Raw genomic sequence first — 101,835 nt, 5'->3', positions numbered from 1 at the left:
ATATATACATACTTATATATTATCTGTTTTATAAATAACATAAATAAATGAGACTAAAAAACAACTTGCACTTATTATCTTAAGTATTTGTTAATATGATAACTTTGTCAAACAAGTTTACAATTGCGGAACACGTTATGGCGTATTCAAGTCAAAAAGCTAGCTGCTATGACACCTTTCTTTAACATGCGCACCACGTACGACCTCTGCTAATGTTAAACTGGCACTGTTATTCATATGTTATGTGAGCGCTCATGGTACGCTGCTATGGCTCTTTTATTATTCCATTAAAAAACTAAATTTTATGCAGATAAAGTAAGTTGTTGATACTTCTTTAATTTCGTTTTAATTATAATTATTTGAAGTTTTAAAATTCGAGGGGTGCATTTAACAGTGTATATCGGTAGTGAAAATACCACCACAATATCGCGCATCGTGACCAGCATGGCCGATATTTTAGCATAGCGATATAAATGGTATCGATATGCGAATGCGATTGCGACGGCCATACTGTAAATACATATACACATACATACATTTTTTTCTTTTTGTGTCATTGTGCGTTCCAAAACCAAAATCACATTTTTGCGATGCATTTGCATTGCAAATTATAGAACAAAAATGAGGTGTTTTTGTGTGGCGAAAAGGCAATAACAACAATGATAACAATGAATTGATGTACAAGTTGCATAACGAACGTCGTCGGGCTCGTCTATGTATGTCCGTCGCTGAGCAGTCGCAATTTCCAGAAAACCACACACACACACATACACGCTTACACACTAGCGCACACTCAACGCCATCAAAACAGCAGAAAAAGCAGATTTTGAATGGCGTAAAAAGTGTGAAAACTACACAAATAACTAAACAAATCGAAATCGAGTGTGCATTTTGCTACTTTCCATAGCAAATGTGTTGTGGCAGCCGCAGCAGACGCGCAGCATTAGCAGCAGCAGCAGCCCAGCCAGCGTCAGCCACCTTTCCCTCCTACACCACGCCACAAGCCAGTACAATACCAATACAAACGCATTTGCTGCTACGGCCGACAAAGAAAAACGAGACTCTGCTTGTGCTTCTTCTTCTCAATCGTACAGTTCCTACGACGACAACAACAATATTTGACTCAGCTGCCAAGCCAAAACATCTATTGAAATTAATTCAAATTGCTGTAAAACTGTGCGTGTTGTGTTGCCTCTTCAATTCGCAACGAGTAAACGGCTTGCATGTGTATTTAACAAATCGCAAACCATCCCAAGAAGAAGTAGCCGAAGAAGAAGAAGACGAAGTCAACGCGTGTGTGTCTGTTTGTGCGTGTGAGCCATGAGTCTGTTGGCAACGCCCGCGGGCGTCCCGAACGCTGCCGCTCTCTCAACTGCAACGGGCAGCGTCGCCGCCAGCGGCAGCAGCAGCAGCAGCAACAACAACAACAATAACAGTAATAACAACAATTTACCGTTTGAGAAGGATAAAATCTGGTACTTCAGCAACGAGCAGCTGGGCAACTCGCCCAGTCGCCGCTGCGGCATCAAGTGCGACGATGAGCTGCACTACAGACAAATGACGGCGTATTTGATACAGGAGATGGGCCAGCGGCTGCAGGTGTCGCAGCTGTGCATCAATACGGCAATTGTTTACATGCATCGATTCTATGCGTTCCACTCGTTCACACATTTCCATCGCAATTCCATGGCCTCGGCCAGCCTGTTCCTGGCCGCCAAGGTGGAGGAGCAGCCGCGCAAGCTGGAGCACGTGATTAGAGCGGCCAACAAGTGCCTGCCACAGACAACCGAACAGACCTATGCTGATCTCGCCCAGGAGCTCGTCTTCAATGAGAACGTGCTGCTGCAGACGCTCGGCTTCGACGTGGCCATCGATCATCCGCACACGCATGTGGTGCGCACGTGCCAGCTGGTCAAAGGTAGGCACCATGCTCTAAAACAAAATATATCCCAAAAAATACAAATGCCATTTAAATGCAATGGCTGCGTGCCAATTAGAGCAATTGTGAATTGATAACACTGTGATATATTTTAGCATGCAAGGATCTGGCGCAAACCTCCTACTTCTTGGCCTCAAACAGGTATGGCTAATACAGCTAACGGTATCCCAGATACTGATACTGGCATACTCCACCAAGCGTATGGTATAAACGGGCTTGTGTTTGTTCGTGTGCGTGTGCGTATGTGTGTGTGTGGGCCCGCTTAATGCAACCTCTGGGTACAGCTACTACACAAAAGAGTCAAAAATCATTTAGGTCATTTGTGCGCGCGTCCCTTTTGACAGCTTTACCTGTGCTAAGGTCATTAAATGCTGTTCCCTGAGCAAATTATCCAGCTAACAGTTGACCTTCTTATGACACCTTTCCTTACTTACTTACGATTTTGTATACCCTTGCAGATGGTTTTACACGAGATGCGTAGCACATTGTGGAGGACATCTCTTACCCTATAAAGTATATAGATATATATGATTGGTATGATGAGCTTGGTTTGCCTTGTCCGTCTGCACATCTGTTTCCTTTCCAATTCTATTATTTCGGTTTTTAATCTATATTAATGTATCCGCATATTTGCTATAGACAGCACATATATATGTCGAATTTGGCCCGATCGGAGCTCAGTATCATATTAATTGCTCGAGTTTTTGTTTGTTTTATACAAACTTAACAATTATGAGCGGTACTATGCTCCAAGCAAGTCGTATTTAAATCGATCTACTATAGCTTATAGCTCTCATGGGGAACATTAGATATTGATATGCATATTCCACACATCCGCTATGTATTTGCAAGGGTATTTCGACTTCGGCACGCCGAAGTTAACTTTTCTTGTACCTGTATTTGTTACATGTCTTAAAAAGTTCATAAATTGTGATCATATTTGAATGATAATCCACAACTTGTGTATGATTATTATGAAAGCGATTTAATGTTTCTTTTAATCGCCAAGCAACCTTTGACATACTTATTGCGAGCAAATATTGAGTATCCTTTAATAAAAGAAATACTTATCATATCATCAAAACCCACAATTCTGGTTTTTTGTGCTTGGGAATATGCGATTTTAAAGTTTCCAAATTATACTTTAGTAAGGGCATTTAAAATACTTGGTTTTTAAGAATTTTTAGATAGAAAATATAATATATAAGAATATCATATAGTTAAAGAATATGGCCTCTGCTAAAACGAATACTATATCATGACTAGTCAGGAGCTTGAACCCGGTTCCCCGTTCCGTTGCTTGAGCGGACTGCAATATTCGCATCTCATTTCTGAAATTGGAAGCGGATGTTTTTTACAAATTTGTACTACCAACAAATCGTTTGGACTGCTCCCAAATATGCCAGCATATACATATACACACGCACACACATGCATATGATCGCCAAAAATATGATAGCATTCGAAATACTCTTCTGCAAACAATTATTTAAATGCACGCTTTGTCCTTGTTCGAAACTGTTAGCCTGCATCTGACCTCGATGTGCCTGCAATATCGACCCACTGTGGTTGCCTGCTTCTGCATTTATTTGGCCTGCAAATGGTCGCGCTGGGAGATACCACAATCGACTGAGGGCAAGCACTGGTTCTACTATGTGGACAAGAGCGTTTCGCTGGAGCTGCTCAAGCAGCTGACGGATGAGTTCATTGCCATCTACGAGAAGAGTCCGGCCCGGCTCAAGTCGAAGCTCAACTCGATCAAGGCAATTGCACAGGGCGCCAGCAATCGCACGGCCACCAACAGCAAGGACAACAAGCCTAAAGAAGACTGGAAGATGAGCGAGATGATGAAGGGCTATCACTCCAACATCACGGCGCCGCCGGAGCTAATGAATGGCAGCGACAGCCGCGACTCATCGCAGTCGGCCCTGCTGCCGCCGCCGAGCATGGTGCCGTCGCAGCAGAGGCGTAGCGATGGTAGCCATCAGCGTTCGTCATCGGTGGGCGGTGCTCCAGGTAACTCGTCCTCTTCTACCTCCTCCTCATCGAATCACAAGTTGCCAAATTATCCAGGCGCCCTGCCGCCCGAGGCACACGGAGGTATGTTATGCAATACGAGGCAACAGCTTGTGGCATTCCCTAATGATGTGTACCCCTGTTTTAGATCACAAATCGAAGCAACCCGGCTACAGTAGTCGTGCGCCCTCCGGCCATCAGTCGAGCTCCTCATCATCGGCGCAGCGTGGCAGCACCGGCGGCTCGTCGACGGGCAGCGGTCAACGCAGCTCGTCGAGCCAACCGTCTGGACGACTACCCATGCCCATGGACTATCACAAATCCTCTCGTGGCATGCCGCCCGTAGGCATGCAACCCCATGGCGGCCACAAGATGTCGACCAGTTCCAAGCCGCAGCAGCAACCGCCGCCGCTCTTGGACAGTCGCAGCAGCTCATCCGCCTCAAGTGCATCGTCTGCAGCGGGCGTTTCCTCCAAAGATGTCAGCAAGTCGGGCAGCAGTAAAATGTATCCTAATGCGCCGCCGTCCTACAGCAACAGCGGACCCAGCAATCCGCTCATGTCCCGGGGCGGTTACCAGAGCAGCAGCAGCGCAGCAGGTGTTGGCAACAATGGTGCGCTGCCGCCGCCGCCCGCTGGCTATGGCAGCCATGGCTCGCATCGCAATAAATCCGTCTCGTCATCAAGCTCATCGTCATCCGTCCACAGCATGCCGCCGTATGAGCAGCAGCTGCCCTATGGCCAGAGCCAGGCAGTGCCCAACTACAATCATATGCAGCAGCAGCTGCCGCCGCTGGATGCGGGCGCCACGTCAATGTCGCAGCAGCCGCAGCAGCAGCAGCAGCTTGGCAAGAACAATTCGCTGTTCAGTCCGGAGTGGAGCGACATCAAGAAGGAGACGCAATTCAATGGACTGCTGCCACCGCCGCCGCCAGGACCTGCCCACGACAGTCTAGGCTTCAAGCTGAACAGTCATGCGCGAGACCGCGACAGCCCCAAGAAGGATCGCCTGACGCCCACCAAAAAGGACAAGCATCGCAACACGCTGCCACACGGCAGCGGCTCGAGCAGCACTGCGAAGCCCATGCTGCCGCCGCACAAGAAGCCCCATGGGGAGCTGCTGCCCAGCGAGCTGGCGGGCCCAAGTCGCGATGTGGGCAATCTGAAGCGCGCCAACGAGATGTCTGGCAGCCAATACGGACTCAACAAGCTGGACGAGCACGACGGCAGCTTGCCGCGCGACAAGCTGCGCAAGCTGGACAGCAGTGTCGGGCTGCCGGGCTATCCCAGCTATGAGGACAAGCATGCGCCGCTGTCGATGTCGAACGGTGGCATTGAGACAACGCCCGATCTGGTGCGCACGCTGCTCAAGGAGAGCCTGTGCACAACAAATGGCTCGCTGCTGAAGCCGGATTCGCTGACTATGCCCGGACTGAAGCCGCCGGCCGAACTCTTGGAGCCGATGCCGCCGACCACTCAGCTGCACATGAAGAAGGATTCGCTGGCTGCGCCCACAAATCTGATGACCAACAATTTGTCTGCGGCACCTGCCATGGAGCTCGATGCTCTGACCAAGCTGGGCGATGCCAAGGAACTGGAGGCGGCCGGCAAGTCCGAGAAGAAAAAGAAGAAGGACAAGCACAAACACAAGGAGAAGGACAAGTCAAAGGACAAGCCGGACAAGGAGGAGCGCAAGAAACACAAAAAGGACAAGCAAAAGGAGCGCAGCAGCAAGGACACATCCATGGACTCGCTCAAATTGGTCATCAAGACGAACACGGCCACCGCCAATCCCAACGGCAGTCTCCAAGTGGGCACCGCTGCGCCGCTCAAACTCAAGATCAGCAAGAACAAGGTGGAGCCGAATAACTATTCCTCCGCCGCCGGGCTATTGCCGATACCAACAGCGCCTGGCTTTGGCATGGCACCGCCTGCGCCGGGCACAGCTCCTCCAGCAGGCGTACCTGCCGGTGGCCAGCAGCAGCAGCAGCCGCCGCCGCCCGTTTTGCCCGGCTATGGGGGCTACAACAGCTCGTCGAACAGCACGAGCAGCAGCAGCAGCAGCAGTAGCAAAAAGAAGCACAGCGATCGGGATCGCGACAAGGAGAGCAAGAAGAGCAAAACTCAAGACTATGCCAAGTACAATGGAGTCTCTGGCGGCGGCGTTTATGCGCCTCTAGGCGGTGCTGGCGCCGCGTCCAGCACGCAGGCGTCAGTCGCCAGCCTGCTGGGTCTGCCGCCGAGCATGACGACCGCGTCGTCAACGGCCAACTCCTCCTCCTCCTCCTCCTCGATGGTGATGGCGCCCACAAGTGTTGCCGCCGGCCTTGTACCCTCTGCGCTGCCCATCTACAACAAGAAGTAGTCGTAGTCAACGTAGTCGCCAGCCCGCAGCGCCCGAGTCCCAGGAGTCCTTGTTCGCTGCAGTTAACCACGTCGTTTTTTTTTCAACAACCCACAAGTTTACAACCTTTGATATAGTTTGTATGTAATTGTAACCTATTAAGCATACGGTAGTCGTAATTGTTGGTGAGATGCATTAGTTGGCTAAGTTATTATCGGAACCATTTTAGTTAAGCGCAAACCCCGCTACCAACTACCAACATCGCCGATCCCGATCCGGGTCCGGGTCCGGGTAGTTGTGTCCCAGCATCTAATGATAATCAAGTAACTCGAAGACAAGCAAAACTTCAAAAACTTTTGTACAGCATTAATTAATTTGTAATTATAACACACACACACACACGTACACACCTATAGACCTACACATACAGAGCATAATTGTAAAAGGATTATATTGTGAAAGCAACTCCTTTCGATTGCAGGAACAGCTCATATATAGCTGAGCAGCACGGCCGTTTAGTATATAAGTTAGTAAATCAAATACCCATACAAGTGCACACACACACACACATACCGACACACCTACACACCTACACACACACACACACACTCATTCAACTGTTGTATATAGCCACCAGAGAAACAATTTCCGCTTAGCTAAAAATACGGCCCCTAACTAATGCAAAACAAAAAGAAACGAATCGTAATTTTTGAGAAAAACATTCAATTTAAATCGAGGAGCAAATCAAGTGCCGTGCGCTTTAATTATAAATTAAAGATGCGCGCGTGCGCTGTTAAATAAATAAAAAAAACAAACAAACAAAAAACAATTTAGAAACCACACGTAAACTTATATAAACTAAATACATACAAACACACACACACAAACACATAAATTATTTGAATTAAATAATAGTATGAAAATGAACGCCGTTAAATTGTGTGAAATTAATTTTTAGTTAGCAAAGTTTTTCGTTTTCAGTTATTTTTTATTATTATGATTATTTTCATTTTATTTACAATGAATTCGCATTACTTTTAGTTTTAATGGTTGCAACAAACAACAACAACAGCAGCAGCTAAATAAATGTTTCAATGAAGCAAATATGTTAAAAAAAGAAAAGAAAAGGAAAAGTTGTCTTAACGTAGCTTTCAGTTGTTTTTAATTATTAATTAAATAGCATTAAAGTGAATATGAATAATAAATTGTTGTGCAACACGAAAGCTAAAAAAAAAGAAAAACACAAAACGTGTGCAAAATTAAACGTCGTAACGTTTCGAGCATAAGTAATACATAAAGAAACAAAAACTAAAAGCTATGAAATATATGAAATTAAGCGAAAACAAACAAAACAAACAAAAAATTTACCTATATCAAAGGGCATAACTTATGTAATTTTCGACTAGAGCAAAACACAAAGAAAAACAAATTTAATCAAACGTTGCGCGTTTTCCAACACTATTCGATTTCTAATTATTGCATTAAGCTACCCACAAACAAACAAAACAAAAACAATTAAAAACAAAAACAAAAAACTTTAAGCTATGTACTAACCACACACATACGATATACATACATATTCATATTTGGAAAATCGAAAATGTTATTTAAGTTGCGTGAAATTTCCAAAACCAAAAAACAACAAAAAAAAAAAAGAAAACTTTGCTATTGCTAATCCACAAAAAAAAAAAGCAACAACAGCAGCAAAAGTAATTAGGTATAAAAAAAAAACACGTAATTGTACGCGTAATTTCTATCTCTTAATTTTTTCCCCCCTCTATTTTTTAAGTTTTGTACATAGATGAAAAACAAAAATGGCATTCGGAAAGTGCGCTAATCGCGGGTTTCATTGGAAACGTTTAGCTGTTTCGAATATGAAAACTCGAAAGCGCTGTTCGAAGGTCCGAATAAAAATTTCAAAACCCAAAACAAAAGAACAATAAAAAAAAAACTTGAAAAACATAAAATAAAAAATTAACTGTTGTTTGAGTTTATTGTATAACTTGTCAAGTGTTCATTTTTATTGAAATTAAATTTGATTTGAACCAACGTTTTAGTGGGTAATGGTTCAAACCAATGCCTCGCTCTCAAGGCTATTCAATTTATTATAAATTAAATATAAATATTTTTATTAATTTAAATTTGCAATAATATTTTCAAATAGTACAAAAATATTCCTTTGAGCCAAAACGTTTTCTGAAAATTATCATTCGGTTCAGTTTGAGGCTCTGCTATTTTTGTCCCATAAATCCAGTTGAAAGTTAAGTCTAGCTATTGGCCCCAATGTGCTGCCAAATCCAGTCCAAGTAGCTGGTAACCCGCGTGAAAATGGATGGAAAACCAATCTCGCAGCCCATTGAGAGCCCGAACGAGGTGATGCCAATCAAATAGTTGTTGCTGTCCTCCTTGTAGATGAGCGGGCCGCCGGAGTCGCCTTGGCAAGTGGATCTGCCGCTGCTGGTGCTCATGCAGATCATCTGTTCGGACAGGGAGCCGCCCCAGAACAACTTGCAGCGGCTGTGCGGCATCACGGGCATTGCCACATACCGCAAGGTTGGCGACGTGGAGTTGGAGCTGTCGCTGTCCCGGCCCCAGCCGGATGCATAGGCCGTGGCCTGTTCATAGCTGGAGTAGGAGCCATTCAGACCTCGGGGCAAGTCGGCAGCTCTCACCCGATCGCTGAACTCCACGAAAGTTGGCAGCCTCACGAGAGCTATGTCATTGGCCACGGTGCTGGCTGTCCAATTGGCATGCACTATGATGTGGGATCTCGTCACGTAATAACGCTTCTGGCCCGGCTCGCAACTGTTTGTAACATTAATTGCGCCCAAATAGACCGTGGCACGCTTCGCTCCATCCATGCAGTGGGCAGCCGTGAGAATCCATCGATGCGATACCAGAGTGCCGCCACACCAGGTGCTGGCATTGCCAAATGATACGTTCAAGCCCACCTGGTAGGGAAACTGACCCGCCTCAGCTAGATCCCCGTTCGTAATGCGATGACCGAGATTCCCGATGTCCGCTTGAGCTATATGGAGGGTCAATAATATCGTTACTGCCAATAACAACTGCATCTTTCAAAAACAATCAACAAATTAGTAACTGCATTAAACATTCCCTTTGGTTATATACCGAAAGAAACTGCGTCGCAATTGAATCGAGTGCCTTATCAACAACAACTATTAAGAGCTCAACCCTCAAAAACTAAGAGCCTGCACATGATAAATGAACTGTGCTGTAATCCATTCAGATTGCAACATATAAAAGCAAAAATTGCAGATACTGTAATACTTTTTCATTATGTCAAACGCAGAACAGGTGTCAATTGGAGAAAGTCTTTTAAATATCGCCCTCCTAAGCGATTCTCATGAATTCAAGGCTTGAATTTTCATTCGTTGATAGTAAGTATTAAGTCTCAATCTCTGCGTTTATGCTTAGTCCTTGAATTCTTCCTTTCTCTTCCCCCCCCCTCCCTCCCCCCCTCCCTCTCTCTCTCTCTCTCTCACTTTTTATATCTCTCTCTTATTTATTTATTTCTCCTGCTATTTCATTATATAACTCTCTATTTCTCTGATTTTTTTCAGGAATATGTGTGTTTATATATAGAAGACCAATCCATTTTACCAATTAATTAATAATCATTTAATCTTCCATCTGGATGCGAGTTATGGGGTAAGTGCATGCATTGTTACTACAATAAGGATATTCTTTAAGACAAAGAATGCCCTGGGCATGGGTTATCTACTAGTTCATACCTCAGAAATTCAAGACGATATTAAGGAACTATGGGTTCTAAATCTTGGCAGGAAATTGTATTAAAAAGCATAAATATAAACAACCTTCTCAAAGATATTCTAAAAAGCATTCCAACAGTTAAATAACGATCGAATTTAAAATTTTTTAACGATCAGGCAAACATTAAATATCCTAAAGCTAAAATTGCTCTCAAATATAAAATATTCCTAAAGCTCGTATTCAAATTTCCCCTATATTTCAACTTTTTAAAAACAGCTCTGCTATCGGTAATAAAAAGTCCTTACAACTCCCCTTAAATTTCCCAGCTTAAGAAGGCAAATTTAAATTATGTATAAAGTGAACAATATCCCTTAAGTTCGCCTTTAAATTTCCCCTCAAAAATAGGTTAAGGCCAACTCTGCTATCGATTATAAAATATCCCTACAACACCCCTACAATTTCCCAGAATATCAGGCAAATTTAAACTATATGTATATAAACTGAACTCTGCCATCGAATATCAAATATCCCTTAAGTTCGCCTTTTAATTTCCCACTATCCTAAGAAAGACCCAAACTTCAACTTATTAAAAACAACTCTGCTGTCGTTTATAAAATATCCCTAAAACTTCCCCCTATCTCAAAAAGAAAACCCCAAGCGAGTGTACATTTGTAACGTAAACGACTGTTATGATTTTATTGTTTAATATCAGCAGTTGGAATTGTTGTTTATTTGTTGACCACGCCGCTGTGATCCTCGATCCAGTCCAGGTAGGCGGTGATTCTGGTGAAGACAGCTGGGTAGTTCCTCTCGCAGCCCAGGGACAGGCCGAAGGAGGTGGCGCCAATCAAATAGTTGATGTCGCCGTCCTTGTGGACCAGCGGGCCACCGGAGTCGCCGCTGCAGGTGGACTTGCCGCCCTTGGTGCTCATGCAGATGACCTTGTCGGTGATGAGACCGGCCCAGTACTTGTTGCAGGTGCTCGACTTCATGATGGGCATCTCCACGTAGCGCAGCACGGGAGAGACGGCGTCAGACTTGTCGCTATCGAGACCCCAGCCGGAGGCGTACGCCTGCTGATCCTCGTAGGTCGAGTAGCGGCCATCCTTCTTGGGCAGCGTGGCGGCACGGACGCGCTCATCGAAGTCCAGCTCGGCGGGCAGCTTGATCAGCGAAATGTCGTTGACGATCTTGGTGGCATCCCAATCCTCGTGCACAATAATGCCGTTCTTCTCCACATGGATGCGCTGCTGTCCGGGCTCCTCCTCCTTGATTTTGGTGGCACCAACGAACACGGTCACCGAATCGGCAGAGTCCGTGCAATGGGCAGCCGTTACGATCCAACGGTTGGAGATCAAGGTGCCGCCGCACCAGGCGCCCGAGTTGCCGATAGCAATGCTCAATCCCACCTGGTAGGGGAACTGGCCCTCGTGGGCCACCTCGCCGTGCGTGATGCGGCCATCCATGGGCGCTGCCACCGCGGTGGCCAGCAGAGCAGCGAATGCAACAAACAACTTCATGATCCGTATCAGGGGAACTTTCTGACTCGTTCCACGGCGAATCTATCATTTTTATAGCCAGCCCCTCCAATCACTCGCCCACGTCAACGCAGCCGGAGCAATATCTTATCGGAGTATCTCCCGAGACGGACCCTCGAGAAGGGGACAGATAAGGGGCGCGTGCGCATTTTACGTGTCCTGAAATATGAACTCTTCAGAGATCTCTTATTAAACTGATTAGATTCGATATTTTCGCTAGAAAATCAATCAAATTAATTGAACAAATAATTGGCAGCCGAGTATTCTTGTTATTATCAACAACAGTGCCGAGATTTCAGTAAACTAATCGCGAGCAGGCGAATCAATGGACAACTTTTAAGACCATCCACATTGGGACTGGGTTATACCATAATTTTACTCCGTCTGAAGTGCTCTGGAACCCATTCACAAAGCTCTTCAGACAGCGACTGCTTCACTTCCTCTTCACTACGTGCGACAGTTGGCTCTGCTTGTCTGCTAACTTGTCTGCTAACATAGGGGTTAGCGATAATGCTTATCGAATGCGTTTGAAACTGGTTTGTGGATTGGCTAAGGATTTCCAAAACTAAAACTTGACCGTTAAAATTCCAGACTTTGACAAAGCTGAGCTGATCTTTATGCGAAATGAAAAAAGTTATTAATCATGAGTGTCTTTACATCATTTGTAAGAAAATTCACTTTATTTAATTTTTTTGTTTTGTTTGTATGTATGTATGTACTTATGATTGTATGCATTGACGCATTTGTTTGTATATCTACTTTTATGTATGTGTGTATCTTTAGATGCATATCTGCATTTGTATGTATCTGAACTCAACCCTGGTCAATCTCACTTCCCGCTGCGCTGAAAATTAAAAAAAAAAAAAGAAAGGATTTTTCAATTGTGCTCTACTATGCGATTCTCATGAATTCAAGTAAGGCTTGCAGGATTTAACGCTTTCCTGCTAAGTGTGTGTGATAAGAGTGAGGGCAATTTAATAAAAATGTTGTGTATTTCAAAATACTTTTGAAATTGTGTCCTACTATGAGATTCTCATTTCTTGAATAGAATATTCGAAAAGTGTGAAACCTCTCTCAAATAAATTTGAACAAAGATCTTTTAGGCCGATCGGAGGATAATCAAAAGTTTCTTAAGTTTTTTTTTTTGGAATTTTGTAAAAACCTTCCTAGCTCTTACGGCTTGGGCTGTGCGTTGATCCAATCCAATCCACCAATCACTTTTTAAGATAGAGATGTTATATTTCTATATGCGAAGGCAATTCAGACCTGCTGGATTATCTCCTATTATCCAATATTTATGTCTTTTGCCTTAATTTAATTTGATTGATAAAAGATATTCAAGTAGAAGTTATTTTTCATGGAATATTTTAGATACTCTAGCACGCGACACGGTTGAAACCAAAACATTTTTTAATATTTAAATGCGTAATAAGAATGGTGCTCGAAAAGATAGCGCAGTCTGAGCGATGACGCTGGAGAATGGCAATGAATGTTGAGAAAGTAATGGTATATATTTTATATAGACTATATGGTTATATATATATTTAATCATATTACAATACGCGCAACTTGTCAAAGCTCCAGTAAATAGATAAATAGAGAACTATTATTTAGCAAACAATCCTATCTCTCTCGCGAGAGTGTAAAGTTTGCGGACTTGTGGCATATCTTAACTATTTAGCAGACCACAAAATTGAACAGAACCAAAGATTAATTTTTAATTTAACCGATAAGAGTGGGAGAGTTACAAGAGGGCAGCTCTTGACAAGGTGCACTATCAAAAAAATAGAAAACGCGACGTCACCTGCGAAGCTGTTCCTATAAAAGGTGAGGATTGGCTTGATCAAGCTCATAGTCTTCATCGAAATCAACATGAAGGTGCTTATTGTATTTGCTCTGGCTTTGGCCTACGCCTCGGGATCGGCCCTGCGCGGCGATTTCGAAATTCAGCCACGTAATGTGTACGCGCCCGTCCTGGAAGGACCCGGCGGACGCATCACCAACGGCGAGGATGCCAGTGCTGACCAATTCCCCTATCAGGCTGGTCTATCCCTGAAGATTGGCTCCTCCTCCGCCTGGTGCGGTGGCTCCCTGATTGGCCACGAATGGATCCTGACCGCCGCTCACTGCACCGATGGGTAAATTTTGGCTGGGATTCCAGAGAATTTCCGCTAATCGCTCTTCCGTAATTTAGTGTCGATTCCGTCGATGTCCATTTGGGCAGCACTGACCGCAACAGCCCCAAGGTTAAGCACTCCGTCAGCAAGGATGACATCATCATCCACGAGGGCTGGAACTCCAGGACTCTGTTGAACGACATCTCGCTCATCCGTATTCCTCATGTGGATTACAGCGATGCCATTCGCGCCGTCGATCTGCCCCGCGAGGAGTCTCACTACTCCACCTACGTTGATGATGAGGTCATCGCCTCCGGCTGGGGCCGCACCTCGGACTCCTCCAGCGGCGTTGCTGCCCATTTGCAGTACGCTCACATGAAGATCATCTCGAACACATCTTGCATGAAGACCTACGGCACCACCATCCGTTCCTCCAACATCTGTGTGTCGACCTCAGCTTCCGTTTCCACCTGCAACGGCGACTCTGGCGGCCCCCTGGTGCTCGCTTCCAGCAAGGTCCAAATCGGTCTGACCTCTTTCGGCTCCTCTGCCGGCTGCGAGAAGGAGCTGCCAGCTGCCTTCACCCGTGTGACCAGCTACCTCGATTGGATCAAGCACCACACTGACATCTAAACTAATCGGGACACTAAACGTGCTTTCAGTTGAAGTGCTCGAAATTTGATTAAACTAAAGAACACAAAGATTTTTAAAATTTCTTAGTTTTTATTGAGTAGTGCATTTCCGGGAGGGTGGACTTGTTTTGGGTCATGGGAAAAACTGATGCGGGAAATGCAATCTGATAAAATACGATCCCTCATAAATAAGAAACACAAATTGAATTTTATATTTTTTTTTTATTTGAATTTGTTTTTTATAGTTTTTTTTCTTTCTGTTTTTTGTTCGCGTTTGTCTCAGTTTGAAACATATATTTTTTTGCGGTTTTTATCATAATTTGACTTTAAAGTTTATTTAGGATTTATTCGGCTTTTATATATATCAATTATTTTGTTTCAATAATAAACATTTGGAATGCATTATATAATTTAAATTTAACAATATACATAAATTTGATTTGCGATTTAGTGGCATTGTTTTTCGTTTTTGTTTTGCAGTTATTTATTTTTTAACTTTATCATTTAAAATTGGAGAGACTTATGCACAGTCAACAACATTTTTAAATACACATACATTTTTAAATAGTTATACAGAATAAAAAAGTTACATATAAATGGTCTTTATCAGATGTGAGTTAGGCAAAACTTTTCTGTCACACATTTGTTATAGACGAATATTGCATAAAAATAACAATTATAAAAAAACTTTATATAAGATATATATTTTCATTTTGTTGTATACTTAGTTGATTCTCTCGACCTGTGTCTGTCTGTGTGTCCAGTTCTCAAAATGAACGCAGGCAATGCATATTTAATTTATTGTGGTTTTATATAGGTTCTCTACTTTATACAATTTTTTTCTTCGGCAAAATGCGAAACACAATACAATTATTTTAGACCCTTCAATTTGTTGTTATGGGCTTGTATAGTCTGCTCCAATAATTTGGACCTTGGGTCTGCCCCTGGAGCGAATGTGTGTGTGTGTGTGTGTGTGTGTGTGTGTGTGTGTATGTGTGTATGTGCTGTGTGTGCTTTCGCCTAGCTAAAAATACATACGAAACAGCACTAAACTAGCAAAAATGATTATAATACAAAAGCAAACGAACAAATAAGTACACGAGTGAGTGGCGGTGGTGTTCCTAGTAATTGCAATGCGGTTGCCCTGTTGCGGTTGCTGCAGTTGTTGTTGCTGTTGCTGTTGCCGTTGTCCTTGCTGTGATGTAGTTTGTCGCCGTTGTTGCTCCTCCTCATATAACTGCTGGACTGTTTGCCACAGCTCGGCACTATCAACCACATTGCCAACGCCGTCGCAGACAGGACCGGTGTTATTAATCAACACCGGCAAATCCTTGGCTGCCCTCAATGGCTTTGATAAGCTTATCCTTCAGCTGCAGATAACCCTCATAGGGTGGCAGGTCCAATCTATTAAAGCTATAAGCACATAAGACATACTTTTAAAAAGCGCACGCATTCAATCGAAACCAAAGTCTTACCAGGTATGTGCACGGGGAAAATTGTTGGGTGTGCCCCACTTTTCAATAGTAAACATTTGTGGACCATTCGATCCGTAGAGCTCCTTGAAACCATTCATGGGCACACGTGATGTTCCCGTCACGAATTGCAACAGGCGAGAGCGCATCTCGTTGGAAAATGACAAAACGGCGCGCCAGAACCATTGGATAATAATGTGATTCATGTGGTAGTCGCCCTTATATAGCGTATTCTCACGCCAATCCTTAACATCAATATTCTGTATGCCGCACATCAGCAGCTCCAGTTCGTGCTCGTCAAAGATTTTGATTAGATTAAGCGGTATAATGGAGCCAAAGCCATCCAAGAACGCAGTCATTTGATCCTTAACGCGCGCCACAAAGCGCCACTCGATGACAAGTCTATAAGATATAAGAATTTTTATATATATGCACATGGAATCGGCTTTAATTTGTGCACTCACTTAATGTATTCATCTTTGTTTTCGTTGGTCACGTCAATATTGGCACCGCCAGGCTTGAGTTCATGCTGACTCTTTTGACCAAACACATCCTCATCCAGACAGAATGTCAGCTCCAGAATGCGCGGGTCGTTCTCTTTAATCCACATCAATGAATTATAGTATTCAGTGTCCACTGATTCCATGTCCTTCAAATCAATTGGCTTTTGCAGCATCATCTTGTAGAAGGGACGTATGAAAAAGGCATCCAACAATTTGCCATGATATACAGCCATGCCAGCTATGCGGCCAATAAACCTAGAAGCAAGTCGAGAACACAATTGATTATAAAGATAAATGTGTCAATTAGAATTGCAACTCACTTGAAATAACTTAAATGCTCCTCGTTGCACAAACCGCTGCCGTTATTGATTTGCAATGTGTAGTTATCCATGGCGGAGTACTCGAAGAGTCCGTAATATGGATTAAACATTTCTTTGGATAGTAAATAGAACCATTCTCTGGCAAGGCCACCATAATCTGTATAGAGAAAGCAGACTCTTAATTATTGATATCTATATTAGTTGTTGAAGTAGCTCACCTAAGCCTGTCTCCCCTTCGAACTCTACCCATAATTTAGTCTTTAGTAAATCGGTTTTCGTCACCGAACTAATAATTCTATACGAGTCCTCCAATATCGACGTACGGCGAATGCGTATTTCAAATTTATTTGGTACATTTGTCTGCAACAAGAATATGAATTAGTTGGTTTTCAATTTGGGACTTGGGTCATGCTTACAGGCTTTCTAATATGACTCTTGAAATACTCGTATTTCTGTTTGTAATCTCGCGAATAGGGCACCGCTTGGCCGGCGATATTTGGATTTGACAAGCGTGGATCCTCCCACTGTGTGGTGCGCGTATCTAGATGAAGATGTGGGTTACAAATTTAGTAAAGTATATAAAATTTATGTCCACTCAATGCTTACTGTGATCTATGTAGAAGACGCGACCGTCCGTATGCACGCGCTCCTCCCAGCCCTCGGGCAAGGGGCCCAGATCGTCCTCGACGCGTCGCGTTTGATTTGGCATCGGACTGGCCCGTCCATTGCGCGGATCAATCCAGGTGGTGCGGCGTGATTCATGGTCTATGAAGAAGGTACGTCCATTGGGTGCCACCTGCATGGACCAACGCGGTGGCAGCGCCTCCTCCTCACTGGCTGCGGTCTGCAAAAGAAAGCATGCGTCAATTAACTTTGCATATATATTTATAAGGGGATTGTTTCCGAAATCAAGTGGTTTATATATATTGTTGGGATTTAAGAGCACATGCATTATCATACGATATAGGTACAAGTTAAATATTTGGAATATGGAATGAAACTTTACTTGATCCGTGGGCACAGCCGCGTTGTCTTCCTCGGAATTGCGTCGTGTGGACGGAGCTGAGATCTCTGAGGGATTGTGGCTGTCTGTGTGATCGGTGTCTTCACTCTAATTTGATATGGATGCAATATGTTTTGTTTATTTTTTTTTTATTGCAATTGGAAGAAACAAAAGAAACGATTCCAAAAATTATAATTAATTTTGGCAAGCTCAACAAAAACAAAAATCAAATAAAGAACGAAGCAGTACACGAACATATATAGTGCAGAGCCAATTAAAGAGACCATTTAAAAGACATAAATAACAGATATATTTCTTCAAGAGACTACAACCAGAAACACAAATTAAAAAGTCAGATGGGCAATGTGCTGAGTGTGTGTGAGAATATTTATAAGATGCATTCGATGAAATTATGTACAAAGTGTGTCATACAGAACCTGGGAGCATTTACAACCTAAATACAAACATGCAAAGGGATATACATAGATAGGAGTATAATAAGCAGCGCTTAAGCTTACCTAGATGTAGTACTAACTATATGCACAACACCTGATCTATATACCTGTACGTTTTCTACAGTTGCTCTTGAGTTTGTTGTCGAAATTTTGAATGTCAAATGTTATATTTTTGCTTTTAGTTTTGTATTTTCCCATTGCTTACCCGAGCCGCGACACGCGACCATTTTAAGCCCATCCAAAAATTTGTCTTCAGTTGAAAGATTTCTGGCAGAATTTTAACTTGTTTTTTGGTTTAAACATGGAAAATTTTGAACTAAAGCGAATGCAATATTTTGGAATTGTACTTTTCTACCATTTTGGTGCTATCTTTGGGTTGGGGCAATTTAATATAAGGACGAAAATAGATGTATATGCAATTTGTCATCAAATATCCTTGACAGCGAAGGCAACAACAACGACGCGAGAAGAGTACCAAATTTTCTGTTTCTGAGACACAAATTTTAGAGGACGAAACACAAACTAAATATGATAGTTAATACTTATGACTGTGTGTGTGTGTAGTGTAGTGTGTGTGATTGTATGCGTGTGAGTGTGTGTACTATGTAGCGCAGTGTATGCTAACCAATTGTCTATTCTGCAACTGGAGTTGGCGTCGTCTCTGCTGCCGGTTGTCCAATTGCTGTCGGCCCAAGCTGCTGTCGTTGGCGCGGCGCGTCAATAGATTCGTTATGGCCCCGTTGACAAGATTGCCAGTTGCGTGGCGCACGGGTCGCAAATCGTTTTGCAGACTGGTCGACGAGATTTCTGGCTCCCTACCAGTGTCGCGATGTTGCAGTGAATTGTAAACAAAACTGAATTTGTAAAGAGTTCAAATGATACGAGTTAAACAGACAGCCACAACGTGGGTGGGGGAAACAAAAGGGTCGGGGAAGGGGCGGGGGCGGGTAGGGTACGATAACCGTAGGCACACGCCATGGAACAGGATGTGGACAAACAGAGGGCGGCACTCTAGGGTTTACGTCTCTTTTTGCTAACACAGAGTTGGGCATATTAACCTGGCATGGTCCACCATTGGGTCGGGTTCTATTTCGGCCTGCTCAACTATTGTATCACAATTGTTGCTGTTGTTGTTGTTGTTGCTGTTAGCTGATGCTTGCGACTGTCTGCGTGAGATTTGTGTTGGTGTCGTGGCTGTGGGCGTTGTATTGTTATTGTCCTCTATACTCAAGAGACTGCGGGTATCCTAAGTGTAGATATACATATATACAGGCATGATAAACATATGCGGAGGATATAGATAGAGAGTGTCTATAAAATGTAAAATGTATGTGCAGAATGATGATAGTTGTGCCGAATTATGGGCTATTCTCAATATATGTTAGTTTAAAGTTGATTCTAAATAATTCAATTATGATCTACTGCTGCTATAGATTATAACCCTAGATAATGTCGGGCCATGAATGCTTAATTGAAATATCATTGCTATTTACAGAGCCTTGCCTAGCCTTGCTTTAGATATCTTGAAAACATATCTTGACTACAAAAACTTCGTTTCCAACTATTTGCTTCTATGGCAGCTACATAATATAGATCTGATCTGATCTGACAGACTTCGATATGTGTATTGCCTATAGCAAAGATACAGATCTACATCTAGTTTGAGAAATATAGCTTATAAAATTAAAGCACTAGACAGACAGAGTTGGGCATATCCAATCGACTGCTTAATGCTGGTCTAGAATATATACGCCCGTGTTTTCTTTACACTTCTCATTACACAACAGAGTTTATGTAGCTTTAAATATAAATATCAACTAGCAGACTACATAAATAGTACGTTAAGTAAATAAATAATGATTGAGAAATTAGCTAGGAAATTAGTCGGAGGTTGCGATTCTAGCGATTGTGACACAGTTCCTAAATATACGTAAATAGACGCCAAGAAACTGTTGGGCATTACAAACAATCGCCTCAGGTACAGATTGTGGTCGAGTATATCACAAGTTTGCGCATTGTCGGACAGTGTTAACTGGCGATCTGTCTCGCTAGCGGCGGCTGATTCAACATCTTCCTCCTGCTCAGCCTCTTCCGGCTGATCATCGTGCACCTCGCCGCAGTGCAGACAATTACTCTGGCTATTTGCCGTGTCAGCAGCTCTCAAATACTCCTCCTCCTCCTCCTCCTCCTCCTGATCGCTGTCAGCGCTACTCTCAGCCTTTGCATTGGCTCGCTGTTTGTTGTTGTTGTTTTGAGTGTATGACAAAGGCTCACAACGTTTATTTTACAGGTGATGTGTAAGGTGAATTGTGTGTGTGTGTGTGTGTTGTGGGTGTGTGTGTGTTGTGGGCGTGTTTGTTTGATAGTTAGAAGTATATAAAGATCATGCATAACAATCGAGTCAATTGTTAGCCGACACATGCAGCACAATATAGTTGTAAATTGGTAGTAATAAAGTAGTAGTTGTTGTTATCTTAGTTGTTATTTTGCATTCGTTAATTAAATCAAATAAAAAATGTCTTTTGTTGGTTGCATTTGAGTAGGACTTGCTTGCACTTACCGGCCCACGTCCCGACTCCGTTTCATCCACACTTATGTGAAAACGTCTTTGGAAATCGGAGGCCAGCTGATCAACGTTTTGGCTATTGTTGCTATTCAAGCTGCAAAGATTATTAAGAATTAGATGTCGATTTCATAGAACTCTTAACTAATTGTGAAAGTCCAGTCCGAAAGGAAATACTGTGAATAATCAAATATAATTATTATCGACAGAGCATCTAAAACGTATAAAACATATCTCAAATTTCACAAAGATCTTGAAAAATGAGTTAAATATAATCGAATGGTGAGCAGAAAAGTTCAATACAATAGTTTTTTCACACTTTTGGGTGGAGCTTTTCCAGAACCTCCTCCAAACGTGCACCCTTAACACATAAGTTCACTGCAGTCTACATTTCAGCTTCCTAAATGCGTCCAGTTCGTGCTGTGCATTGATCAATCAATCAGTCAGTCAGCTCAGTTGTCTGGGTGTCGCTAGATAGATAGGTTACACTCACATGGTTGGCCTCTCCCATTGCGTCGTGCGCGCCGTATGATTCACATAGTATGTGCGTCCATTTGCGTCCTGTCGCTCCTCCCAGCCGGCGGGCAAGGCATCCGTGCCGCCGCTAGGAAATGGATGCTAATAGGGTAAAAGCAAAAAGCCAAGTTAGTTAATGGTAGCTAGAGCTGGATGAAGGTTGTTTATTTACCGGCTGTGCTGATTGCTCGCCGGCATTTGTAGCCTCGACATGCTCCCATTCGCCGTCGCTGTTGTTGCTCGAGGGTTCGCTCTGTTCGCGTGTCTCGCGTATGAAGGCATGATATATCTCCAGGGTGCCCTTGATGCGTGATTTGGCGCTATATTTGCATAGATATATAGAGACATAAATATATACATATAGTTAAATAGAGCACTGAATGAATGTTAATGCACATAAAGCTGCTGAAGGCCAGCAAATCGACAATACAGATACAGATACAGATACAGATACACTCTACACACACACTCACATATTTACAAATAATAATAATATTCCAAAACCATAAACAAATATACACAAAGCGCTGTCTAAACATTTAACTAAAAAGCAAATGAGAATAATTTAGAGACGAGTTTCTAGTGCGGTATTCGAGATATCTGAAGAAGCAATACGAAATGCAACATCAAATTATATATGAATCTATAGATAGCTTAGTTTAGGTTATTTTTGATATAAATTCTTTGGTTTTTGTCTTTTGCTATTTTACAATTTAGTTTGGTTTTTCTTTTACTTTGATAGGTTACTAGTTATATATTGATTATGCTGTAGTCTAAATGAACTGAAATTAAATAAAGGAAATCAAACTGCAACTCAAATAAACATACCCTACTGACCTGCGCGGACGCAGCGTATAACTCTGTGAACCAATCGTTCGGCCCTCCTGCTCCGTGGGCAGATTCACCAGCGTCAGCTCGACCATGCCCAGGAAATCATCGCGTGTCAAGCGATTCTCGTCGAATACTTGAAACACCAGCTTGTGCTCAGACGGTTTAACCTACACGAATTACAATTTTCAAATTCAATTTTACTGCATTTAAACATGGATTCTGGATGCTGCTTACCCTGAATATGAACTCCTCATTCCAGGATGGATTCAGTGTCTGTTGGGATTTTCATCGAAATGTTAATTAACAAGTGAACGTTCTCTAGTCGGAAATGTCCGACTAGCAAATTCCTAGAACCCAGCAACGAGCTGCCGTTGCAACCAATTCCAACTGTTGTCCAAAAGGCTTTTGCGCTTTATATTTTGGGCAGATTATAGGGGCAGGTATTCAATGAAATACTCGTTATCTGCATATACTGTTTACGAGAGTCTAAATAACATATTTTGTGTATCTAGCTCGAATAATCTTCGAGTTTTGCTTAGAAAGGGAGGTCTCAAAATCGATATTTATCGATATTGTGCTTAGAACACCTTATTTTAAAATCGATATTTATCGTTTTAACGGAAATGGAGCTCGGTTATTTATACGAAAAAGTATATATTAAACTTAAGTGAGTAGTTGCCGAGATCAAGAGGAAATAAGAGTTTTATCAATCGATGTTTATCGATTAATAGAAATGGAACCAGGTAAGTTATACGAGAATGTATATTTTACAACTTGTATAATTGCTGGGATAAAGAGGGAACAAGACTTTATCAATCTAACTGATTCGAAATGCAATTTGAATTTGATTAGAACTAGTAGCACTTATCGATTCAAATCCAGTTCGTAGTTTGTACACATATAAAATAACTGTATATTCTATACGAGAGCCTATATACCAACTTCTGTGTGACTAGCTCTTGTAATCTTCCAGTTATGCTTAGGAAACCTTGTTCGATCGATATTTATCGATTTTAACGAAATGGGTCTAGCTATTTATACGAGAATGCACAATTTGGACTTCAAGCGTTCAGCTTTTGTTATTGTCGAGATCTAGAGGAAAAAAGGGTTTTTATCAATCTAACCGGCTCGAACCGGAATTTCAATTTGATTAGAACCAGCATTTGCCAGTTCAGTTCAGTTTTCTCAGCAAAACCCCCGTTAGAGAGTGACATGTACATTTCTCAAGACATTATTACTCATTCCCAGCATTTTCACAAATATTTACGCCGGACTTTGGCAAGAAAATTACGAGCAATAATGGAGGTGCATGACTGACGCCGATAAGATAAAGCAACTAATCGCAGCCCCCACAGCTAGTCTCGCGGCATTTGTAATTACCTTCTTTTTGGTTTTAGTTAAAACCGAGTCAATATTAATATCACCGTTGATTGTATTCAAATCGATTCTGACATACGGATCACTGGAAAATATCAGAGATAGAGACGTGTTAAATTAATTGTAGCAAATGGGGGGGAGGGGGGAGTCTAGACCAGACTTACCTGGCGCCAAAAATGTCCTTCTTGGCCAAGGACTTGCCGCTGAGCACAACTATGCGCAGGTGACACGAGTCCCCAGTGTCGTTCTGTAATGAAAAGAAAGCAGAATGGCAAATGTGAAAAAGTTAAGAGAATGCTTAAACAATTTGAGACAGCGCCAGCCAAGACAGCCGCGTGTGCAACAAATGAGCCACTTCTGCTTGCCACATGCAACCGATATCAAAGCGACAAAAAACTCACAAAATGCCAGACACCTACTGTATTTATATATACATTTATTCATGTATGATATTTGCATATGGGTACTATATATATAAAACACGAGCATATGCTTGTGTTTAAGCTCGACTATAAGCTGCGTATACTTAATGCCAGTGATTGCGCATACGCCACGTTGCTGCCTCGCCTAATTTATGCACTTCAATGCTGAAATAGAAGATGTTGTGTGCGTGCGTGCGTGCGTGTGTATTCCTCTTGTCCTTGACCCAAGCACAAGGCCACCAAGGGAGTCTCTCTCACTCGCATGCTAATTATGTGCAGTACTTGGCCATACAATTAGAGTTAAATACCCATTTTATAGTTGTCACATAAGTTTTTAATAACACGACTTTAAAGTCAAGTTTTAGTGTTAATTAATTTCCCTTTAATGAGTTTTCAAACATTACCCAAGGCTTAAAGCGAAGGAATACTCTTAGATCGCATAAAGACATATTATAGACATATTCTTTTTCGAGTCGGAAGTGCCCGACTAGGGGATACCTTGAACCTTTTTCGCTGGGCGGGGGTTAGCTTTAGAAGAATGAAGAATACTTAATCTGTATATACTATTCTGTATGTCAAATTTTGGGACTCTAGCCATTAAAACTAAAGAGATTAGCTCAAAATCGAGATCGATATCGATTTAATCGATTGCTTGGAAACGGGGACAGTTGTTGATAATCGGAAAGTAAATATCAAGTCTTTAGCTCTTATAGCTTCTGAGATACGGCTATTTATTCTGGCCAAGAATATATGTACTTATAGGGTCGGAAGATGCTTCTTTCCGCCTGTTACATACATTTGCACAAAGTCATTATACTCTCTTTACCCATTTTCAATGTATCCAGGGAATGAAAATTAAATAATCAAACTTATTTTCAATTTCTTTGATAAGTATACACACATTTTAATGTCAATTTGAATCCCTGTGAACTTTCTGCAGTTCGAAGAGAATACAAACAAGTTGTTTGAAGAATAAAGTTCTCGTTGACGCAATCTAAAGCAGCTTGTGGTGAAATTACAAGTAAATACAAGTATATACAAGTTTATACATATATAACTAACTACAAATATGTGTTACAACAGCTCGAGACTGGAGAGGGACTGGCTGAGGGTATCTCCCAATCCGGTTTTTCCGTTTGGAGCTCTCTGATTATTGTTTCAAAACATTTGAATTATTTCTATAATATTTTATTTATATCTATAATATGTACAATAGTGTCAACGTTGGGGCTCGCGCACATTTTCCGCTTTCATAGGCGAATGCATTTTGCAGAAAACTATGACACGTTTTCCATGAACTTGTTATATTGATTTTCAGCGGGGTTTCCATCTTGGAATGCCTGCGGTTTCTGTCCGCTGTCTGCCGAACTGGCAACTGCCAACTGCCGAACTGCTGACTGTTGCAGTTTGTACAGCATTGGTATTTCGAATAGCTGCAGCAAAAGGCATATTACTTTTGAGTACAGGTTATTCTGGGCCTGCTCTGTAAGCGTGTCAATGACGAGTACGCAACAGAATTGTGGCCGGCCAGCTTGGCAACTGAAATATACATCGGCTACTCGTTGAGCCCACCCCAAAGACCCGATTATACCAGTCAATCAGTCAATCAATCAATCAATCAACAACAGCTACAGCCCGCCCCGCTTGCTTCAGAGCAAAACCCATGCCCAAACCCTTCTTTGGCGCCGTGACACTAAGCCCCAAGTTTAATTGATTTTTAGCCATTAAATCTCTGGTGGTGATGCATTGTCCCACTATGCAGCAGACAGCTGTCCGGGGAAACGAGCTAATCACAATTAACTGCCTTATAGCATTATATATATATTCAAATCTTGAGCAACAAACGATAAAACATGCTTATCTATATATCTAGAGAGTTCTTTTTTGCTGTGCCGAAACACAAGGAACATGTACATTATTTTTGTTTCAGGGTTGGATTTTTGAATAAGCTCAATTAAAAATTATCAATTCGGTTCGGTTTACGCTGTGAACCAACTCCCTGTCTGCAGGTCCAGCTTGTAAAGTCAGTTTATCACAACTATGATCCCAGATAGAGCTACAAATCTTGTTTTATCGTATATTTTCAACATATATATTTTCATATATATTTGTTTTCTACATTTTATTGAAACACTTTCTTTACCAAATTATAATTGCGCGCCGGTCTACTGAAAATATGGCAAGCCTTAAATATTTTCATATACCAAAGACGCGCTAAATTTAATATAAATCCAAAATTGGCAACAGCCAAATAATGCTTGGATATAGATTGGGGACTCAGTTTAAAAGTTGTTTAAACAGTGGTTGAATAAATATAGTGCAATTCAGATATCCGTTTGACTGATATTATAGCAAATGGCTTGGTTTAAGCTTCGGGTTTGGTGTCGAATGCAAATCGACTCGGCTTAAAGCCCGTTGCAACCAGTTGCTTTTGGGTATAAAAATTCGAAGAGGATTCTTATATATTAGCATTAAATAATAAATATTTATTACTCAATGAATATTAGCAAGCATCTCATAAAAAAAACAATACAGAAATCGTAATTGTTCGCCTCTTTATACACATTATTTAAAATAGAAATATCTTTTTTATATGTCATCATATGTTCATCAAATTTAATGAAGGTTCGCATGAGAATAACTTTTAAAATATGTGAAGTTTATCATAGAAGAGAAGATGGATATTCAGATAGATAGGTAGCTAGATGGATATATAGATGGATAGATACAAAGATAGATAGGTAGATAGATAGATAGATAGATATATATCTAGATAGATATACATTTACCATAAGAATCTTAACTCTTTATGGATTCAAATAGGTAAACATAGTATTCGCCTACCCCAAAGCGATTATCAGAGTGAAGTTTTGGTTATCAAATCAGATTCCTCAGCATGTGAGCCAGCGTAGCGCCTACAGCTTTTTATTTTTGCTGAATAATTACAGACCAAAATATATGTATGAATAATCAATTTCTTGTGATAAGGTTGTTAAATTTAAAGTCGAACAGCCGGACGGAAATGTGATTTTTATCTACATCCATTATATAATGCCAGAAGACTTTGTAACTGCCGTTGACTACGTAAATACGTAAATACGCAAAAACAAGACCAGCTTTTAACTCCAGAGCGCATGGAAAAATATGATTATAGCCCATAAGCTTAGTCAAACACCATTAACTAAATTGATTAAATTGATTTTTCTACTCCATTTCTTTTTTGCACTCATCTAAATGTCACTGAAAATTCATTACACAAATTGAGCTGACGTCGCATATGAGTTCAGCAGAGTTTTCCCCCTTTGATGGATTGCCCAGTGCAGATGGATTCAGATGAATTCATTTGTGGCATAAGCATGTATTTTGATTAGGAACAAAACACATTTCTAGTTAACGAGTAATTAACAATTATAAATGGACAGAAAACTAGCATCTGTAATTTCGAATTGACGAATGGTTTTTCGTTCCATAATGCACAAGCGAATACGTTTTATAGAGTTTATTTGAAATTTTTGTTGTCGCTATATTGACAAGTATTGCTACTTTATCGCATGATCAAGTTAGAGAGCGGAAGAAATATATAATAAGAGTTTCTCCTTCATCACTAAAACAAAAACATACAAAAATCTGTTGAGCTGGGCGTGACGTTACCGCTAACTAACACATAAAATATAACAGCGCTCGTCTATGCGATTCTCAACGATTCAAATAATGATGACAGATTTAAATGTGTTATAAGGAAATTAGTTAGTGAGTGAGTCTTAATGAATTAGCAAGCAATAGTGTGGGTGAAGAGGAAAAAGGGAGAGAGCGGAAGATAGGCTCTCAGTGAGAGTGGGAGAGAGAGAGAGTAAGCGTGAGAGTTAGGGAGAGAGCGTGAGAGAATTAAAGAGGTTAAGAGAGTCGGAGACAGCCGAAGGCATATATTTTGTCAGGGAGAGAGAAAACTATTCAAGAAAAGCCCAAGTCTATGAGTAAGAAGCCCTTCTCTATTGTCTAATAAGATAGTTTACTGCAAATAATATCTCTATGATGAAATTATTACTTGAATTCACGATCTTCGTTTACATACATTTCCACAACTTTAGCGGATACAGAGAGTACTTTGAGGCAGCACTGATTGCAGTTTGAGAGAAAGGGGGAGAGAGAGAGAGAGAGCCTGCGATCACACTTACTTCACTGTTATTAAAGCCATGTATTTGGCCATCTTCACCATTGCTTGTGGTTGTTGTTGACTCGGCCATTTTTGTTATATTTTGTTTACGTTGTCTTTATAATCCACGGAGAGTGTTAATTATTGCACGCCTATTAACTAAAAAAGCAATAAACATTGAGGGTTATCAGCGATTGGATTTAACTGCATTGAACGAGATTCGCCAAAACAATTCAATTTTGGCGCAAAAACTTTTATTTCTATGCCTTTTCGGAGTCTTTTGCAATGCGCCTTTATTTATTTGCAGAACGGAACAGGTTTTCACCACAGATTGAGTATTTTTGTTATTTATATGTATATTATATAGTTCGGGTGCTCTCGGTTTTATTTATAATTGTTGCGGGTTTCTTCTTGTATACAAAATTAGGTCTGCATCAAACTGAAACATACTAAAATGTAAAAGTTTTTGGCATATGTATGTGTCTGTGCATGTGTATGACTAATCAGAGCCCAAAAGAGCAAACGCATACAATTCGCGGCGGGGAGAGCGGCAGCGGGAGCCACAATAATGCGCGATGGCGAATCTTGTTTTCACATTGCGACGTTGATTCTTAGCTCACGACAACGGCAGCCAGCAAAAGGCTGGACTGACTGTTGCTTTTATGTACACATATATACATATGTATGTACGTTTTATATAATTAACACATTTTCACAGAATTGTGTACAATACTATTTCGAAACGCACGCGGCGTTTATATTTTTATATTTTTTTTGTTATATGTGTGTACATAATTCAATTATTCATTTATTTATCTCTCATTAACAGCCGAAGCGCAAAGGCAACGATAGTATTAATAATAATAAACAACAAAAACAAGCAGAACAACACAACACACCAACACTATTGCAGAAACATGTTCTTTTCCACTTTCTTGTGATTGTATTTGTATGGCGACAGCACCAAAAAGAAGCAGCAACAACAACAACAACACGACAGTTGCCGCTGCCTGTAACGGGAGCTCTCGCGTTCTAAGCTAAACTAAAAATAGTGCTCCAAAACAGTGTGGCCAAACGGTTAAAGCTAATAAATGCTAAGCGAGCAATGAGATGCGCTCCAAAAAGCTTTTGTGCGGCCGCTCTTAATGGTGTGACCAAAATGCGGCTAAATAAATTGGATATATTTTCAGAAAATGAGCAGCACACATGTAATTGTAAGTACATAAACAAACAAAAACAATTAAATAATAAACGCAATAATAAACAAACGCATATGCAAACAGTGTGTCCACATTGTGCAAAGTGTCGTCTGCAGTATTTTCCCCACTCCAAGGGCAAAGCTTTGTGTGCGCGCGAGCTTTTCAAAACAGGCAGCGCAGCTCACGAGTCGCTGGCAGCTGCTGCGCGAATAAGCGACAAAGCAAACAAAACAAAAACAGATGATTTGAAGTAAATAGCTGCGGGTTGATGGTTTTGGTGTGAGTGCGAGTGTGTGTGTGAGAGGGAGATGTGAATGAAGTACCGTATTTAAAACTTCGCCCACGCAAAAAACAACTAAAAGCCAAATATGCGTCAACAAATTAGAATTAACATTTGTTTGCAACCGGCTTACGTCAAGCATTAGTTTTCTATATTTAAATAAGTAGATGCACGATAAGCACCGCATTAATGGACTTGTACGTACCCACCGGCAACTATGTATGTATGTGTCTGTGACGTTGACGGGCGTGTCTATGACTGTGACGCAATTATCTAGACTGCGAGTACAAAACTCTCACTATTACAATTGCAAGCGCTTGGATGAAAAATAAAAATCAAAAAGCTCGTCCCGCACGCTCACGCTCAGCAGAAAAACGCGCTAACTGCAGCTTGTTAAGTTTTGGAGGGCGACGGTCTCGCCCGCCGCTTGCGGTTAACACAAACTCACTAATGAAGATAAAAGCAGCTGCCCGACTAACTGGCAGCGTGTTAAATGAGTTAAACAAATACAGTGAACGCTCCCGCGAGTGAACATCTACCATTCACATCTATTTTGTGGTCCACTTAACATATATTTTATGAATAGAACAAAAGACCGTTTGCTCACTTATTCTTTTCTATATTTTAACATATTCCTATGTATGTTTATGCTCTTCACAGGTAACTGTCTGTTAGCAGAGTCTTCACTGTAACTTAAAGTCGCTCAATTCATTTCATTGAGAGCTCAAATTACGCACATTCAAGTGCCATTCAAGACAGACAATTGCTGTTTATAAATTCAATTAGCAAATTAATTTGCAAACCTAACAAAAATAAGCACTAAGACTTTGCTTTTAAGTGGGTTTTTTATTGTTTGTTTTCAACGCGTCAATGTTTATTATTGTTATGAGGCAGCATTTTCTAGTTGTTTGTTTATAGAGGAAAAGCGCAAAAGTGCGAATTTCCAGGCACATTTTCAATGGAGACGTGCGTGCTAGCATTACAGCAACCCCCAGAACCTAGAAACGTGCCTTTTAAAGATCTCTGGAATTTGATAATTACACTCAACGCTTATCATGCACAAGACCTTATCTCAGGCCACGAAAGAACACATACAAATGCTTAACTGCCTGCAAGTTGCTAAAGGTTGAGAATGTTGTTATTTTGTGGAATATAAAGCATTTTGATTTGCAATAAAAAACCAAAAATCTAATTTCGAAATTGTCATCTACATGTGTATATTCATATATGCGAGCATGTGTTATGTTTACATAAGCCAAGAGTTTATTCCACTTTTATGATATCTAACCCCGCTGCGGTGCAAATTTAGCAAAATGAAACCTATTTTTAAATATCACCCTACTACGCGATTCTCATGAAATCAAGTAAGCCTTATAGGTTTTCATAATATGTTTATAAGTTTGTTGGTAATCTTATCAACCTCACTATTGTGTGTGAATGGGTATGATGTATGTGTGTATGAATGGAGGTGTGTATGTATGTATGTGGTTTTGTGTGTATTGCTGCATTTGTGCATCATTCATGATTCTCATGAATCCAAGTAAGTCTTGCTGGGTGTTTCAATCTTTGCTCATAAATGTTATATTAATATGCGGTTTTGGTGTTGTATGCGTGTACGTATGTATGTATGTACTAGCAAATAATTGTAAATAAAGTATAGATTCTATACAAATCTTATAATACTGAGCTTAAATGGAACAAGGTATATAATAATACAGTTATTTGGTACGAAGGCTTATAAGTATTATGTATGTGTGTGTTGCATGTATGTGTGCGTATATATGTGTTTGTGTGTGGGAGTGTGTGTGTTAGGGTATGCATACAGTTATAAATATATGTATGCATGCACGTTTGTTTTTTAATGCCAAACGCAGACCAAGCTTATTTGTCGCTGTGCTGCAGATTTAAATAAAACGAATTTCTACCAAGTGCTCTCCTCCTCGATTCTCATAAATTCAAGTAGGCCTTGCTGAAATTCAACAAGGCAGGAAACGTGGGCTCCAACAGCCTATGGAGGAGCAACTTGTGGCGGTGGAGCAGGAGGAGGTAGAGCGGGTATGTAGATATGTATGTAGATGTAGATATATATATATATATATTTGTATGTATATATGTATGTATGTGTGTGTATGTATGTATGTGTGTGTATGTACGTGTATGTATGTGTGTGTATGTATGTATGTACATATGTATGTATGTATGTACATATGTATGCATGTATGTACACATGTATGTATGTATGTACACATGTATGTATTTATGTACATATGTATGTATGTGTGCATGTATGTAGGTATCCGAACATGTATTCATGCATGTACGCATGCATGCATGTTTACATATATGCAAAACAAAGCATGCATATATGCACATGTGTATGCACGTATGTGTATGTTCTCTTATAGCAAACGCTGTTCAAGTTTACAGCTGAGTGTTGCATTAACAAATTGTGTGACCAATCTAATAGTAATTATCTCTATTTATTCCCTACTCTAATTTACTCTACCTCTTTCCCATTTTTTTTTCTTCGCCTCATTTAAAACATTTGGGAAAACCGCACTTTCTTACTTTTAAATGTATTTAAAAACATCAACAAGTAATTTCGCATTAATGCGAGTCACAGATGTTTTTAGGGTTGATTTTCATAGTCTGGAGAGATTAGATTGACTGTGAAAACACCGTAAAAATAAATATGCATATATGTATATGTGTGTGTGTGTGTCAGCACTAAATAAAGCACAAAAATAAAAAAAACGCTGATAAGCAGCGAAGTTCCCACTTGCAGCCCAAAATTGACCTCCCCCTGCAGCCGCTACTCACCACAGCTGCCAACGATCTGCGTGGCGTGTGTCCGTTGTTGTAATCCAGGCGCTGCTGCTGCGATTGCTGTTGTCCCGCGACAGAGGCGGCGCGTCGCCGTGGCGGCGGGCGTGGCACATCGGCCGTTGACGAGGACGCGGTCACAACGCTGCTGCGTGCCGACATTGTGTAAGGCCTACGATCTGCAGCTGCAATAACAAAACGACAAAAAAACAATGAAAGAGACAGCAATAAAACGATCGAGAGAGAGAGACAAAGAGACAACGGAAGTGCATCTTTAATGAAAAGCACACAAAAGTGCTTAAACAATAACAATAGCAAGAGGTGCGAATAAATGCAAGCTGCTGCATAGCAAGGCCAAAGAAACAGTAGACAACAAAGGCGTACAACGAACGGTACTTGTAAGGTACACAAACACATACACACACACACACAGGGGCAGGTGTCTATGTATGTGCGCATAGAATTCATATGACCAGCAAAGCATAAAGCCAAGTAATTATCCAAGCGCAAAGGGTTCAACGCCGTGTCGACCTGGCCGGCTTCCGTCATGGCACCAAAGTCCTAAACTTATTCTATTTTACTTAATCTTAAAAGTTAAACACACAGATACGGACGCACACACACACACACAGTCATACACACTGATTGCCGCGCTTACTTGCACAGTAATTTCGCTTGATTTATGCTATATTTTTAACTAAATTGTTCTACTATAAATGTGAGCATGTATTTGTGCAATTTATGAATGCATGCACATATAGGTAGGTGCATATGTGTGCGTGTGCGCTGATACTTGAGGAAAACTCATCTCACGTACATCTTTTTGCACTGCCAACTACACGATACGCTTCGGTTTCGTTTTATTCGCGTGTCAACACTAAATCGCGCTTACATCTTCCGTTTTACATATAGATAAATTGATTGTTTATTTTTTTCACACAAATATTACAACAATTTTTGAACTTTCACAGCTTAACACGCCCGACAAAATCCGACAACTAACTAATTCCGATATGTCTGTTGATATCTTTCCGGCGCAACTCTGCGGCCAGAGTAGAGCAATACAATTTACTAGAAGCAGTGTTGTTAAATGCTTTTTAAAATTTAAAAGTATAGTTTTATAAATCAACAAGTAGCCAAAACCATTGTTTTGTTTGCAAAGTCTGCCAACAATAGAAATCTTAATTAATTTTAAATAAAGATGACCAGTCTTTCCCGCTTCTGCAAATAAATACTAGAGGTAACAGTGACAGCGTGACTCAGAAACAGTTACCACGATATTCGCTTATGTCTCTGATTTTCTGCATGCAAATATCGCCCGTCACTAACGAAAACGTAAATGCGAAAGGCAGTGAAAAATTTAAACGAAACAACACAAATTCTTGTAAATTCAATGGAGTATTAAATTTTAAAGGTCATTTCATGTAAACTAAACAAATCCAAATAACCCTAGCACATTTTGCATTAATAAAATCAAGTCGTTTACGTTCCCAATTTACGTGCGTGCATTAGTGCGTGGTAATTGCGTATTAAACAACAACAGCAACAGCAGCTCGAAAACAAACTGCTAACGCTGGCAAAAAACTGAAGCCCAAAAGTGAAACTAAAAACGAAAAAAATAAACATTTTTGTGTGGTCGACGATTAGTTCTTACATGGGTTTAACAGATCAAGATTGGATTGGTAGTGCGGTCAGCCTGACCTGCGACGACGAGCTGGGCGTGTTTCAGGGCCTGATTAAGAAGATTTCAGCCGACGAGATAACAATTGTGCGCGCCTTTCGCAACGGTGTCCCCTTGCGCAAACAGAACGCGGAGGTTGTGCTGCGCTGTGCCGATATCAAGAGCATCAATCTAATCGAGCCTGTGAAGGACGCCGAGACGACGACGCCGACGGTGATCAACAAGCCGACGCCTGTGAAGTTGCCGCATTTCTCCAACATTCTTGGCAAGCAGCAGCAGCTGCAGCATCAACAACAACAGCAGCTGTATCTGGAGCGCGAACAGGAGCTGCCTGCGACGCCCAGAGCCAAGGCGAATGGACATGGCAACTTGGGCAGAAACGGAGCAACTGCAGCTGGCAGCAAATCGGCGCTAAGCGATAAAATGCAGCAACTGATGCTCATCACGAATACGAATGGCGCTAATGGAGTGCGCAGGTAAGTAAGGATACAGATGGGAGCACAAGATTGCCATGTGGGTGGGTATTTCACATCCGGTTATAGGGTGTCTTCTATTCCGGCTTACTTTCCAAACAAACGAGCTAATTTATTGTTTGTGCTTGCCTATGCAGAACACCGCAGAGCTCACGTGCATCCAGTGCACAGCAGCCGATGGCGACGACGCCTAACAGCGTGGCCGCCTTTTTTGGCAACATGATTCCGGCCAAGGTGGAGGTAAAGCTGGGCAGCACGGTCTACAATGCAGCAGCAGGCAGCGGCGGCAACAACTTGGAGAGCTACTGCAGCAGCAGCGCCGATGGCAGCTGCGGCAGCGCCGAAGTACCTGGCGGCAGCAGACCCATTGACATCGTAAGCAAAAGCAATGGCAACACCAATGGTGGTTTCTATGCCCAGGCGGCAGCCAGCCTCGGCAATGGCAATGGCAAGCGCAATGGCAACGGCGGCAGCTTCAACTCGAACTCTTTTAATGCGAATAGCAATGGCAACGGACATGCAAATGGCAATGGGAATGGAAATGGCAACGGCAAGAACAAGGGGCGTAATCGGGTGCGCCGCGAGAGCAGCATGCGGCAGCAGCAGCAGCAAACGTTTGGCAGCGAGGCCGATGATCCGCTGCTGAACGAGGAGTTTGACTTTGAGGGCAACCTGGCGCTGTTTGACAAACAGGCCATCTGGGATGATATCGAGTCGACGCACCAAAAGCCGGACGTTGTGCGCCATGCGGTCCATGTGCAGAAGCAGCAGCAGCAGGAGAAAAAGTATCGTCACGATGAGAACATTTTGGCCAGCAAGCCGTTGCAGTTGCGCCAGATCGAGAGCATTTTTGATGGCAGCCAGGATTTTGTAACGGACGATGGCCTTATTATACCCACCATTCCGGCATATGTGCGCAACCGGATCGAGATGAGCGCCGAAAAGGCGGGCTTGTCGCTGCAGCGACAAATTGATATGTTGGCGCGGGGTGCCAGCGATTTGGCCATAACACTGCTGGGCGGCGCAAGACGCTTGACGCCAGCGAATAATCATCAGTGGCCAAAAATAGTCATCATATGCGATGGCGTTAACACCATGAGGTGGGTTGTCTGCTGCCTACGCTTGCTTAATATGCACCTGTTCTACATTTGATTTCATTTGCCCACAGAACAATAAACATTGGCGCCACTACAGGTCGCCTTTTGGCCTCGCATGGCCTGACCGTGCTGCTCTACGTGGAGCAGGTGCAGCTCATTGAAAAGAACAGCAGCTTGGATGTGGCCCTCTTCAAGGCTACCGATAATACCATAGTACATTCGGTGGACGGTACGTAAAGCCTAGTCAACCAATTTATTCAACTCTCTATAAACTTGGTTAAATATTTATCTTGCAGCTATGCCCACGCCTGATCTTGTGATAGTATCGACAAATACCGTTAATCTATCGGATGCAATTAAGCAATGGTTGAGCGTCAATCGGTAGGTAGCTTCTCTTAGCTTTATAAACGAGTGTATTAACCAATTCAATTTACTTGTAGCGCATCGGTGCTGGCCGTGGACCCGCCACCGTGTGGCATTAAGGAGGTTGCTATCAAGTACTCAATATTACCCATTCTACCATTGATCCAAGATCCAAGCACTTCGGCTGCTGCTGCTGCAGCAACAGCCAAAACATCAACGAATAATTGTGGCAAACTGTATTTATGTAATTTAGGTATACCAGATAAATTTTATCGTGATTGTGGCATTAAGTACAAAAGTCCCTATGGACATAAATATGTGATACCGATTCACTCAAAGGACTGAAACAACGACAACAACAGCACACACACACAAACAAAACAAACAAAACAAACAACAACAACAATAAAAACAATCTTCAGCATCAGACAGCAATAAACCAATCATAATCAGCAACAAAAAACACTCAAACACACACACACACACATGTGATGATCATCAAAGTCCTGTTTCCTGTGAATCTAGCTAGCTCTTAGAAGTCTCTCATATATAACTCACATTATACATTTAATATTAAGTTTAAGCACATAGTTTATTCCTAAATTCGATTATTGATCCTCCATTAAGAGCTGCCCTAGCCTAGTGCCGAACTACATTCATAATTCTATATTTATATTTTTTTGATGTTGTACAAACCCTTAAAGCTAGTCCAGCATAATTCATTTTGTCTTGGCGTTCGCTTAAGGTTGTCAAATTGTTTTTAGAGCCACATTCTTGCATATTTGATGCTCTCCCACCCGCAACTACCCTATAAACGAGACTATAGCTTTACAAATATTTTATATGCACTGGACAAAAAGAACCCTACCCAAAAAAAAAACAAAACAAAAAAACAAATAAAAGAAAAAGAACCTTAACTGGTCTTCGGAGCAACTTTCAAATATGCATTCAACAAATGATTGTAAATAATTGTATATTTGCATAATTGTTTGTATATGTATATGGAGAAAACTCAATTGAATTAATTTTGTGAGATTGAGCGAAGTATACGCAATACATGCCAAATTAAATGTCTACTTTTTAAGCATAAAATCAACAACTATTATATGGTAATTTCATAAACAATACAAATACAACAATTACAAATCAGAGATCAATAAGTTAGTTTCGTAAGCTTAAGGTGTTTAACAACAAGAAATCAACAACAACAACAACTTTAACCTGTATTTAGAGATAATTTTTAAGCAAATTGTAAGCTGTAAAATCGAAAAACCCTATTTTGTACTCCCATCGAATACTGAAAAAAATCCCAGAATACTTCTAAATGTATCGCGATGAGTTTTATAAAACCAAATCTGAATAAGTACTATATCAAAATCCAATCAAATAGCGAAAATGTTAGCCGTTGCAAACTCAATATCGCAACAAAAAACCTTAACTAATTGTTGTAAAAATATTATAATGTAGATTCTAAATTTCAATTGTTGATGATCAGCCTGCGAATTTGTTTCGTACTTTAAACAAAACAAATCGGAAGAGATAAGAAAAACTTGTAACAAACGGTTTAATGCGCTTTTCTCAAGCGGAAAAGCCTCTTTGACTGTTTTGGAGTTAGGAGTAGGAAAGTTGACCGGACGCTGAAGTGATGTTAGATGGATCAGAGGTTGAGAAGGTTATTTTCAACAACAATAATAAACAATATCACACACACACACACACATGCATGCACACACGAACACACACACACACACATGCATGCACACACGAACACACACACACACACATAACAAGAACCACAGACTTTGATAAATGCTTTAAAAATTGTAAATTTAAAAAACTATTTTCGGTCCAATTGTATAAAACATAATTTTAATACGCCAAAAAAAAAAGAAACGAAAATTTGCCGACAAATCAAAAAAACATATAAACACAAGTTAACTAAAAGAACAAAAGAAAAACAACAAAAATCCTTTACAACAACAATATTAAAGAAACAAAAACACCGAAAAAGCCTTCTCATGGAAAACAGAAATCCAATTGTGTTCTTATTTAAAAAAGGAGCTGTTCACCCCAGGATAAAAACCACAACAAATATACTCTGGCATGCACGCTGTACTCTTTTCCTGGCTTGACGCTTGCAATTCTCAACTAGTTAAAGCTTTGTAAGAGGGACAAGCTGTAAGCAATCTGCTGATTACATAACCGGGAGGTAATTTTATACCGTGAGTACTTACTTTTTTCTAGTTTCTTTTATTTATATAAATTAAAAATTTAACATTGATCACGAGCTAAACAGACGCCATAAGATAATGGCATCCACCACACTATTTCCACTTCTAAGCAAAATGCCCGATTCCTATACCCTTTAAAAAGTTTAAGGAACAACATTTTAAATGAACTGTTTATTGTACTCTTCGAAGGCACATATATATATATACCTATATATAATTATACATTTCTTTTAGAATCGTGTATAAGCAAAAACATAGAGTCCTTACTTTCAACCGAAACAATAATACTTCATTCATTCAGTTTGCGATTTTAACTAGCAAATTAAAAATTCAATTTTAGACTATTCGAAAGTCTAAGGAGTGTAGTAATAAATGCTAGGTTTGTTCATGCCCTTGGTCCATCTTCAAGCGCTTTGGCTGGAGATCTCCTTTGTCGTTATCGCGACTACGCTTGCCCAATGCCGTTTGTTGTTGTCTGCCGGGCGATTGTAGCTGCACGGTTATAACATTATAGGCCTCCACTTCAACGGAAACAACTTTCATTTGGGGTGTTAGGAGACTCTCCTCAAAGCCAGAATCCGGACTGGGCCAGTTGCTCTCCTGTAGCTGTTGTCCCTTCACAGCGGGCATCGCGTGATAGTAGTGATAAAGTGTAATTACGTCCACACATGGCTCCACCATGTGTTCAGTGTACGACGTAAGCTGCGTTAGGTAGGGCGTCCAGCGCTTGGGCACGCCGCACACCTGTCGCGTTGCCGCAATACAGCTTGCGGCCAGCAGAGAGGGCGGCTCGTTGCAAAATCTGTTGACTGCAATTGACATTTTATTTGGTTAATTTAAATAATACAAAAAACAACTATAGTCGGCAGTGGCCGACTAGGAGATTCCCTGAACCCAGCGCCAATAACTTTCTTCTATACGAACTTTCCTTCTGAGCATTTTATGCAGACTGCGCTTCTTCCCTTTGCCCCACACTATGTATGCGAAATGCATCCTTTTTTAGCTTTGGTGTTTGTTGTTCTAATGAAGTTTCCATGACTGACATGGCATACAAAAGTCGATATATATCAAAGCCCTAGGCTCTAACTTTAAAAATAATGTGGACGGAATGCATGAGCTGTATGTGCTATCAGAGATCCTACATATGAAGTTTTGTGTATCTCGCACTTACAATTTTTGAGTTAAGAAAGTGGGCTCATATAAAATTAAAGAGGGTATGGTATAGAATATAAATTTTAAGTCTAGTTTTTTCTAATTCGCGTTCACGCAGACGGACAAGGCTAGATTCATTGATCCCTCTCGACTTCCTGACCAAGAATTTATAAAATGAATGGGGTCATTGACGTTTCCTTTACCCTGCCTCAACCGTTCACTCAAAAACAATATACCCTGTAAGCAATTCCCATGGGTTCGGGGTATAATAAATTGAAATCGTCAGCTTACTGCTCAGAGTGTAGTCGGATATGCGGAGCAGTAGCTGTGCCAGCGAGGCCAGCATTTGCTCGAAGCAACTGTAACGCGGATAGCTGGCTGCCAGAGCGGGCAGCTCATCCAGTTGTTGGCAGTAGGATGCATAATCGTCGCGTGTCAGGAAACTGCAGGCGAACATCTCCACAAAGCTGGCTGTCGTGGGTCGCATCAGGTTGAACTCAAAGAAGGTGAGAACCTTGCGTTCGACGGCCTTGTACTCGAATGCTGTGTAGCAGTCCTTGATCAGGCGGTTCATTTCGCTGTAGCGCGGCACAAATGCATCCTGGTTCTCGATCTGGGCCGCAATGTGCAAACAGGTCAAGGCAATCAGTTGCAGCTTGTCCGTGCGAATGGTATAGAAATCAAGGAAACGGTCCAGATAATAAATGGCTGCAAATGTATTCAGTTATTTAGATTTATACTTGTATGCTGGAGGAATTTTGGACCTACACAAATGCAAGGCGCAGCGGCTGAGCTTGTAGGTGCGCGTGATTAGCTGGCAAAGCTGCAGGAGCTTCGGTCGGTGATCGATTTGGGTCGACATGAAAAACACTTGACGACGACGCATCTCGGACTCCTTCATTGTCTTGAAAATGTCGATTGCGTAGTCGCTCAACCATTGGGATTTCGACAGGCGCTGCAAAAGGCACAGAGTATAAACCAAAATAAACTTACAGACATACGTATGTATATATAACCTTAGCGCGTGCGTACCTCGAGCTTGGTTCTTTCATGCTCATTTTTCTCGCTGAGCGTGAAGATGTTGCCCTCAAGCGCAGGCTTAGCCATTTTCCTGCGTGTCGTCTATATGTTTCTATTTACATACAAGTTTATTTCGTTTGCTGTGAAACTCATTGCGAACGCGCACACATAACAAGCAGCTCAAAAGAATGGCCGACAATAACGGTTAAAGCACAGTGTGCACACACTGTACCAATAACCGTAAAAGTTGTTAAAAGAAGCGAGAGATGGGCGATTTTTTCCAGCACGAAGTGAACCTGATAATTTTAATATAACATAGTTTATCTCATTTAAATTCTGCAATTACAATATTAAAAATTAATTATTTATGAGTTGCTGCTATTAACAAAAGATACCTTTTCCACCTCGTGAGCCTCGTCTTAGATCAGTCACGATACACAAAATGGTTCACCACTAAACAAAATATTCAAAACAGTTTTCGAGTTATTTGGTTTTTTTTTGATTTTTTTTAAATAACACACTTGTTTTAGTTGTAAATTTGATTCAAAGCTCATTTATTGTATTAAAGGATAATAGCTTACATATGCTAAGTCTATAATGGAATGAGTACATACATAAATGAAAATAAATTCGTCAGGAGAGACAGTTCAGTAATTCAATTTGTTTTTTGCTGTCTTAATGAAGACTTTGGATAAATCTAGCGGAGTCAGGAACTTCGGTTAAGTAAATATGCGGCCAGCGGCCTTAAGGCACCAAGTCGGACACGTCAGATTCGTTGCCGTCGGAATCATCGCCCTGTGCCGTGATCGATGCGGGCATCTCGCAACCAAAGTACGCATTGTTGTTGGCACAGAAGAGGATCAGATGACGCCAGCAATCATCGACGGCGAGCAGCTTGGGATTGCCAAAGATGACCATCAGGCAGCGGGCACGGGAAATAGCCACATTCATGCGCTTGTTGCAGCGCACAAAACCCAAACTTAGGCGAGCATCGGCGCGCAGATTGGACTCCGAGGAGCGAACCGTTGAGATGAGCATGATGTCACGTTCCTAAGACCAAGAAAGGAAGATTCAATTAAAGATAAGTTGGAGCACTTAAATAGAAGCAAGTCCTTACCTGACCCTGAAACTCCTCGACAGAGCCAATCTTGGGCATGGTCAAATCCGCAGCGATAAACATGGTCCGCAGCGTCTTCACCTGTTTCGCATAGGGCGTCAGTATGCCGATTTGTTCGTGGTGCACGTTGCGGCGATACAAGAGTATGGTCAATAGAAAGACCTCGCGAGCCTCGGCGGGATTGTACCAGGATGGCGAATCGAAATCCTGCAAGTTTTCACCCATGATGCCGTGAAAGAAGGTGCCGTGAGTGCGCGGCCTGTCCTGGTGAGCTTCAAAAATCTCCTGCAGCTCGGCTAGAAAGCGCACCTCCCGCGAGTCCTTATCCGAGACCATGGAGATGAGCTCATTGTCATAAAAGAGTTTGCTGTAGACATTCATGATCGAGGGCAGCGCCCGATAGTTGTACAACAGTTTAGTCAGCACACTGGGATTATAGCCAGAGCTCTTGGGAAAGCGTTGCATGTCCCGGCGATACGGCGAAGTCTCCAGCAAGCGCTCCAGATAGGACATGCCCAGGCCCAGCTCGTTCGCATAGCGACTGGTAACAATCGCCTGCAGCTGGTGAGGATCACCGGCGAGCACCACTTGGCTGCGTTTCCGCGCCAAAAGCACAATCGGCACCATCGTCTCTGGTTCCGTGCATTGGCCGGCCTCGTCGATGAGCACGTGGGTAAAGTGTTCAGGTAGAAAGTCCATTTGGATAAAGTTGCCCAGCGTGGTGCAGGTGCTGATAGTGATGCGATGCTTGCCCAGATACTTGGCCTGGCAGCGCAGCTTAAGACCCGATTCGGTGATAATCATCTAAACCAAAATATGTTAATTTCCTTTGCAATTGGAATTGGGATAATTAAAGCAAACTCACGCTGTCATGGTCGGAATCGACGGTGCCAATGTCGACGGTGGCACAGTAGCTCGCCAGCTCCGGTGGCACAAGATCCTTCTCCACCTGGTTTTGCGAAACGAGACGTATAAATTCGCCATGGTTGAGCGCTTTGCTAGCAATGATCCGCTTGGTAATCAGATCTGCAGAACTATTCGATGGCGTGCCCACCAGGAGGCGAGAGCCTGGCACATGGCGCACCAACTGCAGAATGGTCTCCACCAGAGTCACAGTTTTGCCGGTGCCCGGCGGCCCAAAGATCACGTACGGCATATTCTCCGTTTCGCCGCGCAGCACGTTGTAAACGGCACGCTTTTGGATGCAGTTCAGGCCCTCGTTGAACCAGCTCAGCTTGTCGTCATACAGATACATGTTGTCCTCCTTGAACTCGACCTCCAACTGAACATGATCGCGCTTGGCCACCTTGCTGGGAAATAGAAAATTCTCGCCCATATGGCCGCCAATGCGCGACGTGGCATGGTGCTGTTTGCGGAAGGCAAATCTCGAGAAGTGGAACTCCAGGCGATAATCCTCGCCATTGTATTTCTGCTGAAAGTTGGCATTGAACTTGAGATGGACACGATTGAAGAACACCTTGTGGACGACGCCCTGAAACAGTTTGTTCTCCTTGCTGTCCGGCTCCACCCACGGATTGATGGCGTTCACAGTATCGCCGAGCACCAACGAGGGACGACGCTCGGCGAGATTCTCAATTTGCAGCGAGAGGTATTCGCCCTCGCGATTAAAGTGTGCACGCTCCCGATCGTAATTGCGAAAGTTGACATTGTAATCAATCTCCTCCAGATGCAGCATGGTCGCGAAGCGCTGCACATAGTTGCTGATGGCGAAGCTCTCGTTGAGGAATGGATACTGAACGCCCAACAGCTCGCGTACATCGGACATGCTCTCAGTTTTCAGCACAATATTGCATAGCTTTTCGGGCACATCGTAGTTGGACAGGTGCACGGGCACAAAGCGACGTTTGGTGGCAATCGATTCACCCGGCACCAATGGGCTCTTATTCGAGTAGACCTGATAGGCATAGTGGCGAGAGCGCTGGCGCGCAGTGCGTCCACTGACCATCAGCTGCTCGGATGCAATCAGACGGCGTTTCGCCTCCAAGGCATCCTCCTCCGTTGTGCATACAACGACGGTCAGAAAGCGCGCCACCTTGAACGTGTCAAAGTGGAGCGTGAAGTACTCCTTCGATTCGCCAATAAACCGGGTGTGCACCTCAAAGATCAACGATATATGGCCACCCATCTCGATGCTTCTCGAGCTGACCGGCTCCACGACACTGATCTGTGCATCCGAGGCATTCGGTATATCAATGTGGACAAGCTCAAATGTCCGCTTGCCCACATTTCTCACCTTTAAGGTGACGTGGTGCTTCTTCCACTGCTCGGTGAACACAAAGCGATCCTCGCCCTCGATGGAAACGGCACGCTTAGTGCCTGTCGACGCATTCAGCGGATTGTTTTTTATTTGGCCAAAGTTCTTTTCCAGCACAGACAACTTGATGGCGCGACGCGAGAATTTCGACTGTGGGTATGCAAAAATATATAAATATCAGCTAGATGAATCGTTAGAATAGTCTGTTTATATATTTATATATATTTCCGAGGGATTTGGATATGTCTTCTTCTATTCGCTACATAGACATCCCTCCTCCACGAGGGCATATATAAGTATAATATATAATGCTTAGTTTCCTTACGTGTTTGCACTCGATGAGATCGACCTTCACAATATCGCCCAGATGCAATTGAATGCCTTTGGGCACATCTTCCTTGAGCACATAGGCATTGGTGAGCTCAGCAAACTCCTCGAAGACACGCTCGACGGTGCACTTCTGGTCTGGTTCGATGCGTGTCGGAAAGATCTTCTTCACGCCCAGTATTTCGCCCTGTTTGTCCACATAGCCGTCATCCAGCTGAACATTGCATATGAGCGTGATCTCGTCACCCGTTTTGGGTATAAAGTTCGACTCAATGTTGTCCAGGTCCACATTCAGCTCGCCATAGTCCGTGTCCACCACGATCGCCGTGGGCAGACGCTGCGTGATGTTGCCCAGAATGTTGCGTAGCTGCGTTTTAAAATAGACGGGCTGGACGAGCTTCAGGGATTCCAGCACCTCCGCCACCTAGAAATGAATTATCATTGGCATTGGCTGAGATATTGGCTGAGTTAAGGATTACCTTGTTGTCTGTTGTTTCCTCCCACGACTGATCAATGATTTTTTGTATCTTGATCACCTTGCTGACGCCATCCTCCTGCTGATACGTCAAATACTCGATCACAGAGCCAACGGTTAGCTCATGGAACAGCTGCCCTGCGGCCTGTCTCTTAAAGGCTATGGACTTATCAATAATGCCATTCTGTTCAGTTAAAAATGTGATAACACCCTTGCGCGCGGAGCAGGAAGTGCCGATTAGTTTGTTATTTTCGGTGCCCGCAGCGGAGTCCAGCATTTGCAGACTGTTTGGGGAACTGTTGCCATTGTTGTAATCTTTGCTATCATTGCTTGGCTCTTGGTCCAGGAAACTGTTCTCGATTTGCAGCAGATCGCGTTTGTGGTCGCGCTCCTTCTCGTTGCCCTGGAAGATTTTGCTCCAGAACGACAACATCTTGCCGCGTGGGTGTACTTATTGCTGCGGCTTCTTCTCGAGGCTCTCGTACATCCAGTCCGTCTCGCTGATGTAGTTCAGCTCGCTGCGCAGATGCTGCAGCCGGCTCAAGTGGCTGTCGTTAGTTTCCTCTTTGAAGCCGCTTTCGCTGGTTATCAGCGATATTACTTTGCTTGTCGACTGGCTATCGAGTTTCTTGATCTGAAGTGAAAGGGAAGAGGGGGGGGGGGCAGTCATGAAATACTTATACGTATATATACACAACTAAGGGCGCGGGCATCGAGTTTCAACAGACCTCAGCACTATTTCCGCTGCTCTCTGAAATACTGGGTGTATTGTTGCTGTCGTTGATGCCTGTTGCTTCGCCGGACATAATCGACATGGTCCTACGAGACCGCCAAAAAAAACGCTGACGCTGCGTAAAACGAAGGCGCGTAATTGGAATTTGCCTAGTGCCATATATAATTGACTTAATATTGTTGAAAAATGCAAGCAAACGCAATATCTAATGAAGTTACCTAAATTCAAGCTAAAATATGCGTAAATTTGACGCTTTTCTTTTGCGTCTGTCAAATGAAAATCCAATTCGGCGTCCGCACAACTTTGAAGTTTGATTTGAGACTGAATGAATGCCGCATACATAACCTTAAACCTAACTCGGCTTGTGAAACATCTGTTTTAGACGTTGTAACTTAACACTTTGCTGTAAAGTTATTAACAGCAAGCAAATACTTTTTGGCCGTTAAGTATGTTTTGAACATAAAATAGTGAATTGTATAATTCAAAAGAATGGCAAATTATATAAATAAATGAAAAAATGAGCTAAATGTACAAGCAAAACGCTAAATATCGTATAAGCCTTAAGCTAACAGGTGCTAACTTTACCAAACAATCGGTTGACAGTGCCATTTGAGCACCTCAGCTTTAACACATTCCACAACACACTTTAGTCACAATAGCAATAGTGTGGCCCATCGATAATTGCAAAACATTGTTACAAACTATCGATTAGTCAAATATGTATACAAGGTATTCCCTGCATTAATTTTTTAAGTTAGTTAGTGATGGTTAAATTATTTGTTTAATCAAATGAGCACATGAGATAAGGACAATTGCCTAAATTGAAACTTTTTGTAAAAGAGATTATCGAAATCAAAAGAATATACGAACTATCGATAGTGCAATCGTTGTTTGGCACATCACTAGCACAGGTGCATCGTATTCGCTAACCGAATCGGCGTGCAAAGAAAATTTACAATTTTTTTGGCAACTTGAAACGCCAAATAGCTTCAAAAAAGTAAGTTGTGAATTTGACGCTTAACATAGGAGCCATCGTGCCGCCAGTAAGAGTAGATCAGACAGCAGCAGCAGCAGCAACGAGCCCAGCAGCTACAGCTGTAAAACCAGGAACCGAGACCCGTCGTTGCCTGTCCGTCGCGTGTACATTTTCAGCAGTGAATTCATTTCGGCGTTTCGTGGGTGTTCCGAGAAGAAGCGTGTTGAGACTGCGCCAGGAAAGATGGTTAAAGCTAAAAAGGGCAAGAAAGAGATACTGACCACCGCTGAGGGTGGTTCATCGGCGGACGAAATGTGAGTACTCTTTTTGTTGTTTGTTGTTTGTGGTGCCACGATGGCATGTTGGCAACTTTCTGCTAAACTACGTTTACTTTCCGAAACAGGGAAACCAATACTGTCATAGACTCGGACAACGACCAGGTCAGCACCAACAACAAGAAGAATCAGCAGAAGGGCAAAAAGAAGAACAAGAAAAATGCCAATGCTTCAGATGATGGCAGCGACGACAATGCGCCAATTGAGACCATAACAAAGGCCGTCAAGAAGTTGAATGTGAAGGGCAAGGGCAAGGGCAAGGCTAAGAATGTGGACGATGACTCCGATGAGGAGCCAAGCCAAAAGCCTTCCAAGAAGTCCGCTTTCAATTTGCTGGTGGACGACGATGACGATGACGATGAGGAGAATGATGCGCCGGAAGCACAAATCTCATCCGAGGAGGAGGAAGCGGTGGTTGTAAAGCAACAAAAAAAGAACGAGAAGAAGGGCAAAAAGGCCAAGCGCAAGGGTAAGGAAGATGACGACGAAGATTTGGACAAAATGCTGGCAGAATTGCAGGCGGAATATGCTGGCGAGGCGCCAGCTGCCACCATTGAAGCCGAGCAGGTGGCCGATGAGCTTGCCAAGAAGCCAAAGAAGGGCAAAAAGGCACCTTCAGCGACTGCCGAAGAAGTCGGTGCCGACGACCTTGATGAGAATGACAATGAAGATGATGATGTTGGCGGACTGAAAACGGCAGCTCAGAAGAAAAAGGAGAAGAAGGAGCGACAGAAACGAGAGGCTGCGATGGCCAAGCAGCGCGCAGCTCTCGAGCCCAAGCAGAAGCCTGCGCCAGCTCCAGCTCCAGCCCCAGCGCCGGAACCAGAGCCAGAACCTGAAGCAGCGCCCGCGAATGAGACAAAGCCAGATGCCGATGCAGAAGATGCCGATGATGGCGGCAAGGCGGGCAAGAATAAGAAAAAGGGCAAGAAGGATAAAAAAGCTGAGGCCGACGAGGAGAAGGAGAAAAAGGATAACAAAAAGAAGGGCATGTCCGCAGCAATGGTGGCCGCCATGCAGGAGCAGCTCAAGAAGCGCAAGGAGGAGGAGGAACGTCAGCAAAAGCTGGAAGAGGAACGCATGCGCCTAGAGGATGAACGCGAAGAGGCGCGTCTGGAGGCGGTGCGCATAGAAGCCGAGCGCAAAGAGAAGAAGAAACAAAAGGAGGCCGAACGCAAGGCGCGCCTCAAGGCCGAGGGCAAACTGCTAACCAAGAAGCAAAAGGAGGATCGTGCTCGTGCCCAGGCGCTTTTGGATTCACTGAAGGCGCAGGGCCTGGAAATACCCGATCCCAACGACAGGCGTGGGACCAGGCCAGGTGAGTTGGTATGCGTAGCTTTATGTAGCTGGTATTAATTTATATTAAATGCTTGACAGGCACACGCATACGTCCCAACAAGAAGAAGGGTCCCAAGGGTGACGCCACCGAGGAGGAGGCCAAGGATGACGCACAAAAAGCGGCCGAAGCAGCCGCAGCTGCTGCTGCAGCCGAACAAAAGGCCAAGGAAGAGGCTGTTAAGGAGAGTTGGGATGCGACTGACAGCGAAGCTGAAGCCGAGGAGGAATCCTCTCAAGCAACCACCACAACCACCAACAATGGCAAAACTGGTGCCCAGGATGAAGCTGAATCCGATGACGACGATGGCGATACCGACGATGACAGCGATGAGTCCGAGGAGGAGAGCGAAGCGTCCGAAAAGGAGGACACAACACAGGCCAATGATCCCGAATCGCGTCGCCTGCGTGCAGAGGCGCGCATCATCAAACGGCAATCGGAGGCGGAGAAGAAACGCACCACGGATGAGCTGCGCGCCGGCGTCGTTTGTGTGCTCGGCCATGTGGACACGGGCAAAACGAAAATCTTGGACAAGCTGCGACGCACAAATGTCCAGGACTCGGAGGCGGGCGGCATTACGCAACAGATTGGCGCCACCAACGTTCCCATCGATGCCATCAAGGAACAAACGAAATATGTGAAAAATGTCGCCAGCTTTGAGCATCGTCTGCCCGGATTGCTCATCATTGATACGCCCGGCCACGAATCGTTCAGTAATCTGCGCAATCGCGGCTCGTCTCTCTGTGATATTGCCATTCTGGTTGTGGACATTATGCACGGCCTGGAGCCGCAGACCCTTGAGTCCATACAGCTGCTCAAGAAGAAGAAATGCCCCTTCATTGTGGCCCTCAACAAGATCGATCGCCTCTATGACTGGCAGGTGCTCGCCCGCCGCGACGTACGCGACGTGATCAAGGAGCAGCAGACGAACACACAGCTGGAGTTCCAGCAGCGCACCAAGGAAGTGATTCTACAGTTTGCCGAACAGGGTCTGAACGCAGCGCTCTTCTACGAGAACACAGATCCCAAGACCTATATCTCGCTGGTGCCCACCAGCGCCATCACGGGCGAGGGCATGGGCAACCTCTTGTTCATGATAACCGACTTTTGCCAAAATATGCTGACCAAGCGGCTCATGTACTCCGAGGAGCTGCAGGCCACCGTTCTGGAAGTGAAGGCCATACCCGGCCTGGGCACCACCATCGATGCCATACTCATCAATGGCAGGCTGCGCGAGGGCCAGACCATGATCTTGGCCGGCACAGACGGGCCCATAACCACGCAGATTCGTTCGCTCCTGATGCCACAGCCGATGAAGGAGCTGCGCGTTAAGAACGCCTATGTCGAGTACAAGGAGGTGAAGGCAGCTCAGGGCGTTAAGATCGCCGCCAAGGATCTGGAGAAGGCCATTGCCGGCATCAATCTGCTCATTGCGCACAAACCCGACGAGGTCGAGATATGCAAGTTAGTCTGAACTGCACAAATTTCCCTTCTATATCCTAATCCCATTTATTGTCAATTCCAGAGAGGAAGTTGCTCGCGAACTGAAGAGCGCGCTTAGCCACATCAAATTGGCTCCAAGCGGCGTCTACGTCCAGGCCTCAACATTGGGCTCCTTGGAAGCTCTGCTCGAATTTCTACGCACTTCAAAGATTCCGGTAAGTGAGAAATTAAGCTGAGAATTAATTTAAACAAATATAAAACCGACTCGAGAGCATGAGAAACAGATGCAGTTCCTCATATAATCGATTTGGGGCTTGACACAGAAAATTTTATAGCTAGCAAAACATTTAGATAAGTTATTTCTTTGTCGATAAGAGGGTGAGAGAAGTCGAAGAAGAATTATGAACCTATTTTAAATAGCACAACACAGTGAAATCCTTGATATACATAACACAATGAAGTCCTTGAACACTAAGTCCTATATAGACATTGGTCAAAATTTCCCACCCCCATAACTCGGTCAAATCTCATCAGATTTTCACGAGGCTTGGATTTTTGTAACTTTTTGGGCCTCTAGATCAATTTGGCATCAAAATCTGAGAACATTATTTTCGGTCGAAACGGTACCCTCAAATATCCTATATAGACATAGGTTAAAATTTCCCACCCCCATAACTCGGTGAAATCTCATCAGATTTTCACGAGGTTTGGATTTTTGTCCCTGTTTTGGCCTCTAGATCAATTTGGCATCTAAATCTGGGAACATTATTTACGGTCGAAATTCATGTAAAAATGGTACTCTCAAATATCCTATATAGACATAGGTCAAAATTTCCCACCCCCATAACTCGGTCAAATCTCATCAGATTTCTACGAGGTTTGGATTTTTGTCCATGGTTTGGCCTCTAGATCAATATTGCATCTAAATCTGAGAACATTATTTTCGGTCGAAATTCATGTAAAAATGGCACCCTCAAATTTCCTATATAGACATAGGTTAAAATTTCCCACCCCCATAACTCGGTGAAATCTCATCAGATTTCTACGAGGTTTGGATTTTTGTCCCTGTTTTGGCCACTAGATCAATTTGGCATCAAAATCTGAGAACATTATTTTCGGTCGAAGTTCATGTAAAAACGGTACCCTCAAATATCCTATATAGACATAGGTCAAAATTTCCCAGCCCCATAACTCGGTCAAATCTCATAAGATTTTCACGAGGCTTGGCTTTTTATCCATGGTTTGACATCTAGATCAATCTGGCATCTAAATCTGGATACATGATTCTTGATCAATATTCATGTGTAAATGGTACCATCAAATATCCTATACAGACATAGGTCACAATTTCCCTCCCCCATAACTCGGTCAAAAATCAACCGATTTTCATAAGCTTTTGCTTTTTGTTCATGGTTTAACCTCTATATCAATTTGGCATCTAAATCTGGAAACATGATGCTTGGTCAAAATCCAAATTAAAGAAAAAGAATCCAATTAAAAGAAATGATGCATAATTGGGATACCTTCCCATCCTTTAAATCAAGGAAGTTGAGGCAATTAAATAGATTATACTGAATATACATTCTATATCTATATCCTATATACCTAAATCTTCCAACCCATAAAAAATCGCTCTAAATTGAATATAATATAAATGGGTAGAATCTGAAAAAGACTGCCAAATAAAGCTCTCGCTCTCTAGTTTATCTACATCTTCATCTTAAATATATTTTCTCTATAATTTCCAAAAAAAAAGTCCTACCTTATAAAAATGCGTACAAACCCAGTTTATATAGAACTTGGTCGAGCAACAAATTGGTAACATTAAAAACAAAAATAGAGAAAAACTGTTTTACGCATCGCTTTTTCGATTTATTTTCAAAACTGAATTTAGTGAAATATGGCAAAAAAAGTTGTAAATTGTCGGACAAAAAGTATTTTTGGAAAATTATGAGTGCCTGAGGCGGCGACGGCGGCGGCGGCGGCGTCTGCCTAAGCCTCGGAGCTCAGTTGCCAGTTGCCAGTCGCCACCTGCGTTTCCGTCTCCCTCTGGCGTCCGTCTTCCTCTGGCGTCCGTCTTCCTCTGGCGTCCGTCTCCCTCTGGCGTCCGTCTCCCTCTGGCGTCCGTCTCCTTCTGGCGTCCTCGCAGCCAGCGCGGCAGACAGCGACGAGCACGTCGCGCAACGGCGTAAACATAAAATGTATTTTTATAAATGCGGTGCAAATAGTTGCAACAACAACAACAACAACAACAAATAACAACAACTACAATCCCGGCCACGTCGAATGATTCATGCCACAAGCAGCCAGGCGACGGGCGCGTAGCCAACAACACGCACTGCCCCAACCCAACCCAACCCAAGCGGACAACCGATCTCTGGCAGGTCTGCCCCCCAATCGCGAAAAGATTGAACACCAACTAAAAATACGCTGCGCTCTATATAGATATACGCCAGCCAAATACACTATGAAACGCACATATATATAATATATATAATTATATATGTATGCATATCTGCCGAGTATATGTACCTGAACGGATATGCCAACTCGTATTGCAATTCGCAAATCATTTCGCTTCATTACAAATATATATTTATATGTTTTGCGCTTTTATTTCAATTTATTTGTTTTAAACGCATTTCATGAATGAATTTTCAGCATTTGCCATTTGATGCCATCTAAAAAATATAATCCTATATATATGTATATATTTATATATAAACAATGTCGTTTCATAGTTCTTTCGGATTCGAATTTAATGCCAAGCAGCGGAAATGCAAAGCGGAAGTTGACAACAATAAACAACATTTTAAGTACACATATGTATTTATTGTATTTGTTATTGTTATATGAAAAAGCACAGATATTAGTACGCTTTCGAAACTCTAGAATTATTTCTCTCACAAAATATTACACCATAATATACCCTAGTATTCCATTTCTCACTCCAAACTTCGCAGATATTATAATTCTTTGGCAGTGCTAGAAAGGTTCCCATTTACTTAAATGCTCTATAATATAGTCCTATATTATACTGAACTATACTCTATAATATTATACTATGTTTACTGAACTATACTCTATAATATTATACTATGTTATAATATAATACTCTATAATATTATACTATATTATACAGTACTATACCCTACTATTCCAATTCTTACTCCAAACTTCGGAGATATTATAATTCTTTCGCAATACTAGAATTATTTGTGGCTCGAAAGGGTTCCCATTTACTTAAATGCTCTTTAATATAGTACTATACTATATTCTATAATAATGTATAAGATTATACTATATCATTCTATATTATACTGGACTATACTCTATAATACTCTATAATATGATACTATACTCTTTATACTCTATATTATACTGTACTATACTCTATAATACTCCATAATATTATTATATTATATTATACTCTTCTCTACCATTCCCTTTCTCACTCCAAATACCAGAGTTAGTAGAAAAAGAAAACAATTACTTTGCGAAATTCAAGCGAATCGCATTTCTATAGAATTTCAAATGTTACACATAAATATTTGATTTGGATTTAACTGAAACTCGTTTTGCCCCCGGGCCAGCTCAATTAGCTAACCTCATTAAGAGCAGCCCACATTTGGTAGGCTTTCCCACAGTCATCTCATCATTTTCATCATTTATGCAGGCGGCCTGGCCTGCCTGCAAACACTTTTCCCAAGCCAAAAGGCAACAATCAAATCGAGACGCCAACGCAACACACACACACACAGAGACAACTATGCAAATTGGCCAAGACTGACTTACATAATGCTCGTCAGAGGCGTGCAACAGTTGACAACTGTTGTGGCAAATAACTGGAACGTGGTGGCATCTGATTTATTGTGAACTCATCCAAAACAATCTATTCAATGTAAATCACTCGCTTCTAAAATTGAGCAGCCTATGATAGAATAAAATAGAATAGAATATAACAGAGTGGAACGAGCAAGAGTGCTCTAGTTGGCAGTGCGCGACTAGGTGATACCCTCTACCTAACACTCAAACTTCCGTCTATACATAGACATAAAAAAGCACACATATACATACACACACACTCGCACATATACACACACAAGCACGCCGTAAGCTAAGCTGCGGTTATGCTTATCTTCTCTTGGGAAATGCATTCTTGATCAACTCGGGTATTTGTTGTCCGATCATTATTAAATTTTGAGAGCTTACAAATTGCATACGTAAGTGCTCGCATTCTAAGGCCCAACGCAGTATCTCTAAAAATGAGCTTATTTTTTCAGTTTTATCAAAACGGCGGGTAGTAATGCAAAATGTTGTATGTTTAAGGTATGTGAATACTCTACGAGAATCTAACTGTAATATTTGGTGTCTCTAGTAATATAAGCTCCAAAATATGATCGGAAATCTAATCTGAAAATCGATATTTATCGATTTCTTGGTAACAGAGCTGAGCAAAAGATGATTAATGCGGGCAATAGGATAACGTAGGCTCAAAATTTCAAGTTTCTCTCATAGCTCTCATAGTCTCACACAGACGGACGGAAGGACAGACAGACGAATAGGGCTAGATCGCCTCGGCTTAAGAATATATGTACATACTTCTTGGGGTTAGAGAAGCCACCTTCTGCCTGTTACAGAACTTTTGCACAAAGCCATTATATCATCTCTTTTTGAGATTCGAATAGAAAGGAATCAGAGCAAGCAGCATTAACTGTTAGTTTTCGCTAGTTATTCGTTATAGGGTAACTGCTAGTCTGGCATACTTACATAGAGTCTTCCATATGGCTTTGTTCGGTTTTCACATTTGAAACGCAAAATTTGTCGCCGTCAACTTTTTTGCGGTTGTTTCAAAAATCAATTATGGCAAACTCTCGGCCTGACTGAAGGACTGACAGACCGACGGAGTGACAGACTGACGGAGTGACAAACTGACAGACGCCGCTTGATTGCCATCCATTCATTCATGACTTGCGAGCGGGTTATGTGGGCAGCGGCCGGCCGGCTATGTAACAAGTTCCGCCTTCGTTTAAGCCAAATTTAGTAACTAACTAGCGCCAACGCACATACCAAACCGACCATGCGGTTGCTTGTCAACTATTTAATTGCGTTTGCAGTGGGCATATTAGTTTTGTTGCCGATTATGTAACATGCTGAAAGTTACACAATTATAAAAAAAAAAACCTACCTAAATAAACCTAGCTCTATAAAGTTCTTCTGTTCAAAACTCAGCTTTTTTTTCAAGAGTATCTCCTCTGTTCTCCCGCTCTGGACTAGAGTATCTCGTCTGTGGTATTTATATCAATATATGGAACTAAGTATATATGTATGTTGTTTGTATACATGTGCTTGTGTATTTTCATTGAGCTCGAGTAATTATTCGAAGCACCCACGCTGTGAAATACGAACAGGGATTCCAATTTATATTGGCTCTGACCAAACTGACCGGAAATTGTCATTTAAGTGTCTTGTTGTTTTATTGTTGTTGGCAGACAACAAAAACAATATAAATAAAAATAAAAAACGCTTTCCATTGATTTCAGACACATTGCCATTCGCGTTAAAAAGGCGTATGTGTTTAATTTACGGCACATCCTCAACAGAACGAGCTAAAAACCATCAACTCTTCAAATTGATATAAAAACGATAGCTATTGCAGTTGTGCAAGAGAGTAAATGCTGCTCTCTTCTTGTTAAAATGTGGCTTCAATTGTCCATTCAGTTTCTGTCTCTCTCTCTTTCTGTCTGGCTGGAGCCGCTGCCTCATTCATCATTTCATTGAGCGCATTTCATTAATTCACAATATGGCAACAACAACAACAACAGCATCGACGACAATAACCAGCTCGGCAACTGTCTCCAAAAAAAATTAAACACGCTTCTCCTAAAAAAAATAAAATAAAGAGCAACAAGCGGCAGACAGGCAATAAATTGTATGGAAACAAATCAATTACACATACACATACATACATTTACATTACTCTCTTGCTCTGGCGCTCTCAGCTGCTGGCATCTGCGCTCTTTTTAATTGCAGCCCCCACGATGCTGCGGCATTCAGTTATTATTGGCTGCTGTTATTGTTTTTATTTCTGTTGTTTCATTCATTTTGGCAGACGGCTTGCTTGTTTGTACAATGTGTAGAGTCTCTTTCCGTCTCTTTCTTTCACGCAAACACACACGCACATCTGCTCTCGTACAATAATTCATTTTATTGATCAAATAAACATTTGCTATACATTTCTATAAATTAAACACGACGCGGCAGGGCGTAACGGCAGCATCAGCAGCGGCAGCAGCAGCAGCAGATCAATGCCGCGCTTTCTATTCATAAAAATTAATTGCACTTGTTGCTGTCTGCCTGGCCGACTGTCTGCCAGCTTGCCTGCTATCTTTATCTGCAGGCCATGTGTTTAGCGGGGGCGTGCGTCACACGCACACACACACATGCCGAAGATTAACATAATTCACTTATAAAACCAATACGCACAATATTTATACCAATAACAATAATTCATTAGCAGCCCCTCAATTTAAATGATTGGCGAATTTCACACCAAAGGCCATTAAAGAATCGCATTCCGAAATATGAAAACCGCTTGAAAACAACATTAAATACAATACGATTAAATATAATGTGTGTTTCTATGTGTGTGTATGTGTGTGTTTGATTATGTGTGTTTATACAGAGCAGATCATTGCAAACGCTTGAAATCTCTTCTCATATTTTTATAGCTTAATTTCCCTCTTCCTCTGGATCTCTTTTAAGTTTTCACTTTAACTCTCTCTTTTTCTAGCATATTAAACTCTCCACCAATTGCATATATACATATATGAATGCATGTATTTGTGAATATGTAGTAGTGGGTGATCTCCACAAGCTACTACTCTTTTCAGCCTTTTCTTGGGGGCGTGAATACAAAATATCATCTCCTGCATGAAAATTTGAATTTAGAAAAATATCATGTTGGATTTTTAGTCTTAGTTTTCATGAATCAAAAGAATTTCTCTTTAAATGCTTTTTTTAAAGGGAAGTAGTTTAAAGTACAGCTAGCTACCAGGTCTTTTATGAACCGGGTAGCAGTAACAGTGGGTGCTCCTTCAATTAACCTCTCTGCATGCATATTGCAGTTTGGGCAGCCGCATTTCCATTACGCCACAGACTTGGCGCTGATTTATGGTGCGCAGTGTATATGGTTGCATATTTTTTTATGAGACGCAGTCGGAAAACCAAAAAAAAAAAAATGAAAAAGAAAACAGAAGAGAAGACAGTCAACATGGAATAACCACAGACATGGAGAGTTTCTGCTGCCGCAGTGGCAACGTCTGCGTTTGCTGTTGCAAGCACCGTTATGCAATTGGCCTGCAATCTCTGCTGTTGTTGGCAACTGCGGCTTCATTAACATTTGCCTCTCGTTGTCGTTAACGGCCAAATATAGCGTACTCGACGTCGACGTCGTCGTCGCTAGCCAACCTGAGATGTGGCTGCCATTCATAAAAAACTCTGTTTGCTTATTCACCTCTTTTTCGTGTGTGTCTGCTGGTATTGGTATTGGAATGTGTGTGTGTGTGTGTGTACCACCACATAGGCAACACCCGCAACAACGCAGTTAGTTGTTTTCATTCATGCCAAACAATTTTTGTTGCCTTTTTTTTCTTTCTGTTACTTTTTTCTTCTTTTATGAATGAAAATATACGTAACAAGCAACTCGGGAGTCTGTTAGTTCGTCCGTGACGGTTTTTTCTTTCATGAATGAAAAATTGCACAGAAATAACCAACGCACACAGCAATGGAAAGCAAGAAAACAAAATAGATATCTTTGACGTGCGAAAGCACCCAATACACTAGCAGACCCACATATACACTGCAGTAATATGATAGGGTCTGAAAGTCAGTCTTATAATAGAATTAATGGAGCTGCTGTGTTTATTTATAGTTAACGTTCGCAGAATCACAGTTACAGCTGCGTGGGGTTATATAATGCAGGCAGATACATAACCGCTAGGAAAAACTATTATGCGAAAGCGGCAAAGGGCGAAATCAAATGAAAGATGGGAGGTTGAGGTTACACGAGAAAAACTTGAGCAAAGGCATCTAAATTGGTTATGGTTATAATTATATATATAGGTATATCTATATTTATGCCTATTTATAGATACATACATATATATCTTGTAATGGAGACAATATTTGTATGTATGTTGAAAGGTCTTTATTTAAACGTTAATAGATAGATATACCTATAAATATAGCTGTAACCTAAGTCAATATCCACATTTATAACTGTATTCAATTTTGAAACGTCAATCAATCAATCGGCTTTGTTATACATGCATAAGTATACATAAGTATATTATGCCTGCAATACGATTTCTTACTTAACTTTAGAAGTAATTAAATCATGCATCGGAACTGACAAATTGCAAATTGCTTGACAAATTTAAAGTACTCTCTGCATAGGGTATATAAGTGAAAACGCATGCAACTGGCGAGTGGCTGCTGTTGAGTAAGTTTCGTTTAATACAGGTATTTGGGCTGTAATTGTAACTACGCAGCCATCAACATGTTGTTGTTGTTTTTGTTGTTGTTGTTGCTGCCGATGTTGCTACTTTTGCGGTTGCTTTTGCCTTAATTGTTAGTCGCTATGCTGCTGCGGGCGTCGACGTCATTGAATACTCTATCTAGTAGAGGCTACGTACATACATACTACATACCTACGCTGATAGGGTTGTGTAGGTAATTTGATTCCCCTATGCATTTTAATTAAAAGTCAACAACACTCGCACACGCTCACGCACACACTCACACACATACACTCGCAGTCATGGCGAGTTTCGCAAGCCGAGGCACTCTGCCATGCTTAGCGCGAAGCGTTGCCAACAATTTGTAATCGAGACGTACTTGCATGCAAATATGCGATTGCATTGGCAACGCGCATCGCCCACTACAAAATGCAAAGTCAGGAGAATATAAAAAGTCACCACGAAAAAGAAGAAGAAGTAGAACAAGCAGTAGCAGTAGCAGAAGCCAGCTGAAACAATGAATTGATTAGCCCTTTCGCAATTCTAATAATTGCTGTTTCTCATTACAACAACTTTGTAGAGCTGGTCGAAGAGTAAAAGTTAAGAAGAACAACAACAATGTCAAGAAATGGTGCACAAAACGAATGAAAATTGTAGTCCATTGTGCAAAGGCAAACAACTAAATTAGCTGTCTCGCTCTAGCTCTAACACACGCGCTCTCCACCACCTCCCTCTCAACCCTCTCACTGGATCCCGCTCTCTCTCTCTCTCTCTCTCTCTCTCTCTCTCTCTCTCGGTCTCGCGCTGGCTAGCCCACTTTCTTACTCCATGGCGCGTTCGCTGAATTTAATGAATGAATTTTATTTTGTGCGCTTTTTCTCATGTTTTGCGGCACATGTACTATATATCTACATATAGGCTATAAAAGAATGAAAGGAAGGAAGTGAGCGAAGAAGCAGACAATGCCAACGTTTTCATTAATGCGACGTAGCCGCTGCCAAGAACACAAAAAACCAACAACAAGAGCGTCAATATAAAAACAAGAAAAAGAAAAAACAAAACTTAATTGTCGGTTTGTCGAAGACCAAATACCCTAGGAAAGAATTCAATTAAGATTTGGCAATAGCGGCTGTGTAGAACAAGAGAGAAGCGCTGTAAGATGAGTGCATAAACTTTTAGATCATATCATAGATAGATATTTGAGAATCAAATCCACAACTATTTCATATTTGTTAAACAATTTATTTCAAGGCGTTACACATTTAATGCTTAAGTAAAAATACCGCCTGAAAGGGTATACAAAACAAATGAATGAGTGAACAAACGAGCGAGTGAATGAGTAAATGAATGAATGAGTAAATGTACGTATAAATGAAAACAAAAACAAAACAACAACAACAACGGAAGTAATTCTTCCTGCATCGCACAGAGACATACACACATACAAGCATACACACAGACACACACACATACTGGCAGCTTGAAGAGCTTATTGCTTAATTTTCATTCATAAACACGTTGCGACCGCATTTTTAATGAAATCAACAGCGCGAAGGCAGTGAAGGAAGTTGGCCCAAAATGTAAATAATAGATGTGCATAAGAACGGAAGTTGACCGGAACGTGCAGAACTAAAGAAGGGTAGCAACAATAAGAAATAAAATGAAGAAAAAAAAAAACAATAAAAATAAACAGCAATTATCCAATTTGTAATTTCAAGCTGCTATTTAGCCATGCAGACACGAACTCTGAACAGTGTTGGCAACTGCCGCAGCTGAATACAGTGTTAATATTAGCTAAAAATAGCTGAATTATGATATGAATTGATATAAACAGGGTTGTATTTGCATATGTTTTTGAGATTCCAGCTATTTACGGCTGATGACGCTGAAAACAGCCAAGTTTAGCTAGAAAATAGCTGATCTGACAGCACTAACTCTTCCGCTGACTGATCTTGGTTTTAAAATGAACTCTTTAAGAGCGCCTCTCAGCCATGACAACAACCCTTGCCCTGACCTCACGCCTCGTGCCTGTGGCCACCTTTAGAACGTGAAGTGCTGACGTCAGCAATTTGTCTGTAGGTGTCAGTTTGCTGGCAACTCGACCTTTTACCTTTTGCACCCGTTGTCGTATCGATGTCGTTCTGTGCGTTTTATCTAATTAGCTTTGCATCTGCTATTACGCATTTTCTCTCCGCCCACTATTTTTGCGAACTTTCCAGCTGCGTGGTGCGTCAGAATTTGAAATTCGATTATGGTTGAAGAGAAACGCTTTGATTGTTTTCGCAAAATATTGTCACATTTTTGTTATCATTTCCGTTGGCCGCATTTTAATAGGCATTTATATTCAGAGGTATTTAACTTCAAGCACGTGCAAATATAAGTCGGGGTATAGTCAAGATAGGACTTAAATACACATAAACTAAAAATAATAGACTAATAAAATGGAATATGTGAAACAAATATATTTTGTAAAGCAATTTGTATTTGTTCAAGAGCTTTAAATTGTGTTAAAGAAACGGCATTAAAATCGGCTTAGTTTTAATTAGGTTCTGGGAGGTCTAGGCATAAATCATATCTCTTGTATCTGTATCTGTTACTCAATTGTATCTGTATCTCTGTCTCTTTTACAGTATTCCGCCATACGCATTGGGCCCGTGGTCAAGCGTGATGTGATGAAGGCCTCAACGATGTTGGAGCATGAGGCGCAGTAAGTAAACGACATAAACAAATATATGTATGTATATATCCTTAACGATTTCGACTCTAAACCGGCATTTACAAGCGGGCCACATATCATTATTATATCAGCTCTGGCGACAACATTGTTGCCGCTGCATCAGCCCAGCCATTCGACAGAGAACAATTCAATTTTATTGCAGCTTAACTTTATTAACACGTCTCTGCCCCCACACCCAGAACAAAAGACTTATAAACAACGGCAGCGGCTCTTTGAAGAGCCTCTGATATAGCCGACACGAGCTGTGGCTGCCCGGCTACACGGCTGCCCGGCTGTGGTTGCTTTGGGTTAAGTGATTCATTTAGCGGCAATCAGAAAATGCACTTTCCAGCCAGGCTCTCGATCCTCATGATTTATTATTATGCGAGATACCCTTTAAATATTTGCCTTGACGGCGGCTTTATCTCATTAGAGTCGCTTTTGGAGTGAAAATGAAATGCCAAATAGCCGGCGGTTGCACTCTCTGTCGCAGCGTCTCCTTGACTGCTAATGAGAAGTTTCCAATTGCAGCGGCAACTATTTTCGTGCTCTGCTTGGCAGCAACAAAGCGACGCAGATACAGATACAGATGCAGATGTAGCTACAGATGCAGTTGCAGTTGCAGTTGCAGATACATTCACAATTCGTTCGGCCCACACAATTCTACGGGCACAACGCTCAAATTACTGCGTCACATGCAAAACAACAACGAGAACTGCAACAAAACAAACAACAAAAAATAGAAATGAGCGGCTTTCAGATACATTTGTATCTGCATATCTACGCCCATGTAATAGACGTGGCGTTTCCGCTGCCGAACATATCCGGCCCTTGCGCATGCGCAGCCATTTGAGTTATTTATGCTCTGAAAGCACTCTGCTGCCCCTCTCTTTCCCCTCTCCCCTTCAACCTCCCTCTCCGCCTCTGTACGAATGCGAAGTGTGTTTCAAGTGCTTTCGTGTGTCGCTTGCGCGTATCTTGCAGATACAACACGCTCCCCCACAGTCTGGCGCAGGCAAACGGGCAGGCTATAAACTCAATATTACATTTTTACTATGTGTTGCCGTTTATTTATTGATGATTCTTACGCGCACGGAATTTTTAACCATAAAATTTTGCTTTTTACGCTGCAGGTGATCACGAAATTTGTTGTTGTTGTTTTTATTTTTTTTATTCGTTATTACTTTTTTAATTTTTTAAGTGCCTGCCCAGCCTGACATCGTTGATGGCGACTCCGTCCTTGGTTGTCCACATTTATCTTGCCACAAGCATAATAAAAATCTTTAACTGACTTTATGGTAACTTTTACACTGTAGGGCAACATAAAACTTTAACCACCCAATGCGAAAGATCAAATAATGAGAGTTCATTTATTAATTATTTGTTTTTTTTTGTTACTTATTAAAACTGAATGCTGTATGCGAATAGTTTGAAATAGACTATATAATTTACTTTGCTGTATTAATATCAAGAAATCAAAGAAAACTGATCATCGTCTTTATCATGCATCCCATTCATAAGAAATATATATCCAGTCAAAGCTCTTCCATTGTAAATCCATATCTTTTATATTTACTTAATGCCTGCTCTATCAACATCAAGAGAATGTGTAGAAACTGATCTTTCTCTTACTTTGGACTCTCAATCACATAGAATATTCCATCAATCACAGCTCAATCATTGCTATACCTACTTAAGCTAAATTAAAAAGGTATGCAAATTTCTTCGGACTTGTATGGATTTTACTTAATGATTGTTCTTTCATCGATTCTTTTGTTTTTCTGATCTACCATTTACTAGAATATCCCATCAATCATAGTTCAATCATAACTACTTTTCACCGACTTTCACTACAATTGAAATAGTTAAAATATTTCTTGGCAATTATATAGGATTTTTTTTTGTGATTGTTCTATCAATATTATATAAAGGAAAAACTGACTCTACCTTTTGCTGATCACCAATTAACCTTAAATATTCCATCAATCACAGCTCAATCAATACCAACTTTAACTACAATTAAAATAGTTAAAATATTTCTTGTAAAAACAATGGGATTGACTTGACAATTACTTTACGAATATTCAGAAATCTGGCAAAATTGATCCTCGCCTCTTTATGTTGCCCCATTATCCTAGAATATTCCAATCAATCAATCATTGCTCAATCGATGCCCACTTCAATTACAATTTAAACAAGTAACAAAATTCTCTGAGAACTCGAATTGGATTTACCTAATAATTGTTTTGTTAATATTAAGAAATCTGGCAAAAGTGATCCTCGCCCAGAAAATTCCATGAATCACAGCCCAATTGTTGTTCAATCTTTGTAAAACAAAGACTCTTGCCTATACATAACTTACCCGTAATTAATATAGTGTTTCATGAATTATTATTTTGAACTTTCGGTCCCGAATGCCTTGCCAAAACACTTTCGAGCAACACAACAATTTGTAGACCCTTCCGGTCGCCAATGGGACGCCGCGTCGGCTGACTCCAAACGGTGGCACGTATCGACTTAATGCCAACTGTTTCCTGTCATTGAAAGCGCACAGCAAGTTGGCCAAGCTAAGCAAACAAAGTCGTCGTCGTCGAAGAAGAAGAAGTTAGAGAAGATGGAGAACAAGAGACACCGGCAGCGTCTTTATTTCAATTATTGACGCTTCCTGGTTCTGGTGTTGGGGGCAGGGTTTAGCTTGCAACATGTGGAAATATAATTAGCCCAACTCGACACTCGCACAGGAAAACCCAAATACGATGGATAGTTTCTGATTATGATTATGATGATCTTGATTATTATTATAATTGTAATGTAACACGATCATTTGTTATACATTTAATTGCACACAATTGCCGTGGCGTGTTCATTCTCTAAACCCCAACTCCAACTCTTTATCATTCTCGATCTATGCTTGGACGCCGTCAGATATGCAACAATCTTGGCATTCGATGTGAAAGTGGAGCGCGAGGCGCAGGAAATGGCCGATTCGCTGGGTGTCAAGATCTTTCAAGCGGACATTATCTATCATCTGTTCGACAAGTTCACCAGTTACCGCGAGGAGCTGAAGCAAAAGAAACGCGAAGAATTCCGCTCAATAGCCGTCTTTCCCTGCAAACTAAAGGTGAGTTGAGATTTATTAAATATTGTCATTTATTAAATATATTGAGATATTAACATTAAATCTAGACAGAAATATATATTCATCAATTAAAACTAAAGTCTATTTGAGATCCAGCTATACCTGAGTAAACGTAGACTAATATCTAGTAATCAATTAAATTATATATCTGAGTGAATGCCTTTAGCTAACTTCTTGTTATATAACTCTATTGGTTTTACAAGATCATCTTATTTTAATTAATCGCTTGAGTAGCGCGGCAACTTAGCCCACGGCACGCTGAGCTCGAAGCTAAGGGTTCAAACCCCCGTGAAGGCAAAATATTTTTAAATATATACTCTACTCGCTACTCTGTCATATAACTTCCTTGAGTCCGCAGGATCATTTAGCTTATAAATAGTTGCTAAAGTAGTGCAGTGTGCTTAAGTCGGCACGTTGAGCATAAAATTTGGGGATCGAAGCCCCGTGAAGAATAATGTACACTGAGCTTCTTGGTCAAATATCTCTCTTGAGCTCTTGTAATCATTTATCTAATATATAGTCGCTCAAGTAAAGCAATGGGCCAGCGTCAACACGTTAACTACGAAACGATCGAGCCCCTGGAAAGGCAACATATATTTGAATATACGCTTCGAGCTTCCATGTCGTATGACTCCTTTGAACTCATGTGATCATTTAGCTTAGAAATAGTTTGCTAAAGTAACGCAGTCAGCGCGCTGAGTAGACTGTTAAAGGATCGAATCCCTGTGAAGGCAAAGTATATTTAAAATATATACTTCAAGCTACTAGAGTGTTATATGACAACTCTCTTGAACTCTTGTGATCAGTTACTCAATATGTAGTCTAGAAATTAATGTATTGGTCTAGCATCAGAAAGCAGCTACTTAGTCATATAAATCTCATCTGATTAATTAAATTAAGTATGCCCGCATAGGGTATTTAATCTGCGGCACAGCTTGCATAATATTTTCCATGTTGGTTTTGTTTTTCGTGAGCCTTGATCGAAACATAATTACGCCAAAAGCTACAGGTGTAAAATGCAATCAACTCGCTTTGTGGTTGGCTGCAAATGCTGGTCTCCAGCTAGGCCAGCTCTGCCGGCTCTGTCGGCCTGTTGTGGCTAATGATGCGTGCGCTGCCCAAGAAACGCCACTCGGCGAGCAGCGAGCGAGCGATTAAGGCCTGTCCGAGACGCTTGCATCACGTCCACACTTCCTGCTCAAATAATGTTAAAATAGCATATTTGATTTATAGCTAATCATTAGGTTATAGTCGCAGTCAACGATTGTTGTTGTCGACGACCCTAGGCTCAAGCATGGAGACCGAGTTGGCCATTCTAGCCACCGTCTCGTCTCCCACTGTGCTGTTAATTGGGCACACAGCTGTGGCCAGTTGCCAGTTGCCAGTTGGCAGTCCATGCGAGTCGTGGCTAACCTTGTTGCTGGCTGCCCCAACTGGCTGTAACAACAATGACGTTGTTTAGTTAAGTTATTAACTTGCCTCTTACCTTCTCATATCAGCTCAGAGTGGCCCTTTTAAATGCCAGCTGCAGGCGCAATATCATTGGCAACGCTCTTAAACCGAAGGCACACAAATTGCATTTATCTTCAAAACGATTAAAAATAAGCTTGGCATAGATAATCTTAATATTCGATTTAATATTAATAATGCGATTCTTTTTAACTCAAAAGGCATCTTGATTATAATCTGATGATGTTCTAATTTTATTTTTCTTCGATCTTATATATGATCAAAAGGAATTAACTAGAGCAGAAAAAAATATCATACCATATTAAAAATATTAAATTTTGGCCAAATTTCGTTTAGTTTTTGATAGACGATATGATCTGAAATGATATATGATAACAAATTCTAATACTTAAAGCCGTGAACATAGGGAATATGATCTTATTTCGATATCTACATGATGAAACTAATATTTGATTAATTTCAAGATTAGATTCTTCGATAAATTTATTTATATTCTAATAGGAGTTATCTTATTGGAATATTGTAGCCTAAGAAACAAGAAAAAGGATCCCAAAATATGATCTAATTTCAGTTTTATTTACGTGAAGTATTACAAGATCGCTTAAGAAACAGAAGATATAATCCCAAACTTTGCTTAAGAAACAGATGTGATACTGGTATCATAATATCAATATGAAAATACGATCCCTTATCCTTTTTTTCAATGGAAGATATGATCGTGTAAGGAGATCCTTAGATACGTATATAATATCGTTATGATATCTTAAACTTAAGAAACTATTAAATTCCTTTTCTTTCTCATGAAAGATAAGCTTTTATTAGAAGAACTTTGTCCCAAGAAACAAGTTATAATTCCAAATACCAACTTAGTATAAGAACTTTACATAATTATCAAACATTTTTTCTAATCTCGGTTTTCTATCCTTTCACAGATACTGCCACAATTTATATTCAACAGTCGCGATCCGATCGTCATGGGCGTTATGGTTGAGAATGGCATAGTTAAGGTGGGCACACCGATCTGCGTGCCCAGCAAAGAGGTGAGTGTGAGAGTAGTGAAGTAGACGACGAAGACGAAGTGGCCAAGCCAAGCAAATATTTAACTATTCTGCGAGAGCACCACAAAAGGCACACTCAATGGGCAGGCATTGTAGATCCATCCAGGGTCGGTTCTAACAATTGCGACTTGCCAGCGGCGCACAATGAACATCCTTGTCTTGAACGCGCCTCTTCAAAATCGTGTCAAGTATCTAGATACAAAATGTGCGTGTATCTCTGTGTGTGTGTGTGTGTGTGTGTGTGTGTGTGCACGTAAGGGCCCATCTCCCAGTTTATGAACTGCGTCATTCGGGCGCTGCTTATGGATTGGTTTGTATCCAACTCCGGGCGCTTCTTTCACGATGCCTTCCATTGTTGACACAGGTGCTCGTTGTGTCTGCTACACTTGGTATTTATTGTTTATTTGCCAATGCTCTCGTGATGCAATTGCGTTTTAGAACACACCGAACACATAATGTATGCAGACAGACATATTTACACACACGAAAACTTGTTGTATTTCATAAAAAACGAGATGGCGCAGCCAACTTAATGTATTTCATAAAAACGAGCTGGCGCAGCCAACTTAATGTGCTGATTTAACAGCTGATTCGGGCCTGAGAAAGCAACCACTTTTATGATTATCGCATAAATCAAAATGCATCTCGTTTGTTTGAAGATTAGAGTGAATTGCGAACGAGAGCTTCAATTAATGTCCTTCCGTTGCACACATGGCTTGGGTGGGGGGGGGGGGGAGGGGGGAACAGACGCTTGCAACTGGCATTCAATTTATGCGAAGACATGTCCTGTTTCCCGTCGTCAGCCCGAGAGACAACAATAACTGTTTCCTCTTGCCACAATCACAACAAAAAAAATGCAAAAAAAAACAAAAAAAAAAAACCAACAAGAACAACAACTTGAATTGGCTACTGCGGCAACAACTGCGATCTTTTTGCAAAAGGGTTCGCCCCGTTTCGTACAATCTGCTTGACTCCAGTGCCAGGGGAGCAGCAGCAGAAGCGGAGTCGGATCGCTTGGTCCCCCGGCTGCTTGGTCGGTTGTTCTGTTGGTCGGTTGCTCTATTGGTCGGCGTGGCAATCTCTTAGTCTGGGCTGGTTGGCTTCATTGGCAATTATAACTTCCTCAATTATCCAGCAGAGCGCAGCTAAGCTGTGCGCTTCCCGTCATTCATCGTCATTCTTTTTAACATTTTTCTCCTTTTTTTTTTGCTTCAGCTTTTTCTAAAGTTAAATTTATACAGATTTTCTGTGCTGTTCTTGCTTGAATACTTTAATACTCTACATTGACTTTGCAAAATACGTCCATAAAAATATTTGTAGTGCTAACAGACTGCTCGTTTGTTGCAAAGCGGTCGATAACACTATCGATAGTATTTAATTAAAATGGATTTTGAATTAGGACTTGAGCTTTTTTAATGACCGAAATACCGCTATCGATAGTTATTCAGAAATACTAGTTACAATTATACTCATTCATTGATATGGATAACTAATGTAATTATCGGTATTAGCGATTCTCGATTACCGATTATGATCGATAGCTATCGGTAGCTTATAGTGTAATTATGGATTTTAGGGATTTTAAATTGGCTCGATCATCGATGGCTTTCAATAGCTTATGTTGTAATAATCCATTTCAACAATTTCCGATGATCAATTATCGATTATTATAGAAAGTATATATATATAGTAATGATCGATTTTAATAATTCTCGACTGACTCGATTACTGCTTATTATCGATTGCAATCGATAGCTTTGTTATCGATTTTAACGTTTATCACTAATTTATTTGAATATCGATAATTTAGCTGAACTACCCTTAAATTAAAAGCAGAACATTTTAAAAAGTTATCAAAATGAAAAGTTGTCATCTTTGTAGTTCATTTATCAAGTCGACTTAGGCGCGTTCCAGTCTTCTGGGGGGATGCCAGAACATGTGAGTCCCCAATCAACTCTACTTTAAATGTGCACGTTATTTCTGCCAAAGAATGCCGAGTGTATAGGTTGTCGTTGTTGTTTTTGTCGCCAATGCTGCCAGTTGTTGTATATTTTTTTCCTTTGCCTCGCGATTTCCGCCAACTTTGCTGTTGGACTTGAAGCAGGGGTCCAACAACTTCCTTTGGAACGGCTGCTGCTGCTGCCGCCTCTGGAGCTGGCTTTTGCGCGTGCGTGTCAGCCGTTTGGTGTTTTGCCTGCCCAACTGGCTGCCAGATGGCCAGAGAGCAGGCCTTGGCCCTGCCATTGATTGCCTTTATTAATTATCTAATTAAATCTGTAATGGCAAAGTGGCTCAGCCTCGCCTCGCCTCGCCTTGCCTTGCCTGGAGACGTTGTGGGCCCTTTGTTTTTGAGCGCCGCGTAATTGTTTCCACCAAAACTTCCGTTCCCAAGCGGCATTTACACCAGCCCAGAAACCACTTCCAGTTCCCGTTTTGGTTATTTATTTTTTTATTGATTGTTTCGATCGTTTGGTCAGCTGCCTGTGCGTGCTGCAACCCTTAACCTCGGGTCAATTGAGGCTCACAATGCGACAGCCGAGTGTCAAAGTGTGCAGCGTAATTTGAGCCGGACAACAGTTCCTTGGGGCTAATGAGGGTAAATCTCGTGCATAATTTAAAGGTTCTTCGCTTGAACTAAGGGTTGCATCAATTGCATATTGATTACACTTTGCTTTGATTTCTGCAGAGAACTAAACCCAAGGCAAGGTTCACGTTTCGCCTGAGTTGAGGTTCTAGCTTCTGGTTCAAACTTTGAGTTTTTGCTTACATTTCTGTGAACCAGTTCAGTTTTTATAAATTATAACTGCGCGCTTGTCTACTGAAAATATTGCAAGTCGTAAATATTTTCATATGCAAAAGGCGCGCTATATTTGATATCTAGCCAAAATTGGCAACTGTCAAATATGGTTGGATAATTTTAAAAGTTGAGGCCTAGGCTATTTATGCTTTGTAGCTGGGCCTCCCTTTGATTATGTTCTCATTCTAAACCCAAGAATTTTTGAAAAAAATAGGCTTAGTTCCGATTTCAGTTTGGTGGTTTTTGAATTTTATGAAGGTTTTGGTTAATAGTAAAAAATGAATTGGGATTCACACTACGAACTGGTTTAAATTCAATTTGCAGCCTTGATTAAAAAGGATAAACAATTTTAAAAAAAAAAAATCGTTTCTTACCTTAAATATATTTTTAATGAACATTAACAAACGGGCTGATCTCAAAGACAATTAGAAGCCGAGCTAAATAATTGATTATCTATATCAAATCGTTTAATTTGATAAGTCATAGTTTACATAAAACCCGAATACAGTGTATTTGCTAGTCGAGTACACCCCGCTTAAGCATTCTTGCTTGTTTTTCTCATTTTCTTTGCCTGCCTGCATTTAAAGGCCAAACCAAACGGCGAACGGAAGTTGGAGGCGTTGCTCAGCGCCAAATCCGACAAACACTCGACATATGGTGTGTGTGTGTGTGTATGTGTGCGTGTGACTATGCATATACACACACTCTGTGCCTAGCTGTCTGTATTAAAAAGTTTAATAGTCTGGTTCGCTTCTTAGCCACGTTTATTAAAGCGCAACAGGCCAAAAGCACGAAGAAAGCGAAACTCAGTTGTGTAAATTCAAACGTGTTGCAGATTTATTGATCTACTTATGCAGATATCTTTATATATATATATATCGCTAGAGATAGTTTTACATTTAGCATACCCTCTTGAAAAAGCTTTAGAAGGGTATGCTAAAGATAAATGTGAATTGTAATAATAAAAATCCGCTAAGGTAATACAGAATAGTCGTGCATTTGAACCAGCGACTTTCTTGTCGTTTCTGTAATGTAGCTAAGACAATACAAAACAGTTGTGGATTTGAACCAGCAACCTCTTTTGTGCTTATGTAATACGAAATGGTCTTCGATTGCAACCAGCCACTTTCTTGTTGGTTCTGTAATGCAGCTAAGAAGATGCAGCTACAGAAGAGTCGTGAATTTGAACCAGCAACTTTCTTGTCGCTTGCTCGATGAACTTGAAAAAAATTTAAAAATGTCAATAAGTCATTAATTTATGCCAGCTGTTATTTTAAAAACTATTATGAGTGCTTGGGTAATTGTAGGTCTACCTAGGTACAGGGTATGCTCTAGTCAGGTATTTTATATTGTTTGCCTTTAATTTTGTGCAACTCTTTGCTGCTGCCGCTGATGGCTGTTACCCGTCGAGCGGGCGAGCGGGCTCCTGTCCGGGCTACCACACTGGCTACTCGTTTTTCTCCAGTTGTTTTTCTGGTGGTAGATCGAACCAGCGATCGATATCTTTAATAATTTCATTCATGCCGCGAGTCGGCGCTGATATACACAAGTGTTTGCTGCGCCGGAAATGAAAGCTTATTCAACATGCTGCTGCTGCTGGTTTTGTTTTTTGTTTTTTCTGTCTTTCTGTTTTCAGTTTTGTGTTAATTAAATGCCTCGGGATCTTGGTGGGCTGATTACTTTTTGTGTAGTAGCCGTTATCCCTTTGCCCTCGCTCGCAGCTGATCGCGTTTAATTTATGGACTGTAAAAAATAAGTCGCCCCTTTATAGCGGATATCGTAGTGCTTAACGCATGTGCCGTCGCATTGCGAGCAAAGATTTTCAATTGTTAAGCCTAAATGGACGTACAACTTCCGTTTGTCGCCTTTGGCAAATTGTAGGGCAACGCGAAGTCGTTGCGATGCACAATTCAATTCGATTACCTATTTCTATTTGCTGAAAGAAATGTTTGTATTTGTATATAGAATTTCATCACGAACTAGAATTCAATTATAGAGAGTATTAAATTTTGACTGCGAAATCGAAATCGTGCCAATTGTGGATTTCTTTATAAAAGTGTCTAGTTCCTTTGAATGATTTATAGTAAGAGCCCAATGCATTATTATCAGACAGGCGGGTCTTCAGGCAACTTTAAATACTTTATATTTATTAGCTGAGCACATAAGCTTTCTATTATAAACAATTGTTTATGTAAGGGTATCGCAAGGCGACCAACCAGCGACTTTATCAATGGCCAACTGCGTCATATCTTGGCTTGGGGTACTGCGAAGTATACGAAACAAATGCGATACGTGTGCGACAAAGAAGTACTTTGAGCATTACGACAACAATGGAAGTGACAACAACAACGAACAACTATAAAGCGCTAGAAACAGCGTTAAGAGTCGGAACAAGTAATTAAATGGAAAATAAGTTCCAGCTGAGGCGCTGCGGAAGCAGATTGCAGTCAAAGGCAGCAGCAGCAGCAGAAGCAGATGCGGGTTGCAATTTGATGCAGCAGCCGCAGCAGCAGCGCCTGCTATAGAACGGATGCGGCAGATCAGATATGAATGCTTCCGCACGTAGAACGAATAAAAGATACCGAAAAGGAGGTACTCGCACTTGAGAGTGTGTGCGTTTGTGTGTGTGTGTGTGTCTTAGGGCGTGGCCTCAACTCGGAAGTGAATGAAACAAAGGCAGCGGCAGCAGCGGAAGTAGCTGAAACCCTTGTGTGCGAGCCCAAAGGCAGGCAGGGGCAGGTGTGCCGCTTGCTTAGCCGGAAGTAAAAGTAAAATTTCATGAATGAACAAGACTCGCAGCGAGTCTTTGAGTAAAAAGCAGCAGCAGTAAATTATGCTGTTCACCAAAGAATCTATGAGAATGAACCCCTTTAGATTGGGCATAAGGGGTATAATGCCTTGGTGGAGATGTATGTAACAGGCCGTAGGAAGTATATGGTATATGGTATATATTCTTGATTGAACGAAGAGCTGAGTGCATCTTAAGTTAGATACTTGCAATACTCTATTCTAGACGCAAAATGAGCCAATAATTTCTTCAATATCAACTTCCACTTCCATAATATCGATGAATATCGATTTTGAGATATAGTTTTTTAAAGCATAACTCATAAGTCATAAGTGCTAGATACATCAAACTTGGTTTGTGGATTTTCTTTAAGTAAATACACTTAATAATTATTTCATTGTTGATTAACCTAGCCCCATTTCCCCAAAAGTTAAAAAAACTCATTTCCAAGGGAAAGTCTATTGCTTTCCGCTGGTTTCAGGGCATTTCTAGTCGGGCACTTGTTTAGGTTCAAATTAGTGTGTGGGCGCATTCAATAACAGCAAAAAAGAAAAACAAAGATACGTATCTGAAAACTGTATCTATGTATATAAAATAATAAAGCGCATAATGTAAAGTGGAGCAAACAGACCATAAAACCAACAGCAATAGCCTTTATTATTGCTAAAGCAAACCATGAATGAAAACTAAGTTAATAGAAACCATAAAAACGAGTTTTATCTATATCTATATCTATATCTATATCTATATCTAAATCTTTATTTTTATCTATATCTATATCTATATCTATATCTATATCTATATCTATATCTATATCTATATCTATATCTATATCTATATCTATATCTATATCTATATCTATATCTATATCTATATCTATATCTATATCTATAACTATATCTATATCTATATCTATATCTATATCTATATCTATATCTATATCTATATCTATATCTATATCTATATCTATATCTATATCTATATCTATATCTATATCTATATCTTTATCTTTATCTTTATCTTTATCTATATCTATATTTATATCTATATCTATATCTATATCTATATCTATATCTATATCTATATCTATATCTATATCTATATCTATATCTATATCTATATCTATATCTATATCTATATCTATATCTATATCTATATCTATATCTATATCTATATCTATATCTATATCTATATCTATATCTATATCTATATCTATATCTATATCTATATCTATATCTATATCTATATCTATATCTATATCTATATCTATATCTATATCTATATCTATATCTATATCTATATCTATATCTATATCTATATCTATATCTATATCTATATCTATATCTATATCTATATCTATATCTATATCTATATCTCCATCTATATCTATATCTCACTCTAATGCCCAAAAATCAAAATGAACCAATTTCTTTTTTGGCATTTTTCACTTAAGCTAAACATTTTGCACGTAACTGTAAGTGGAGCTGTATTTGTATCTGCATCTGTATCTGTGCATCTATGTATCTGTATCTGTATTTGTATCTATTGGTGTGTTTTGCTCGCTCGCCAACGTTTCATTCATAAAAATGCTTATTTCCTGTTGTTTGGCTAGGCGACCGCCTAGAGCGCTTCATGTTTCGAGTGTAGTTTGCACAGTCATAAAAAACACACACAACATACACCACACACACATACGCACACACACACTAAAAGTCGTTCTGGCTAGCGATAAGATAATAAAATCCGCTTAGATACGCGCTTTTTTTGCGCTCCGTCTGCCTCGCCTTGTGTCTCCGTGCAGCTGTATGTGTATCCACATATATATCTGCCTTTTATATATAAATATATACATCTATATATATATATATATGTATATAAATTTTACTATGAAAATGAATAGCAGCAACAAAAGAAATTAGCGTAATTAGCAAATTACCCGCCATATACACTTTTTTGTGGCTTGGAATTGACGTCGCCGTCGCCCGGTCGCTCGGTCTGTCGGTCAGTCGGTCGCCTTCAACATCGTCGCATTTCAGTTTCTTGGCCGGATATGCTGAATTTGCACAAAAGTCGGAAAATCGCATAAATACCTATTCGTTGGAGCATTTCTCTGTATGTGTGTGTATCTTTTTTCTGTGTTTTTTTTTTTGGTTACACGCGCTGCCAAAATAAATATACTTAATTGACGTTTGTTAATCGCAACGAAAGATGATGTGGGGCGGCACGGACTGTTGGTCGGGTCGGGTCTGGCCTGGCCTGGCCTGGCCTGCCCTGGCCTGGTCTGGCATTCTGCATGCCATACGCTTTTGGCCAGAACGAAATGTACAGCAGACAGCGACGTCAGCGTCGACGTCGACGTCAACGTTGCTGCCGCCCACGAGCAATTCTTAAAGTAGAACAATAAACCAAAAAGGGCTGACAGTTTGTCTAGCTCGGTCGCTTGGCTCGTCATGTGGCCAATTAGTCAAGAACTAAGCGTCATATCAAACACATGCTCTCAACAGATACAAGAGATACTTGTAGACTTGTAATACATATAGATAAATGCTAAAAGTATTCAGATAGAGGTAGACACAACTGCACTACCTACGATATCTATTAATAAATAAAGTTATTGTTTCTATTATGGCCATAGAGTTAGCTCGTTATTGCTTGAAAAACTAAAAAGTTTTGCAAACAAAAGTTCACTTTTCCTCCCATAAATAGTTCCTAGAATATAGAATATTAAGAAGAGAGGGAGGGGAAATCGGCCAGTGATTTCCAGGAGGACATTTTTATAGTCTGTCCGGCAAGCTATGCAAGGGCAAACACAAAGTTATATATTTATACTATATATTTAAAAGGATCTCTCAAAATAATTTTAAAGCCGAACGGATGGTAAACAAAAATGTTTCATACGAACATTTTTAGCGATTTTTCCACACACAAAACACCGTCGAAGCGTGCAGCTTCATCTGTAAAAATGTCAGTCAGTCAGTCTGTCATTCACTCAGTCATTCATTCAATCAGTGAGTCAGTCTGTCATTCAGTCAGTCAGCCGTTTACACAGTCAGTCAGTCATTAAGTCCGTCATTCAGTCAGTCACTCAATCAGTCAGTCATTCATTCAGTCAGTCATTCTGTGATTGAGTGAGTCTTTCATTCAGTCAGTCAGTCAGTCAGTCAGTCAGTCAGTCTGTCAGTCAGTCAGTCAGTCAGTCAGTCTGTAGTGGTGTATAACCATATATCAGATGAGATCTATGTCAGGAATGGTAAAGGGCCAAACATTAAAATCGGATTACCTAAATGAGAGAAAGCGTATACCTTATTCTTTCAATCATCTCAATTTCTTCTAAACTTCAAATAAAGCGAAATCAAGCAACATATTTGCTGATGAAAGAAATCCCCCGAAATTCCGAGCAGCACCTATTATAGAAGGTTACTTGGGAGGGGGGTCGCAAAACCTTGGACTACTAAGCACTACCGAATGCAGCGTGGCATTGAACTAACCGCTGTTAACCTTGAAAAAAAATAAATAATAATTTTCTGCTTATTCACTTGCTATCATGGTCAATCAGTCCATTTTGTCGGTCAGCCAGATGGCCAATGGGGTTTTTCGGCTTGATTCTTATCGGTTCTATGCAGTTGCCGCTTATCAGAATAAGTTGCTTTCCCGTTGTTCTAATTAGTTTATAGCCTTTCATTCAAGATTGTTTTGCACTTGGTTTGCGTATTGATTGATGACTGATAAATCTGTATCTTTAAGTGTTTCCGATTTGACAAAAGAACAAAAAAGAAAACAACAGACTTGAATGGGCCGTATACCTTATCAATGGAACAATCTCTAAAATCATGAGTTGTTTTTGTGGCCGCGCTGATCTTGGCCACTGTTGACACTGTTGGCTGGTTGGCTGGTTGGCTGGCTGGCACTTTGCAGCACCCACCTGAGTTGATACTTCAATCTGAAGCCCACAGACTTCCTGTGAGCGAGTGAAAGACTTTTGTGCCCTGCCACCTACGAGCTTTTAATGCTCTTGCTCTTGTTGTATTTGTTGTTGTTGTTGTTGTTTATGTAGTCAATATGTGGGCGTCGCTGCATTCACAGCGGATGCTAATGAGCATGACTAGACTTATGCCTGATTGCTGGGAACGTGCCGCTGCTGCTGGCTGTCCGCTCGAAAGGTGTTGTTGCTGCTGCTGCTGCTGCTGCTGCTGCTGTTGACAGCCCTCAGGGGCGTATTGCCGAGGCGTTGCAGATGCGCTCTGCAACAGCAGCTGCTCTTGGCCTGCTGCTGCAACAGTTGCATTATTCTCATCTCTTGTCAGTCCAGCATTGAGCGGCAGGCATGTGGGCATATGTGGCAGGCACTTGAATTTAACTGATCAACTGATGAAATGCCAACACTTTGTGCATATTCGAGAACGAGAATTTCTTTTAAGTACAGCAAATAAACTTTAGTTGACAGAACTATCGACTGATTGAATCGTTTGGTTGAGTTTATCGTTAAGTTTTTATCACAAGCTGAATATTTATTAAATCAATACGGACTGTCGAATTGTTGGTTAAAAATATCGATAGATTTTGTAGCACAAGCTAGACTTAAATTTGTGGCCCAAGAACTATCGAATCTTAGTTTAAACTATCGATAGATTTTCTAGCATAAGCCGAACTAACCAATTTAAAAGAACTATCGAATCTATCGTCAAACTTTAATTTGGTCCTCTAACATAGAAGACCATAGATCAATAGAAGGTTGAATAAATCATTGGTTGACTTTGACTTTCTAAAGATTTTCAGTCAGAAGATTAACTTAAATTTATGGCCAACCAACAAAGAATATCGAATCTATTATTGTTTTAAGCTATCGATAGATCAGAAAATAAACTTTGTGATTTCTGTTTAATTAGTAAATTTCCCCTAGTTATAAGAACTATCGAATCTATCGTTAGTTGAAACATTCGATATATTTTCTAACACAAGTTTAACTTTGACTTGTGGCTCTTCAATATAAGACATATCGAATTTATCATTGTTTAAAACTATCGATAGATTTTCCATCACAAGCTGAACTTTACTTTGTGACAATGCAGACAAACCAACTTCAAATTAATCAGTTAAATTATCCAACATATAAAAAACATTGAGTCTCTCATTTGTTTAAACTATCGATGGATTTTCTATTATAAGCTGAACTTGTGGCTCTCCAGCATCTAATCTATCTATCGAGTCTCTCATTGGTTGAAACTATCGATAGATTTTCTATCACAAGCTGTACTTTCATTGTAGGGAACCTTAACAAAACCTTGAATAAATGTCAAGTATAGCTCCACGTCCAAATCGTATGCCACGGGCTGCTTTGTTGTTTGGGCCACAAATTCATTAAAAATGCATAGAAACTGTTAATCGTAAAAGTCCAAAGTTCTGCAGCCAAAAAGATTAAATATTTGAAGAACTTCAGAATTGAAGAAGTGAACTTTTTATTGTTGTTGTGGATTTTTGCAGCTGCGCAGCTGGGTGAGAATTCTGACGTTGCCAAAGTTGTCAGCGCTGTGATTAAAGCTAAAGCCAAGCGCATTCAACAGATGTTGTATCTTTTTTCTTTGACACATTCACTCTCTATATCTCCCTCTCTGTCTCTATCTCGCTCTCTCTCTTTCTCTATCTCTATCTGAATATCTCTGTTTATCTCTGTCCTGCTCGCTCGGAGGTTTGCTGTGACGGATGTCGCAAATTTTGGCACTCTGATTTGTCTGTGCATGACAAACACACACAGATACACACACATACACAGACTCTGCTTTTGTGTGTGTGTGTGTATTTTTGTGTCGAAATGCCGTAATTCTCTCAGCCGGCAGCTAATTTAGTGTTTCCTGCTGACAACTGCAGTTTAAGCTTCAAAGACAAAAGCAGACCATGACATGATAAAGAAAGCAAACCGCAGAGAAAGGCACAGAGAAAGAGAGCGGGAGAGAGAGTGAAATTAATTGCGAGAGTTAAGTTAATTACAACAACAACAACAGCAACAAGTACGCACAATTTGCGAAACGATCCATGGGCTGTATCAAAAAGTTCTAGTATCTCTCATAAATTGTACAATAAATGTTGATTTTGTACAAACAAGCTGGCAGCGTCTCGTGTTTGTTGTTGTTCTTGTTTGAAAATAGACGACATCCGGTCTGTACAAAAAAAAAATACATATATATATATAAATCATATTTTTAGATAAACGTTGATACACACACACACACACACATACACAGCAACACACACCAACACACACACTCATTCGGTTCGGCACGAGCTGCGCATTGCATGATTGAGTTGCTCTTTTGTCATTACCAATCATATTTTGATTCGAAATGCATTTTTTGGTTTAGTGTTCAGATACACTTATATGTAATTATGACCCACTTTCAGATTCCCACTAAACGAAATTGCTTTAGAAATGTAATATACATATGTATATGCCGTAATACAATTGTGCTCTAGTTTTTCAAAAGCCCAGTATAGGAAAACTAAATGTTTTAATAAAATAATATCTTTGGTATACGTTTCATTTGTCTAGTTGAGATCCAAGTTCTTTAAAAATCATATAACATAGTTCTTTAGAATCTTCACAAAGAGATAAAGTTCTCATTATACAAAGTTAGGTAGTTTAGGAAAAGCCAAAGAATGTTTTTGACTTAAAATAATATTTTTGGCATAAATAAGTCTAGTATTCTAGCTTAAGTGCTTATAAAGAAGAGTCTACTCAATAAGTTGGTCAATGTGCTGGAAATTTAAACTAGAGCTCAAATTCCACATCGATTTTGATTTATTTGCTTCGCTTAATCAATATCGATATGTAATCGATATCGATAACATTTCAAGCATCTGCCAGCCTCTTGTCATATTTATGCGCTTCTGGTGTGGCAACACTGGCAAAAGCATGCAACAGGGCCAAATGTTAAAAGAAAAATTGTGTGGAAATGGAAATAAATTAACACATTTAATGAAAATTCGACAAGCGGACTAGAACCGAAAACGGAGCGTATGAGTAATCAACGACAGGAAATGGTGACAAATGCGCCCCTCCGCGCTCTATGTGTGCGTGCGTGTATCTGCGTGTGTGTGTGTGTGTGTGTGTGCGTGTGCGTGTGTGAGTGTCTCCCTATGTATGTAAATGTGTTGTAGCTATTTGCACCGATAGCAACAAGCCAAAAAAGAGGAAAAAAAAAATTTCAATAATTTATTTGGTTTGAATGAAATACGAACGAAGCGACGGGCGACGTGGCCGCCATTGGGGCGCCCACAGGAAACGTTGACGCTGGCAGCGCAGTCGATGCCAGCGTTGGGTTGGCAACAGTTTCCTGTGTTTAATTTGTTGTTGTTGCTGTTGCTGTTGTCGCTGTTGTTGTTGTCGCTGAGTGCAAACGAGTTACGACAACAAACATATTACAATTTGGTTCAATGACTTTGCCCAGCGATAGAGACTGGCGAGTGGCGATGGGCGACTCGACGCGACGCGACGCGTACTTGGTTGCCCCGGGGGCGTTATCTAACCCACTGTAAACACCCATTTAGCCAAAACACCCACAAGCTCGTTTATCAGTCGTGCTGCTGCTGCTCGTCGTGGCAGTATTAAGGAAATGGCCGACGCCGCACAAAAGGCTTGCGCCAGATGTGTTGATAAGACTCAAGTCGTTTCAGTTTTAATACCCGCTCACAAATGCGAGCTGAGCATATTGGCTTTGCGCCATGTCCATTCGTTTATCCAGCTGTCAGCATAAACTGCATTTTGATCGGCCCTTTTCAAGCAAGCGTCTTACAGCTTGGAGTGCGTTTATATTCGTATATATTATATATTCTATATTCTATATGCTATATTCCATATTCTATGTATATTCCATATTCTATATTCTATATTCTATATTCTATAATCTATATTCTATATTCTAAATTCTATATTCTATATTCCATATTATATATTCTATATTCCATATTCTATATTCTATATTCCATATTCTATATTCTATATTTTATATTCTGTATTCTATATTCTATATTCTATATTCTATATTCCATATTCTATATTCTATATTCTAAATTCTATGTTATATGTTCTATATCTCTATATTTTTATATCTCTATTTCTATCTATGTCTCTATATCTCTCTCTATCTTTATCGCTATCTATATCTCTATCCCTATCTCTATCTATATCTTTCTCTATATCTATATCTCTATCCCTATCTCTATCTATATCTTTCTCTATATCTATATCTATATCTATATATACATATATCTGGCGGTTGAACTTGTATTCTGCAGTCGTTTGCACCCGCTCATGCTTGTTTTTTTTTTTGTTACCATTTGGACTCTGTTTTTTTTCTTTGAAACTCTGGGCTTAGCGTGCAATTATTTGTTGTGCTATCTGTTGCGCTGCGAATCCCATAAGTGTGCCAACAAATGCTGGTGTTTTTCCATTAGTCATAAGCCCCACTAAGCCACACTGAATGAAACTCTATTTCTGTCCATTTGCAGTTTGTGGACATTGGCATAGTCACCTCTATCGAATCGAATCACAAGCAAATCGAATTTGCACGGAAAGGTCAAGAGATTTGCATCAAAATAGAACCAATTCCCGGCGAATCACCAAAAATGTTTGGACGACATTTCGAGGCGGACGATATGCTCGTGAGCAAGGTAAGTTCTAGAAATATCACTTATCGATTATGCATAAATTGCATATATATTTAAAACTAGGTGTTTGTATGTGTATGTGAGTATGCATGTGTGTGTGTGTGTGTGAGCGTGTGTGTGTTAGTGTATGCATTCATTTATGAATATGTATGCATGCATTGTTGTTTTTAAATACCAAAAATGGACCAAGCTTATTTGTCGCTGTGCTGCAAATTTAAAATACCGAATTTCTACCAGGAGCTCTACTCCTCGATTCTCAAGAATTCAAGTAGGCTCTGCAGTTTTCACGCTAAGCTAGTAGTGTAGTGTTTTTTTGTTTTGGTATTTTTTATTTTTATGTATGAACGCATGTATGAATGATGTAAATATATATGAACGTATGTATGTACATATGTATGAATGTATGTACATATGTATGTAAGTACATATGTATGTATGTACATATAGATGTATGTATGTACATATGTTTGTATGTATGTATGTACATATATGTTTGTATGTATGTATGTATATATATAAGTATGTATGAATGTACATATGTATGTATGTACATATGTATGTATGTACATATTTATGCATGTTCATATGTATAAATGTATGTGTGCATATATGTAGGTATACGGACATGTATCCATATATGTACGCATGCATACATGTTTGCATGTATACAAAACAAACCGTGCACATAAGGTAACTACAGAGAAAATTGCATTTTTCATTTTCTTAGTTCTTAGGGTTTGGGCTGTGCGTAGATCACCAGATCAGTCAGTCAGTCAGGACAAACAGTTTTATATATAGAGATTCTTGATTTCTTATTGGGTAGATATATATTTAAACTTGCAAAAATGGAGCTGAATAGCTATATAATCGATTTAAGCGGATTGTGGGATAAGATAAAATAAGGATAAAATGAAAGATGAAATATCCCGTCAGACTCTAAGCTGATTAACGATATAGTTCCATAGAACTCCGTTTTCAAACAGTTCTATTGGATCTTTTTGATATAGTGCTCTGTTCTAATATCAAAGCTGGTAATTGTTGACATTGATTAAGGTTAATTGAAAAACCAAAAATAGTTGTACTGACAAGAATTTAATATACCACGCGATAGTTCCTATGGGCTGTAAACGATGTGTTTATCTCCAATTGCACCCGAATTACAACCTTACTTTTATTAGTGGGTTTTTACACCGAACCCATCAATTGGCCCATCTAAAACAGGCAATTGCTAGATAGAGACTTGCCAATCGGAGCTGTTGCTATTGTACCCGGCACCTGTACCCAGCACCTGTACTTGGCACCAGGTGCAAATCCCCTGCCCCTTTTTACTATCAGCTCCCTTGTGCGCTACCACTCAGCGCTGGGAGCACTTAAACTTTGGCAGTGCGCCATTCGCATTCGCATTCGCATTTCCATTGCCAACTTGGCTTATCAAATTACATGGCCAAGTCGTTTAAAGCGCGAGGGGAAGCTCCGTTCGGAAGGGGGCAGGGGAGGGGCTTGTTATGTGCCATATAAATGGCATTAAAAGGTCTTTGCAACTTCCGCTCCGGCAAATGGCTAGCAACATTATTTAATTAATTACCGAAAAGGAAAAAAAAACAAAATTGAACTAGTCGGGTGTGCTCGACTAGCTGATACCCTGTGCCCAGCTAACGTCATGAGTCGAACATTCTATTACTCTACTTGTTTCCTTTGCCATACAACATTCATTGTCCGATCTGTTTAACATTTTTGTAGCTTTAATATGGCACCCAAATGTGAATAAATACCAAGGCTCTTTCTCAAAACATGGGTTTATTAAAGTAATGTTACGAAATCGATACTTATCGATATTAGATTATGTTGCAGTTATGTTTTAAAGTCGATAATTATCGATGTAATGTCATGTTACAGTTATATTCAAAGTCGATATTTATTGATACTATGTTATGTCACAACTATGTTTTATAATCGATATTTATCGATAGTAAGTGTTGTTATAGTTATGTTTTAAAATTGATATTTATCGACATTGTCATGTTACAGTTATGTTTTACAATCTATATTAATCGATATTATATCATGTTACAGTTATGTTTCAAAATCGATACTTATCGATATTATTAAATTTGTTTCTGGCATTGATACTTATGGTCTATATAAATCGAATATATATCTCCTTCTGCCTGTTGAAGACAACAGCACATAACGAGTATGTCCATATTCAATAGATACAGGGTATAACAACTATGAAGCTGACGTCAAGCGAAGGACACTGGGTGTGTGTTGTGCTGTGTTAGCTACGGGGAGGGGAGGGGGGGGGGGAAGATGGGGACTGTGAACTTTTCAAATCGATAATGAACTTAATTTTCGCGCTATTTTAGTGGCGCTTATCAATGCGGCGGCATCAATGACGTCAGCAGCGTTGGCTGTCAGCATATTGAGGAGGGGGCTGGAACTGGGTTTGGGGCCTTAAGAGTCGTTGGGTAATTGCTCATTGAGCTCCACTTTGCAGCGAGTTTGATTCAATTAATTTGTCGTAAAAAATTGTTTGCCTGCCGAGTTGGGTAATCAAATTTAGCCCGCAACATGTTGTAAAAACAAAAACAAAAAAAAACACAAACATACATCAAAAGCGCTTTCAAGGACGAGGCACAGTCTCTCTCTCTGTGTGTGTGTGTGTGTGTGTGTGTGTGTACGTGCCCATTCCGCTCACTTATATCTATTTACAGCCGCTTTGCTATTTTTAGCGCTCAATGCCTTTACGTGCTATCAAAGGGTATTATGTCATGGCTGACCTGATCAAAGCAGGCGCCTTCTGCCCAGCCACCCCAAGAGCCCAGCCCAGCTGGAATTGGGGCTGGGTCTCGCTGACGTCACGTTTCACCTTCCACGGCAATGCACTTGCTGCTGCCCCCAACGTTCATTGACTTCTGACGTTCTAGTCGTCGACGGCGTCGTCGACGGCGTCGGCGTCGTCATCGCAGCAATAACCCAGTTTTTGGTCGCGCTGTTTTGGGTACTCACTTGACCCAGTTGCGTGCAACGGGTTCAGCTTTTGCATTGTGCCCGGCTTTGACTTTTTTTTTTATCCGAGATTCTGACGCATTTGGCGACCCGGTTCGCCGACTGCAACCCAAATACACAAATACCAGCGTGGCTTTTAATTTTTAGACAAGGTTTGAGAGCCAGCTATAAATAGCTGAAATAGCTGCGGTGTCAAATATAAAAATAAACCCAATTTGAATCGATTTTAAAAATATTTAGCTTGGGTCGAAATTTTGTCTCTATTTTTAAAGAGTCTTAAGGTTTATAGCAAAAGGTCAAAAGTTAAATCCGTAAATCTACTGCTTAATTTGCATAGTATAATATCGATAATGTTATCGATTGCCTGAAAAAAATAGATGAAATTAAATATGAAAGTTGATATTGAGACAACTTGAGACAGCACCCATCCGGTTATAAATCAATTTAAGAAAACTACTGTTTTATGTACATGAATATTACAATTATCGATCATGATATCGATTGTTTCAAATAAAAAAAGAAAAAGTATTATGTACAAGTAAATGTTATCAACTTGAAATAGCGCCCAATCCCGCTATGAATACATTTTGAAAATCTTCTGATTAATATGTATACATAACATAATATCGAAACTGTTATCGATTATCCGAAAGTAAATATAAAAATTGATATTTTCGAAACATCTCAACTTGAAATAGCACCCGTTCCAATTGTAAATAAAATATAAAAAACATAATTATCGATAATGTTATCGATTTTCTGAAATAGAACGCGAAAATTAAATTTAAACGTTGTTGGATACATCTCAACTTGAAACTGCGCACAATCTTAAAAAGTTCTGCCTTATTTACATACCTAATATAATTATCGATAATGTTATCGATTGTCTGAATTAAAAAGAAAGGTGAACTTCACTTGAAATAGCACCCAATCCATGTATAAATACAATCTTAAAATGTTTTCGATTGTCTGGAATCGAAAGAGAAAATTGCATATAACAAAAGTGCATCTCAACTTGAATTCGATAATATATATTATATGCCCGATGAATATGAGCCTAGCTTCTGCCCAGCTCATCAATATGCGTAGCCATCGCCCCTATTGTCCGATACGTCTATAGGTATATCTTTTATCGGGCATTAGGTATGCAGCTCTCCATATATTGAACGTATTGTTGTGCCTGGGCAAATTAATATGCAGCTGGCAAAAACTTATAATTAAATGGAAATGGAAACTAAGAAATGCGCACAAACGGCTGCCATTCGAGCGGGCTAATCGGCCGGATGTAAAGAACAATGTCAATGTGTTATATAAGAGCTTAAACAAACAAGAAGCGAACACCAAAATTGGAGAATGCAAAAGTGTTTTATAGTTTAGGGAATGATTGGACGTATTTATATAAACTGTGGATAGTCACGAACAACTTTCGTTCGATTCGCAGCAACTTCTTGACTTGGGTTTGAGTTCCGGAAACCTGGAAACTACAGTCCTGTAGCTGAGCCTTGCTCAAAAGTTTGCCAGATTGAACTAAATTAGTTTTGAAAAAAAAACATGGTAAGTTGCGAATTTAGGTTTGTTTCCTTTTGGGGAAATCTTTTGATTTTAGAGTTCGGTTCATAGAAAAGAACCAAAAGGAATTCTCGGTGCGAACTGGTTCGTCTTAAAACTGTCTTCCAGCTTTGTTTGTAGTGGGAAGCCTCTTATTTTGCTTACCAAACTTTGTATTTTTTATATTATTTATTTATTATATTAACAATATCTATAAATTGTTGCATTTTTGCAGATCTCACGCCAGAGCATCGACGCCTGCAAGGACTATTTCCGTGATGATTTGATCAAAACCGACTGGGCGCTGATGGTGGAGCTGAAGAAGCTCTTTGAGATTCTCTAAATGTTTGCCAAAATATCATATACAAAAAGAACAACAACAACAACAACTGCAAATGCAACAGAAATTTTATGCTTGCTTTATGTAACTCAACTCTTTAACTACAGACTGCTTCAGCTGGAGACACGGTCGACTTGTCCCTATGCAAAATAATGTCTTAGTTTCTTTTTTTAGCTTAGTTCCTTTTTATTTTTATTTTGGTTTACAGTCGCTGTCGTTGCCGTCGCCGTCGCTGGCTCGCTTACAAGAAAAACAAAAAAAACAAGTGTGTTAAAAGGTTTTAAATCAAATTTGTAAATGCTTTTTGCACAACAACAATATTTTTTGCCTGCGCTTTTTTGTTACGCATCGAAAATAAAAGTAAATTTAAAGTTGTACAAAAATATAAAAATATATAAAAAACTAGTCTTTGGAATAACTGTGTCAGCAATGACGTCACGTCGCCAGAGCTGCTGCTCGCGTAACCTTCATTCAGTGTATTGACCCAGTGCCATGCGCAGTGCAGCAGCAGCCGGAGCAGCAGCTCCTTTTCATTCATAGCTGTCATTGAATGCGCCAAGGATGCGGCTGTGGAAGGATGCTGCTTGTGAATGGGAACACGTTAGCCTGGCAACGGCAGGCGCTGCACAAACTGGGTCAGCCAGTCGCACGGGTTCATTCAACCTGCGGAAGGACGATTGTGTCGCACAACAGGGCGCAGTTATGAGTGTGCCACACACACACACACACACACACACACACACTCGCCTTCAGCAATGGATGCATAATATGGGATTATGTGCAGCAAGTGCGTCACTTTATGAACACTCGAAGCACATTGCAGCAGCTCCTCCTGGCTTTAAAGTTTGAATGCCACTTGGAATTCTGCTGCTCAATGCCTGAATTGTCTATATATTGCTTGCTTATTCATTCATTTATAAATCTTATACAATCAGAGGGCATTTGGGTTTCTGGGTACGCTCCGAGCTGAATTTATGGAAATATTCCTAAAGTTAGCAACACTTTAGGTGCATGTTTCGGCTACTTCTAGGCAGATCAGCAGAGCAACAGTGTTGAGGGTTCAAAACCTGGCTAAATGTTGCTGCAATTAGTTGTTGAGTGGGTCTCAGATATATATATGGATATGGATAAATGATATGGAGCAGATAAGAAGAAATCAAACAAGGCTCTTTGAAACTTAAAATGGGTTCAGTCCATTCCAGGTGAGCGTATCAAAAGATTTTCACAATCAAACTGAATCAGGTACACATATATGTAATTTAAATGCGTTCATTTATTTATTTATTAAATCCTTAGGCTATACATAAAAATGAATGTCCTACTTTTAAAGAGTGTACGAAATAATTCTAGATTTTAAGGTTCATATTCTATTTAAGAATACTAGTTATACATATTTGTCAGGCCTGCAAGCCCAAAACAAAAATTCGGATCGAGGCTCGATCCAATTGTTTGATTATAAGTAGGATGCACGGTTCGAACCAACTGTCATTGTAGGTTCGACGGTTCGAAACAACTTCCTGATTGTAGGTAAGCCGGTTCGAATTAACTGTCAGATTGTAGGTTCAACGGTTCGAACGATATGTTTGATTGTAGGTTTCACAGTTCGAACCAAATGCCAATTCGTGATGCTGCTTTTAAACAACCACGCTGCACCGCGGCTTTTGCTCAAGCCTTGAGTTGTCATATATTTATTAGACATTTTTATAACACCAATTTAATTTCCGATTAAAATATGCGCGGCTGTTCTATTGAAAATATTGATATACATACATATTTCGAAATAAAGAAGACGCGCTTAATTGAAGTTCTACTCAAAATTGGAATCTAATAAATTTGACTAGATAAATGTGGCTGGGTCTTCCACAAAAGTTTTTCATGTTGAACTGTTTTCGAAGTGAAATATGATTTGTTTCGGGTAAAGGTTCATTTGTTTTGCGGGCAACTCGTTTGGCTTCAATTTCGGTTCATACTAAAAAGTAAATTAAAACCTAGCATTTATTTGCTCGAAGTTATGCAACCTTCTAAGCTGACCTTTGCATGCTGTTAACATAAAATGGATATCTAAGGTGTGTTCAAAAATAAAATATCGAATGTAACATTCAGTAATTGGAAACGTAAATACATGTGCTAACAGCACATACGCACATTCACATTTATGCACTCATGAATTGGAAGTCCACACAGCAGGAATGTCATTAGAATTGACTCCAGGGGGGAGGGGGAGGGTGGGAGGGGGTCGAGATGCTGCCACCCAGCTAGGATAACGGCTCGAGGCGTCTTCAATGACGCCACAAACAGGAGCTGCCCATTGAAAAAGTCAGCCAGCTGGAAATTGAGAGCCGACTGAGACTGAGAGAGATTCATTCACAAGGCGCAGCGAATGCCATCCACAAAGGCCGCTCTTTGCCTCTGTGTGTGTGTGTGTGTGCTTGTTGTTGTGGCTGCGTCATGTGGAATGTGGAACTAGGGCAACAGGCAGGAAGGCGGCGCAACCTTCTCGATTCATGAGGGGGAGGGGTCGATTTGTGGGCGGCATTTTCATTGAGAAAAACGAATGTTGGCCGCGGCAGAGGGATTCGGGGCCACTCGAACAAGGCAGCTTAAACGCTTAGCCAGCGCCTGAGTGTGCGTGTGTGTGCGTGTGTGTGTGTGGGGTGTATCTAATGAATGAAAGGAGAAATAAAAGTCAAATGGAAAAGCAAAAAAAAAAAGAAAGAAATGTAATGAAAATCAAATCAACGTCAAACGCAGATCGCAACGGAAGCTGCCAAGCTTCCAAAAATGTTAGATGCACGTGCTTTTGGCCTGGTTGTTGTTTGTGAAATGTTGCCTGTTTGTTGTTTGCCAATGATTTCATGTCTATATAATACTAGATTTCACCTCGACGTTGCTGTGTTGTTGTTCTTGCTGTTGTTGATTATCTAGGACACTTGTGACGTCAGACGGCGCTGAATTTATTGTGCGATTTGTGCACAGGCCCCAAAAAGCAGCCAAAAGCAAAGTCAAAGCCACTCAGCCACAGAAATTGGATGGCCAATTTTCATATACACGCTTCTGCACTTACATGTCCACACACATACATAGATTCACATACATATATACACACATATATATATGCATATATGTATCTGTTTTACACACATCGGTGCTCGCGGGAGCTAGTGAAAATTAGATGTTTAATGAATTTGAAAATCTATTTGAAATGCTCAACGAAATGAATTGTCATTTATTTTTGTATCTTTCAGCTTATTTATATAGAAATCTATATATATACATTTATATATATATATATATCTGTATTCACATAGATTTGGTCTTGTGTATGAATGAATCGATTTGTTTGATTTAGCTGCGCGCCTTTATTGAATGTCGAAACATTTTGACCTTTTCGCATTGATCTACCTCGATTACCCTTTCAATTTTTGGCCAAACAAAGGCGTGTTCCTTTGATTCATCTAATCAAAATCTTCCTCTTATTATAGAAAAAGCTTTTCTTAGCATATAGAGGTAAAATAGTATAGGGTAAATATAGGTAGGATGTGCATCCATTGCGAAAACTCTTCACTTGAAGAGCATTTCGTATCCTTGCTTAAGTCTAAATCTATATACATATATTATCTATATAAAACGTGGGCATAGTTTGTGTAGGTCTTGAAAAGTTGTTTAACAGTAAAATTGAGCTTTTATCAAATAAATTTACCAGACGACTTTCCTTGGCATCAAACAATGCGAGCCGCAGTAAGCTTTTAAGGTATCTTAGAAAATTATCAATTGAATCGACAAAGCATTTAATGACATTATCACATATAACATATCATTACATACATTATATACATATCATTTATAACTTTGTCGTTTAGTTAAATAAGTGCTTTATATGATCAACAGAATCTGGCTTACACAATTTCCAAGTGCTTCAATTGGTAATAGACAATGCTCGTAAAAGTTTACATCGAACTCTTAATTGTCTATATTACTTATATATTTGTTAATTTGCATTACCCAGCCTTGCTCGGCATTTGTTTTTTATTCAAATTTAAGACATTGCACAATATTGCCCAGCCCTACTTTTTTTGTTAAATTTAGACTACCTTATCTGCTATTTTCTTGATTTTTTAAACTTAAAGTCGATTAACAAATTTTTTAAAAATACCTCGAGTATTTTCCTCTCATGGGCTAAATTTCCAATCACGTTTTCATTCCTCAACTTTGAAAATCATAAATTTGGAAAATTAGTGTATTTAAATAATTGCAGGCCGTAGATATTTTCATATACAAAAGACGCGCTAGATTGCAGCTCAAGCCAAGTTTCTGAGCTAACAAATTTGGCTAGATAAATGCAAGTTATTTATGCCTTCTAGCTGGGTCTTCCACAAAAGTTTATCATATTGAACCAGACCGTTGCTTCGTTTGGGTAGAGGATTCTTTTGTTATTTGAACAACTCGTTGGGCTTAAATTTCGGTTCATGTTTAGAAACTCGGTCGCTTTAAGGCCGTAGAAAAATTGAGAACTTTCGAAAATAAACTTGAAACATGTGACAGACATTTTCCATTCATGAGTTGTGGGTGTTGCAAAAAGTGTGAAAGACGTCTAAAGTGAATTTGTTAGAAAGATTTTTTTTGAAAAGAGTCGAGGCCGTTCGGATGAAAAGTTTAATATAACTTTAGTTCCACGAATTTTCCACATCTACGAATGGAATTTCTTAAAAGCGCGTGATTGCATCACAAATGACGATTTCAGCTAAAAAGAGATTATATATACATATATAGACTTGAGACATCCTCCCACTGGAGAATTATTATTTAAGCTCTTTGTCCAGTTAATATGCGAAAATGCAACAATTTTTCCGGGCTTCAAAGCCATGTCTAGTAATTGTTGGCATGCTTAAAGTAGGATAATCTTGCGGAATTTTATCGAAAGTTTCTTCGTATTATATTTATCTATACCCTAAGCTATAGCTGACTATGGATTTAACTGGGAGTATTAATGGGTTTAAGCGCCGCGCACAAATCAGGCGCCAAAACCGATTTAATTGAGCGCCGAGTGGCAACTCTGGCAATCAGCTGGTGTGCACGCACACACACACACACACACACACAAACAAACACGCACAGCTCTATTTGATGGCTGACCTTGAGCACAGTGCAGCTGCTGCAGCGGAAGCAACCCCCAAGCGGAGCCAATGTCGAGGTTACGCCTATCGAAGGACGTTGCCAAGGCAACGGGACGCCAACGCAGCAGCCAACGCAGCAGGCGGGCTCCGGCTCGGTCTCTGGCTCGGTCTCAGGGCCAGCTCATTGGGCAGGAAGTGCAGCCTGCAGCCAGAGCAACGGTTTGGGCGGCCATTGAACGGCAAAGCATATTCAAAATGGCCGTCAAAACGTGTTGACCTTGAATGCAGCGCGTTCATTGGCTGCCTCGCCAGGCGGGCCAAATCACGGCTTGTGGCTTGGAATTGGGAGCGGAAGTGCGAGTGGGAGGGGGAGCGGTATTTCAGGACTCAACTCAGCTGGGATTGGAATGGAGCAGGGGGTGAGGGGGCTTGAGGCTGACCGAGGAGCACTTGATCGAGCCAGAAAAACTGCATTAGACTCTGTCAATTTGCATAGCACGCTCGCTGGGTTGGGAGGGGGGAAGGGGGAAAGGGGGAAAGGGGGTGGGGGGTGTGTGTGGCAGCTGTGTGGAGTGTGAAGTGGAGCTGCAGTCGTCGTCGCAGTCGCCACATCAACAACAGACCTTAACTTGAAGCCCACGCAGTCCAATCTGCAATTGCTTCGTTTCAGCAAGTTCGGCTCGTGTGTTGCGCGTTCGTACCGAGTTCGTGCCGCCGTCGTGTGCCCCAGCATCCTGTCGGCCGTGTGTCGGGCGCCAAGCCGATGGCAACTGCAGCACTTTGGGGCACGGTCGCGTTGCAAATGGCGTGCAGCGTCGTGCCAGTCGATGGACGAGCCTCAGCCTGCATTCAACGTAGCAGCTCTCCGTTCGCCGTGTGCATCCAGCCAACAGGATAGACTCCTCCACTCCATACTCCACTCCGGACCGCTCTCCGTGTGTGCATAGCAATTTTAATAAAATTACCCAGCCTCGCACGCAATTAAAACAAACCAAAAAAAAAAAAACATTTTAAAACGCAAAAGAAAAGACGGCAAGCTTTTCCCCGAAATAAATAAAAGAAAAACTAAAAACAATTTTCTACAATTGCGACGATGTGCGACGCCTCGTCGAAGACAATTTGCAACTTTATTTAAATAGTGTTTTTTTTAACAATAAAAATTGTTAATTAAGTGCATAAACAATTAACCAACTCTAACTAAAGCATATAACTAACCCATAAATAGACTAGTTAAACGTTTTTTGTGCTTGTGCGTGTGTGTGTGTGTGCATATTGTTAATAAGTACTTAGTTAAACGGTCGATTTAGGCAAAGTACAGTTGCCGCAAAACGTTCACTTTCAGCAATTAACAGTTTAAACCATAATTAAGTTTTGCTCATTAATTAAGCGGTAAGTACATTTTATCGATGCATAATTAATTGTTTATTCTAATAACTTTCTAGCTAGTTTGTTGTTATAAAAACTTGGCAATTTAATTGCTTTTGATTAATTTGAATTGTTTTTGAAATACTTTTCCACTTTTCCCAATTAAAATTGTGCAATTGGGATAGTTTATACTGCTTGGCTCTTAATATTCTAATGTTTTATCGGGACTGCAAAGACAAAAAAAAAAAGAATATATTTCCGGTTCAGTTCGTGGTTTGAACCAGCTTCCTCTCTCTCGGGAACCTGACTCTACACATACGTGCAACCAGTTCTTGGTTCAAACCACTTTAGGTTCTTATATTCATTTTAAATTTGCATTAAATTAATAACAATTAAATGGTAATTAAATCTAAAACAATTAAATGCGCGTCTGTTCTGAAAATATTTCAAGCCGTCGATATTTTCATATACAAAAGACGCGCTAGATTGCAGCTCAAGCCAAAATTTGGTTAGATAAATGCAGTTGTTGGGCCTCAAGTTATTTACGCTTTATAGCTGGGTCTTCCACAAAAGTTTCTCATATTGAACCAAACTGTATTTGAAGTAAAATATTATTCAATTCGACTAATGGTTCTTTTGTTTATTGGGCAACTCGTTTGGCTTCAATTTCGGTTCATATTCTAAAGTCAATTGGAACTGGTTCATTTTGTAACCTGTGTGCAGTTTTGATCCTTATCATGGGTAAAAATAGTCAGTGCTATTTGTGAATAAACTTCTTAATGAAGTGTGGCCTATTGTTAATAATAATTATATTAATGCTACTTTTGACGATCTTTGCAATTTATTAATTTTAGTTTAGCTGGACGGACGTCGAGCCAGCTAAACTATTTTTTAATATTCATAATAATAAAGTGTTGATAATTATTAATAACAATTAAAAGAATAATTTATTGTTGCTTCTTATTAATAATCATTATAGTAACAAACTTTTGCTTTTATGTGTGAAAACATTTGTTGGATTTAATTGGATTGAAACAGATTCCGATTCAGATTCAGATTAGAATAGATTCGATTCGATTCGCTTCGATTAAATTTACAAATATATAGACAAATGTGTAGATCCTGTAACAGGATTTGTACATTATAATGACTAACTTGATACATCCTTGACTTGCTATTTATTCATTTAATAATTTATTTAATTATTATTTTTTGTTGTTTTTGATTTACTTATTTATTTGATTGTTTAATTATTGATTTATAACAATTAATTATTTATTTATTGATGTATTTATTTAATTATGTATTTATTTATTTAATTACTTATCAAATTATGTATTTAATGCGAGTGTCAACTGAAGTATTTAGTATATATTATTAAGTTCAATCTGTTAAAGTTGTTGGATTTGTTATAGTTTAAGCAAACCAGAACTGAGATCAAAGGTTTGTCAAGACTTTGAATTTCTTTAACTTGTTCAAAATTGAACCGTTCTGAAAGAGATCTCTAATCAAGACGTCGCTTCAATTTTGAAACACATATTTGACAATATTAAAAGGTAAAAGCTTAGGCAGAGTTCTAATTACAACCCCGACACAATTGAGGTATTCCCTTGCTTAATACTTTGAAATGTATTTTCTTCTTTATGTTTAATTCTCATCTCTCTTGCCAAACAGTAGCTGTTGGCATCAGTTAAGGCCATGGTTAAGACGGGCTAACAAAAATATTTGGCAATTGCGAAAAAATGCGAAACAGTAGTCGACAAATTCCAACAGCTGAACGAATCTGCGAATCTGTGAATAACCGACAAAGAACTCAATGCACGACCCATTTGTCTTTTGATTTTGGGTTTTGGGTTTTTGGGTTTTTAAGCGCTTAGGTAGTTTGGGGCATATATTGGTATCATAATGACTCGGAATCAAGATCAGGCAGACACAGCAGGGGCAGGGGCTGGGGCGTTGCTTTAAGCTCACATCAAGCTGCTGAGAAAGGCGCGTTTTGGGCCGCGGCAACTGCGTGAATAACTGCGTTAATTTCCCAAGTTGACAGCGGATGTGGCTACTGTTGCATGGCATTCCATTCCTGCGACTCCAACTCCAACTCCAACTCCGGCTGCGATCATTCGCATCGCTGCGGCTGTATTCGTTTTGGCATGAGGCATGCAACAATCTGCGGCATTCCGCGGGTGTGTCAACTGTCTTCATTTTGGCCAGCCAACGCCGCCGCATGCTGAGCGCCATTTACGGCCAGACAATGTGCATATTTCTGAATAAGCCCCACAGCAGCAGCCGCAGCGACTGACCGACTGTTGCAAACACCCGCGCAATTTACCTGTTAACCTTTCGGATGCGAGGGCTGCCCCAACAGTTCCAGCAAGTCGGCCAAGCGGGCTGCCTCAGGCTGAATGGAAACAAGTGAATTCATCAACTGCCTTTCGATTGCCTTTTTTTTGCGTTGGCAAATCTGTAAAAGTCTTTCATTTTGTTTTAGTTTCAGCCAGAATTTCAAGACTTTCAGATTCCATAACTTGTTCAAGAGGTAAAATGAAACATATGTCAATACTTTGAACTTCCTTAACTTTGTCAAAACTGAAGCGATTCGAAAGACGCCAAAAATACATTCCACAATAATTCAACAGACTTTCTTCCTTCCATAAAGATCGTGGCTGGCCCTCTAGATTGATTCTCTATTTAATAAATTGTTTCTGAACATTTTGAACTAAAACATCGCAAAACATTATAAATCAAGAATTTGAAAGCCCTTAACTATTTCAAAACTGAACCGAGTGGATAGAGTCCTCTAGATTCTGCGCTTCAATTTTGCAACTTTTTTTTTGGCGATTTATTCATTCTAAAAATGTTTGACTTAGATTCTTGTAAATCATCAGTCGAATCTCTGACTGTGATCTTTCGTAACTTAATTTAAACTGTTTCTTATAAAGGACACAGGTGACCCTCTTAGTTAGTTCTCCATTTAAATTTTAAAACTAAATTTAACTAATACTTAGTTAGTTAGTTTATGGCTGTGTCTCCTTTAAGCTTCAGATCCTTCATAACTTTATCTTTATATAAATTAAACTAAGTTAATAGATAAATTTAATAGAAGTCTTAATTAGTCTAAACTTTGTCAAAACTGAACCAACAGAGACCTTTTGATTTTTGCTTTTCAATTTTGAAACACAATTCACACGCATTGTTTTTCGTGAAAATTCACAGAACCTCTTTTTTTTAAGGTTTCGATTGGGCTTATAAATTAATTAGTTGTTTAATTTATTTATTCAAAACATTTTGACTAGAAATATACCAAAACATGATAGGCCCTTTTAAGATTTTGAACACTCTCAATTATTTCAAAACTAAACTGAATTGAAAGATTCCTCTAGATTCGGCATTTTAATTTTTAAACTCGATTAAATCTCTTTTTTTTTAAATTTATTCTACAAATTTTCGAATTAGATTATTAGGTCTCTGATTTTGATCTTCAATAAGTTTACCTAATCTGAACTGATTTATATATATATATCTCTTGCTTGGCCTTCTATTTAATTTCTTAACTTAGTTTTAATGAATATTTTTTCAATATTTATGACTAACAAATCTCAAGGTTTATCCCTGAAATAATTAAAATCAACAAAAACGTTTTCAACGTTTTGAACTTAAAGTTATCCTTAACTTTGTCAAAACTTAACCGATTTTCATAATGAAAGCCTTTTTTAAGCGCAGCTTTTTTTAGAATTAAAATTCATGTTAATCATTTTGCCTATAACGTCTATATAGTTGTGGCTCTTAAAAGATTTCGAAACTCCCATAAATTTTCTAAAACTGAGGCAATTTTTAAAAAGAACACACTTGTTTTTTGGTTATGGTCTGCTCTCTAGCTTGATTCTCTCTAGCTTGATTACTTTGTTAGAAAATCATGGCAAAAATGTTGCCCAAAACATCAGAAATTTCTTTTTAGCGCTCTTTTAAGACGACAAATTTTTAAAAATTTATCAAAATGGAGTAGATTATCATTTGAGTGATGTCTGTAAAAGGCAGGCGGAGTCTTTTTTGACATCAGAAAGTATATATGTATATTCCTGATCAGAATCAAAAGGAGAAGCGTTCCAAGTTTGTCAGTCTATCAGTCTGTCTGCCTGACAGTTTGTCAGCCAGTCTGTCATTCTTACTGCCTGTCTGTCATTCTGTCTGTCAGTCTTTCTGTCAATCTGCCTGTCAATCGGACATTCTGTCTGTCAGACTGTCAATATGTCTGTCAATCCTTCTGTCAGTCAGTCTGTGGGTCAGTCTGTCTGTCAGCCCGTCTGTCATTCTGTCTGTCAATTTGTCTGTCAGTCTGTTTGTCCGTCTATCAGTCCGTCTGTCAGTTTGATCTCAGAGACTATAAGAGCTAGAGTCTTAATATTTTGAATGTAGCTCCGCCTATTCAAGTTCATTTCAAATGATCGATAACTTGCCCCATTTCCAATCGATAAATATCGTTATCGTAAACCTATTTTTAAGCATATCTCTTAGCTTATAACAGCTAGAGACCCCAAATCTGGTATGTGGACTCTCGTTAAGTATACACATATCCAGAATAATCCATTATTTGGATAACTTCCCCCCATTCCCCTAAAACTGAATACCAAAGGCACTTTTAGAGATATTGTCTTGGGCTTTGGTTAATCTATATCTTTTTTGTATACATACTTTTAGTCTCTGTAAATTGTATTTTGTATTTATGTGGGAGCTTGGCACTCGGCGTTGCTTTCTAATAGATATCGTAAACCCTACATTAGGTGAATTACGCCCTTAAACGTTGAATTATATTTCGTTATGGGCCTTTACATATTTGAATCGGACGGAAGCGGGTTGGCGTTTTGATTGTTGCCATTGTTAACATTTGTTTAGCTAAATTATTGAAAACTCAAATGGGTTTTCACGTGTCTGTGCGTGTGTGTGTGTGCGTGTGTGTGTGTGTGTGTGTGCGTGTGTGTGGCTCGGCTTTCTGGGCGACCCACCAACGCCGACGGTTTTCGGGCACTTTCCAAGTTGATTATATGCAAAGCAGACAAAGCCCACATCGAAAGCGACTACAAAAGCCAAATGCCTCGCATTTAACAATTTTTTGGCTGAGTTGGCAAACATTTTGAACCTACGAGCGACTCCAAATTTGGTTGTAATTTAAATATGCATTTTCTCTCTCTCTCTCTCTCTCTCTCTCTCACATACATTATTGCCAGCTTAATGGGTAATTTTTTAAGCATTTTAGTGCATATGGCGATATAACTTGCTGGGAACTCTCCAAATCTGTTTGTGGACTTATTTATCTGCTGCCCGAAGTTCGATTCGATGCGGAATTGAGCTAAATTGAATAAAAATCGGGGTTAAATAGTGAAAAAATAGGTGAAAATTGGCTGGTGTTTGTGCTTGTGCTTGAGACTTGTAATTCTCAACTAGTTAAAGCTTTGCGCAGGTTGTGAGCAAAATTCAGCTGAATCTGATAACGGAAGATTCTTGAGATAGTTAAACAGAAAATTATTTAGAGATAAATGTTTGAAAATGTATAGTTTGTGAAAAACTGTTTAATTTACCAATTTATTGACGATATAACATGCTGTAAGACTTTTCTAATTATTTGCGAGAGTTTTGAATGCGGTCATATGGAGAAAAAAAGGTAAAAAAAATAGTTAAGGGTTTATGTTAACGTAATCAAATTTGGTATGCTTCAAGATTAATATAATTTAGTTGGTCGGAAAAAAAGATATATATTGTAAAGCAAATATCCGTCGGGTATTATTGAGTATGTGAATATTTTTGTTTAATATTAATTTATATATTTCTTCTAAATAGTCCAAAAAGAAGAAAAGTTCATGTTTTAGGTCAAAATGACTTCTGCTTCAAAAAAATCCGTAAACGAAAAAGATATGTTTATTTTTGTAAAAATAACTTCTTCTGCAAAAGCTTTTCCGCCTCTATATATTAGAAAAATAATAGAATTTCTTCTATCTTATTCAAAATGGAAAATTGGCATGTTTTTTGTCCAAAATGCTTCCTCTTTTTCTGCTTCAAATGCTTTTCTTCGTCTATATAATCAAGAAATATGAATTGGACATGTTTCTTGTTAAAATAGTTTCTTCTTCTTTTCCAAAAGCTTTTCTTCTTCCATACAATCCGAAAAGGAAAAGGAAATTTTCTTTCGTTTTACTAAAGCCCTCGACTAGTGTATAAAAAAGGCAAATATCAAAAATTTCAACAATATCAAACAAAATTATTTGTCAATAAAAGTTGCAGCTGATAGGAATTTGCATTTCTTGACTGTGTGTCAATTTATCAATATATTATTATTATTAATATTTTTGGCCATTTTGGGCCATTTCGAAAGAAATCGTTGTGGAAAAACCCGCGAAGAACTTGTTGTCGCGAGTCTAGAGTGGGTTAGAATGTCGTGTATATATATATATATATATGTATGTGTGTGTGTATATATGTATGTCTATTTGTATCTGTCGCATAGCTAAAAGATACCAGATAGCCAGCCTAGCATGCGTTACGCCCACATCGAACCACAGATGTGGGCTAACTTTTTAACCAAAACTGTCGCAGTTTCATTATGCCCAAAAAAAAAAAGATGAAGAAAAATATTGTGTATATGCCATATGAACTGCCATAAAACCCAGTTTTAATGTTTGTTGTACTAAGTAGCTCCTAAAATGATTATTGTTGTTGTTGTTGTTGCTGTTGTTGTTGTCTGGTTGATGTAGGGCGACGGCGAGTCTGTCAAAGATTGGCCATTGTTCACGAATAAACTGGTCGCAGTTAAGAAAAAACAAATATACATATATATATATATATGTATATGTGCAATTTATCCAAAAAGAAGCGTGAACAATTTACACAGAGCAACAGCAACAAAAAGGCAACACAATTAATACATGTACATATATAGAACATTAAATAAAATAGCCAAGAAAAACATCAACAACAATTTTAAATAATACAAAAGCGAAAATAACAAAAAAACAACAAATTTATTTTATTTTATTTTTTTTCGTTGCCAGCGCACACGACGACGGCAGCGACGCTGGCAGCGCGGCAGCTTTGCTGGCGGCGCAGGCCTCCATTCATTATAAACGGTTTCATTCATAAAAACGACTCTGGCGAGCGAGTGAGCGAGCTGCATGAATTCGCCGTGTGGCGCTCTTTGACTCGACTGAATTCGCTCGACTCGTTGCGAATTCGCTTTCGCTGGACTGTGATTTGCGCTCGCTGAAACGAGTTGAGTTTTGTGGCATTGGAGAGGAAGTTTCGAGTGTCGACTATGCGTGTGTGTGTGTTTATTTGTGTGTGTGTTACATACAAAAATACATATGTACACAGAATATGTATGTATGCATACATTTAGCAAGCCATTTTGATACTATGCCATATAGTAAATATACATATATATATATATATATATATATATACGTATGTATTTATGTATGTGTGTGTAGATATTTGTGTTTCGCTTCCTTCTGCCCTGGAAAGTTCATGCTAATCTGTGCCTTGGCACCCAATAGTCTGTGTTCCAAGCTAGTCCGTGTTTTTTTTCTGTCTTAGTTGTTATCTGTAGTCGATCCGATTTGCTTGCTATCTCCCCCGATTTTGAGGCTTGGCTTATTAGACAACAAACAACTCTTCACGCTCGCTTTAACTTTTTGTCGTTGTTGTTTTTTTTTTCAACGCACGTCGCTGTCGACGTCGCTGCTGCTGCTGCCGTTCTTGTTGTTGTTGTTGCCGCGCACTTTTTATGTTGAAGCCAAGAAAAGTGCTACTGGTTTTGAGATTTTATTTTAAAGTCGCTGCGCACAGTTGCCAACGCGCCGCAGAGTCGTGTATTTTTCATTTGACACTGACTGCGCGAAGCACTCGGCAACTCTGCCGAACCTCAACAGCAACAACAACAACAACAACAGCAGCAGCAGCCCAACCAGAGACCAGCCACAGCCAGCCAGCCTGCCAGCCAGACAACGTTGAACCAGTCGTTGATGTGTTTGCCTTTCAATATCTTTCACACTGGAGAGCGTTTTCTTGTTGAAGTTTCACATTCGATTTGACTCACTTCTTAAATAACCTAACTGATATATGTTAAATAGACTCTTTACCCTAAATATATTGTATCTTATATTACGAAACAGCTTGCCAACTGTGTGGCTTAGTTGTATAAGCTTTGAACCAGCAAAAGAGAAATAGCTGCTTCAACTTCATTTTGCATTTGGTACTATTTACATTACTACAGCTGCATTAAAGTGTTTAAATATGAATGTTTTGAAATTCCAAAACGTAGCCTCTCAATCGACTGAGCAGCATTTGAATTGATTTAAACAAGCACTTTGAACTGTTTGCACAGGTGAATGCTTTGAGACAATGGTCCCGCCTGTTGTTAACTTTTCTACTCACACCACACACTGGCACGACAAGAACAACAACAACAACAGCAGCAGCAGCGTATGCTTACCTCATGCAACATTCAGATACAGATACTTACTCGCACACAGATAAACACTCAAACAGACAGACACTCACACACACACACACACACACACACACACACACACACACACACACCACTTGGCAGCTGCAGCTATTCATGCATAGACAACAACCAGCAACAACAACAACAACAACAACATCGCCGCGGTTTTGTAGCTACTTTCGCCTCGCTGTGTGCGTATTTTTCATTCATATTGGCAGCCAACGCGAAACAGACACACGGCAACGCTCATTGAGGCTGATTTTTTATGGCCCACCGCAAAAAATTTGGTGAAAATATGCAACTAGCTGAGATTCATTAAAAAAACAAAAACAAAAAAAACACTCAAAATCGAAGCAGTGGGGAAAATATGATTTGAGTGTTTGAATTTTGTTTTTGGTTTTTGAATTGGAAACGCACTCGTGTGGTGAATTCTTCGCGTAGGCAGCGCCTAACCGACAGTGTGTGTGTGTGTGATTGTGTGTGTGTGCGTCTGTATGAGTGTGTGCTAGTGTGGTGTTGAGTAGGGGGGTGTGGGCACTGCAGGGGGTGGCGGCTGCTGTTCCTACAGCTTGTTTGCGCGCTGTTTGCTTTTAAATTTAAATGAATGAAAAATAAAAAAAAAACACTGGCATGAATTTGTCGCAAGTCCACACAGCGAACCGCCCCACGCACCGCACCGCACCGCTCCCCGCCTCGCCTCGACCAGCACGCACTGTAAAGCCGAGCCGTCATCAGCAAAGGCAACGGCAACGGCAACGGCAACATGAACGCGGCGAGCGAGCGCGCCTACAAGTTGGCATATTTTCAATTTCCGTTTTTTTAAAAACAACAACAGCAACACAGCAAAGCCCCCAACACTCAAACAGGCACACACACACACACAAACACGCATATACGGCACGCACACCAACAAAGCTGCACAGCCCCAAAGCTTATGTTGGCGTCGGTTGCCGCTGACGGGCATCGGGCAACGAGCAGCGGGCAACGGCGGTGGCGGCAACGTCCGGTTGGTTTTTAGTACGAAAATTCGTCGCCGTTGCCGTCGCCGTCGTCGTTGCCGTCGTCGCTTATAGCATAGGCTTCGTGCGCTTTTGAGGCCTGTAGTCGCTGCATGTGGGACAAGGGCGCTAGCTGTTGGCGGGGGGCTTAAGAAAGGCCGACCATGTGTTGTCGCCTTACAATGCTGTGTAGTTCAAAATTGTTTTGTAGTCACTCGAGCAGCGTGAGTGCAGCGAATTCATTGAGTTAAAGAGCGAATTCGCTTGCGCTCTCGTTAATGATCAGCCATATACATACATACACACAGAGGCACACATACACAAATATATATGTATACATATCATATTATACCAGTCGGATTTTGCGAAACGTGTTTTGTGTAAGAGTGCATTTGCTTGAACAGCAATAAAAAGCAATCAAGTAACATAAATATGCAAGTAGATATATATAAATTGTAAAATTCCAATTACATATTGGAGTATACGTAATATCTAAATCAGCAATAACCAATAATATACACACCTTTAACAATAGTGGAATAACT

General features: G+C 40.4%; 9 protein-coding genes and 1 long non-coding RNA gene across 20 annotated transcripts; 4 read left to right on the top strand and 6 right to left on the bottom strand.

Moving 5' to 3' along the window:
• Positions 1 to 522: 522 nt before the first annotated feature.
• On the top strand, positions 523 to 7,863 carry CycT (Cyclin T). Its single transcript, XM_064685173.1, has 4 exons — positions 523 to 1,918; positions 2,035 to 2,080; positions 3,465 to 4,039; positions 4,104 to 7,863. Exons 1-4 carry the CDS (start codon positions 1,321 to 1,323, stop codon positions 6,317 to 6,319), a joined length of 3,435 nt encoding a protein of 1,144 aa, XP_064541243.1. The 5' UTR covers positions 523 to 1,320; the 3' UTR covers positions 6,320 to 7,863.
• Positions 7,864 to 8,261: 398 nt separating this feature from the next.
• LOC135430490 (serine protease 3-like) lies at positions 8,262 to 9,401 on the bottom strand. The gene has a single exon (XM_064685174.1). The coding sequence runs from the start codon at positions 9,370 to 9,372 to the stop codon at positions 8,566 to 8,568; it is 807 nt and encodes a 268-aa protein (XP_064541244.1). The 5' UTR covers positions 9,373 to 9,401; the 3' UTR covers positions 8,262 to 8,565.
• A 1,296-nt stretch (positions 9,402 to 10,697) lies between these two features.
• On the bottom strand, positions 10,698 to 11,587 carry LOC135430504 (serine protease 1-like). Its single transcript, XM_064685193.1, has one exon. The coding sequence runs from the start codon at positions 11,551 to 11,553 to the stop codon at positions 10,762 to 10,764; it is 792 nt and encodes a 263-aa protein (XP_064541263.1). The 5' UTR covers positions 11,554 to 11,587; the 3' UTR covers positions 10,698 to 10,761.
• Positions 11,588 to 13,421: 1,834 nt separating this feature from the next.
• Positions 13,422 to 14,400, top strand: LOC135430513 (serine protease 1-like). The gene is made up of 2 exons (XM_064685212.1): positions 13,422 to 13,709; positions 13,766 to 14,400. The coding sequence occupies exons 1-2, from the start codon at positions 13,444 to 13,446 to the stop codon at positions 14,319 to 14,321; spliced, it is 822 nt and encodes a 273-aa protein (XP_064541282.1). The 5' UTR covers positions 13,422 to 13,443; the 3' UTR covers positions 14,322 to 14,400.
• A 712-nt stretch (positions 14,401 to 15,112) lies between these two features.
• On the bottom strand, positions 15,113 to 33,234 carry Nedd4 (E3 ubiquitin-protein ligase Nedd4). 10 transcript variants are annotated; one of them, XM_064685201.1, is made up of 19 exons: positions 33,055 to 33,234; positions 32,235 to 32,422; positions 23,525 to 23,607; positions 23,364 to 23,445; positions 22,218 to 22,256; positions 21,990 to 22,150; positions 21,325 to 21,472; positions 21,130 to 21,254; positions 20,634 to 20,733; positions 19,132 to 19,319; positions 18,699 to 18,927; positions 17,622 to 17,726; positions 17,222 to 17,459; positions 17,032 to 17,156; positions 16,834 to 16,975; positions 16,616 to 16,772; positions 16,257 to 16,550; positions 15,796 to 16,194; positions 15,113 to 15,733 (listed from the first exon to the last, which is right to left on the bottom strand). In XM_064685201.1, the coding sequence occupies exons 2-19, from the start codon at positions 32,397 to 32,399 to the stop codon at positions 15,631 to 15,633; spliced, it is 2,883 nt and encodes a 960-aa protein (XP_064541271.1). In that variant the 5' UTR covers positions 32,400 to 32,422; positions 33,055 to 33,234; the 3' UTR covers positions 15,113 to 15,630. The 10 variants fall into 10 exon arrangements, with proteins under 10 accessions (XP_064541271.1, XP_064541270.1, XP_064541272.1 ...); XM_064685200.1 differs by having other exon boundaries at positions 21,981 to 22,150; positions 33,055 to 33,233; XM_064685202.1 differs by having other exon boundaries at positions 18,699 to 18,888; positions 21,981 to 22,150; positions 33,055 to 33,233.
• A 293-nt stretch (positions 33,235 to 33,527) lies between these two features.
• On the top strand, positions 33,528 to 37,883 carry Edc3 (Enhancer of mRNA-decapping protein 3). Its single transcript, XM_064685211.1, has 5 exons — positions 33,528 to 34,394; positions 34,529 to 35,491; positions 35,560 to 35,717; positions 35,785 to 35,869; positions 35,929 to 37,883. Exons 1-5 carry the CDS (start codon positions 33,892 to 33,894, stop codon positions 36,194 to 36,196), a joined length of 1,977 nt encoding a protein of 658 aa, XP_064541281.1. The 5' UTR covers positions 33,528 to 33,891; the 3' UTR covers positions 36,197 to 37,883.
• Positions 37,884 to 38,238: 355 nt separating this feature from the next.
• Positions 38,239 to 40,451, bottom strand: CycJ (Cyclin J). Its single transcript, XM_064685199.1, has 4 exons — positions 40,267 to 40,451; positions 40,003 to 40,189; positions 39,526 to 39,942; positions 38,239 to 38,891 (listed from the first exon to the last, which is right to left on the bottom strand). Exons 1-4 carry the CDS (start codon positions 40,339 to 40,341, stop codon positions 38,458 to 38,460), a joined length of 1,113 nt encoding a protein of 370 aa, XP_064541269.1. The 5' UTR covers positions 40,342 to 40,451; the 3' UTR covers positions 38,239 to 38,457.
• Positions 40,452 to 40,775: 324 nt separating this feature from the next.
• armi (armitage) lies at positions 40,776 to 45,530 on the bottom strand. Its single transcript, XM_064685198.1, has 6 exons — positions 45,400 to 45,530; positions 44,453 to 45,082; positions 43,972 to 44,397; positions 42,237 to 43,796; positions 41,372 to 42,175; positions 40,776 to 41,304 (listed from the first exon to the last, which is right to left on the bottom strand). The coding sequence occupies exons 2-6, from the start codon at positions 44,879 to 44,881 to the stop codon at positions 40,999 to 41,001; spliced, it is 3,525 nt and encodes a 1,174-aa protein (XP_064541268.1). The 5' UTR covers positions 44,882 to 45,082; positions 45,400 to 45,530; the 3' UTR covers positions 40,776 to 40,998.
• A 539-nt stretch (positions 45,531 to 46,069) lies between these two features.
• eIF5B (eukaryotic translation initiation factor 5B) lies at positions 46,070 to 85,469 on the top strand. Its single transcript, XM_064685197.1, has 9 exons — positions 46,070 to 46,471; positions 46,561 to 47,810; positions 47,870 to 49,292; positions 49,354 to 49,486; positions 60,421 to 60,497; positions 63,432 to 63,627; positions 66,048 to 66,155; positions 80,261 to 80,422; positions 85,212 to 85,469. The coding sequence occupies exons 1-9, from the start codon at positions 46,401 to 46,403 to the stop codon at positions 85,317 to 85,319; spliced, it is 3,528 nt and encodes a 1,175-aa protein (XP_064541267.1). The 5' UTR covers positions 46,070 to 46,400; the 3' UTR covers positions 85,320 to 85,469.
• On the bottom strand, positions 54,730 to 55,468 carry LOC135430568 (uncharacterized). Of its 2 annotated transcripts, none has more exons than XR_010436649.1 (2): positions 55,237 to 55,468; positions 54,730 to 55,154 (listed from the first exon to the last, which is right to left on the bottom strand). It is a non-coding gene; the product is annotated as an uncharacterized LOC135430568 (long non-coding RNA). The 2 variants fall into 2 exon arrangements; XR_010436648.1 differs by having other exon boundaries at positions 55,241 to 55,468.
• Positions 85,470 to 101,835: the final 16,366 nt, after the last annotated feature.

Source organism: Drosophila montana, unplaced genomic scaffold, assembly GCF_035044405.1.
Source record: "Drosophila montana isolate Dmon_TW-CO22-7 unplaced genomic scaffold, ASM3504440v1 contig_3029_1, whole genome shotgun sequence".
Lineage (NCBI taxonomy): Eukaryota > Metazoa > Arthropoda > Insecta > Diptera > Drosophilidae > Drosophila > Drosophila montana.
This window is presented reverse-complemented; position numbering and strand designations above follow the sequence as displayed.

Bases quoted from the DNA above. Each gene is read 5' to 3' on its own strand.
- CycT (XM_064685173.1), top strand. From the start codon at position 1,321: ATGAGTCTGTTGGCAACGCCCGCGGGCGTCCCGAACGCTGCCGCTCTC. The intron at 1,919-2,034 runs GTAGGCACCATG...GATATATTTTAG, and splicing joins CACGTGCCAGCTGGTCAAAG to CATGCAAGGATCTGGCGCAA. The intron at 4,040-4,103 runs GTATGTTATGCA...CCCCTGTTTTAG, and splicing joins GCCGCCCGAGGCACACGGAG to ATCACAAATCGAAGCAACCC.
- CycJ (XM_064685199.1), bottom strand. From the start codon at position 40,341: ATGGCTAAGCCTGCGCTTGAGGGCAACATCTTCACGCTCAGCGAGAAA. The intron at 40,190-40,266 runs GTACGCACGCGC...TGCCTTTTGCAG, and splicing joins ATGAAAGAACCAAGCTCGAG to CGCCTGTCGAAATCCCAATG. The intron at 39,943-40,002 runs GTAGGTCCAAAA...ATACATTTGCAG, and splicing joins CCGCTGCGCCTTGCATTTGT to CCATTTATTATCTGGACCGT.
- eIF5B (XM_064685197.1), top strand. From the start codon at position 46,401: ATGGTTAAAGCTAAAAAGGGCAAGAAAGAGATACTGACCACCGCTGAG. The intron at 47,811-47,869 runs GTGAGTTGGTAT...AATGCTTGACAG, and splicing joins CAGGCGTGGGACCAGGCCAG to GCACACGCATACGTCCCAAC. The intron at 60,498-63,431 runs GTAAGTAAACGA...GGACGCCGTCAG, and splicing joins ATGTTGGAGCATGAGGCGCA to ATATGCAACAATCTTGGCAT.
- LOC135430504 (XM_064685193.1), bottom strand. From the start codon at position 11,553: ATGAAGTTGTTTGTTGCATTCGCTGCTCTGCTGGCCACCGCGGTGGCA.
- armi (XM_064685198.1), bottom strand. From the start codon at position 44,881: ATGTTGTCGTTCTGGAGCAAAATCTTCCAGGGCAACGAGAAGGAGCGC. The intron at 42,176-42,236 runs GTGAGTTTGCTT...ATTTTGGTTTAG, and splicing joins TCGATTCCGACCATGACAGC to ATGATTATCACCGAATCGGG. The intron at 41,305-41,371 runs GTAAGGACTTGC...TCTTGGTCTTAG, and splicing joins TCGAGGAGTTTCAGGGTCAG to GAACGTGACATCATGCTCAT.
- LOC135430513 (XM_064685212.1), top strand. From the start codon at position 13,444: ATGAAGGTGCTTATTGTATTTGCTCTGGCTTTGGCCTACGCCTCGGGA. The intron at 13,710-13,765 runs GTAAATTTTGGC...TCCGTAATTTAG, and splicing joins GCCGCTCACTGCACCGATGG to TGTCGATTCCGTCGATGTCC.
- Nedd4 (XM_064685200.1), bottom strand. From the start codon at position 32,399: ATGTCGGCACGCAGCAGCGTTGTGACCGCGTCCTCGTCAACGGCCGAT. The intron at 19,320-20,633 runs GTAAGTGCAAGC...ATCTACACTTAG, and splicing joins CGGAGTCGGGACGTGGGCCG to GATACCCGCAGTCTCTTGAG. The intron at 16,773-16,833 runs GTGAGCTACTTC...TTCTCTATACAG, and splicing joins CGAAGGGGAGACAGGCTTAG to ATTATGGTGGCCTTGCCAGA.
- LOC135430490 (XM_064685174.1), bottom strand. From the start codon at position 9,372: ATGCAGTTGTTATTGGCAGTAACGATATTATTGACCCTCCATATAGCT.
- Edc3 (XM_064685211.1), top strand. From the start codon at position 33,892: ATGGGTTTAACAGATCAAGATTGGATTGGTAGTGCGGTCAGCCTGACC. The intron at 35,492-35,559 runs GTGGGTTGTCTG...ATTTGCCCACAG, and splicing joins GATGGCGTTAACACCATGAG to AACAATAAACATTGGCGCCA. The intron at 35,718-35,784 runs GTACGTAAAGCC...TTTATCTTGCAG, and splicing joins CATAGTACATTCGGTGGACG to CTATGCCCACGCCTGATCTT.